Source organism: Nipponia nippon, unplaced genomic scaffold (assembly GCF_047370975.1).
Source record: "Nipponia nippon isolate SJK-2023a ecotype South Korea unplaced genomic scaffold, ASM4737097v1 scaffold_2, whole genome shotgun sequence".
Lineage (NCBI taxonomy): Eukaryota > Metazoa > Chordata > Aves > Pelecaniformes > Threskiornithidae > Nipponia > Nipponia nippon.
Window position 1 is genome coordinate 93,060,696 of NW_028262336.1, and position 144,179 is coordinate 93,204,874.

General features: G+C 37.8%; 1 pseudogene; it reads left to right on the forward strand.

Annotated features, from left to right (window-relative positions):
- The first annotated feature begins 23,456 nt into the window (after window positions 1–23,456).
- On the forward strand, window positions 23,457–116,856 carry LOC148055873 (uncharacterized; annotated as a pseudogene).
- The last annotated feature ends 27,323 nt before the right edge of the window (window positions 116,857–144,179 follow it).

Sequence of the window (144,179 nt, forward strand, 5' to 3'; positions counted from 1 at the left end):
GCCAAAGTCTCTTTGCTGAAATACCTTACGGTACTAATCAGCTCTTAATAAAACCAAACTCAAAATGCCTTCCCAGCTATATTATAATTTTCTTTCTTATGACTGAGAGCAATTCTGAATATTTTTTTATGAAGCTGTGTAGACTAGAAAAGAATCTATGTGACTAGAAAAGAAATAAAACAAAAGAACCAGTAGGACAAATTCCACTAGCCCTAAACCAGCAATATTGAACATATCAGCCCCTGAAGGTTACTGAAAATCTATACACCAGGCTGATTTATTCTCATAGAGATCTGTCTCTAGCTACCATGGTGATCAGCATTCAGTCTGTGGCTTTCATATCAGGAAATGATGGCTCTCTAACAGAAGCCAGAGAGAGCAGTAATACCAGTAATGAGCTCACATGTTCTGGACTGCACAGTGGTTTTCTCAGCCCTTTGTTTTCCTCTGCTTCAGACAATAGTTGTTATGATCCCAGAGACAAGGGAGGAAGGGATCTGGGGAAAGACAAGTGTGTAATTTGGAGCAAAATACAGAAAAATGAGCACAGAGTCTTTCTCCTTTCCTTTCTCGCCCCACAGAGCACTGTCCTATTTTTTCTCTCTGGTTGAGCTTCATTTTGTAACTGCCATATAGGACTCTGGACTATGCAATTGTTTTCAGTATGTCCTTCCCTAACACAGGGGAAAAAAGTATGATCTTTGAATTAAAATTTTGACAGAGTCTGGTTAATAAAAGTTCAGATTGGCAAATTCTTTTCTTCAGTGAAGTAAACCAATAGGCATGCATTAAAATTTGAAAACAAACAAGCAACATAGCTAGACAAGACAAATAGATGTTTATACAAATCATGGAACCAAAGGATATCTCAAATTTTTTAGGACAAAAAGCTAATATAGACTCTTGGTAGCATCTCTTGTTCAAGAAAAAATTCTCACAGAAGTGTGAGAGAGAAAGAAGACAAAGAGGACAAAAAAAAAGTTTAATAATTTCTTAGAACTAACTGAAGAAAAAAATTGAGTAAATGGAAATAGCTGAGCAGCTACGGCAAGGAATGAAATTAATAGACAAAACTGAGAAAATACGGAGATGATTTTGTTTATTGAAAACATTCCATTTCCACACTCCCAGAGTGTAATCTAAAACGTCCCTTTCCTGTATGTTATTTTTTTGGAAACTATTACTCTTACAATATACTGGGTAAGTTAGAAGAACTGAGATACTCCTGATTCCTGATGTGGCTACTGGCTGTGTTGAGGCACCCACTTCTTATAGTGAGGCTCCAAAAATCAGTCTCTTGACAAGTTCATGAGAGAAGTTTCCAAAAGCCCAAACTCTCAGCTGGTATCTCTGGTGTTCATTAAAGGTGCTTTGATGATCTGATGTGCACCACAAGCTAAGGCACATACTTGAAAGGGCAAAGCATAGCATTCACTCCCAGCTGGGTAAAAATAAAACAAACGCAAACAACACTTTACTAGTGTGGGTGGCTGAAAGGAAAGAGGGAAACACTAACTGATTTTAGATACATAACTCTATGAAATATTGGTAAGTCAGGGGGAAAAAAAATCCCATTCATTATGCACACCACTCGCTGCTCTACTTAACTCAGCTTTACTGCACATCATTGTCAGCGTAACTTTGAAAAGGAGCAGAAAGGCATAAAAAGGCAGGATACAGGTACTGAAATTCTACATGTAACTTCATCTGAAAGGCATCTGCCTAACTTTAGACCACACACTTCTCTGTGATAAGACTACAGAGGCCTTTTGTGGAAAAACACTTTTAGTACAGTAGAACCTAAAAGAGAGAGGTTAGTTTTCATAAAAGTTACTTCATATTCGACCTAGCTGAATCTGAAACAGTGATAGCAAAATCTGTCTCTTTTTTCAAAGTTTAGGCACAATCTACAATGCATGAGCAAAGTGCATTGCCATTTACCGCATGTTACTTTTCCTAGGTTCCTAGTCAAACTCTGATACAACTGCAGGATTCACTTAAATAAATTGAAGATTTATTCCAGTAAATAATGTCTTTACAAGTATACATAGAAAACATTTCTGGGTAGTTTACCATGTGTCTCTACATTTGAAACGTTATTGTATTTTGAATTTTATACTTATTGAAAAAAATGGAAAATAATGGAGTTTCTGAGCGTCATCACTCCTTAGTGGACAATGAGGTCAAATCCAATATCACAGATGCCAATGGTAAAACTTCCCTCTAAGTTTAAGCAGTAAATTTCATTCCATATTTTTCTTTCTCTTTTTTACCAGACATGTCAGATTCTTTAAGAAAGCACAGTGGACACAAGGTGGAGCCAAAGACCCTTGAAACAAACTATTTATTAATTACTCTTTTTTTTCTTCTTTTTTAACTGAGAGGTCTTTTGAAAGAGTCAAGTGAGAATAAGCTCCAAATCCAGCATTTGAAGCAAGTTGTTAAAATAACTAGAAGTGGAACCTAGCTATTACTGTTTATAATTTAATCATAAGGCAGTTAATATATTTTAATAATGAAAAAATTAACTATATTTTTCAGTCCATATTTTGTTTTTAAAGCACATATTCAAACTTAATAAGATTATTTTTCTTTAAAACTTGTAGCCAAAGAAAAATGTAAATTCCCAAATTCCTAATGAGTTTTAGATGTTTTTCTGAAAAAAAAAAAAAAAAAAAAAAAAAAAAAGCTTGTCTTTTATTCTTATTTCACTAGGTTTTTGGCTGATTGAATATTTTACTGTTTGGATTTTTGTTTTATTTTATGTGAACTTTAATTATGATACGTGGAAGAAAAGGGAATTATAGTCTACATTACATATATTATTTGTTTTTGTTGACACTAAGACACTTTGGAAAGCCAAGAGTAAAGTGAGAGGGAAATTAAAGCTCTTCTCATTCTAATGTGAAATGATTAATCTTTAATGCTCGGAACTGGGTTGATAAGGATTGTCACTACCACATAGAGTAAGCATATTTTCTATCAGCTCCTCTATGGTTTTAATGGCATGGCTCACATCAAACTGTATTTCATGTCCCCTGAAACGAGAATATTTATTTTCTCTTCTTTTCTTGACAGTACACTTGAAGGATCAGATGACTGATAATATTTCACAGCTGTCATCATCATCTAGTTCCACCCACATACACACGCCTTCACAAAACAAATGAAAGAGACTTCGGAAATTAGGGTCACACTCCTACTCATGTTAACAGCTACAGAATTTAGTTCATAAAAAGGACTGAGACTTCAAAATTAGCCATGCTAGAACTGAAACTGATGAATTACATACCTGAATTGTCTGTATTTTCCTTTTAGTTTTATAACAAAAATGTTCAGATGTTTATTGAAAAAGAACTTTCCAAGAGCTGAGGTCTTTCCTGCGCTACAGCCTCAATTAACACTTTTGCTGTTGGAGGCTCACCATGATGCTGCTGAAAAGAGAGGTAGGAAGATCCTGAAGCACACAAAACCAGACTCACTTGATTAATGGCAAAAACATTCTGAGACTTGTTAGTAACTATGTTTAGCTGTTAACATACGAATGACCCATATTAAAAATGCTATCTTGAAAATTCTATGCATATTGAACTATACAGAAATATTGACACTCACATAGATTCAGAGTAAAACCAGTTGTGAATGAAATATTTACTGTTCTTTGCTCTGAGTAAAAAAAAAAAAAAAAAGAAAGAAAAAAAGGAAAAGAATGGAAAAAAAAAAAAAAAAAAAGAAAGGATCCCCAGGGCTGACAGTGTGATAGAACAGAATAGGGAATACTTTCTTCCCCATAACTGCTATCACATGCTTGCACAGTGATGAATGAAGGTGTCTATCTTATCTAGTAGCTGCTTAAGAAAAATCATGTATAAGCAACAAGTATCTTCAAAATAATTACAAAAAATGCAAGGAACAAGCATCTTCAAAACCATTACAAAAAATGCTTGCTGCATGCTACTGCTTCTCTGCTTTTCCATTAACAGTCCAATTCCTCTGTAATCAGCTTTCAGAATTAAAAAAAAAATAAATCTTTAGGAGTTGTAGGGTTTTTTTTAATCTTAAAGATCACTATATTCAAATCAGAGCCCTAGCTCAGTACAGTAATGTGAAACTAATAGTAAAAGTGATAGAGGAAACTGGAAACTTATTTTTCTCCCTTACTGTTTCTGGTTTGTTTGTTTTTAATTTTTATCTCCTGAAAATGGAACTCACTGACTGCTACAGCTTATGTTTAGATCTGGGCAGTAGTTCTAAGCATAAAAAAGAATATGCTGAAATATAACCAGCTTAAATATCCTGAACTGGAACATTGAATTTCAGGACTGCAAACTGCCAGTTGTTTTCAAAGCCATTCCTGTAAGGGGGCAGGGAGAAACATGAAAGCTCTGTACTTGGAGGAAGGAAAACATACATGAAATGCTGTGGCAGATTGTTGGAGTGAAAATAAATCTGACTTCTCGGCCACATTCAAAGTCAACCTGCCACAAAATTCTGAAAGAAATCATACAAGTCAAGAGCTGTATTAAGCACAGGAGCATAAAGCAGTTCAAGTATTACAGTCAAGTGAAATCATTACATTCAGTCTGTACTTCAGCTCTGTAAGTGAAGGAAAGGACAATATATTACTACAAATTAACTTAATCTGATGGTGCTCTACAAAGTAAAAAGAAAAGAAACAAAAATAATAAAGCATTTGTCAAATTAATTGACAAAACTACTGAACACAGAATAAGCTTCTGAAAATCAGCTTTTACAAGCTTTGTATCAAAGGAAAGGAAAGCTAGAAATATATAGATAAAATCCAAATTGTTTTTTTCCATATACTTAGGACAACTGGGAACTCCTAACCTGTCAGCCTCACCTCAGTGCCTGGGAAGATCATGGAACAGATCCTCCTAGAAGCTATGCTAAGGCACATGGAGGACAGGGAGGTGATTCAAGACAGCCAGCATAGCTTCACCAAGGGCAAGGCTTGCCTGACCAGCCTAGTGGCCTTCTATGATGGAGTGACTACATCAGTGGACAAGGGAAGAGCTATGGATGTCATCTATCTGGACCTCTGTAAAGCCTTTGACACGGTCCGCCACAAGATCTTTCTCTCTAAATTAGAAAGATATGAATTTGATGGGTGGACTGTTTGGTGGATAAGGAATTGACTGTATTGTGTTTAAACCCCAACTGGCAACTAAGCACCACACAGCTGCTCACTCACTCCCCCATGGTGGGGTAGGGAGAGAATCAGAAGAGTAAAAGTGAGGAAACCTGTGGGTTGGTATAAAGACAGTTTGACAGGTAAAGCAAAAGCTGCGCACACATGCAAAGTAAAACAAGGAATTCATTCAGTACTTCCCATCAGCAGGTAGATGTTCAGTAATCTCCAGGAAAGCAGGGCTCCGTCAAGCATAACAGTTACTTGGGAAGACAAACACCATCACTCTGAACGTCCCCCCCTTCCTTCTTCTTCCCCCAGTTTTATATGCTGAACGTGCGCCATATGGTATAGAATATCTCTTTGGTCAGCTGGGGTCAGCTGTCCTAGCTATGCTCCTTCACAGCTTCTTGTGCACCTGGCAGAGCATGGGAAGCTGAAAAGTCCTTGACTAGTATAAATACTACTTAGCAACAACTAAAACATCAGTGTGTTATCAATATTATTCTCATCCTAAATCCAAAACACAGCACTATACCAGCTACTAGGAAGAAAATTTACTCTATCCCAGCTGAAACCAGGACAGGATGGATGGTTCCATTCAGAGGGTAGTGGTCAATGTCCAGAGATCAGTGATAAGTGCTGTCCCTCAGGGGTCCGTATTGGGACCAGTACTGTTTAATATCTTCATCAATGACATAGACAGTGGAATTGAGCAAATTTGCAGATGACATCAGGCTGAGTGGTTTGGCTGAAAAACCTGAGGTATGGGATGCCATTCAGAGGGACCTGGATAAGCTTGAGAAGTGGCCTCATGTGAATGTCATGAGGTTCAACAAGGCCAAGTGCCAAAGTCCTGCAACTGGGTCGGAGCAACCCCCAGTATCAATACAGGCTGGGGGATGAAGGGATTGAGAGCAGCCCTGCAGAGAAGGACTTGGGGGTACTGGTGGATGAAAAGCTGGACATGAGCTGACAACGTGGGCTCACAGCCCAGAAAACCAACTGTATCCTGGGCTGCATCAAAAGAAGTGTGGCCAGCAGGTTGAGACTCCACCTGGAGTACTGTGTCCAGCTCTGGAGTCCTCACCACAGGAAAAACATGGATCTGGGCCACAAAAATTATCAGAGGGGTGGAACACCTCTCCTATCAAGAAAGGCTGAGAGAGTTGAGGTTGTTTATCCTGCAGAAGACAAAGCTCTAGGGACACCTTATTGTGGCCTTTTAATAGTTAAAGGGGGCTTATAAGAAAGATGGGCACAGACTTTTTAGTAGGGCCTGTTGGGATAGGACAAGGGGTAATAGTTTTAAACTAAAAGAGGGTAGATTCAGACTAGATATAAGGGAGACATTTTTTACAATGAGGGTGGTGAAACACTGTTGCCCAGAGAGGTGGTAGATGCCCCATCCCTGGAAACATTCAAGGTCAGGTTGGATGGGTCTCTGAGCAACCTGATCTAGTTGAAGATGTCCCTGCTCATTGCAGGGGGGTTGGACTAGATGACCTTTAAAGTTCCCTTCCAACTCAAAGCATTGATTCTATGATTCTATGAACTGTTTTCATATAAACGTAGGGTAAATCTCATGATGTCTTTATTTTTGATCATGTATGACCTTAAATGTGCTCCCAAATTTGAGATGTCTATCTAAAATAGCTTTGGCTACACTACATCATGGTGTGGTTGAAGTCCTCTTTGTTTTGGATGTTTGCCAAGCTGTTGTGCTCACCTCACCCATTGTTCACTCTCTTCTCATTTAGGCACCATCTATAGGCAGCAGTAGGAAAGTCCTAATTTTTTTAAGGAAGTTGTTCTCAGAAAACTGATGCTATGTAACTAAGTAGGTTTTTGGATTTACCTGTAGTTCCTAAATTCTGGAGAAAAAGTAGTTAGGGTTCATAGTGAAAGTAATTTATTTATACTAGAATGCACTGGAGAGCAAAAAAACTTACTTTAATCTTAAATCTTTTTTATTATTATTTTTGTAAGTAACTTATTAAAGATTTAAAAAAATATCTCTTTGGAAAAACATCAAAATGCACATAAAAAAATAAATGTAAGGGAAACCAAATATTTCAAGATGAAAATTAAATAAACAGTGATATATTTCAGCTAAAAATGAAAACATTCATCTGGGAAATGATAAAAAGATATTTTCTGTTTTGAAACAGTTTAATGAATTTATTAACTGTCTCAATTAATCCAAACTTATGTTATTTTCATAAATATTTTAATGAGATATTTCACAGATATTTTGTCACAAATTTTTCTCAGTTCTAGTTTGAATTGCTGAGGATTTTCTTATGTTTTGCTAGCTTCAATAATATTTAGAAGAAAGCTTTTCTTGAAAAGAAATATGGATTTCAGTTTGCTCCCTCAATGATTTTGCTTGAATAAGAACCAAGCAAAACTGGGTAAGAAAGCGAAATTCTCTTCATTGACTGCAATGTAAGACACGTCTGCTTATCAACCCTCAAGACACTATTAACAGAACCTTCTTAAAAACATTGCTTGCAAAGTAAGTACAAAGCTGTGAGGTTTTTAGGTCCATAAGCAAAATCAAAGCTGACTATGGATATAAAGTCTAATTCCACAGAGATCGGAAATGTTTGAAACACCTTATACAGTAAAGGAAGGATTTTGAGCTTAAGAAAGTTGTCTTGATGTCATACAGGTAACCTTGACAGTTATGGAGCTAGGAAACAGATAATGAAAATACTTCCTTTGAAGATAAATCAGTTCCAGTTTCTCAGAGTAGTGATTTAATATTCAGGTTTTGTAACTCTAATGGTTTCAAAGATGTTCCCTAAATGTCCTCATCAGTGTTTCCACTCCTTCTTGCCCCTGCAGGTATTCAGCTGTGCTATGCCTTGCTGAATTGTCCAATTCCTTTTTCTGACACTGAGCAAAAGATGAAAAAGAAAAAAAATAAAAAAAAATGGAACAAGCAAAAATTAGAAAAAGGTTGATATAAGGACAAATAAAAGAAATGGACTTCTGTCTGAGAAGCCCTAAAATTCCTCTTTTCTTTCAAAGCATTTCCTACTGCAAAAGACAAATTACAGTGAATAAACTTCAGCTCCTATTACACAAAATGTTCCCACTCTATGGAAGACCATGGAATACGAAGACTCTGAGACCTGTATGCACAAATGTATCTGTATTCATTGCTGCAAAAAAAGATGTAGAAACCTCACTAACTTGAATCTTGACCAAATAGCCTTAAGATTTAAACTTACAAAACACCTTCCTTTGAACAATACTCATGTCAGTAGAACCTTTGGCCTGGGATGACCCCAATATTTTAATTATTTATCTTTAATAAGCTGGGGAAAATATATCAGACAGTTTTTCTCAGTTGAAATCTGTTTAGCAGCAATGCCTGCCTGATCCCAATTTAGTTGAGTGAAAGAGGTTACTATTAATATTCTAAGTTTTTTATCTCCTTGTGTCTTACAGCAAGGAATTACAAAGGCTGTTAATGTGTTCTATGTGTTCTTTCCTTTTCATGCGTTTTAAAATTGCTATTTTTGTTTTCAGTTAAAATTCTGTTTTTATACTTAAAGATAATAAATAAAAGTAAGTTCTGGTGCTCATTCGCTGTCTCTGTCCAATCCCTCAATGTTAATTTCTTTGGTAAATAAACATTTTCAAAAAACTTTAAGAAAAACAAAAAAAACAAACAAAAACAAAACAAAACAAACAAAAACCCAAAACCAAACTTTTAAAAGCTTCTTATACTTAAGCTTTTTTATTTGTACAGAAGCTACACAATTCCAGAATAAATTACTACTATTACTGGACCACACACAATACTGGTACGAATTGATCTTTTAAAACATCCAGTTTTGGAAACAATGTATAGGATTTGTCTGCCCTTACTGTACATGTTTGAAAGTCAGAACTTTTCATCCTACCCTCCCTTTCAGTTAATGGACAGAAAACCCCTCTAGAGCATGATTTAACTCTTCCTAAGGAGGAAGGATTCAAGTTAAATAAATCCTTGTTTGGAAATGTCTGTACCTTGCCATTTGAGAATGGAGGGATCCTTAGGTGACCATCTCACTTCAGATATCTAAGTTTTATACATATGCATATAAAACTAGGGAATCCCATCTAGAATTGCACTGCCAATATTCAATACACATTCAGTATATTTGAGAAAATACTGAAAGACCTCCAGCTTTTGGTAAAAAAAAAATAAAACACATTCCAGAACGTATGTATAATACAGCGTTATTACATAAAAAGATTCTTCTTTCTCATGAAATGTTGTGTGAAGTACTTGTCTGGATTCTTCAGTAGCAGCAAACTGATCATATTTCTGATAATTGCTAAACATTTATTCATGTGATGCATTTTACTCCATGCATTACTGCTATCATTGATAACTATCTACTCTGTTTTCAATGCAGTCTGACAAAAAGAGCCTTTAAAACATTCAGTTGTAAAATGTTTTCACATAACACAGCTTTCACAACCTGTTTTCAAGGATCCTTCTAACAGCAGCTGCAGAGCAGGCGTGGAAGAAAAAATTACTGTGTAAACAGAAAATTCTATTAATCTCCTGTCAATGAACTACACAGAGAATTCAGTTGACAAAGAATTGACTAGATGTTTGTGAGATTTATAATTAAGCCCACCCCCCAGTCCCTGGCACATGCTGTCTTGTCAGGCTGCTCATAAGTTATGACAAATTAGAAACACCGTCTGCAAAAAGCTGTTCTCATGCAGTAGGATTGCTCATAAATAGTAAAAGAGCATATCCCCATCTCAGGTACACCATTCTGTGTCAATGTAACAATAACTTCCAACTCTATATTTTAAATTGAGTCACATGCATTATGTTTTACCTGTCAGAAGTAACAGATGAGTTTTCATTTAAAGTAATGACACTTAACAGAATATGTGGGGGAAATGTACTGACTGCTGCCTTTAGAAACTAAATTTCATTTTACGCATTTCTTATAGAAAAACTTTGGGAGTTAAGTGGACCAATCAATTGCTGAAAACTTTTTTTATTGCTTAAATATATTTATATCTTTTCTGTGGAAGAAAAACAAAATAATTATAAACCAATGATAAACAGCTTTACACGGAGAGACATCACAATTATTATGCATTTTGCCAACATGATAATGCTAGATGGGATTTTATTCAAAGGAGCTTAAGGAAGTTAGATATCTAATTGCCATTAAAATTTAGTAACAAATTCTCATTTGCTTGTTTGAAAGTTGCTACTCGTGTGTGTGTGTGTCTGTGTGTAAATACCTATAAAAATATAGATATAGATACATATGCATATGCGTACCTTTCAGTATCTATGTGTTTGCAATACAATGGGAAATGGGATGAATAACAGGGAATATGTTATCAGATATTTCATCAGCATCCTCAGCTGAATAGAATTCCTAAGACTTCTCTGCTTTGCTGAGGGACATATTTAGTGGAATATTCTAACACTGTTCTACAACTTCGAGGTTTTAACAATATTTCCCATTATGACTGATAAGAGGAAGGATAGTTCCCTCTTTTGTATTCACTATTACCCTGCCATATTCATCAATGGCTCTAATTTTTTCATTTTAACCTTTTCTACTCATATTCAATTTTTCCTCAAATGATTATTTAGTTTCTTGTTCTCTGACTTGTCCTTGTCCCAGTCTTAGGAAGGACTTCATGTGGTTTGGTTGACAGTCTAAATGAATCTTCATTGAGGACAACAGAAGAGAAATAAATTAAAACTGATTTCATATGTGTGTGAGAAAACCAAATGATTATTTGACTTATGGTTGGATGCCATTGGTGTTGGAGTTTTGGAAGCCTTCAAGGAACCGAAGGACTATATTAACAGTCAGCCTGCAATAATCACAGATCCTATAGCTTTTATCATCAGAACTCTCTTAGTCTTCTTTGAACATTGATGGAATGAATTTGCTCCACTGTTACTGTATAGTTCATCCTAGAATGTGAATGTAAATCTGTGTAAACATCCAGTGGAGCAATCTCCCAGGAAGAAACACTGCAGCTCGTCTAGGAACAAGAGGGTAGTACAATGAGAAATAGAGACAAAGAACTGCAGTTTTCCGTAAGGGACACATACTGTGACTGAATGATGAGTCAATGACTCAACATTGGTTATTTTCCTGTAAGTTTTCTTACATCTTAATACACCATTGTCTTTTATACTCAACTGTGAATGCTGCCAGAGTAGACAGTCCAATATGCATAGGTAGGAAAAACAGACTGTACTTCGTTTTTATTTAGGGTTGTTAAAATCAGTCAGGGCTGAATAAGTTGAAAGTGCCACTGGTGATCCCATCTAGCAGTACTGACAAATATTCCAAAATTTTTTGGTGGACTGTATAAAGTCCTAATAATCAAGATGTGAAGGAAATTTCATAAGATATAATGCACTAGATCTTGTAGCCCTTATACTAAGATAGTTTCCCACTGGAATGCTTGCAGACATGGCCAGTGTGAACAAGAACTGTGTGAGAATGCATAAAAAGAAATTCTGCATCCCTGAGATGCCTTCATATGCCAAGGATTACATCAATATTTACACTCCTTTCTGAGTTGCAATTTACACTCCTGACTTCCTCAGTTCATTCTTTTCACAAAATGCCATAGAGTAAAGGGATGAAAGTATAAAAGTCCTACTTAGAGAAGTCATACAACCTGGGGACAGAAGGCTCTTCAAATCCACACTCCGCACTCTGCAGCCAAGTAGGCAACAGTCAGCATCAAACACTGTCAGTACTGGCAGTATTGCATTCTCCCTTACTCAAGTATCAATATGAAATAACGTCATTGGCTTCAGTATGCGGCCTCCAGATTTACACTGGTGTCACTGGGAGGAGAAAGGAGCCAAAATTTAGTTGTTGAAAGAGGGCATTTTTCTAGTTTTAAGGCTTTTTTATTAAATTGTCTCTTGATAGGTCTGTTCTATCCTAGAATCTGATTCCAGTGAACCTTGTATTATGCACCCATTTCTAACAAACACATCATTTTAACCATTTTTAACAGCAAAAAAGTTTTTTCTTATGTTTAGATGGAATTTCCCAGATTTAAGTTGTGTTCATTGCCTCATGTCCTTTTGCTGAGAACTAGTGAGAAGAGTCTATCTCTTTTTTATTTCCTTCCATCAGGTTTTTATACATATTGATAAGATCACCCTGAGCCTGCTCTTCTCCAGGCTGAACAGTCCAAGCTCTCTCTGCCTCTCCCCATATGACAAATGCTCCAGTTCTTTAATAATCTTTTTTTGCCTTTCACTGGACTCACTCCAGTAACTCCTTATAATTTTTATAATGGGGAGCCCAGAACAGGACAGAGCACTGCAGATGTGGCATTACCAGTGCTGAGTAGAGAGGAAGGATCATGTTGCTTGACCTTCTGGCAATACTCTTCCCAGTGCATTCCCAGGATGCCGTTGACCTTCTTTGCTGTAACGGTGCATTGCTGTCTCGTGATCAGCTTGTTGTCCACCAAGCCACCAAATTCCTTCTTGGAAAAGCTATTTGCCACCTTGTCATCCCCTGGCCTATACTGGGACATAGGGTTATTCTTTCCCAGGTGCAGAATTTAGTATCTTGGTCTCCTCCAAGCAGTCATCAGTCCTCAAAGAGAGTCCCTTTCGCCTCACTAAAAGGATCAAGGAGAAGGCTACCTAGCCCCTTATGTCCTCAACCACCTAGTCCAGAGCCACATAGTCATGCGCAACACTATCCAGGTCTCCCCACGTAGTACCATTAGTGCCCACACAAAAGAGCAGCAGGGGATAATAGTCTGAGTGCCAGACAAACCTTGGCAGCATCTCTACAACTTCCTGAAAGTGAACTATGGGCAGCAGTAAACCTCCCTAGATGACAGATCAGATCAGCAGATGGGGACCTCTGTTGTTCTCCTCGGGGAGTCTCCCACTATTCTCACTCACTGTTTTATCTTGGTTCTGCTGTGTGGCTCAGGGCCAGCTAGCTTTGAAGCTTCATTAGTCAACACTCCCTGCTCCTCATCAGCTCTGAGGGCAGTCAATCTATTGTGTAATTGCAAATTTTAGGCTGTAACAGGAACCTTCTTGGTGTCTGAAGTCACCAGCTTCCAGCCTTTGCCAGCAAAGGAATTTCCACTTTCCAACCTGATAGGTGCAGACTCTTATGCAACAGTTGGTGATTTGGGTTATTGAAGCATCAGGGTCTCAGAGAAGAACTGGTCTATCTCTTTCTCATCTTCTCTGATGATACACAGTCCACTGACCTCCACCTGCAGCTCTTTTACTCGGCAGCACAACTCCTCAACAGCTGCAGACCTCCTGCAGGCTAAGAAATGAATCTTCCCCGGCCTCAGAGAGATCCCACAGCTATCCCACAGCTTCCTGCAGCCTGAGCCTTGCAGGGCTGCATCCTCCTTCTGAAGCTCCAATTGGGTCAAGGCCTCCAACATTTCAGGAACAGTTGCTCCAGTGGCTGTTGGGGATCTGTCGTGGTTTAACCCCAGCTAGCAACTAAGCACCACGCAGCCGCTCGCTCACTCCCCCACTGGTGGGATGGGGGAGAGAATCAGAAGAACAAAAGGGGAAAACTCGTGGGTTGAGATAAGAACAGTTTAATAACTAAAATAAAATAAAAATAGAACAGTAGTAATAATAATAATAACAATAATAATAAAACCAAGTAATAATGGTACAATAGTAATACAAAGCCAGCGATACACTCTACAATTGCTCACCACCCGTCGACCGATACCCAGCACGTCCCCCAAGCAGCAATTGTTGCCCCTCCCCCTGCCAATTCCCCCCGCTCATATACTGAGCATGATGTCATGTGGTATGGAATAGCCCCTTGGCCAGTCTGGGTCAGCTGTCCGGGCTGTGCTCCCTCCCAGCTTCTTGTGCACCCAGCAGAGCACAGGAAGCTGAAAGGTCCTTGACCAGTGTGAGCGCCACTTAGCAACTACTTAGCACTACTTAGCAAGAACCAAAGCATCAGGGTATCATCGACATTGTTTTCATCCTAAACCCAAAACACAGCCCCATACTGGCTACCAAGAAGAAAATTAACTCCATCCCAGCTGAAACCAGGACAGGATTGTATCTTACAGCGTGTCACCACCATAGCTGAGGATGTGTACACTTCTCTGAGAAGGGTTGCTGGCTCCATCTTTGTACCCCTTTGCATGAACTGCTGCACAAATTGCTTCATCTGTTGGCTGCCTCTGTTAACTGCACTCAGCTTATTCATGCTTGCAGAAGTGACATCAACAAGCTGTATGGCACTTTGGCTAAAAATTCTAAAATTTGAAATTCTGAAGTTTAGATATTTTCCATGGAGTGTTTGGAAATAAACTTATCTCTTGACTGTGTTTAATAGTACAAAATATTGTTGATTTTCCTACAGTGAGCCTCATGTCTTTCTCAGTCTTTTCTTCAAAGAGGTGATAATACCAGTTGATAGGTGATCTAACCGCAGGTGAAAGTGAATGAATCTTCAAATGTTAAATTAAAAAAAATGCTTTGTATACTGTTGTAGTGTTTTAAAAATGTTTTCAGTACCTGGAGATCAACTTAAACTGAATTGCATCACTTATCTATCCAGGAGGTAATGGGAGCCCTGTCTCTTCCAGGATTATTTGTTTTCCAGAGTGAATGGTGGAACATTCTTCCTACCAGCCTTTTTCCACAGGAAGCTACAAGTATTTTCATAGACTATAACTCATGTTTGCTGAGCTACATTTAACGATAGGCAGGCAGCTGACAAACAATGTGGTATTTTTTTTCTGTCAATCTTTTCGCAGCCTGTGAAGCATATAGTTTTATCTGTGAACAGTATAATTTAATGTAAAGAAAAGAGAAGAAAAGACTGCGTTTGGACTTTCTGTGAATGTGATGTGACTTAAATTAGATCAAATAATAATGTTTACAAAGGCAGTAGGTATCCTAAAACCATCCCTGATGTTCTCCCATCTGCTACATTAAAGCAGGCTTTCATCTTCCCCAAAGCTTATTATTAAAGGAAGTAGAAATATTACATATCATGATAAAGAAATGAAAAGATGTGTGACTAATCCATCTATTTTTAACATCTTCCTTCTGAACCTCAAATGCCCAGAACAAAGTTACATGTTGCTGCAGACGATCTTTTTGAGATCTTTGCCTTGTATATTCCCAAGAGCATCTGCATTGAAAGGCAGAAATAGCACTGGTTTTAATGCTATGGGAAGTACAGTCAAAGGCCTGAGGAACCTTTCACCAGACATAACCTTACAAAAAAAAAGATAAAATATCTGATATATTCTACACAGAGCTCTTTAGGGAGATTTTGTGAGTCTGTGGTTACAGAATTTAGTTACAGAGTTTGCTTTTAAATTCACCTCTTGTCACAGAGCTGTGCACCAGGATGCTCACATTAAAATGATAGTTTGAGGTACATGGAGATAAATCTGAAATCCTGATGCAAACAAGAAAGATAGTAGACAGAGTTAGTACATATCTGTTAATCTGAAAAAAAAAATCATCAAAGAAACATGAGCATTGTAATGTAGGCTACTGTATTACTGAATATGAAAACTCAATCTGAGAACTGAAGCTATGGAAAGATCACAAAATTGAATGAATTTGAGATTAAACAAATTAATTAATCAAGGGTACAGTGCTGACTTTTTCTCATCTAATTCAATAAAATCTTGTAATTCCAAAATGTATCTGAAGATACTGCACAATTCAAGTAATTTTTGGAAGTAGGCAGCACAACTTAAGAAAGTCACTCTGTCGGGTAAGTCCAGCACACTGCAGCTTCAAAAGGCAGCATCCCAAGTACCAAGCGATAGGATGAGAGGAAACAGCCTCAAGTTGAGCCAGGGGACATTTAGATTGGATATTGGGTAAAATTTCTTCACTGAAAGGGTTGTCAAGCATTGCAACAGACTGTCCAGGGAAGCAGTTGAGTCCCCATCCCTAGAGGTATTTAAAAAACTTGTAGATGTGGCACTTAGGGACATGGTTTAGTGGTAGAATTGGCAGTGTTAGGTTTGTAGTTGGACTTGATGATCTTAAAGGTCTTTTCCAACTTAAATGATTCTGTGATTCTGTGGCTCTATGAGCAGTGTACTTTTCCATCCAAAAGGCAGGGTATGCCTGGATGAAATGTGTCACACTTGCCCAGCTGCACCATTAACTCTCAGTCACTCCTAGATGTGTTCACCCTGTTAGCCATCCTGTGATGCTGTCACCAACCTGGCTCAGCATGAGCCAGGAGAGCTGTCAAATCTTGGTTGTTTCAACGTGGTACCATGTAAACGCAGATAAGACATTTGTGGACACCAGCTGGTACAGTCACATGGCCCTTCATTTTTCTACATGGATTTTTCAGCTCAGTGAAGATTAGCTCAAGGATCTCTGTGCTCCATAGACATGTCAGTGTCAATGACTTTCCTCCATTTTATCCTCACTGTATTTCACTGGAGAAAGAAAAAGCATCTGCTCTGTGTTTTATGCGAGTTCTCATGCTTACTTTTACTCCATATATGTAACACTGGATTCATGTGGTCACATTGCACATCATTGTAACCTACTTTTTCAATCATTGCACATCATTGTAATCTACTAAGATTTCAGTCCTTCAGAAAAACTCTTAAAGATATGTATTGGATTCCTGTGGCAAGATTTTGATAGTGGGGGAGGCTGCAGGGGTGGTTTCTGTGAGAAGAGGCCAGGGGATGCCCCTGCATTGGACAGAGACAGTTCCAGCAGGCTCTAAGATGGACCCACTGATGGCTGAAGCTGAGTCAATCAGCAACGTTGGTGGCACCTCTGTGAAAATATGTTTAAGAAAAAGTAAAGAACTCTGTGCAGCAGCTGTGAGAGGGAGGAATCAGAGAGAAAGAACCCTGTGGACACCATGGTCAGAGAAGAAGGAGGGGGAGAAGGTGCTGCAGCCACTTGAGCAGGGATTCTCCTGCAGCCCATGGAGAGAACATAATGGTGATGCAGATTGTCCCCCTGCAGTGTGTGGAGGGCCACAGTGAAGCATATATCCACCTTGCAGCTCATGGAAGACCCCACAGTGGAGCAGGTAGACATGTCCTGAAGGAAGCTGCACCCCATGGACAGCCCATGCTGGAGCAGGCTTCTGGCAGGAACTGTGGCCCCTGGAGAGCAGCCCACGCTGGAGCAGGTTTGCTGGCAGAGCCTGTGGCTTGTAGGGGACCCATGCTGGAGCAACCTGTTCCTGAAGGATTGCACCCAATGGAAAGGACCCATGCCAGAACAGTTTGTGAAGAAATGCAGCCCATGGGAGGGAGACTCCACACTGGAGCAGAATAGTGTGAGGAAGAAGGACTGGCAGAGATGAAGTATTATGACTTCAACCCCCATTCCCCACCACTCTGCATTGCCCGGGAGAGGGGAGAAGGCACAGGAGTTGGGAATGAAAAAGTGAAGCTAAGCTTGGGAAAAAACGGGGCAGGAGGTGTTTTTAGTTTTGTCTTTGTTTCTGTCTTACTCTATTTTTTTAAATGGCAATAAATTAAAATAATCTTCCCCAAGACAAGTCTGTTTTGCCTGTGACAGTAACTGGTAAGTGATCTCCCTGTCCTTATCCTCATCCACTAATTTTTTAATCTTATTTTCTCCCCCTGTCATTCTGAGGAGGAGTGAGAGAGCAGCATATGGGTGTCTGGCAGCCAGCCAGCCAAGTTTAGCCCACCACAGGATAACATAAGTGTGACTCACATTATGGTTAATTAAACACTCATAATACTGAAATATCACTAATTAAGCTATAGTCCTCAAAATCATTACTAGAGACTCTGCATAGTGGAGGAGCTTGAAGTTATGATGATTATCTCTAATTCACACAGGTAAGTCCATAAATCTTCAGAGAAAATAAATCATGTGTAACAAGTTGCCATGTGTGTAACATTACTTAAACGTTTTGCTAATTGATCATTTTTAGGAAAACAAGTGGGGAAAAAATACCAAGAGCAATTATACTGTTCTTAGCTCACAATACTATTAACGAGTTAACATTTTTTTTTTACTCAGCTGAGTAATTAAACTTCCCATTGCATAGATTTGTTTAAACTTATTGCTTTTATTTATATTAATACTGTTAGTCCCTAGTATATATAATTGCAATCATAAACCACACTTGCCAAAGAGATGATATAAGATTTGTTGTCTCTGCTGTGGAACAAGCAGACTCAGGCTGGTATGAGCAATCACTGCGGTCTGATTAGTGTGTGGTGTTACAGCCCCGCTATTGCTTGCTGTGAGATAATATTTTACTATGAGGATGAATGCTATTCACAAAGTACAATGATAATATGCAGAGGACCATGTCTACTGATATTCATTTAGCAACATGCCTTTGCTGATGCTTATATCCTTTCCAGTTTATCCATTACAGGAAGGAATATACAAGAAGGACATTATAAAAATCTTGGAGGCTTTTCCAAGACTGTCAGAAAACACTGTTCATAAACAATAAATATGAGCTGAAAAATGCCTTATTTGCAGAACAACCATACAGTTTTATTCAGTGTAGCACAGTGCAGTACTATATTGACAATTCAGCAGTGCTTTTATGCTTAATTCTAATTGGTTGCTGCGGCTCAAAACCCTTATTAAGGTTTCAACCTTTATTAATCCAGAATTATGGGAAAATGCAGTCACCTGAGCTACACTGTCACTTCTTGCAGTTGCAGGCATTTCTGACTTTGTTCTCAGAGTATGGTAGATATTGTCTCTACATTACTGTCTTGTTCACTTCCGATGTCCATGTCAATTTCCAATGGAAATAAATAGCTATGTCATCCATAGGTCAGCAGGTAGATAATTAGAAAAATTAAGAAGGTTGTATTTCATCCAATTCTAAACACTGCAATTTGGAGTCATCAGTTCTGGTTATACTATATTTTCCTGCAATTCAGTAAATGCTTCAAAATTTTCACTTTGTTTCTGTTAGCATAGCTGCTTGTGCTTCTGACTCAAATTTCACTTTAGTATTTAATTGCTCATATTCCTCAAGTCTCAAAAAGCTAGTCAGGGAAAGAAGATGAGAATTAGAGAAAAGAAAGAAAAGGCAGAATACATAACAATTCTGAACTAAACCAAAATCGATTAATGTTTTTACAATGTAAGTTCATAATAGCAATAGAAGTTTTTCCTTTGGTCCATGAGAACTGTAAATAAAGTTTTCTAGTCTTGTTACCTCAGGAATGACCAAGTATGCCCACACTTGATTGTTAAGTACAGATTTTTTTAGAAATCTTCCATATATGGCAGCAAGAATACTGAGTCAGGTTCTTAGATGACACATAAATCAACTGTTTAAGCTACCTAATGGGTAGTTATTGAGAAGAGTCAGACACTGCTCAGAGGTGCACAGCGAAAGGACAAGAGGCAAACAGGCATGACTTGCAGCCAAAGAAATCTCAACTGAATATAAAGCAGAAGTTTTGACAATAAAGGTGGTCAAATATCGAAACAGGTTGCCCAGTGAATCTAAGAACCTCTGTCTTTGGAGATATTTAAAATTTGACTGGACAAGGCTCTGAGAAACCTAGTGTAATTTTAAAGTTAATCCTGCTTTCAGTTGGGAGTTGAACCAGAATAGCTCCAGAGGTTGTTTCCAATTTGAATTATTCTAGGACTCTCACATCATTCTATTGGTTTAACTATTTCACCTGAAGAGATGGCTTAACTTACATAGTGACATAAATCCTGCAGCACAAAAAAAAGAAGGCTCATCATTTAAGAGGCATTTTTACCAGTAATTACTTTAAGTTATACCACAGGAATTACAAGCAATTATTTTTTCTATTAAATAAAGGATTTGACAGACAATTAACTTAAACTTCAGTGTCAGGCGCACACAGGCACACAGGGAAAAAGCATTAAACTACTATATTCCCTATATTGGGGGGGGGGGGGGCGACTCTGAAGACCACCAGGTTTCATCCACTTAGGTTTAAACAAGTGTTGTGCAGACAAGATCCCTCTTCTGCAGGCATGTGCTCTGCTTTGGGCCTTGATTTTCCCAGAGAATTTAAGGCCTTAAAGGGAACTTCTTCAGTCTGTGCAATTCAAGTGTCTAATGCACCTTGGTTGTCCTCTCCCCATGAATAAATACTGATTTCATAATGCCATGTATTTGATTTCAGTTAGTTTGGTTCTTTGGCAACTCTATGACAAGGAAACATCTTGTAATGATAGCTTTGGGTTCTTTCCACAACAATTACTTCAGTATAGTAATTAATAAGGCATCTAAAGAACTTGTTGCAATTTTGTTAAACAGAATGTTGACTGAAATAAATATTTAAAGTTGACTTCTTAATTCTGGAGAACTTCTAATTTTTTTTTTTTTTTTAAGACACATATTATGAGCTTGAACTGACTTGGTGGACTTTGTGACTTGTTTCAGAAACCAGTAATCTAACAATATGTGAAATAAAGTCTTCCAGATATATATCTAACAAATAGCACTGCAGTTCTTCAGAAGGTTGTGTCCTGGTTTCAGCTGGGACAGAGTAGATTTTCTTCCTAGTAGCTGGTACAGTGTTGTGTTTTGGATTTAGGATGAGAATAATGTTGATAACACACTGATATTTTAGTTGTTGCTAAGTAGTGTTTATACTAGTCAAGGACTTTTCAGCTTCCCATGCTCCACCACGTGCACAAGAAGCTGGGAGAGGGCACAGCCAGGACAGCTGACCCAAACTGGCCAAAGGGCTATTCCATACCATATGATGTCATGTTCAGAATATAAACTGGGGGGACTTGGCCGGGGGGGCAGCAATCGCTGCTCAAGGACGCGCTGGGCGTTGGTCAGCAGGTGGTGAGCAATTGCATTGTGCATAACTTGTTTTGTACATTCTTTTATCATTATTATTACTTTTTTTTTCTTCCTTTGCTGTCCTATTAAACTGTCTTTATCTCAATCCATGGGTTTTACTTTTTTTTTCCAATTCTCTCCCCCATCCCACTGGGTGGTGGGGGGAGGGTGAGAGAGCAGTTGTGTGGTGCTCAGTTGCCGACTGAGGTTAAACCACAACAGTCCTTTTTGGCACCCAACGTGGGGCTCAAAGGGTTGAGATAACAACAAACATAACCAGAGTGTGTTAAAACAAATTTGTTATAAGCATTCATTATATTTGTTTAGTAATTGTTGGTCACAGTGTTGATTTACTTGCTCTCAGAGTTTGTTATGTAACACCTTACTTGCCATATATACTGTTTATCAGTATTTATGTGCTGTTTACCACCTCTGGGAGATGGATTAAAGTTGTCACTTTGCTATACTGTGTAGCACTGGCTTATGGTATGGTAAAATTATTGTTCATGAGATCAATCTGGTATTTGTACTCAGCATTGCCATCAATTTGTACTTAGGGAGCCAAACAGCTGGGATCCTTTCTAGGAAAGGGGGCATTGACAAAGCGATTGGGAAAGGGGCACAAGCCCTCAGCCTCTGCAGCTGATTACTATCAGGTATGAAGGAAAGATATCCCTTCAAGGAATATGTTATATATCACCCAGGCAAATGGACCACCATGGAGAGAGGTATCCAGTACCTGAGGGAATTAGCTGTGCTGGAGGTGACTTATGGTGACCTGAACAACGAGCAGTTATCGAAAGATCCAGATGAAGTCCAGTGCACACGACCCACGTGGCGGAAGTTGGTACAGAGTGCACCATCACCATATGCCAACTCGTTGGCAGTACTGACCTGGAAAGATGAAGAGGCATCACCAATGGATCAAATGGCTAGCCTCCTCCAGGAATATGAAGAAAGTCTCTCTTCCTCCCTTGTCTCAGCTGTGGAGAAACTGTCCTGGGAGGTCCAGCAACTCAAAGACAATAGGTCCTACTCTCCACCTGTATAGACCAGTATCTCAACTATTAGGAGTCAGCATTCCTCTGCTCAACAGAGAGGATATAGAGGGTACACGCCACAGGGCACCCTATGGTTTTACCTGCGTGACCATGGAGAGGACATGAGGAAGTGCGATGGAAAACCTACCTTGACCCTAGAGTCACGGGTATGTGAATTGCAAGGAAAAACATTCACACAAGGGGGTTCTTCCGGGAAAATTGCTGCTCCAGTTTCCAGTGAGCAGTTCCCTAGACAGGGTAGAAGGGCAGATCTTGCTTCTGATTTTAATGAAGGAACTCCTGACTTGTACTTACAAGAAATGAGTAATGGATACTATGAGCAGAACTAGAGGGGCCCTGCCTCCAGCCACATAGAGGAAAGGGACAACCAGGTTTATTGGACTGTGTGGATTCGATGGCCTGGCACATCAGACCCACAGGAGTATAGGGCTCTAGTGGATACTGGTGCACAGTGTACCCTAATGCCATCAAGCTATAAAGGGGCAGAACCCATCTTTATTTCAGGAGTAGAGAGGGGCATCCCAACAGCTAACTGTATTGGAGGCTGAAGTGAGTGTAACTGGGAATGAGTGGCAAAAGCAGCCTGTTGTGACTGGCCCAGAGGCTCTGGGCTCTGGGCATAGGCTACCTCAGGAGAGGGTATTTCAAGGACCCAAAAGGGTATTGGTGGGCTTTTGGTATTCCTGGCTTGGAGATGGAGGAAATTAAACAGCTGTCTACCTTGCCCGCTCTCTCGGAGGATCCTTCCTGTTGTGAGGTTGCTGAGGGTTGAAGGACAACAGGTGACAATTGCCACAACAGTGCACTGGCAGCAATATCACACCAACAGAGACTCCCTGATTCTCACCCATAAGCTGATTCATCAACCGGACAGCCAAGGAGTGATCAGCAAGACTTGCTCACCCTTTAACAGTCCCATATGGCCAGTGTGGAAGTCTAATGGAGAGCGGAGACTAACAGTAGACTATCGTCACATGAACAAAGTCACGTTGCTGCTAAGTGCTGACATGCCCGACATGCTAGAACTTCAATACGAACAGGAGTCAAAGGCAGCCAAGTGGTACGCCACAATTGGTATTGCTAATGCTTTTTTCTCAGTCCCTTTGGCAGCAGAGTGCAGGCCACAGTTTGCTTTCACTTGGAGGGGCATTCAGTACACTTGGAATCAACTGCCCCAGGGGTGGAAACACAGCCCCACCATTTGCCATGGACTGATCCAGACTGCACTGGAACAGGGTGAAGCTCCAGAACGCCTGCAATACATTGATGACATCAGCATGTGGGGCAACACAGCAGAAGATGTTTTTTGACAAAGTAAACAGTCAAAATCCTCCTGAAAGCTGGTTTTGCCATAAAACAAAGTAAGGGACCTGCACAGGAGATCCAGTTTATAGGAATAAAATGGCAAGACGGATGTCGTCAGATCAAGAAGAGGGTGAGCAAGCAGCTGTGTGGTGCTTAGTTGTTGACAGGGTTAAACCAGGACAGATTGTAAACTTAAAGGGATCAGCTTCATAAGAGACTCTGTTCCAGTCCCTAGTGTTCCATCTATAACTCTTGCAATAACTGACAAGTTTCATTGTAAAGGCAGCTGAGTGAAATTTCTGTGGGTATTTGGTTTTAAATACTATTGGAAAGGCAACCTGAGGGCACTTCTAATTCATTGCCTAAATGAATTGATAACAATTTTATAAGCATTTGCTCCTGTTTATGTAAGGCTACAGAGTTACTCAACGTTGTAGCACAGCCAGTGGATTTTGGTGAGATTACCTAATGACTCTGAGTGTTTTAACAAAACTCCCATGTTAACTTGCCAAGATTTACTTTCCCACTAAGCCAGAAGATAATATACAGTGATAACCTAACTGCACTGGCAAACTAGAAGGAAATATATTTCAACAACGATAGAAAAGGAGATGAAGAACATCCAAAGAGAACAGAAAAAAACCCAGGCTGAGTATTCAAGACGCTCGTTGTTGTCTTTATTTGTACTGGATCAATGCCAAAAAAACTCAGGCTTACAGAAACAAAAAACAAGAAGTGGCTTCAGCCAGGAATATCAGAAATTGATGGTGTCAGACTGCTTTCTGTAGTACAGCTCTGACCATTTTTTTCCCCTCCTTTTGTCGCTGACCTTCAGCTCTCTTCCATGGCCTTTTTCATAATCTTCACTTCAGCCACTTTACTGATGTTACCATGCTTATCTCCTTACTTCTCCTTTATTTCCTTCTCAAAAGCACCACCATCACACAGTAATTCCCCCCTAGAAGAATTAACATTGACTTTTTCATTTTGTTATAGGGAACAGAAATTGAGCAACCACTTCCACACGCATTCAGTATGGATCAAGAAGGAAAATGATGGTGCTACCACAACTCTAACAAACTATCAATATACTTGCTCTGTTGTGTATTATATCCATTTCTCTGACATACTGCTTGTCTTGTCTATTCAATTTATGTTTTTATAGTGGTATCATCTTTATTTCCACAGTACCTTACATCAAAAAAAGGAAGGAGGAGGTGAAGAATGATAGTAATAATTCACAACTATACATTGAATTGAAATATAATTATAATGATGATGAAGAAGGAGACGATAAAGCTAATGTTCTAAGATGGCTGAAGGTAAGTATAAATTGACATGACAAAGTTGCTAGTATTGTGTAATGCAAAGGCTCTTAAAGAACTGACTTCAGGCAGAAGAACAATATTGGTATTGTAGTCAATACAAAAAACCTGAAAAGTGCAAGTATATAAAAATAGAATCAATTTTTTCAAACATTACTTTTCATGAAGTCTGTGTTTAAAATGCAAACATGGCTGATATAAAAAAAGAAGTGAGACAATACTTCAAGGGAAGATTATTCTTTCCTCCTGCATAGGAATACTTTACTCAGAAATGCTGGAAAAGAGCAATAAAATTCATCAGCTAAAGCAGGAGTTTAAGAAAATATGGGTCAAGAAAAATATAAGCATAATGCTGTTGTTTTTTTAAATTGTCCATAGGGTTTTCATGATGTAGATGTCACAAAAAAAAAAGGTTTCCTTTAAAAACTGGCTCTGTCTTAAGAACAAAGGTATTTTGCACACTGATATTGATGCTTATCTCTAAAATACCAAGAATGGCAACAACATCATAAAATCATTGTTGACTCACTCTAAGTTAGATTTTTCTTAGTAATCATTTCTACTTTTGACTTTGATCCAGGGCTTGGATAAAGGAAATAAATAAATAATTTTAAAAAACCAAACCCACTGCAACCAACTGATAAGTGTATTTAAATTCTGACTGGTGGTTTCATCAATGTATTTAGGGAAAGACAGGAGAGATCTTCTTTACAGTCAGTGCTCTAAGTGGAGTGGGATGTGTCACTACATTTCACTTACCTATGCTTTCCAAAATTATCATAACAACACTTCTTAAGTCAAATGGCTGGAATGCTTGCAAGAACTCAGGAAGATTCACCACCTCACAGAATAATTGAAGTTGGGAGGGACCTCTGGACATTGTCTAGTCCAACCCTCCTGCTCAAAGCAAAACTGGCTACAGCAGGTTGCTCAAAGCCATGTACAGTTGGGCTTTGAATATCACCAAAGACAGGAACTTTGCAACCTCTCTGGGCAACCTGTTCCAGTATTTAACCACCCTCACAGTAAAAATCTGTTTTCTGATGTTCAGATAGAATTTCCTGTGTTTCAACTTGCACCCCTTGCCTCTTTTGCTGTCACTGGGCACTACAGAGAAGACACAAGGTAGCAGCATGGCTTGGGAGGTGCTGACTTTTACAGAACCACACACTTTCAGTCAGGAGCTATGTTCCCTTAGCATTCACCCAATTTTAAACTCCTTAGGAGACAACAGTTCTTGATACTCATTTCCACTAGCAAGAGATGGGGTTTGCTTGTTCACAGTTGCAGTTGAGTTTTCTTACACAGAGAAGCTCTCTTGCAGAGACCAAGCTGGCACCTTGCTTCTGCAAGACCGATACTGCCAGCGTATAACGAATTCAGAACCCTAACCTCCAATTTCATAAATGCACAAAGTCTTTCTCTTCTTGTAACATCAAAGTAGGGTTACCTTGAGAACCTATTTGGGAGAAACAGAAATAGTTCATTAACCTGAATTAGCTTGACTAGAGCAAGTTTGGAAAGCAGTGCAGAGCAATGAAGATGCAATGGAATGGATGTCAGCATAGGTTTCACAGTTAATAAATACCTACAGTCCAAGACACAGCTTTATGGCCTGCTTGGAAGTTGGTGTTGCCCCATCTCCACTCTATTGCTACCCTAGCTAGTTACATTATTTCAGATATGCCCATCATGCTTCCTAAAAGCAGTATAGACATTGCCTGTGATGCACTTATTAAATGATGTGATTCTAAAATAGTGATTTGAGCAGTGTTTCCATTTATTACCTCTTTCCAAGTTAGAAAACCAGTAAAGCACTTACCTTGGCAAAACAAAAATTCAGTTGAGATTCCAAACACATAGGAAATCAGAAATGTGGTATGTGCTGTTTGTGATGAGTTAATGAATCAAAACATATGAATATTCACATTTACAGGCAGGGGGGAAATAATCTACTGAGGCAGAAGAAGGTGCTGCTTCAGCATAACTGTATTTCCACCTAGAATGGCACATGAATTACCTTTTTTTTTTTTTTTTTAGCAGTGATAGCTAGGAAATATTAACAAAATTCAAAAATTTAGCATTGCAGGGTGAAATCATGGTCACAGTGAAATGAGTTACAACATTTCCACTGATTTCTGTAACACCTTTACAACTAATCAGTAGTTTTCCTTGCTGCCTAAGTATTAGAACCTACGTCGTCTACACTTGGAGTCCATTAAAAGTACCAGGAAAATAAAGTAGCTAGAGCAAATTAATGACCTCTTATCTAAAATATCCTTGGCATTTGGCCTTGTTGTTTCTGACCACAGGACCCTCTTTAAGGAATGAGGACTGCCTGAGGAGAGACGGATGCCATCTGACAAAGCTAGGGAAAGACATCTTTGCAAAGTGGTTTGCTAATTCAGTGAGGAGGGCTTTAAATGAGGCTGGTGGGGAATACTGGCAATACCTGAAGAGAAGCGGAGGCCTGAGGGGAAATGAAGAGCCACCCAGAGGAATGAATCAATGATGATGGAGGGGATCTCATTACTCCTATGGAAGCTGCATGACTAGGGACTCATCTCAAGTGTCTGCACACAGCATGGGAAACTGGAGAAATTAAAAACTGTCTATGAACAGTTCTACAGCTGTGGTCTCATTAGGATCACAGAAATGTAATGGGGTATGACTCATGAACAGAGTGCTGTGATAGATGGATACAGGCTCCTTAGCAAGGATGGGACAGGAAGGCAAGCAGGAGGGGTTGAACTTTGTGCAATGGAGCAGTTAACATGCATGGAACTTTACCTTGGAGCAAAAAGCAAACTGATCAAGGACAGACCAACATGGGTGATGTCACGGTGAGCACCTGCTACAGACCGCCTGATCAATAAGCCTTCTAAAGCTTCATGAAACCTTCTTTAGAAAAGTGTAAGTGAGATGAATAGTAGAATGACAGATCCAGACTTCAAAATGTCAGATTTTAGCTTCTTCAGGAATCTGATTGGTGGGAGCACACGGAAGACTGCCCTGCATACCCCAGGAGAGCTAGCACAGTCCTTTCCAATGTGCAGACAGTCTAGTAATCATGTGAGGGCCAGCACAGATGAACAGGGAACATGTGACTGAGCTCAAGTGCAGAAGATGAAGCATACAGAAGGTAGAAGTGGAGAGCGGCTACCTGGGAGAAATATAGAGGCATTGCTCAAGCATACAGGTTTGAAAACAAAGCCAGAAGTTGCAACTTGAGTTGCAAGAGGCAACAAGCACGATTTCTGTAAGTACGCAGGCAGCAAAAGGAAGACAGAGAAAAATGTAATTTCATTTTTCACTGAGCAAGGGATCTAGTGATAAATGATGCAGAAAAGACTTAGAGCCACTTTTGTCTCAGTTTTACTGACAAGGTCTGCTCTCAGGCTTACCAGGCCCCTGAGCCTGGCAGCAGTCTGTGGGAGTGAAACCGTTACCCACAGTAGAGGGAGACTGAGTTAGAAGTGACTGAAACAAGTTGGACATACACAAGTCAGTGCAGTGTGATGACATGGGGAGCATCTGAGTGTACTGAGGGAGCTATTCAATATCATTACAAGACTGTTCTCTGTATTCAAAAGGCCATGGCTATTGAGAAATGTTCCTGATGACTGAAAAAAGGCAAAAACCACACTCATCTTAAAAAAAAAAAAAATGGCAAGGAGGAGGATCCAGGTAACTGTAGGCCAGTTAGCCTAATCCTGGTCCCCAGAAAGATTATAGGACAAATGTATAGACAAAAGTAACTCAGCAAATGAAGGGTCACAGTGTCATGTATCACATGAAACGAGCTTGAGGACTGTATTCAGGATCTTATCTAAAGCTTGTTAAGCTCAGTAAATCTAAGAGTTTGGAAAACTAATCTCAGGATCTGAAAAGAAGACCTGGAGTCACATCTATCCTGTTTAGAAGAATGAAACTCAGACAAAACTCAGCTCCTGCCCTTGCATCAGATCTGAGTTTCCCTGCCTGGGAACCAGATGGTTTGTTCAGCATCATACCACAGTACAAATCAACACATGAACAATGAAGAGGTTTGAACTCAAGTTTGGATTCAAATCCAAGCTGACATCACAGCACAGGCATAATCATAACTTAAGACACTTCCTTGCTCTTCACTGAGAGAGACTCCAGCTCTCTTTGCTATTTATGCTATTAGGCTATTTTGCTATTATGCCGTTATCTGGACCTGTGCCACAGATGTGCATACCTATCATTGGTTGAATCCCACAATGACAGAGTTAATGCTTGCCTAGATAAATTCCACATCAAATTTCCTTCCTCTGACATTTCTTTGTACTCCATGAAGAGTCATAATGAAATGCTAATCCTCAGCATTATTCCCAGTGCAGACAGATTTTGAACTGTATCATGACAATCATGTGATGGACGCGGATTTCCCCATGTACAAGACATTCCTCTTTTACATGGCTTTCAGTCTACTTGACAGCTTATTTCTTTCATGCTCAGAAGGTTTTGCATTGCTCCTTGGCTACCTGAACTCCTGGGCTGATTTTAGCCCAGTAGGTCAGTGAAGTATGGGTTAATTAAATCCTCTGAAAAATTAAATAGAATGCAAACCCCTGTGTTTTTCTTCTAGCAGTAACAGAAAAAGAAAGGTTATGCACAGTAACTAAAAATGTACAAATCTGTTATTTGAAAAAAGTTACAAAAGAAAGTGTTACTTAGGTATGTAAATAAAATGTCAAATATTTGCTATAACTTCATAGAGAGAAATACTGAGTTGATTTAGCCATCCAAATCTTATTTTACAATTATCTGTCTGTATTTTGTATTAATTTTGCTTAAGTTAAGGTTACCATCTGCTACACTTTCTTGAATGGAATGGGGATTATCTTGTATTCCCAGGGGAAAAAAAAAAAAATGTTGCTTTGCGTGCAGTTTCCTTAGAGCACCGGGATAATTTGTTTTCTTGTGATCACATGTAAAGGTTTTCTGAGAAAATGTTTGGACTTCTCTTCAGGTTTGAGCACAGTACTACAGATCCCTCAGATCCCTCTTGAGATCTAAATGTTTATGTAGAGCTGTGCTCAAACAAGCTTGTTCACAATTTCTGAAATACAATGGGGACAGGCCTTTTAAAAAACAAGAATCATCTGTCAAAATCCTTAGAAGTTCATCTCTGTATCCTGAAGGGAGTAATGCTATGCCTCATCTCAACTTCAGAACCAATAACACCACCATTACAATGACTTTCTTTTTTTCATCTATTATGTTACAACATTATGACAGTGATGGCATACAGGTAATGGGTTGGTGTAATACAAGAAACAGAAGAACAAAGTTTCAGTGACTTCTGAGTCCAGTGTTGGCTTTTTCAAGAAATAATGGAGCCAGGAACCTATCTTAGTTAGATATTTCATAATGCCAGTCTACTGCAGAAATACTAAATCAGCTTTCTGGCATTATTTGTGGTATAGAGGGCTGGATTTGTTATTCAGTAGTTCAACCAGGCTTCAGGCCTGCCAACTCAAAGCTACATTTCACAGTCAAGCTCAGATTAGCCTGTATGAAGAGAAGAAAACATTAATAAAATGTGACAAATAAATTAGTGTGACTTGGCTTTAAAATATTATTCTTTTTTCCTTTCTTCCCTCAAGGAAGAGAAAATTATTCTCTCCAAGACTTAGGCAACAAAAGTATATTGCCTGTGTAATACAATGATAGCTAACAAGAGCTTTTCAATTCAGGAACAATGTCTTTTCAAATATGTATTACAAAAAAATCAGTCCACGACATTGGCTTTGCACAGAGAACTTCTACATGCTTGGTCAGAAGAGCCTTGCCTTCCTCCAAGGGTGAGACCCTGGGAGCACTGTATCTGACCGCTACCACTACTTACTATCCCTTTTTCCATCACCTTTTATAGTCTATCTAGCTTTTATGTAAAGGTAGAAAGGTTAAACTTTGATTCCTCATGTCCCGGATCAAGCATTTGAAGAAAGATGAACAACAATCATGTATTGAAATGTACTCCTAATTCAACATGCAAAGCTCCAGACACAGGATGGTACAGGGAGAAGGGCGTCCCTCCATGCTGGCACGTTCTTCTCCAGCATAGTTAAGGAAGAATAACATCTCACTTGTCCTTCCTCCTGCATAGATCCTGTGGAGACAGCAGTGCAGCACAAAAGTCATTGCCAGGAGAGTGAGGAGTTAAGGCCACTGATTCTTTTAAAACATGGATGCTTTCATGTATTTTGGACAGAGAGGGACAGAAGAGTTCTGTTAAATATAGAGCTGTTTCTTTGAGCTGCCATATGGTCCATCATGCCAATCAGTTTCTCTGTCAAACTACACACTGCATCTTCACCCCTGTGTCAAGGTTTCAATACAGGAGATTTAGCACTTACTAGGTCTCCAGTTGTTTTCTGGAAGGGATATTGCCCCCAGGGAATCTTCTTTTAGCCTACTGCAAGGCTTGCTCCAGGCTCTGCTAAGGAGCATAAAGGTGTGGGAGTGAGAATTTAACCCTTAACATATAATCGCAAGTTTAAGATACAGTTTCACCTCAGGCATATAATAACAAGCATTTTGATCAGACAGACTTGCTTCAGCTCATATCAGAAACCTTGAACACAGTTCATTAATCACAAGCTTTTTTTTTACATTTTATTCTGGTTGCCTAGTGGAAGCACAGTTTTTTTGTTAGACCTGAAATCTATTCAGATGGGAAAGCTTATGTATTCTGACAAGGAGTTCTGCAATTAGCCTAACATAACACACATAGTTTAGCACTGAAAATAAACTAGAACTTCTGCCTGTTGGATTTCTGTTCATGGTAAAGAACTGGAATGTGGGCAAAGAGGAAATATCTATTTTCTTTCATCAATTAACATATTTTGTTACTTGATATGGACGTATATAACTCATTATTTCACACTTGTCAGCTAAAGAAATTTGTACACTAGTATCATTATGCATGGCTCATATACCTCAGATCAGCTCACTTTTTACATAAACTCTTGTTTAGATTTGTATGTGGTCATGTTTCAATAACTACGCTGTCTATGGCAATGTCACATGGGAAGTAACAAAATAATCCTGCATAGTAAAACGCCAAAATTTCACTTATGCTGTCATGTATTCCTGGGGAAATAAGCTGGATTTAATGGATGTTTCTTTGAAAATAAAATCTATTTTTAATCTATTTAATCTATTTTTAAAATTTAGGGCTGGCAGAATCAGAAAATATTTCATATTAAATCATACTGATAGTGAACCGAAGATACAAAATTCCACAAACTAGAAGTTATTTGGACTGTAATAAAATCCCAAACTAAAATGTAAAACATCAGTTCAGCATGTGAGTAGCAGAAGCTTCCTACTTCAGTGTGGGAGTTTACAAGATACCCATGGGTCTTCTATGCATGCCCAGAACCAGTCCAATCAAAGCAGCTCATCATCTACTTCCAGAAACTAAAAAAGTGATAGGCACATTCTCCAATGGATCTGATGCAAGAGATGTAGCCATACACACTGTTTGTAACTACTGGAGATAAAGGCACTTGAAAGAATTGCATGAAAAAAAAAGTGTTCATTCATGAAGTGAGGAACCAGCTCCAGATCCCACACTTCAACATTTTCTATGTCATCAGCTACATCTACTGTAAGGCTACCAACTAATTTAATTATGGAGTACTTTCCACTGCTTACATTGGTCCCCTGTACAGAAGAAAGTACAAGGTTCAAGGGTTCAGGAGAAAAGCATAAAAGCATGCACCTCAATTACATGTTCAAATTTGCACTCTTTTTCTGTAGAAGGACTTTGAGAGAACAAGTCCCAATTTAATAAAAACACTACAAAGTGCCTGCTTTTTTTTTTTGCAGTACAGATTTAAATGTCTGACTTTACAACCCCAATTTTGAAAATATTAACCATAAACCTTCACTTAAACCCTTACTACAGCAACTAAAAACTAACCGTGGCTTTGCATTATAATATATTTCAGCGTTTCCTGGGACCAGAATACAATATTATAGACTTTGATAGCATGACAGGTAATGTGACATAAGAACTAAATCAAGAAGTGAACATGTTTTTCATAGTCAAGATATTAATTCAGAGTTCTGAGCTTCTTTTTAATCAATTCCATTGATTTAGGACTATGACAGGAGCATTCCTGACTCAGTTTAAAGCAGTAGCAACATTTCATTATCAGCTGCAGCAAGGAAATCCAGAAAACCTAGAAAATAATTTATGAAAATATTTTCTATTTTATGATTTTATTTTACATCAATATTTTTATGACAGTTATAAAAATAGCCCAATAATTCTGTAACCCTCTTTAATTTAAGTGTGGCTATCTTGGTAAGATCTTAAGCATCATGATTCAAAGGACTATGCATTTTTGACTAAACTGACAATAAAACTTACTGTTATTTTATAGTAATGAAACTGATATGAGACTTTATTATGCTACTTGATGCTTCTGTAATGAGAAGATATCTATTTTCCTGCTGCTGACCTTGAACCAGGTAAAATGAGAGCTGACTATCAAAACCCTTCCTCAAATCATTGTAAACATCAGTGCTTAGTGGAACAAAGATTGCTTCAGATAGATAAACTTTTGTCAGCATCAGCTTCAGAGTTCCTAGTAGTATATAAGAAAAGAAGCAAAATTCTCTCTTTTTTTTTTTTTCTTGTGAGACAAGGCAAGGATATAATTAATATTCTAGTTGCTCTACCTGTGCTGAAAATTTAGAGAAATGGTGTTATCATCTATCTGAAAGTGACACAAATGCCTAACTTTAAATGACTCAATAACAGTTGTTAATTTGACAAAGTGGAACATCTGTGTTGGCTGCACTTTTAAACAACCTCACATCTTTCATAAGAACTATTGGGTTTAAAACACTGTATTTTAAAAGAAAACTAGGATTTAATAGAACCATAGAATCATAGGATCATAGAATGTTCTGAGCTGGAAGGGACCCACAAGGATCATTGAGTCCAACTCCTGTCCCTGCATAGGACAACCCCAAAATTCACACCATATGTCTGAGGGTGTTGTCCAAATGCTTCTTAAATATTGTCAGGCTTGGTGCTGTGACTACCTCCTGGGGAAGCTTGTTCCAGTGCTCCACCACTCTCTGGGTGAAGAACCTTTTCCTAATGTCCAACCTAAACCTCCCCTGGCATATCTTCCTGCTAGTCCCTTGGGTCCTATCATTGGTCATCAGGGAGAAGAGATCAGCACCTGCCCCTAATACAATTTTCCAAAAGTAGGAATCAAATTACAAATTGTCAGATAGCTTGTCTTGTCTCTAATAGAAATATCTATATAGCATAGACTTTGGCACTTAACAATATGGTCACATGCAGGGATGTAGTTTATACCAACTACTGCAAAATCTATTTTGTAAATTTTAACTACAACAGTGTACAAAGCAAAAGAATATATTTACTGGCTCTGAGGGCTATCTGAATTTCAGTTATCAAATTTCTTAAATTAAAATACCTAGTAACATATAAGAATCAGGCTTGACATGCTGGATGAAAAAACACCTTTAAATAAGATCTACTGGATTATAAGCAGATGTGTTAAATATAATTCCCATAAGTTAAGTTAATATCATCTAAGAAAAATCACAATTCGGGTATTTGTATGAGTCTTTGGAACTTGAATATACAAAATGGAATATATCAAGTTATTGTCCTGTTTAACCACATTTATGTCACGCAACTGGCTTGATCTAATTTCTGACAAACTTTAATCTGAAATCTTATTGCTCTGCAAGGCAAATCATCAGGCAGGTACCTCTGAATCATGATGCAGGCACTACAGCAAAACCCCCATACTTCTAATGTGCCCAAGAGAGAGAATACAGAATTTAAAGTACTCAGAAAAATAGTTTAAACCCAGTGAAGTAGTAAAAGTAAACAAAGGTAGTGTAACAGAAAAAAAGATTTGATTGCAAAACTCATTTAATATTGCTTACCTTTAAAGCATATATATACACCCATGTATCTAGTACACCAGCTACCTTAGATTTTTATCACCACATTTGATAGTGTTTGAGTGATTTCAATAAGAAATGGTTTAACAGTAGCAAAGGCTATACAGAACATAGCCTTTGCCTCTTCTTTGTGGAAAGAATTAAAATCAACAACAAGCCACTGTTAAAATTATGCTCTAACTCATGATAGTCACCACATTTTCAACAGCTTTATCTTTTTATAAAGTAGCCAGTATCCACAAGACTGAAAAATTTTGTGAATAGGAATTGATTTGCTTTCAAGAAGAAATTGCTAAATGTACCTGAGCCAGTCATCCTCAGCCAGGAGGAGTACTGTGGCTTCCACCCACCCTTGCTAGGGATGCTACCTTCTAAACCAGCCTGACTATTTTACCATGTGATATAATTTTCCCTGATCTCCTCTGACATAGTGATGCCCTTGAAGCTCTAAAACATCATCGTTATTTGAAGAGGTGTTATTTTCCTCCTTCCTTCTCAAGTCATAGTGTCTGGAGTAATGCAAAGACTGTATAACAGCCCAGAATGATAGTATTTTTATATCATAAAACTTATGGCACGTATTAAATAATCTAGGATTCAGTATGAAGTAATGTGCAGGTCCTTTTTTTTAATGGGTGCTGGCCTAAAACAACAGGGCTAGAGGATAAAGAATGCCAGAGCTGGGCAGTTTCAGCCCCTCTGCCTATTGAGAAAGGTTCCAAGACAGGATTACTCAAAGACCTGCAGAAGACAACTAGCTTTTTTTACTCCAAAAAAAGTCTTTGTGATCTCTTATTTCTGTTTTAAAGCAATCCATACACACTTTTATGTTTGACACAGAGATATGCAGACATATATATTTTTCAGATGGATGCAGATGAATTCACAGGAACATTGTACAGAATTTAAATATTTATATTTTGCCACAAATACTGATAAGATTTGTCTATGTTTAAGCCATCTTTCCTACTATATCCTTTAGGAACAGCTGCAATTATCAAATGTATCAACACAGGAAAGCTCTTAAACATATAGTTGAGTGTTTAAAATATTTACAGCAAAGAATAAATACATTTTCATGGCCTAATTCTCCATTTCTATTACCAGAAAGCATCGCTGTGACTCCATTGTATTATCCAGACACAAAGCTGGTGGAAAAGAATCAAGCTATAAACTCATGACACAAAACCACAACATTACAAAACACTTTCCTTAAAAGCATTCTCCACATTTACATCCATTAAAATATAACAAAACAAAAAGTGGTTTGGTCAAGCTGACCTTTTTTCCTCCATGAAACATTTATTACCTCATTCTGCTTGCAGAATATGAACATACTTAGCAATTCTTTGTACGTACCAGCCTCTGTAAGTAAAATAATAATTTCTGCCGTTTGAAAGGAAATTTATATTGAATTAAAATATTTTGGATATTCAGCATAATATCAAAAAGTGATTAAAAAAATTAATAGCTTTGACACCAACTTTCATAAAGCAGAATTACAACATGAACCATCTTGAATCCGATTCAGGAAAAATACACCTAAGTAGTTTACATAATAACCCTGAAATGACCATAGTTTGCAGTGTGTTAATAGAAGAGAAACACATCCTGAAATCACATTGGGATGGGATCCAGATGTGCACTTTTGGAGTCCCCACTCCAAAGCAACTTGAGTCTACATCCAAGGAAGGTCAGAATTTTATGGGTTACTGATGATACCCCACTTTACCCAGTAAATAGAGATGTAGGGTTTATGCTTCCTTCAACATAAGAGTTTCTGTTCTTCTGTTTCATAACAAAATGTCCCATCAGAGGTTTAAGCAGAGAGAAGGAAGGAAGGATTTTCTTTACCACCCTTATAATCACTCCATTGTGCAGCCAAGAACAGAGGATTCACAAGAAGAGAAAGCAAAACAGGGTGTATAGGCCTCTTTAATCCACAGTGAAGTATTGCTCTGATTGAGGGGAAACCTCTGTCTATACAGCAGAAATATGTTTTTCAAACACTGAAATGCTATAGGGAAAAAAGGCATTGAAAGAAGAACTACAACTCACTGCTTGCAAGTGAAGACTGAAATCACTAGGCTACAAAAATCCTCCTTCATTGCTGCACTGACCAATATTTTGTCCCTGGACATGAGACTTGCATTCTTGCCTCCATAACAGTAAAGTTAGGACACAAAGCACTATTGCTTAGTTTTTAAAGATTTTTACAAAATTTCAGAGAACTCTAGCAGGTGAGTTTTTATCAGCTGAGAGTCGTGAAGGACATTGAACCCAGGTTGTCCTCATCCTGACTACTTCTCTAATTTTTACTTTTTTTCCAAGCAGATGGGCATCATTAACACCTCCACCGCATCCATTTTCTAGGACAACTTTTCATCCTCATCACTACAGATGATTTTGCTACTTAAACTGCAAGGCATCATAGATTTAAGTCTCAAATTATTACTATTCAGGGCTGTAAAGGAACCCTGCAGCTTTGGAAATTAGGTAGATTTTCAAACATATCTATTGGTTTACTATGTCTTCTTCACTGATTTGGACAGAGTTACGAACAGAATGCTGACTTTTTAAAATATTTTTCTTCAGGATCGAGCTATCTTCTTTCATGGCTTATCTTAAGTTTATTGACTTCCTTCTCAAAACCAAGGACTAAAACTTCAGCAGTGAAATGCTGACCCCTATATCTTGTGTCTCATGAGTTTCCTTCCTGATGTCCAACCACATACTCATATCAATGGAACTGATTATCTTAACTTCACCTTTCTTCTCCATTTTCAAGTTCATCTTTTCTCTTCTCTCTTGTGGTTTATATGTAAATATTTTTTCCATTCTTTATCTTGTCTTTCTATAAAACATTGCCTTACCATTAATCCTTCAAGCATAACAGATCTTTTTTTTTCTGGCACCCCAGCAAAGGAGATGAACACCTGCTATTCTCATTTTACAGATGGAAAAATGAAAGAACCTGCCTGACACCACAAAGTAAGCTAGTAGCACTGTATGGATTGCCTCCTAGCCATGTGATATAGCTCCCAGTGCCTCAGTGATATTAGCTTGATTTGAATGGTCACTGCCAAGCAACACTCCTGAGAGTGGGAAATTGTGATCTGTCAACTATGACCACCAGACAAACCCAAAGGATATCAGAGAACTAGTAAAAGACCAGGCACATTGTTACAAATCGAGACCATCATGAAACAAATGCTTGTGCATTCCAAATCACACAGCTGTACAGGCTGGGACATCCAAAGTTTGAAATATGTGTGGACTTGGAAGTTTCCATCTGGCTTTAATAAAATTCATGAGTGCAGCTGACCCAGAGTTTTGCAGTCCCAGGCAATGATTTGTCCCAGCTTTATAATTTTGGTTGTACAGTTTTAGGCTTACTCAGGGGTTACAATGAAAAGATCCCAGTCGGGAATCTATGATGTAGCCAATTGTAAAGACATTTTGTAATACTCATATATTAAATGGTCTAAAAGAGTCAGGTTTTGATTGATCTACCTTAGAACTTGAATGGCAGGTTATCTTAATTTTCTAAGGTGGAGATGTCGTATGTACACTGATAACATTGAAAAAAAATAAAGTGCAGAAATTTGACAAATTGTATTTTTAAGATCTTTTGGACACTGTTTCATCTTCGTGCTTCATCTTCAAGCACTGCAGATGTTGAGATGCAGTCAAGGCTGTGGATTTTTTTGTTTTGTTTTTTTTAGTGTAAACTATAATCATTCAGCAGTTACTTCAAAGTAATCTCCAAAATTTGCTCAAGCAAGGAAAACAATATAACAGCATATTTGGAGTCCCAAAGAATTACAGTCTTGGGGTTTTGGGGTTGTTGTTTCTTTTTTTTTTTCCCTGTTTGGTTGGTTGTTGATTTTTCTGGGGGGAGCGGGGTGAGTACTATTTTCAGGACATCACTGGTAAAGATGGATTTTAGCAAAGATTTTCTCTGGAAGAAACTCAAGGACTGAAAATTGTGTTGCAGTGGAATTACTGGGTTTTTTTAATTGGCTTCAAATGTGCCAGGATTTTACCCCAGGAATTCAAAATCTATTTAAAACACATTGAGATTAATTCTATTTAACTATAGCAAAAGCCCATACAGCTTCCTGGATAGTCAATGGAAACAGAGAGAGAGATTATAGACTTCTCTTTTTTTACCCCAATTCATTTTTATAAGGAACTTAGGCTGACTACGTTCTTAAGTACTTCAGCTAAGGGCCTGAAGATACCTTTTCATGAAAGTAACTCAATTTACCCATGGCAACAGAAAGGAGAAAGGAGACTTGCAGATTGTCTGAAGGGAGGAAAGTATTTCAGTTCTTTGTTTGAAGCTTATCTTGGAATCCTTGGAGTATTTCTATTACTTCAAAAAATATCAACTTAAAAAAATAAAAGTTTTAGAAGTGTTTGTTTTGTAGTTAATATTTTGTTCACATGCCAGCCGATGGCTGGGCATGTAAACATGGAACTGTTGATGAATGTTGGAATCCCAGCTGACAAAAGTGTGCTTTAAAGAGAGATTGGAATGAAAAGTTGCTTACTTGGCCAAAGGAGAGAGGAGACTATGCCAGCTGTGGTGGGATGCTTGGGTAAAGAGATTGAGTGGCAACTTGGAGAAGGCATTATGGATTGAAAAATACATTTGCTGGGATATATTTGGCAGAATATCTAACATTTACCCCTTTGTGTAACAGTAGGCAATGCATTTCATTTCACGAATCTTTAAGTCTCAAATAGACTATGGATCAAAGTGTGTGACAGCTTGTCCATTCTTGCTTTGTAAGGATAAATAATTACTATTTTCAGTCTTTTGTCCAAGAGTGTGTGTGTGGGGGTATTTCTTTGTTTTTCACAAATATATTTCTGAAATATATTTCAGCTCATTAGACAAAACTGTCTATGGAAACCTGTATACCACAGGTTATGACAGATAACAGTGTAGCATCTGTAGACCCTTACCTGTGGAGATCTTCAGTGAAAAAGGAAGAAGGAGCAAATCCAAGAGATTATTTGCCCCCATCCTTCTCTAGAGGAGACTTTTTTCTCTATCTACAGCCAGACATATTGACTTATTTCTATGTTCTTTTACTTTGTATGATAAAGAGCAAGCATAGACTCACATGGATAAGTGGGAATCACTTGAATTTAGATAACTGAAAAATTAGACATATAAATCTTATTTTAATAGTTGAAAGAGGAACAAGCATATCAAAATGGAAATTCATCTGACCTTCCTTGGGCACATATTTTAGGATAAAATGCCTTGCCTTCTAGGAATTTTCTTTTCATTGACTAAAGAAGAATCGAGACTCAAGATCTTAAATATTAAGGACAAATTTTAACTGATTATGCTATGAAAAATAAATGTTCCCCAATAACTTCTGTACTAACTGACACTGATTTTCTGCTCCCTAACACATAGCTGATAGAATCTTCAGGTCTCTGTTTGTATCATTTGCCTATGGAGCCGTTATCTTTAAAGCTATCATTTTAGTAGAATTGAAGAAGATATGAGAATCAGAGGAATCTGTAAGTTGCACACAGATTGAACTGCCAAACTGATCACAAGTAGTGACCTCAGGATGACAGGGTAGTCACTTCAGAAGAAAATCTGGTCATCTGTGTTGTTACTAGACTACATATCTGGAAATGCAACATAGTAAACCAGCTTGTGAAAATATAACGTTAGTTAAAATATACTTCCTTATAAAAAAAACAGGTTATGATCTTTTTTGAAGAAGTGAAAAATTTCCTATGACAGATATTGCTGTCTGTGGTAAAAGCAGTCAGAGAGATCACAATACATACAGTACCACTGATTTCATAACCAGGAAGGTGAACCTTCCTGAAGAAGTAATTATAATAATATAGTGGTATATGTTTTTCAGCTTCAGACAAGTTTCAGCAGTCCTTCACTTGTATTCTCATAAAACACCATGAATAATCAAAACTACAAACACATCTTAAATTGATTAATGAGGAGAAACAAAAACTGAAGGTCTTAGGAGATATGCTGAAGATTATTGCATTCTGATAATACAGCTAGGATTTCAATGTAACTAGAATAGGAGTGACAGAAAGAAGTGTTCTCTTTGGAAAACAGTACAGTCAGGACAAGATGCAGCTGAGTAGCTTTTGAAGATGAGCTATCTCAGGGCATTCTAAAATTAAAAGTAGTAAAGAGATTACTTTTAAGTCTCAGTGGCATTTTCTGATTTTACTGGATTAAGACTGTATTTTCTAATTTCTTTTTAACTTTATTTCTAATGTTATAATCAATAAGTGAGCTTTGTATTCTGTTGTACAGCTGAATATATATTTTTTTTCTTTTTAAACTCATCTGTTTTTTAAAGTGAACTCAGGGGTAACTAATAACTCTGATGTCTTTTTTGCATCCATTGAGGATGTCAAAGTAAATAAAATTTCATGTAAAAAATGTATTCTGGGTACCTGAAAATTAAGAAAACTAGCTGAGTTATATTTCCTACCAAACATTATTTTGCTTCAGAGGGTTGATAATATTTGCTTTAGATATAAAAGAGAAGTTTCTCCCAGTGAACATATTCTGACAAACATCTGGCCATGAAGAGACAGCCTGTGATGTCCAGAAATATCCACAGTCTTACAGAAGCATTAGATTTACTAGGAAGGTAAAAAACAAGTTGAACTGAAAGCTGGCTAAAAGATTAAAGAGTTGAGAAAGACAGAATTCCGGGTTATACATCAGAAAAGGAGGAAGGGTATTAGAAACAGAGGGCTGAAGCCAGGGTAAAAAAAAAAAAAAAGTGTACTTAAAAGAACAATAAAGCATAAATTTTATGAAGTTAAAAGATATGAAACAAACAGTAAGACAAAAAATGTAAGCTATCCAAATAACTAGGGGAAGAAACTGTAGAATTTGATTATTTAAAAATACTATATGAAACACATTTATTGCAAGTGGCTTTGCAAATATAGCTTCCCAGTTCCTCAGTCCTTGGGAACCCATCAGTCCCTGGGACATGTTTTGTTTTTCACTCTTATCAACATTTCCTAAAAACTAAAGAAACAGATTGAAACAGGAAATGGTTATTTCATGTCACTCATATTTAGGTTTAGAAAAAAGTTCCCATTCTTCATGAAATAAAAAATGATATCTTTTGATAACTAGATTCCAGTACTAGACAGCATTAAGACATAAAGAATTGTAGATCAAGCCTTTTAAAAAGAAAAAAAAGCAGGCAGAAAAGAAACTTTTGTACAGGTATTCCAGGCAGTAGTTCTAAACACAGGACTGATAGCTCTACTGTAAATGGTAAGCCTCTCTAGTTTTGACCAGAAATTATATCACTCTCAGAATCATAAAATCATAGAATAATTTAGGTTGTAAAAAAACTTTGGAAGCTACTTAACCCACTCCCTGCTCAAAACACATTTAATTAGACCAAGATCCTCAGGCCTGTGGTAGTTGAGTCTTGAATATCTTTAAGGACAGACATCCTACAACCTCTCTGAGCAACCTGTTCCAGTATTTCAGCATCCTCATGATAATTTTTTTTCTTAATATCTGATCAGTATTTCCTATGTTCCAACTTCTTTTTTTTCTCATCCTACCACTGCAGGATTACAAGAAGAGGAGTCCCAGAAGTTGGCTCCATCCCAGCTTATGTTTAATCACTGTAATACAGCAACATATAAGGGTGAAAGAACTATTTTGTTGGGGGTTTTTTTGTTTGTCTGTTTGTTTGTTTGTTTGCTAAGACATAAGCTTGTAACATAACCAAGAAAAGGTTTAATGTTGACAAATCAATATTTTCTGGGGGAAAAAAAATATTTTATTGAAAAACTGATGACTGAATCTAATCAGCATTCAGTATATCCCATTTTGATTAGCACTTGAATAAGAAATTACCTGAATGGCCAAGTACAACTGATGGTTTGATGTTTTAAAAATCCCTAAAATCTTTGTGTTGCTGATTTCTTTTTAGTTGAGTTTTAGAACACAAATAGCTGCACAGGAATAATGAAACTGTAGCAACTCATTCAGATTCAGACTGCTAGCACAAGCATTTCAGTGACATAGGCTGAGTTTTCCGCATTGCTTTTTCACCAATATGCTGGCAATTCGTACTGTATACCTCTTTCAGTCAAAATGGATCTTGAGCAAGGATACATTTGTACTATTTTTTTGAAAAAAGTTTCTCCTTAACACTGTAAGACTACCAAGGAACGTGCCTGGACCCACTGCTTGTTCTTTCTTGATGTTAACTTGAATGAGTAGTGGGGTTTCTTTGATGGCGTAATGTATGTAACTAAACATGCTCGACAGGCATCCAGCTATGCTACAGGTCTTCTGCCTATAAGCAGTGTATTTATTTCCTTCTATTCAGATCTAATAAATATCTTTTATTTTAAAGATTTTTTTCATTTTTACTGCATTTGCAATTTCTCAGTGGCAATCAATTACTGACCTGGTCAATAACAGAGTTTCCACTTTACTGTGAAGGACTGATGTAATTCTTCCCATGTCCACTTATCTGTTATCCTTTGCATGCTGCCAGTGACCCTAGCTATCTCTTTTATCCCACCAGCTGTAATATTTATTCACAGAACATCTTTCCTTAGCAGGTTGGCTATAATCTTTTTTTTCTAACATCTTACTTCAGACACTTTCCAAGTCTGCCTGTCTAAGCCACAACGGTGATTTTATGATTTTTTTTCATCTGTATTATTTTTTTCCAGAACTATTCTATTCCTGCACTTTTAGTTTAGAATAATCTGCCAGAAATAAGTATAGCTTGTTACTTTAGATATGACATGACATGAATGAGGATAAGAAAATATTAACTTCAATAAGCTGAGTTCTTATTTTACAGAAATAAGGGGTGGAATATTGGGAAAGAAGAGCACTGATTTCAGCTGAAAAGCTACCTTCCCCCCCCACCCCCCCTGAAAAAGTGCTCAGAATTTCCTATACATTGTTATTGCTTGAAAATTGAAAGAAAGAGTTGTGAGGGATGATTATAGAAATATGCATTAGTATTTAAAGAAATACAATATTTTGAATTAGCAGAGTTTACCTGTAATGAGAAATATTTTCCTGTTGGCTGTGTCTCTTAAGTGCTGACTGTATTTGGGAGCTAGTAAAATATTGATTCCTTTTTCGACATCTCACAGACAACCAGTGGCTCATAACAGGTTCAGTAGCATTGGTAAAAAGAAACCAATATCAATTAATCAATTTCTAAGGCAATTTTACCATACTATCTGAATAGGTTGGCATGAATCTGAAAAAATATTTAGAGTCTATAAAATATAGACCTCTTTTGGTCTGCATATATTAAAAGTTATATGCAAAAAATATTAAAGGCAAAGAACAAGAAAGGGGAAAAATATTTTCCAACATCAGCTACAAAATTCATTTATTTGCAAATCTGAGTACTTCATGATGGAAGCAAACAGTCATTTTTTTTTTTTTTAATTAAAAAAAATGAACAACATATGAAAAGTGTTTTATAATATTTTCCTGAATACCAAGAGGTTTTTAGTAAATTAATGTGTGAAACAAAGTTAAAATTAGCTGACATCTTCAACCTTTCAGTGTTGTTTGGGGATTTTTACAGGTTTTAGATTTACCACAGTATTGCATTTCAGGTATTTTTAGACCAAAGAAGCACGGGTATTATTTTCAGGCAGAGATTAGCAGAAACTTTTAATTCAGACATGCAACTTCTAGAAAGCAATTTGCTTTATTGTCTGAAGGTATACCTGCATCCTGATTGCAGTAGTTCAAAATTAATTACATACACTCAGATATATCTTAGTGCAGCAGGAATATATATTTAATCCAAAATCAATTATTAAGGAGCAGCAAGGGCCAGCTGCTCCTTAAGAGCACCAGGAGCTGATGGTGATGCTCAAGGGGGCTGGCAGAACAGGTCCTCATCAGCCAGAGCCCACCCTACAGTACACAGTGAGGGAGCAAGATAGATCTGGAGATAGTGGCCAGGTCCAGCCAGAGGTCTGGTTATAAGGACATACCATGGGAATATGGCAGGGCCAAGATCAAGCCCAGAAGTCAGTTAATAGGTCAGAGTTAGGCTCTGGTCTAGGATAGGTCCCTCATGATGGCACCAGAGCAAAATAAGGCCAGGAAGTCAGTCCATGGATTGGGGTTCTACCGATGGGGCTCCATGGCCAGGCAGGGGAATGCCTGTGGTTGAGCAGAAGATCAACACTCTTCCAACATAGCTCAGGAAGGGGCTCATGGCCCCAGAAGGAATTCAAATGGAGTCTTTGGGGCCATAGGTGTGGCTGGAAACCTCAGGTAAGGCTCGTCAGGTCCATGAAGGCTTATTAATGCACTCGGAGCCCTGACATCAGCCTGAAAATGCTAATGCAACATGATGATGTTTGATACTTGTTTGACGCTACTCCAAATACGATAGACTCTGAAGGCAGAAGACCGCTGAACTAGCTCAGAAAGTCAAAAGCATCATTACTGCTCACCAGCCAAGCATAAAACCATTATGAATCCCCTTATTACACAGCAAAAAAGGTTAAACTACATTTGATCAGCTCTATGCTTATTAAATTTGATAAAACCTATAGAAATGGATTTTAGGCAAACAGGCAATTATAATCATACTCTATGATCTCCCTGGAAGAAAGCATCCAGGAAATTCATTTAATCTTTCTTCTCTCTGCCTGGTTGTAAGACTAATCTCCAAGGTTCTAGATAAACACAGTTTATTTTGTATAGAAAAACATAATGTTCTTTTAAAAGATCTTTGAAAATTCAGAGGACTGAGGTAATTGAACAGCTTTTAACTGATCAAGGGAGTTTTTAAAATTATTAAATGGGAGTTAAAAGTGTTGGCTTTTTTTAACCAGGTGTGTACTTTCTCCTTATCTATAATTCTCATCATTGTGACTAGAATCTCAACTTTTTGCTCATAAGCCTTCACAAAAATTTCACTGAATAAAGTAAAAGTTTCTGCAGTAGAAAATGTAGATAGAGGCAAGCTCATATGTTTGGCTATATTTAAACAAGATAAAATCAAGTGACTCCAGTAAAAAAAAAAAAAGACAAGCAGGGTTTTTTTAGTATTAAAAATTTTTAATTTGATGCAGTAAATATAAACACTTTTCTTTGCTATATGACATGAAACTAATGTAAATAACTAAGTTACATCAGTGCCTTGTAAAAATTTAAATGTTTCAATGCACTCAATACAAATTAGATCTTGACATGGGAGTACCCAAAAGCTGCCTGTTTGCAGCCTCCTACTGTGAACTGCTTCAACAAGCATTCAGTATGTTTTCTCTCAAAAGAGTACATAACAAAATGGCCTCTTACTTATTATTTCTGGGGGAAAACTACTTAGACTGGAGGGATTATGGATAGGGTTTTTTCAGAGAAAAGACATCTTTGTGATCTGGGCTACATTTACTGACAGTATCACAAATAGGACAGAGGGAGGAAAGTAACTGACTTAAGAAATATTTAATTTACTTGTACTGACATGGACTGTTAAAACTGTTTAAAGTAGTTTTGCATGAAGTCAAAATTGGAACATATTCAGAAGAAAAAGGAGAAAGGACAGTATGGCAAGAAATCTGAAGTATTTCCATTCAGGAAAATAAAGTGATATCTGGCAGGGTGTAAGTTAATAGTGACAGCTTGTCAAACTTACTAAAAAGGATGAGGATGCTGTTTGAACCCAAAGGATCTCTAAGAAGATGGCATTAATAAGATACATAATCTTGCTGAATTCAGCACACTGAGAAATACGGTAGCAGATCTCTTAGCTGTTATCCTCAGGATTTATTCTCTCTCCTAATACTGTGGTATGCAACAGCTTCTTAAACTTTTCTGTGTTAAAGTATCAAACATTTATATTTTTAAAATATTTAGGAAAGCTGTATAATTATCAGATGGCAACTGCCATGGTAAAACTAGAAACCTAAAGAGCTTTAAAATTTCCATCAGGAACTTCTGAAGAAAAAGCCAATGTCTGGACCTTAAAGAAAAGGGCATTGAGACATGGAGAAAGTAAAACTTCATTTCAGCCAAAGCTTAGCTTTACCAATTATCAACGGAGAAATGCAAACAGCTCCAAAAGGTGATTTTATCCTCACTATTTTAGTTATCTGAAGAAGAAGGGAATTAGCTTTGGAGGTACCTGTACCTTACCATTGACTAAGCAGCTACCAAGGGTAAGGTACCCAACATTAAATGAAATAAATCTGATACTCAGTGATTTTCCCTATTTACATAGGAAATCACTGGAGCAGCTGAAAAGGAGCAGTTACATTTCTTATGTGTTTTAGCAGAGAATACACCATGGACTATACCTTTTATATGCAATAATATCTGTGCATTGGAATCTTGATTGCTTCAAAGAATTAGGTCATTCTTGAAATGTCACAAACTTGAAATGATGTATATGAAATTACATTAGTATGTGATGATTCAATCTGTCTGCATTGAAGTCAATGGCAAAGTTTCCACTGACATCAGATTAACAAGAGTTACTGGATATTCCCATATGTTTTAAATAATTATAGATATACCTAGAAGGGATGTACGTGGCTGTAGCTGGATATATCAAGGACTGAAAGATAACAAAAGTCTTAGACTCAAACTAAATCTTTTTACAAGCTCCATAACATTTAGTTTGTTGTTGTTGTTATTATTCATTTTGCTTTCCTCTACACTTTTTAATCTGTCCAGGAGAACTAGTGCTAAAATAAGATAAGAAAAGCTATTTTCACTACTTCCAAAACCAGCTGGCACCAGGAGAAAAGTCTGTTCTCTTAAGTTTTCCAGACTCCAGTTTTGCAGACCTCAGGGATTTAGACAGCTCAGATAGCTCAACCAAATTCTTTGTGTGTATGTGAATTTAAATCAAGCTCTTCAACCTTTTAAAATTTTGCCTTTTACAAACTCTTATTTATATTTATATATCCTTTTATATGTACAAACAAGCAAGTATTGCTTTTCTTTTGTCTAAACATTTTGTTAACAAGTTTTGTTAAAAAAATCAATGTATATACCAATTAGAAGATCAGATAACATTAGTAATAGAGAAAAGAGAAAACTTAATGAAGAGCTTTTATTGTCCAATTTATAGACAGAGAAAAAGAAAATTACTTGTATACAAAAGTAAGCAGAAATTAATTAGTGAATTATGCTAAAAGAGCATGGACTGGTCTTTTTCAAAGCAAATGCAGTTTATAAACAAATCCTCATCACATCCATTATCGTCTTTGATTTTTCAGTAGAATATATAAAAACCACAGTTCATAAACCTTGGTTTGATTTTTTTAAAAAGCAGTTCAGAAATTGCTTGAACATTTGTAGAAGTTAATGTCAGGAATTTCATTACCATGCTGTCCTTTAAAATTTCTAAACTACTGACCACATGACAAAAAATTGGGTCATTTAGGCAGTTCTTTTTGAAGGTAGAAACACAATGATAAAATTTGTAAAAGGACAGTCAGAAAGCCAGTAATTACATTCTGACTTAATTCTCAATCCAAGTGTCTTCTTGTAGATAATGAGATATAATGGTCTGCAAAGCCCTGGATAAATCTCTTCTGGTCATGTCTGACTGGCAGCTTCTTTTAGTAGGAAAGCAATTAGAGAAATGTTCAGAAACCCAGACACTAGTAGTTGGCTAGGTTAAATTAGATTTTATAAAAATACAAGTTATTCTTGAAAACAAGAACAGAGAGATACCTCCTTTTTAGAGTCTGTGTGTCGAAGTCGGGAACTCTTGAATCAAATGACAACTGTGGATCATCTTTTATCTTGGAAAATAAACATAAGCTCATGCCATAAGATCAGTTCAGAAGATGAGTGACATAAGGATGCTATTTTGTGTTGTTCTGTTTTTTTTTTTCCTAAATCCTAGATCCGTATATTTTGATATAAAAATGCTATTAATTATAAGTTATAATTTTAATAACTTACAATTTCATTCTCACTTTTATTCCTCTTTAAGAGATAGTGATAAACATTCATATACAAAATACTTAAACATCAATAATTGGATGCAGTTGGATTTGGTTTTTTTCATTAAATGAGAAGTCCAAGCTAATTAAAGCAATGTTGAAGAAGCCTTTGCATTCTCAAAATAAGTGACAAGCCTGAAATCCTTCAGAAATAAGAGTATCCAGCCTTGCTAGCGCATGGTTGGATACTCTTTTTTCTAATGATGCAGGTATTTGTGGGGTCCTCTTATAAACTGGATGATTTTAGGTACTAATATGGAATCAAAAGATAGTTATTGGTTAGTAATATAGACAGCCATTTGGATGTTATTTGAATTAACTGAGGAATCCATTACGTTTCTGGTAGGTCTCAGGACACTAGGTAAATTCAGAAAGACAAAGAACACTTTTCCAAGGTTGATTAAGAAGAAACAATGACTATTCAATGACCAAAAAAATTTTATACTATTTTTCATTTAAAAAGACTACTATGAATTATCCGAAATGGTAAGGTTTTCTACATTTACATGAAAGAATATTTCAGCTTTACAAAGACTTCTTAAAGCCAAAAATGTACCCTGAAAGTTTACTGAAGTGGAACATCGAGTATGATTTATCAGACTAAAAGTAAAAATCTAGACATCTGAGTTCTCGTTTATGATTTTTCTTTACTCTTTTGTCCTTCCTTTGTAAGCGCCTTGGCTGTCTTCCTGACACTAATCACATGAAACTCACAGCTGCTAGGTAGCTGTACCCAGGTGTCCAAACACAGGAACTCAGCCTTGTGTCTCTCATGTACACACCATATATATAGTCACAACAACCTACGCCTCTTCTTGTCACACAATTCATCTACTCATTCTAGGTAGCTAGAATGCACATTTATACAGTCATAGCCATCTTCAACACACAAAGAATACACTTTGCTAGCTGTACACCCATCTGTATAAGCATTAAAAGGGATATTTGCTGTGCTCTTTCTGTCTGCTTGATCAACCCAGTACATGGCCTGACTGTAACTAGCACCATCCTGTGTCCAAGATCTTGGGAAAGTTCATGGATACTCTGGGAGTGAGTACAGAGCACCTTTTTCATTTCCCAATATATCTTCAAGGTAATTTCGTAGAAGGCGGTAATGGCAGATATGATGAAGAAATAAGATTGTATAGAAAAGCCTGGAGCTATGGAGGGCAAGTATGACCAAGCTGATTTTTGTCTTCCCTAAAACCACTGTTTCTTTGTAGTGAAGTGTAGGCATCTTAGTGAGTGGCCTACAATCTGACTGAAGACTAAATGTAATGCTTCCCTGTGTGTAAGTAAATGGACAAATAAGGAACTCAGTCCAGTTGTCCAGACACAGGATAATAATGTAACTTGAGATGCACTAGGATGCTTCTGCTGCATTTCAACACATCTCTCTTAGTTATCTACTATGTCTGCCAGCCTTGTGGGAATAATATATTGGACAATTAAGGGCATCTCAAATGGTATGAGATACCTATGTGTGGATGACTTACCCAAATTAAAAATGTCTGCCCTGGGGCAAGAATCTAATGTGGAAGAAATGACCATCCTCTGCATAGATATGCTTCTGGCCAGTCTGCAATGACTTAAGAAGTATTCACCAAAAATTGGTGAAAATCTTCATACAAGGCCTTTCAGGTATCCAAATTATGGTATCAAAGTTAGACCTACAGTTATCCAACTGCCACTTGTTCCCCAGTTCAGGCACCTAAGTTGTTCATACACTTTCACCTGAGTCAGGATACATTTTTCATATAGAGAACTAACCATTTTGGCCTTTACCAACCTTGAAAGAACATAAGGAGGTAGAACATCTTCAAATGTAGAGGAAGAAGACCCAGCAGTAGGCACAGTCAAGAGTGTCTCCATCCTCCCTGAACACGATAGGTAACAAAATAGTAAGCCGAATCCAAGAAAGGATTCCCGTCATGTATTGGAATCTGCCATCAGACTGCCCTTCTCCATTTCCTTGCAGCTTTGATTGCCTCATCCTTTGCCCTCCTACTACCTCTGGATTCTCAATACATCTGCAACATGAGGCAGCATTTCTCCCAGAACTGGCTATTACAGCCTGCACCACTTGCATGGTACATCAGCTCTCTTTGTTGCTTCACCATGCTGAATGTAACTGGTGGCATCTATTCTGTTATGTGAGAGCACAGAAACAAGTAGTGCAGCTCAAGATGCAGGCCAATGCACTCCATAGCATTTTTTCTGTCCAGAGAATTGGAAAAAATAGGATTAGCTAAACTGTCTCAGTGGCTGCACTAACATGGTTCCATTTATTCCACTGATTTCCTGCCAAAGGACTGCACCCTGCTAAATGACAAGGGAATGATGATAGAGCCCTTGCTAAAGTGGCAGGGAGATGGGGCATGTGGACGATGAGAAGATCATTATCCTGAAGGTAACTCGAAAAAGGGTAAGAATGACTGCTCTAAAAAATCTGCAAATAACTTTCCGTGTGGCACTGGCTCACACAGCACTGCACTGACACTGAGAGACCATTATTGAATTTAGCCTTTCATTTCTTGTTTTTCTGGACTATGAATTTTTAGTAATATTGGGAATAAAATTATTGATGCTCAACATTTAATACACCTGATTCTTTTCCACAGCAACAATTGTTCAAAGAACCTAAAAATATTCCCTTTTCTCAAATGAACTTTGTGAGGATAAATTTATTAATATAGATGAGATGCTCAGCATCTACAGAGTTGGGAACCATAAAAATATCTTGTAGGAGAAACACTGTTTGTTTTACTTCTCTGTAGTTGTAAAGATTATGGCTCTGATTCTGATCTCACTTATGTGCTTGTAAATCAGGCGTATCTTCACAGCCATGGAGTTACTGGTGTAAATGGAGATCAGAATTCGGTGTTACCAGATAAATACTCAGCTACTATAAGCTGTTGTGGATCAATTCCACACTTCAGACATAAATGAAACACAACACTTTATAGCAAATGAAAATGTGTCCTTATTCATCTTTTCTTTTTAAATCACAGATGCAAAAACTCCTGTTGATACCGCCCCCTTTCCCATCCTTAACGTCGGTTTTACTGTATGGCTTACAGCCTGTGTCATGTGGTGAGCAGAAGCTTGCACTGCACACTTTTCCTTTCCATATTAGCACCGTGGTTACATGCACAAGTAACAAACAGATTTCTTTTTCATCACAAATATAAGATAATCTGAGATGTATCACTAAGGTGACAAGTCTTGATCCAGTTATTTTAAGTCAGTGGGAGTACTGCATTGATTTCAGATTAATTTTGCATCATACCATAACACGATAAATCTAAGAGCTCAATCTGATTGCACACAGTTTGAATAGCCAATAAAGTGTAGAATAATATTTATCCTGAAGGGAGATAGTTTATCATGTACGTGGTGACAGCAAGGACTGACAGTAGCTTTGATGGAATCTTGGAATTGGCATCAACTTAATACGAAACAAAAATTATTGGTTTCTGTAATCTCCCCTTGGAATAGTACCTCTGTATTGATTACTTTCTTGTTGCTTAATAACAAACTCAGCACTTAGACATGAAAAGTATACTCAGTTGATTTTAGGTACGTATCTTGTAATTTTATCTTGAATTTTCCTATTCTACAACAACATGGGCAGTTACCTGTAAAAATTATAGTTTCCATTGACTGTGATTTTCACAGATATTACATTCTGTGGCACTATTTTTTTTTCTGGTTAGACGTTTTCTGTAAAGAGCACTTTGGTAATACTTTAGAAAACAAAAAATTAAATAAATCAGTGAACTAACAACAACCTGTCAATGGGAAATAATGATAGTATACTCAGAATGGTAGCAATATTGCTGCCCAATTACCATAGATGTCTCATGCTCCAGTCTCTATCTGTGATAAGTATATTAGTATTTTTGGTTCATGTTTTGTTGCTTTTGTTCTTTGACAGTATACCATGTACAACATATTTGAGTATGCTATGCAGTGCAAACAATAATAATGTCAAATTTATTAAGATGGAATGTCTTAAGCATGAGAAACTTCGAGTGTTCAGAATACTAAGGAAGCTAAAATTCATTATATTCACAATATTTTTCTAACTATTCTTTTCCTTTAAATGTTGCTTGTTCTACACCTTCTGAATTTCTGGGTATCAATATCTTAAGTGACAGCATTAAAAAAAATCATTGTCTTCTATATATGAAATTTGCTGTGTATTCCCATTTTAGACATTCTGTTACTGCTAACCCAGAACTGCATGTATCTCCTTTAAGTCCTGTATCATATCTGCCAGACTCATGTAGATATATCAGATGTCCTACAGAACCTTGTAACAGTATTAGATATATATATTCAGGCAATTGAATCAAGCTCCTAGTGACTAGTCAACTGCCTCACTCTTTAGGCTTCACTTAATGCATTGACTTGTTTTTTTTCATTTGGACAAACACAGTGATGTTTGAAGCATCATTGAGTATGAGAGACATCTGTATAGAACTACATAACTTGTAGACTGCTGTAGAAGTGGTTAGAAGCCAGGTGAACTATAACAGGGCATCTCAAATGAACTGGATGCATATATCAAGGCAAATTAATTGAGCCCCACTGACTGGAGAGAGAGCATAGGTGCCTATGTTGTATATAGACACCTGGATATGTAGGTATTTGAACTTGAACCTGAATCCCACATCAATCACAAAACAGAAATTATTAACTCAGGCAGTTGTGTTCCTCAAAGGCTGAATTTTGGGGAATTATTCTAAAACGAAACAAACAATAAAAACAAGGAACCAAAGTAAGGTAACTGCAAAAATGAAACTAAAGAAATGCTGAAATTGGTACCTACCCAGGATAAATTAGCCTCCATTCTTTCCATAGGGCGAATTTGACATCTTCTTTGTAATTATCAGTTTTGGACAGTCATGTCCAGTAACAGATAATTCATAGGAAAATAAACTGTTTTTGTAGGAATAGTCCATTACTCCTACAAGTCATTATGTCCACGGCAGCACCCATCTCCACCAATCAACACAGGCAACAGGCAGGTAAAAATAAAATTGCTGGTCTGTGGTCCCTGTTGAAATTATCTTTCACAGGGACATTTTCAGTGAATATCAAGCCAGAATAAAAAGGTAAAAAATGATGAAAAAGGAGATGAAATATATGACAGCATCATTAGACAGAGAGAATACCTGATGAAATGAAGAGACAAACAAACACCTCAAAAAAGACTTTAGAAAGAGGGAAAGTACAAAAACATGGGCTTAAAATTATATGCATCTGAAAGAGGGAATGTTTGTGGAAGGTTTGTATACAAGCTGTCAGTTCCTACAAAGATTGTTCAATCATACTTTTGAGAGGTAAATCATGACAACTTATTAACACTGCTATGCAAAGTCAACGCTCTGGTACTTGATAATCTTTAGTTGACTCATCTGTCCACAGAAAAACAAAAAGAAGAAGAAAACCATACTACAAAATCTTCTCAGTCAAGGTAGATGGCTCGTTTAGAAAGTGTCTCAGCTCAGAAATTTTAAACTTTATTACTAAATGTAGAGCTGAGAGGAGTATGTTGTTCAAACAAGAAAAGCAGTGATTGTTTAATGATGTTTTGAATTCATAAAGGGTAAAAAAGCCTTTTAAAGTCGTTTTTAAGAACAAGCTAGAATGAATGCATTTGGGAAAGACAGAGACTCATAAGTAATGCATGGCTGTTCCATGTCTGTTTCTCACTGTTGGTTCCATTCACAAAGAAGCGAGCCTTCAGGCATCCAAATGCTTTGCAGTAATTATCCCCAAATGTTTGGTATTTATGAAAAATGCAATTTACTGCAGGGGATACTTCACTAACTTCACTACAAAGGCATATCACAACAGTACATTCTAACATTGCTATAATTATCAGCCTATCACTGATTCTCATTTTTTCATAGCAAGTCTTTTTTTATAAAAACTTGCCCAAGGCTGAAGTTTAGCATCAGGACCAAACTGGGAAATTTTCCCCGCATCTAAGAAAGCTGATCTCATTTGAAAATTCAAGGATCAGATCAGAGCTGCCTTTTTGAATAAGAACACTAGATCCAGCCCACGCTGTCTTTTAACAACGCCACTTCAATATGCCAACTCTGAAAAAATGCCCAATAGTTAAGAGGCAAAGTGCTAGTGTAGCTGCTTTGGAAAACACCATAGAAAATGGGTTTCATCATTAATAATACAAGTCTAGACAGTAGGCAGCCTTCTGATGGAAAGAAGCCTGAATCCTACTCAAGAATTGCATAAGCTGCTGTTGTTGCTACAAAGAGACAGAGGGAAGCAGACAGACCCGTGGCTGCATGCAGAAAATGTGCCAGCTTTGGCAGGGGTCTGCATGCCTTTGGGTGGGTATTCTTCCTTGATCTCCACAGAGGAGCTCCATGGTGATAGCTAGGTATGACACAGCTCTGTAGGGAGACAGCAGTGTAACACTACATTTAAATGCCAGGTTCACAAATATTTTGTTTGAGAGGTTATTTTCACAAACAAATTTTTGTCTAAAGGCTCTCTTAAGGAAATTGCTAAGCTGGTCCTGCTTCTAAACCATAAGGTTTCTTTTACCCAACTGAGAATAAAGCAAGTTGATAAAATATGCTTCTTCAATGATATAATTAATATTGGGCTCTACTGACTTTGAAGATTTTTTTTTTTCTTTCTTTGGTAACACTGGGGAAATAAAATATTGATTGGGGAGGGGGGGCTATTAAGCATAGCAATTACTTCACACAGTAGTTTAGTTTAAGAGCTGAAAATAGTTTAGTCCCACAGGTCAGAAACTAAAACCTTAAGAATAGAGAGAAAATGCTCTTTAGTAGGAACATTCTGTTAATTCCTAGGAAGTTAGTGCTTGGAGGTGGAGCCCAAGTCTCCTGTTGGTCTTGTGTGGTTTGCCCCTTTGAAGTTCATGTCCTGGAACTTTAAAGCTCAAATATTCACACCTACCCGAGATAACTGGTAGGCCTTAGCTAAAGGAATTATCTTTGGAAGACAATTCTATCAGATCATTCAGATTGTATGTGATGGCCTAAAGTTAGCCAGAGGATCTGGGCCTAAATGTACTTCATAGTCAGTGGAGAACATGCTAAGAATACATACCCCGCAAGAAAATAATTTGCCATTGAGAGAGATAAATTTTTTATAACTGAAGTCTAAATATTCGTAAGGCACTGAAAGACCTAATTTGGGCCACAAAATCAAACAGTGTACGTAAAAATTACGATCTTGAAGAAAGAAGGTGAGTCCAAAAGTGACTCAAACTCCCGACTTTTTCTCTGTAATCACAGGACTGTATTCAAGAAAACTGATTTTTTCCTTCATCTGTCACTAGCTCAATAGGTGGTAGTGACTGATTGACTTAGGCTAAATACCAAGAAACCAGGTGAAGGTCACAACATATCATACTTGGATATGCACATCTCAGCACACCCATCAGTACAGAGGCAATAAAAATGCAGCAAATGAAGGTATTAAGAGGTATTAAGTGCTCCAAGTCAATTTAAATTGGGCATGATGTGTAGGGAATAAATCTGGCTAACAGTTAGATACCTAATTTTAGTGACAGTGAACGTTTTTGGGGGTTTTCAGTCCCTTTCTAAGGCAATAATACATATTTCACTCAGATATATTTCAAGGCTTAACATTTAAACAGTTAAAAAGCTCTTTTGTCCTTGAATGGGAAGTATTACAGAAGTGTGATTTTTTTAGAGACTCCCAAAACAGAGAGGTGTGAAAGGAATCTGAGTCAACTTTGCTTTTAACCTGCCTTCTAGAACGGGACTCCTTCCTCCTGGCTGCTGTTACAAATGCAAAAGACTGTTCTGCAGTGTCAGTAGAGTGAATTAAGGACAGACTGTGAACTTAGTCTTTCAGCGGTAATTCTGGTTGTTTGCTTTCTTTAGACTTCATTCAAGCCCCTTGGGGGCTATTTTCTAGGCAGCCATGTGAAGAATTATAGACAGTCAGTATACATTAGTTTTAATGGACATAGTCTCCTTTTACACACAGCTTTTAAACCTCTTGTTTGCAATCACCTGTTAGAAGCTCAAAAGAAAACATTTTTATGATTTTCCTCTTGTTAAACTGACAAAAAAAATTTGCCAAGCATGCACAACTTATACAACTGTATTGACGTAAATAAGTTCTATTATTTATATAGAGCAACACATGTAAAATCTGCCAAAGTATAGCTCTAAAATACTTTTTAATTTGTTATCATTATTTGACCAAAGTTTCCTCAGTTACTGTACTGCATCTGGAAAAGATGGGGTTAATTTTCTTCATAGCAGCTTATAGGGTGCTCTGTTTTGAATTTGTGACTAAACCGGTGTTGATAACGCACCAGCCTTTTGGCCATAGTTAAGCAGCATTCACATAGTGCTGCGATTTTCTTTTTCCCACCCTGCCCCTGCAGTGTGTAGGCTCAGGGTGCACAAGAAGCTGGGAGGAGACACAGCCAGGACAGCTGACCCCAACTGACCAAAAGAATATTACATACCATATCATGTCATGCTCAGCAATAAAAGCTGGGGGAAAGGAGGAGGAAGGGGGGATGTTCAGAGTTATGGCATTTGTCTTCCCAAGTAGCCATTACACATGCTGAGACCCTGCTTTCCAGGAGGTGGTTAAACATCTGCCTATGGATGGGAAGTATTGAATGAATTCCTTATTTTACTTCGCTTGTGCATACAGCTTTGCTTCAGTTTTAAACTCTTTTACCCGTGAGTTTTCTCACTCTTGCTCTTCTGACTCTTCCCCATCCTGTTAGAGAGGAGTGAAAGAGTGACTGGATCAGCTTAGTTGGTGGCTGGGGTCACTGCACCACAGTTACTCTGTAGAGTCTGCATCATTTTTATTAGCCACAGAAAGCTGATGTTGAAACACGCTGTTTCAGTGATGTATTGCTGTCTGAAAACAAATATACTGATCAGAACATACAGTCCTTTCATTGTACCTAACCCTTATCCAGACAGTTTCCTAACTCTGACCTGGCATTTATTTGAAAAATATATTGACATTGCATTACAGCAGGTCAGTAAGTTTTATAAATCAGTAGACATATAACCAAACAAGATAATAATTCATATGATCAGTATTACTTATATGTAATTTAGTAGTGCACAAATTTAGAGCTGTCTTCTTTAAACATTCATTTAATATTATGCCAAACAATTTCCATTGCTGTGGTATTAATAAGCGATAGCCAGTGGCTCACATGTTTTTTAGGTGTCTGAAGAGTCCCAAATCCTTCAGCTGTAAATCATGTATTTAAATGAGCATTGTTCTTAGACTGTCTCCAGCTAAAATAATAATCATGATATTTACAACAGTAGTAGATTTAGACATGGGCAAGAAAGGTTTTTCTACTCTTAAAAGAACTTGCTGTTACTAATTTGGAAGTTCGAAGGTGTCAAAATAGTACATTTCAACAACCTGATATTTTGTCTTTCAAAATAGATTAATTGAAATTGGCCTTTTCCCTTCCCTCTTTTTGTCCCTTCCCTCAAAAAAAAAATTTTTGTTAATTTTTATTTTCAGCAAAACAAAGGTGTGTCAAAAATGTCTGAAGCACTGTACGCAACATTCCTCTTACACCATTCTTCAAGTTCAGGGCTGAGTACTTTGCAACTCTCATGATGAATATAGTATGTGCACTTATTTACACATCTACCATATGGTCTCTTTAGCTGAGGTTCATTCATCCAAAGCTATCCTTTGGATGTAGGTATTAACTTTTTAACCACTGATAGTTTCTGTATTTCCCTCTGCATCCATTATTATCTGAACAGCAGAACGATCTAACATTTTAGACCAGTGTCACAAATGCCTAAGAAACTCATAAAATAAATGGATTTGCCTTGATGTTATGAACTTAATTATAGGCGGGATCATTGTCCTGAAACCACTGTTGCATGTCAATGCCATAGAAAGTGGTCTTCTTACTCCTAAATCAATGATGAAAATGGATGTCTCACAGGGTCAAATAACATCAGTTCCCTCCGGCTCCTGTGAACTCCAAACATGCAAAACATGTCCCTCCTATGTCAATTTGTAAATACTGAGGGGGAAGTGAACTTTTTTTGTTCTTTCTACATGAAATATTTGATAACATGTTTTAAAATAGTAAAGCACAGGACCCACGGTAGATGCCAAGGGTGATGCCAGCTAGCTCTAGACATCAGTCATAAATGTCCACGTCTGAGACAGACACTTGACGCTTCTTTTTATTCAGTGTAGAGGATTAGGCATACTGAAGAACAATGCAGATCAGCATGACACAGAAATAGATCACAACGTGAAAGCTGTTATTTTTCTCCTTTGACCGCACAGGCAGTTGGGCTGACTAGCTCACAGGCATACATTATTAACATCTACAGCTGGTCAGAGGCAACTCAAATTTAGTAACTTTTGCATCATCTGGGAAGTAGCTATCCATGCTGTAGCTAAATCATGCCATAGGTGCAAAAAGATCCCAGCTGATCTAGGCAGGCCAGCTCAAATGCTGCACAGATTGCTGCACCAAGTGTAGAGCCACATGAGTGTAATGACATCCATCTTTTGCCCAGAAACTTTATAACGGCTTCCATGCTATGCTGAGAGCCCTTGCCAGTGATCACGAGCTGTCCCAGCTGTCTTTGCACCATGCACTCTGGCATATCTAGAGGGCTCATTGGTTTAGATGCTGTACACCAGGAACACAGCTTCAGACCCAAAGTGGCTGCATGCATTTGGACAGCATAGCATGCATTTGGACAGCATAGCATCTTTCATGGAGCCAGATGGGCTGTGCATGGGGCTGATCCTGGGCAAGTTAGCTCAGTGTGGAAACCATAGCATTAACTCTGCCAAGCTTCAGTTAACAACAATAATGGAGAGTTGACTGTATTGTGATTACATTAGTAGAAGGAATAAACTCATGCTGAACTCAGTGCTGTTGGGACTTCACTGATTCTGGCACGTGTGCTGGTTCAGGTGTCTCTTCAATTCACTGCAGGCTATGCTTTAAACAGACTCAGTGGGATTATAGATGCTAGTAATTCACGAAACAGTGTGTGAAATGGCTCTCCAAAATCTAGGTGAAAAGCATATGAAATACAATATTTAATTCTCACTTGAATTTCATACTGCTACGAGTCATATTTCTTGTTTGCAGATTACATAAAATTATCTTTACAGGTAGAGTGAATGCTTAGTTTATCAAAACAGTATATATGCATCTGCTTATCATCAGTTTTTTACTAGCCTTTACACCTGATAGATTAAAGGGACATACTGGTTTAAGATGTTTCTGCTTTTTTCTCACTTTGCAGCTGATATGCTTCGATTGGTTAAGAGAAGGTGGATTTTTGCATCCATCTGTCTTTCACTGCATTTTAGTTTCTCTTAATCAAAAAAAAGAGATATTTCATTTATCACAAAAAATAGCAAATATTAACAGAAGTGGTAGAGGGCTAATGAATACAACTGTTTTGTTAAGTTATCCACTCAAGAAAAGTAGATGTAACTCTATTCATAATCTATAAAGAAAAACCCAAAGTTTCTGTGGATGCTTTTCTATTCTGAGAAATGGGTTGAGATTTTTTCTGATTTTTTGTTTGTTACATTTTATTTTCCTTTTAATTTTTTTGTAAACTGATGAACACTTGACAGGTTATATCAAAAAGATAGGCAAAATTCCTATTTATTCTTTAAGATCGTACCAAAGGTACTACCTTTAAGATATTACCAAATTAGAAATAAAAATAAACAAAACCAATGGGTCCTCCTAAAGAGGAAAAACATATAAATTAAAGGAATTATTTTCTGATTGCCTAAATAAGATCTTAGAAGAAGAAAATAAGCCAGCAAAGTTATTAAATGATTTTCCAGCCTAAACTCAACACTTGTTTATCTAACTTCTAACATAATAGTTGAATGCCTCTAAAGAATGTATTAAACTACACAGGAAAAAAAAATGTTCCCCTAAAAATGCAAAATTTTGTAAGGAGGGCAAGCAAACAGGAATGACTTTAGAAAAAATACTCACAAATGGGTATAAGTACACAAAACTTTCTAAAAAATTAGCATCTTTTAGAAACAATGGTACTTTGTGACTGAATTCTATGTGTTAGAACCAAAAGTTCTAATGAAAATGTAATTAGTAGTTTTATTTTACAACTTTTTTAGTAGTACACACAGCTACTCACATCTTATTAACTGCAGAGCAGAGTAAGCACAGAGTAAGGCATCATGACCCAGCATCCCCATCCCAGGCTGACAGATGCAGTTGCAGCTTTCCCATTCACAGGTTCAGGGCACTGTCTTTAACAACATCCACATATAACGCATAAACCACGACTCTCATAAAAGATAAGTACAGACTGCTAAGACCTGTTCCTCCTCTCTGACTGATCATGATTGAAGTTCACTGGTGAAAACATGCATGCCCTCACTCTCCAGATTCACAAGTACACCCATATTCTCAGGTCCCTTGAATATCCACCTAACATCCCTACCTGGATCTCAGGCCCCTTTACCCTCTAAATGGGTCTCCTCCTACTCACTGGCTTGTCCAGCTTGATGTTTACTAGCAAACAGGTGCATGCAATCACCCACCTGCTTCACAATCACCCCACACTCACAGATCCCTTCAGTATTAACACAGGTTTTTCAGGCTGGCTAATATCCATGACCAGACCCTGGGCTCCATACCCACCACTGTCTCAGATCTGGAGTCTTCCCAGATGCAGGTTTTCTCCTACTCGCCTGCTAGTCTGTCTTGAAGTTTGCTAGTGAATTCTGCATACACGCACATGCACACAGGATTAAATTACCTTGGGAAACAATAAACAGAGCTCTGTTATCACCTTCTCCTCAGACCTGTATATCTGTATGTTTAATTTATCACTTTCCTTGTCCTTTTTATTTCTTTTGTATTAAATAGTCCTTAACCAGATAGCTTAATGAATCAGATTCTGTCGTGTTCCACATACTCTTACTGAACTAACAATTCCATAATGCTCCTTCTGCAATGCTAAGTGCGTCTGTCCTCTATACATGGCCACAACTCAGCAGCAATACGGTTTCCTTGCTCATATTCCTCTGATTTAGAACATTCCCAAAGTCTGAGATGCAATTACAATATTTGTCAGACATGAACTAAAAATTAACGATGCTCTTTAAGTCCTAAATATCTGTTCTCCTTCTGAGGAAGTAAATTCTCAGGTCCATTTACTAAAAGATGTGTAAGGCTACACCTCAGAAGAAAAAGAACATAAAGATATGATTGAAAAGTTCCCATGTTGATTAAAGAACCAATGACTGTAAAAATAGCTTGAGCAAACAACAGGTTCCAGCCTCACCTTGACATGACAGACTTTTTGGTGTCCCTGGAGATCTTTTTTCACAATCCCACTGAGAAAAACCTATTCTGAATGACAGTCTGTAATGTGCATCTATATACACATGTAAGATGATTAAGTCCTCTCCTGATGGTATCATATCATGACCAGAAGTTGGAGTACTGTGCATGATCTCCAAAATACTTTCTTCAAAAATCTTGGTAATGACAATGAGAAAATCAGCCCATCTCTTTGCACCTCTTCCCACCTTTTGTTTGAAATGAGAATATAAATTCTTTCAAGCAGATCCTGTTTTCCACTACTTTTTTACAAAGTCTTTGCAAAATAGTACCTCAGTCTCAGCTAGGACTGTTGCATATGCTACAAATAATAGCACTTGTAGCATTAACTATTGTCTCTTTTCTCAGAAAACTCACCTAGAAATTCTGGCACTTTGTAATACAGTGCTACTTTGGTTTAGAAAGCTTGTAATAAAACTAACATCATTGTGCAGAATACAGCAGTATGTTAGTCAGCCCAACAGACTAGAGCTGAATATTATGTGTTGATGTGCACCTTGTACCCACAGATCCTTGCCTTATAGATCTTTTAAGAGTTGCGCTCAGAGCTGCACTCAGAGGACAGAATCCCTTGGCTACTGTGATGAAAAAGCCCTCCTCTTCTGTGATGGGACCTTTATTCCATTTTACAACACCGTTTTATCTGGTGTAGACAGGATGATCTACACAAGGCACTACTGGCATACACATCTAATCCTAAATTAAAGAATACATCAAACCTGTTGTAATCCTGAAATACTGTTTAGAAGCCTGAGAGGTGATTCAGAGATATGTGAAAGTATCAATAAGTTATGTCAGGTACTGGAATCATTCCACTTGTACTGTGAAGAACCTTGATGATGTAAGTTAACCTATATGTTGCTACAGATATGTTACAGATAATATCCACACTGTTTTAGTTAACACAGATATCTTACTCTATACTGCAAGGCAGACAGACCTGGAATTTTCAGCTTCAGTTCCAACTTCCTCTTTGGAAATGGAAAAGAGAACCAGTCACTTTCTAAAAAAAAAAAAAAAAAGGGAAAAGAGAAAAAAAAAAGAAATCACTCCTCATTTTAAGTCAAACCTGAATCAAAGATTTTGTTGATGTTTGAAAATTATTTACACAGCCTATTTTCCAACACCTTTTTCTCTCTTTTTCACGCATTTCTGCAGCTTTGTGCCCTGCAGAGACAAGAACTGGAAGTTCTGAAATATCAAAACAAAATCTGTTCATACAAGATTTCCAGCATAACGTTACACATCAGAGAGGGGGTTGACAGTTAATAGATGAACCTCAATATAGAATCTTTTGAAGTTTCTCCATCCTTATTGGTGGTGCTATAGTGATTCTGTTGTTTCTGGTGTTGTCTTCTCTTTCTAAATTCCATTTCCATTTATTTTTTTCCCTTGGGACATTTAATGTAAGCTACTGCTTGCTCTTCTGACTTATCCTCAGTCTTCTCGTTCTGAGAACTGAAAAGTATCATTATATTCAAACAGATTCAGTAACTGAAAGAAGTATCCTTTCAAACACTAATTATATAGGCTGTCAATGCTCTTTTTCAGATTCTTCTTCAGCATTAGAATTCTACACAGTTCTGCAGGATGTATATTAGCTGAAGTTTTATTCTTGAACTTTCTTTCTATTTTCACAATGCCTTGTCATCTAATAACTGAATAGAAATCTTAATAGAGATACAACTAGACAGGTCAATATTCACAAACCCTCTGTATCTCTTTATTTTTTTTAACTGCAGTGAAATAATCCAGTGGAAATTTAACACGTTGCACAAAATTCAAGTGAGAAGAGTTGTCCCACTTCATGTAAAAGTTAAAGAAATGCCTAAAGGTCTTTTTTTCTGGACCGAAAAAAAAAAATCATCAACTTTAGAGTAATTTACAATGAGGCAGCCCCAAAGCAGTATATCCTATAACTCAAGTTTAGAGCACTTGCTTATCATGTGGGTGCCCTGATCCAAATCTGCTTCATTCTAAGAGAACTTATCCTGAGGTTTTCTTCTCCCACATAAATGTCACAACCTCTATCACATAGAGTTATTTTTGCACTCTCTGTTCCTATAAATATTTAATTAGTTACACAAAGTGAAACTATTCCAGCAAGGATGATAAATTCACACTTACAGCATAGAACTGAAAGCTTTTGTGTATACTATAAAAGAAAGATTCTGAATCCATTTTTTCTGTATTTCTAGTGAAATCTGTGACACTTTAACTACTTAATTATTAAGGGGACAGCTATGCTTTGTCTAACAGCTAAGATGACTGCATTGATGATGGTTTCTTTGAAGTTTGCACGTTACTGCCCAGAAGTCATACCCTCAACATTTGATATTTTATCAGAAAGTCCCATTCATGTCTAATGTTTAGTGAGCATTACCTGCCCATCCTTTGCTCCTGACCTAGTTTCACACAGCTGCCAGGAATAGGATTTAGCAGGCTATACAAGTATGTGGGATCACTCTAAGTAGTGTGAGAACACACGGTGAATCTGTTTCTTTACTTTTGTCTGGTTCGGATTTACAGGACATGGTATAAATGCGGGAACTGGTGAAAAAAAGCCTAGGACACTACCATCTGACACTTAGTCACCTTGAAGAACATTCAGTCCTCTGTTTCAGTCCAGCTGCTTCTCTTATTTGCCAGGCTAACTCCTAGACATACAGACTTGTGTGTTATATTCTTTTCTTTATATAGCGTGTTCAAAATATTAATGCACAAGGAACAATCACACACTTCTAACCTGAATGACTTTCTTCTTGAAAAACAAAAAAGAATAACAGAGACTCTGCAAAAGAGTATTGTGGCTTCTCTTTTCATTCTGCAGACACATACTGTAACTTTAAAGGATGGTATTGAATAAGTAAATATATTGTAGCTACTTCTCTGTATCTTAGAATATGAATGTAGGTTAAACCTCTCTCAAACTTGCCATTTTAATATGAAATATTTGCTTATCTGGCTTACTTCTATGACATGAAATCCCCCTTTTTAGATCTTGTAAATAATTGCAGTGGACTTCACTGAATTAATACGCCTACCATGGGTTTGAGTATATCCAAGATGAGGGATTTTAAGCTAATCAACATCATATGCCTAGATAATTTGTTTATAGCACCATCTACCTTGCAGTGATCATGACAGATTGCTTAATACTTTAATATACGTAAGGAGATTAATGGAGTATTTTGATGTAGTAGATGAGTATTTACCAGACAGAGGACACATAATGAAAGGACAAACAGGATTCTTCCCTTAGTACAATTTTGTTTGTTTGTTTGTTTTCTCTAAGTGCAGTTGTGTGCATTTCCTGTAGGGTTTGGGGTTGTTTTAATTTATTTTTCAAGTAGCTGCTACACATAGTCATCACCACAGTGGCACCCTGAAATGTGTAATAGATATTTGAACCAAACACCTTTCCTGAAATAGGCTGGAAACTAATCAGACCATTTACTCTGTTAGACATGGAACTAGAGATGATAACTGCAGGTTTTGGGGAAGGATTTTTTATTTTTCCAATCTTTTCTCCTATACAAATTAAAACAAAATTCTGACTGTCCCAGTAGACTACAATGCATAGTTATAAAAGCTGAAAACAAGGATTGTGTTCTTTTCACAGCCTGCTGTCATGGTGTCAATAAATATTATAGTATCAAATTTTAAACTCAAGGCATTTATAGCACAGAGTAAGCAAGATAAAATATTTAGTCCTATTAGACTTTGAACTTCATCTTCTAGAGTGTTTTATGCCTTCTGTCATCAAAGCTATTTGATTTATTTTTACCTCTGTCCAGTTGCTTAAATATATTTCTGTGTTGCTTAAATATATTCTGTGTTGAAATATGTCTTCACTAAAAAGTAAATATGCCTGTTCCATTGACTACTCTACACCATGTAATAGTATTTGCATGGAAGTCTTTGAGGATTGCAGGGATAACGAAAAGTCTACCTTCAGAAGTACAGTTTTTTCCCAAATTAGGGAGTCTAGCATTCCACTGGTATATTCCTAACTCAGATGTACATTTATTCATTCACTTCTAGAAAGTAGGTACATTAAGGTAGCTATAAAACATCTGCCATTGTTCAATGTTGAATCTGTCAGATTCAAACCAGAACTTTTACTACAGCTATATTAGCACAAAAACCCATGGTCATGTCATATACACTGTTAGGCATCCACCCTAGGAAAGTAAATGCCATTTATACTCCACACTCTAGTGATAACACTGCTCAGAAACAGAACAACCTTGAGAAAAGGGTATTTGAACTTGGTATAGGAAAAAAAACCAACCAAATGAACAAAACAAAACCTGGCATGCATTCCTTGTATTTTTCTGAGTTTATACACAGTTTTATGACTAAAACGTCTTTTTAAAATTTTTTTTCCTTGTAACAACAGTCTATGCAGCATATGCCTACATTCTACAGTAGTTACTATTAACATTATTTATTAAAATTACCTGATTTAGATTTAAGTCCACACACACTGCACTGAAAATTTACTCCATGTAAATCCATCCAACTTTTTATAGCTCTGAAAAGACTTTCTAACTGTTACTAATGGGTTTTCAATAATATTTAAATCCTTTCCTGCACAACAAAAGCATAGGCTGTCTCCAAGGCTGCAAAAATCCAAATGGATTGGAAAATTGAAAAGGTGAAAACACATTGTATCTATCCCTCTCAACTGTCCTGTCCAGTTATATCTTCTTAGTTTTGAAATGAGGATAATCTGAAATATTGAGGCAAAGTATTGGAATCTGCCATCCGAGAAAAAAAGGAAAAAAAAAAATCATCTCCTGTCAAGTTTTTATGCTTTATAACTGAAGGTTTGAGCGTCACATTTTCCAGAACTGACATTTGTTCTATTTAAAGGAGAATGTCTATGGTGCTGAAGTAGATAAAGCAATATATGGCCTTTGTGGAGCTGAGGTATTTAATCAACTGCAAAAGTTGTTTGCTGCAAGTATGCTCCTGCACCACACAGATTATTGCTACCAAGAGGACAGTTTCAGACATCAGCATCTTAGAGCAGATGCAATTTTTCTTCCTTTTGTGAGAGTTTGGAAGAAATGTGATGTGTTCCTGTCACTCTCCTCTTGACACTTTGAAATGATGCTGACATCGTGAATGTGGCTCACTCTGGATAAATGAGAAGTCACACAGTCCATAAACAACAGTGAGAGTAAATTTCTGATACCAGGAGAAGAAAAGTCATCCTCCAGCTGTGCTATGCCCAGTGAACAGGACACCAGGATGGAAAAGGGGAAATATACATTGGTTCTTCAGTGTTTACCGCTTCTTTTAATTCTGAGTTACTGTGTGACCCAAAGCTTAGATAGAAACAGGATTTTTTCCTTCTACTCTCCTACCATTTGTCCTTTTTCTCTCTTTAAGCTCTAAGCACTTACATGTCTTAATGCCATCCAGAGGGACCTGGACAAGCTGGAGAAATGGGCCTGTGTGAACCTCATGAGGTTCAACAAGGCCAAGTGCCAAGGTCCTGCACCTGGGTTGGGGCAATTCCTGGTATCAGTACAGGCTGGGGGATGAAGGGATTGAGAGCAGCCCTGCCGAGAAGGACTTGGGGGTTCTGGTGGATGAAAATCTGGACATGAGCCAGCAATGTGCTCTCGCAGCCCAGAAAGCCAACCGTATGTTGGGCTGCATCAAAAGCAGTGTGGCCAGCAGGTCAAGGGAGGTGATTCTGCCCCTCTCCTCTGCTCTGTGAGACCCCACCTGGAGTACTGTGTCCAGCTCTGGAGTCCCCAGTCTAAGAAAGACATGGACCTGTTGGAGAGGGTCCAGAGGAGGGCTACAAAAATGATCAGAGGGATGGAACACCTCTGCTATGAGGAAAAGCTGAAAGAGCTGGGGTTGTTCAGCCTGGAGAAGAGAAGGCTGCGGGGAGACCTTATTGCAGCCTTTCAATACTTAAAGGAGGCTTATAAGAAAGATGGGGACAGACTTTTTAGCATGGCCAATAGCGATAGGACAAGGGGTAATGGTTTTAAACTAAAAGAGGGTAGATTCAGACTAGATATAAGGAAGACATTTTTTACTATGAGGGTGGTGAAACACTGGCACAGGTTGCCCAGAGAGGTGGTAGATGCCCCATCCTTGGAAACATTCATGGACAGGCTGGATGGGGCTCTGAGCAACCTGCTCTAGTTGTAGATGTCCCCGCCAGTTGCAGGGGGGAGGGACTAGATTACCTTTGAAGGTCCCTTCCATCCCAAAGCATTCTATGATTCTACGTGCAGTGCCTAAAAGCACACTACTGAATATCTCTGAGAATTACATTCTAAGTATGCTAATATTCTTACAAGTGAAACTCTAGTGGGGTCAAAGTAGAACCTCTTTATACAGAAGATCTTTTGAAGGTTAAAGCTGGTATCTCAAAGTGCTGTAGGAGGACAGAAGCCTGTTTTCTTACCTCGGTTAAAACATGATAGGATCCTCTTACTTTGTAGCAAAATAAGTCACGTGTACTGCTTTTGAAGCGCTTGTTTTCACTTCTAAATACCTTGCAGTAGGAGTTCCCAATCAGCATGTTTGCAACACATTTACTGTAGACCTTATTCCTAAAATAAACATTGATGGAAGCTGAAAAAAGACCCCTTGAATTGCATTACTTTGCACTATACACCATGTTCAACATTCTTGAGAGCCTTCACTCTGTTTTATCTATTTTTTCAGTGCATCTAGCCTTTAGTAGTTAACAGGAAAGGAAGTCCTAAGACAAAGAACCTACAGCGCAAACAACTTCCTTACATTTAAATTAAGCTCAAGCATCTCTGCTCCAGCATTATACTTTTGAATTGAAAATTGCTTTTATGACTCATTCTACTCAAGGCAAAGATCAAGCATTGTAGTAACGTCTCATCCTAGACTTTTAACTAGTAAGTCAAAAGCCCACTTGAGTAATACACAAACTGAATATGCGGAAAAAGGTCATCAGAGCAAAAGAAGTAATGAAGACAGTAGAACTGGCGGACTGAAGTACCTATTGAACTACCTAATTAAGTGGACAGGTAACTCACAAGTGATTTAGAAAGAGTTTGTATACTGACATGTCACACAAGGAAATTCTTATAGCTTCCAGTGGGAATCTATGTGAAACTATTAGAAACAGCTGTATTAAAACCTAGTTGCTTAAAGGTCTGGCTAGTACTGAATGTACTACTAAATATATTAATAGTGAGGAAAGACAATAAAGACAATATGTTTGATTTTATATTTTTCAAAGTTATATTTAATTTTCTTTCCTTGCAATCTAGGCCAGGGAATTTATTTAACCCCTAACTCAAGTTAGAGAAGCTTTCGACTTCTTTCAAGGACTTCTTACACATCATAAGCTTATGTCTGTGTCACTCAGTAAAAGAGCGAAGGACATAGGCTGACACCTGGGTCAGACGTCCAATGGGCAAACAAAGGTTTGAGCCTACACTGCTTACGGTTAACCCACTCTACATGACGTGTTTGTTTTGGACAGAGCTAGCCAGAATGTTCCACGACAGAGCCAGGATTAGAGATGACAATTTAGTAGTGAGTATGATCGAGTTCCATATTCAGGCTCACTCCTGACCCTCTTATTTAACAGTAGAGATGTAGCCCTGAGAGCTACCTGAGCATTTCAGTAATGTTAATTCTGTAATAATAACTATATTGTAGCATTCTACCCAGAGCTATCCAGGAAAATAGGGCAAATTTGGGGAAATATTTCACTCCAGACCTTCCTTAGAAAACAGGATCAAGGTTGTATCAGGTTTGGATCCCTCCATTCTACAGGGCCCTACAACACATCCCAGAAGCATTTACCCCTACAAATGCTACCCCATATTCTTATGCCACATCCCAGAACCAGAGGTTCTGATACTCTAAATTTTACTTTATCAATACACCCTTGTTGGCTGTGGGCTACGCTGCAGGTATGTTACTTCAGATACTTTGAACTGAAAACCACTATCCAGCGTGGACATAGCCTATCTATCCTCCAAGAAGCTAGTCCTAAGAAACGGACATGAGCCTTTTTGTACTTCATGGCCTTAAATCCAGGGAGTCACTCCCTGAGCAATGTAATGTATACTGAAAAGCACAAAATAGCTCTTTTAGCTAATGCCATAGCAGAGCCAAACACCTATTTTACATCCCAAGACATTCACTTCTCAGGAGCAGGTCAGATCTTTACATTGGGAATGTTGGATCTTTGTACCATTCAGGAAAGCACTGGGACAAGCATGCTTGGAAAGGCAAAACATCTTTTGGGGATTGATCAGAATAAATGCCTTCACAGCAGGTATCTTCTTCTGAGTTAGCCAACCTCAAAACACTTCATTGTCAACAGATAGAAATAAGCAGTTCAATTAATCTGAAGATTTAGGATGTGACGAACCGCTTTCTAGAAAAGCCTTTTCTTTTTCCACTGAGTATAAACAAGTCCCATCTAGACTAACTCAGCTTTTATCTGAGTAAATACTGACTTACGTAGTGAAAACAGAATAGACTCAGGGACTGTTTGAGTGTTCAACGGCAAAATGGATTTTTTCCCCCGCATTAAGATTTTTTGTCTTTGTGCTTAAATTATTTTGTTTATTTCATCATTTTCCTAAGGTTAAGAAATTTGCAACCACAAGAGTGTCTGCAGGGTGAGTCTAGCAAACTTTGTTCATTACAGTATGAGATCAATAAGTTTGCTTAATTGGCATTTTGGATATTTTGTCCTATTCTTTTCAGTATTGTTAAAGTAAGCATTTTATTATGACAAGATGTGTTTGTGATCTTTTGTTTTATATTTCAGGCCTAGTTTAAAATATTATATTTTACTATTCATAGTGAATAATCTCCCTCAGGGGACATTTCTGAATCTCAAGTATATTTTGAATAGGAGATCTTTTTTTTTTTTTCCTGTAGCCATTGTAATTATCAATACGTGGAGATAGCAGTTGTTATTATTATTATTATTAGTAGTAGTAGTAGTAGTATTAAAGTTAACCAACACATCTATTTTCAGTTATTTTTAATTTTGCTGACCTTTATTCTTTGTACTGAAATTTTCCATGCCAAGTGTTTGCCTCAGGTTGGATTTTTTTTTTTTGAACATTTGTACCAAAAGGGATCAGAGAAAGAGAAAACACTTTGTTTCAAAAATCTCTTCCAACTATTTCATTGAGAAGCTTTCAGCCAAGACACTGATATAAAGAAGACCATGAGATGAAACACACAGTTCAGAAGGAGAAGTTAGGACTGAATAGGCTGGAACATTAGTACTGGGTCTACATTTCTGGGAGCCCAGAGAATGAGAAAATCATTGCTTGATTTTGCTGACTTCCTGAAATATGCTTTTGGATGCATTTAATGTTTTAGGGTTTGTTTGCTTGCTTGCTTTGTTTTGGTTTGTTTGTTTGTTTGATTGTTTCCTTTTTAATGAGCTTTCTGAAATTGGATTAAGACTTGTAACTAGAGCAGTATGAAATTTTTTGAGAGAGTAGGATTGATTATTTTAAGTAGTTACAATTCTGATAAAATACTTTGCTTTGTCAGTAGAACACAAGTGAGCACTAATTTAACATTTTATGTGCCTAAATTAATAAATATCCTTGACTCAGAACAGCTGAAACTGGAATGTCAAAGATTGTTCTAGACAGAGTGACTTGCACATGGTTTATATGGCAGATTGATGTAGCTAAACACATTATAGTATGGACTGGACTGGACTGGACTGGACTAGAATAGAATAGAATAGAATAGAATAGAATAGAGCAGAATATTTTCACTTGGAAGGGACCCCCAATGATCATCTAGCCCAATTGCCTAATTATATGTTACTATCTAATGTTATCACAGTGTTAGTATGCTACAATTTATTGTTACTTAAAGCATCTCTGAAGCAGCACCGACAATATTTAAATTCAGTAAAGGTGAAAGCAACAGTGAATTATACTTTTAATTTACTAAGATACTGTTCCAGGATAATTTTCCATGGATCATGTACATATGTTTCAGAGGCAGTGGACTCTATTTAGATTAATTACTAGGCCACAGCAAGCTTAAGGAACACAAAAGGATCCTTATCTGATAAAAGAAAGTGGTTAATGTGGTTTCATAAAACCACGATACAAAGCACACTATCAAAGTTGGATAGTAGGGACTGGATTTCAGTAAATGAAGCTACAATATCTCCTCAGCTTAGCATTAAGATTCAAAGATATCTTCAGAAGATCTTCAGTTTGTGACAGTGCCTCAGTACAGGAAACTGATTACATAGCAATAGTTAGGTTTCTCATATGAGAAACGGCAACTAAACACAAAAATCAAATCTTATTCTTATCAGATTTAGTATTGAAGTTACAATCTTTCATATTTTTATTACAGTTCATTGTTACAGCTGAAAGCATTCTCTACCCATTCAGCATCAGAACTACATGTGCTTTGAAATTAATGAGCCAGAATGAAGCTCAGACCTTACAAGGTTAATTTAAGCTTGTCCTACCCCGTGTTTTCCTGGAGTTTTACATTATGCAAATTGCAGGTGATGATGTGAAGCTGACGGAAAATCCACAAGTCATGAAGCCAGGTCACAGCTGTGGAACAGAAATGAGAATAGCTGATGATCAGAGGAAATGACCCTACCTTGTCTTTCTCAGCAACTCATGCAACTTTTCTTCCTTCTAATGCAGGCTTTTGCATAGCTTCTGCTTTTATCCCTTCACTGAGATTATTTGAGACATAAGCTCATTTAGAGCTAAAAAGAAAAAAAATATATCTCAGGGTTAAGATTTCCCCAGAAAGAGGGGAAAAAATGGAAAAAAAAAAAAGAAGAAAGAAACAGAGAAAAGAGGAACCTTTATGGTGCTTTAAACTCTCAGTTGGATTCCTACTGACTGAAGTGCCTTAATGGACTTTATTCTCTTTATAGATGATTCATTACATAATCACATTGCATTTGAAAAAAGATATTTTAACAGTAATTATTCTGTCACTCTGCATTACCACTAACTTCACAGACAAAAGACCCATGGGGAAAACAAAAAAACCCACCACAAGTCTCAAGACTTAAAAGTTCAGGTAGAAGACCTTTCATTTCACTAGAACTGTTCCTACTTTTCACAGAATCATGGAATCATAGAATTATTAAGGTTGGAAAAGACCCTTAAGATCATCGAGTCCAACCGTTAACCTAGCACTGCCAAGTCCACCACTAAACCATGTCCTCAAGCACCATGTCTACCCGTCTTTTAAATACCTCCAGGGATGGAGACTCAACCACTTCCCTGGGCAGCCTGTTCCAGTGCCTGACTACCCTTTCGGTGAAGAAGTTTTTCCTAATATCCAACCTAAACTTCCCTTGGTGCAGCTTGAGGCCATTTCCTCTCGTCCTATCACTTGTTACTAGGGAGAAGAGACCAACCCCCACCTCGCTACAACCTCCTTTCAGGTAATTGTAGAGGGCAATAAGGTCTCCCCTCAGCCTCCTCTTCTCCAAACTAAACAATCCCAGCTCCCTCAGCTGCTCCTCATAAGACTTGTTCTCCAGACCCTTCACCAACTTCGCTGCCCTTCTCTGGACACACTCCAGCACCTCGATGTCCTTCTTGTAGTGAGGGGCCCAAACCTGAACACAGTACACGAGGTGCGGCCTCACCAGTGCCGAGTACAGGGGCACTATCACCTCCCTGGTCTTGCTGGCCACACTAGTCCTGGTACAGGCCAGGATGCCATTGGCCCTGTTGGTCACCTGGGCACACTGCTGGCTCATGCTCAGGCGGCTGTCAACCAACACCCCCAGGTCCTTTTCCGCCAGACAGCTCTCCAGCCACTCCTCCCCCAGCCTGTAGCGTTGCATGGGGTTGTTGGGACCCAAGTGCAGGACCCGGCACTTAGCCTTGCTGAACCTCATACCATTGGCCTTGGCCCATTGGTCCAGCCTGTCCAGGTGCTTCTGCAGGGCCTTCCTACCCTCCAGCAGATAGACACTTCCACCCAACTTGGTGTCATCTGCAAACTTACTGAGGGTGCACTCAGTCCCCTCATCCAGATCATCAGTGAAGATATTGAACAGGACCGGCCCCAACACTGAGCCCTGGGGAACACCACTCATGACCGGCCACCAACTGGATTTGACTCCATTCACCACCACTCTCTGGGCTCAGTCATGCGGCCAGTTTTTAACCCAGCGCAGAGTACACTTATCCAAGCCATAAGCAGCCAGCTTCTCCAGGAGAATGCTGTGGGAGACAGTGTCAAAGGCCTTACTAAAGTCCAAGTAGACAACATCCACAGCCTTCCCCTCATCCACTAAGCGGGTCACCTTGTCATAGAAGGAGACCAGGTTAGTGAAACAGGACCTCCCTTTCATAAACCCATGCTGGCTGGGCCTGATCCCCCGATTGTCCCGCACGTGCCACATGATGGCACTCAAGATGATCTGCTCCACGACTTTTCCCAGCACCGAGGTCAGGCTGACAGGCCTGTAGTTCCCTGGATCCTCTTTCTGACCCTTCCTGTAGAGGGGTGTCACGTTTGCTAACTTCCAGTCATCTGGGACCTCCCCGGTTGACCTGGACTGCTGATAAATGATGGAGAGTGGCTTGGCAAGCTCCTCTGCCAGCTTCCTCAGTATCCTTGGGTGGATCCCATCTGGCCCCATGGACTTGTGAGCATCCAGGTGGAGGAGCAGGTCAGTGACTGCCACCTCTTCGACAACTGGGGCTTCATTCTGCATCCTATCTCCATCTCACAGCTCAGAGGCCTGAAAACCCCAAGGATGACCAGTCTGACTATTAAAGACTGAGGCAAAGAAGGCATTAAGTACCTCAGCTTTCTCCTCATCCTTCATGGCAATGTTTCCCTCCTCATCCAACAAAGGAGGGAGATTCTCCCTGGCTCTCCTTTTGTCACTGATACATTTGTAAAAACATTTTTTGTTATCTTTAATGGTGGTGACCAGTTTAAGTTCTAGCTGGGCCTTCGCCTTTCTAATCTTCTCCCTGCATAACATCACAACATCCTTGTAGTCCTCCTGAGTCATCTGCCCCTTCTTCCAAAGGTCATAAACTCTCATTTTTTTTCCTGAGTTCCAGCCAAAGCTCTCTGTTCAGCCAGGCCAGGCTTCTCCCCCGCCTGCTCGACTTACAGCACATGGGGACAGCCTGCTCCTGTGCCTTTAAGATGTCCTTCTTGAATAACATCCAGCCTTCCTGGATTCCTTTGCCCTTCAGGACTGGCTCCCAAGGGATTCTGTTAACCAGACTCCTAAACAATCCAAAGTCTGCCCTTCTAAAGTTCAGGGTAGCAGTTTTGCTGACCCCCTTCCTTACTTCTCCAAGAATTGAAAACTCTGTCATGTCATGGTCGCTGAGCCCAAGACAGCCTCCGACCACCACATCGCCCATGAGGCCTTCTCTGTTCATAAACAGCAGGTCCAGTGGGGCACCTCCCCTGGTTGGCTCGCTTACCAGCTGCATCAGGATGTTATCTTCCACACACTCCAGGAACCTCCGAGACTGCTTTCTCTCTGCTGTGTTGCATTTCCAGCAGATACCTGGTAAGTTGAAGTCTCCCACGAGAACAAGGGCTAGAGATTGTGAGACTTCAGCCAGCCGCTTGTGGAATACTTCGTCTGTTTCCTCATCCTGGTTGGGTGGTCTATAACAGACTCCCACCAGGATATCTGCCTTATTAGCCTTCCCTCTGATCTTTACCCATAAGCATTCAACCTTATCATTACTGTCATTGAGTTCTAGACAGTCAAAACACTCTCTAACGTACAAGGCTACCCCACCACCTCTCCTTCCTTGCCTGTCCCTTCTAAAGAGCTTGTAGCCATCTATTGCAGCACTCCGGTTGTGTGAGTCATGCCACCATGTTTCCGTGATGGCAACCACATCATAGTTTTCCTGCCGCTCAATGGCTTCCAGCTCCTCCTGCTTATTGCCCATGCTGCGTGCATTGGTGTAAGGGCACTTCAGTTGGGCTATAGATCTCTTCTCCAACACAGGCGTGCCACCCCGAGGCTCATCCCTAGCAAGCCTGGTTTTATCCCCTTCCCCCTTTTCATCTAGTTTAAAGCTCTCTCAATGAGGCCTGCTAGCTCCTGAGCCAGAATCCTTTTCCCCCTTTGTGACAGGTGAAACCCATCTGACTCCAGCAGGCCTGGTGCCATGTAAACTGCCCCATGATTGAAAAACCCAAAATTCCACTGCTGGCACCAGCCTCTGAGCCACGTGTTAATGAGGTGGGTCTTCCTGCTCCTTTCTGTATGCCTCCCAGCTACTGACGGGATGGAGGAAAACACTACTTGTGCTCCTGATCCTTCAAGTAATCGCCCCAGTGATTTTTTTTACCAGTAAAGAACTGATCCTCTCTTCCCAGTGTACTTCTCATATATTTCACAACACTTTGAAGATATATTTACCCCACCATGTACATGTTTTATAGCTGCAACACAGTATTTTTAATGGGATTTTGAAAGACTGTTTCTCACATTTTAACCACTCTATGTAACACACTGGCATTATGTATATATGTAACATGCATAGATGTAGATATAAATTCAGTATATTTTGTGACAAGTTAAATATAAATTATTATAATAAATTCATATTATATTACGTTACATTATATTACGTTATAATAATAGTAAAGTATTATTATACAGTATTTGTTATTTTTTCTCATTTCTGGAAATTTAGTGCCTGAACATTCACAAACAACACTAAAAATAGTGGAGAAAAGCTGACCTTGTTTAAGTTAATAAACTGTTCAGAGCATAATAATACTGGTTTGGCTACATTTGTCATCATTAACATTACTTGTAAATCCTATGCATTTCTGTGAAAAGTGCTATAGAGACTAGGATGGTGTTGATGAACCTTTTTCACACTTTGTGCCAATATTTCTCTTCCCCCATCTGCTCTTTATTCAACCTTATCTCCTTTTGCTTCTTACAGCCTCTAAGCTATATCCTTATCTTTTAGCTGATGCTTTGAACTCTTCCTATAGCGAGCCACTGCTTGCTGGACAGTGTTAGTAGCGAAAGCTCCATAGCAGCCAAGAGAACAGATATCTCAAGCCCTGCTTGCACACCATTTGCAACAGCACGGGTTCACCATCCCTGTCATATGATCAGTTCTAGAAAATTTCTGCCACTGCAGGCCTAAAATCCCTAAGGCCCTTCCTTCTGTTTTACAGACACATAATCCCTTTCCTTCATCAGCATGGAACAAATGGTTACCCCTGCTGTGTTACTTCAATTCCCCAGGCCAGCACAGGGAATGAGAGATGGTTTCAAAGTCTTTGCAGTGTGCTGCTGCCGGATGTAGAGATAAGTAGGATCGGTCAAGTACTGTGCTTCTCTCTGTGAAAGATTAAATCTTCTTGTGTATGTCTCCCTTCCTATAAGCATATTTAAACAACAGTTTTATAAGCAAGGCTCATGCATTTAAACCATTTATAGGTAGGAATGAGACAGGTGAAAATGTGGTGTGCAAGCCATATGCTCTATGTTGCTTATAGCTCTTATACCCTGCAAGTGCCTCTTACTCTTGGGACTGCCTATTTCAAACTTAGAGTTTGTACCTTCATTACCTGTTTTGATGTTTTCTTTTTGTAGTCTCTTATTCAGTTCACTGCATGCCAGAGCTGTCTAACACATCCCACAACGGGTCTCCGTAGCACAAAAGGCCAGCTCTCTGTTTCACATAAATAAAATAATTTCCTAGTACAAGCCAGGGTGCGCTCATCAGACTCGCTCTAAAAGCTAAATCCCTTTCTTCTTCCCTGGCTTCTTCACTCAGACTGGAAAGTCTCATCATCAGAATGATGCAAGAGACCAGAATCCTATTATTTGTTATTAATTATTGAAGCATGGGCTAGAAGCAATATTGTCTCTCTCTCTTTCTCCTACTGGAGTTTCTTGGCTGAGCTGCGTTACTTGCAGTAGGCCTACAACAGTTTCTCTAGCTGCTCTGCCACAGAAGAGAGAAGAGAGAGACCCACAGATCTGTAGAGAGGGGAGAGCAGATCTGCCACATGGCCTCCTTGCGCAGCCACTGTGGATTTGCCATGAGCTGATCTGTGTGTCGTATTGTGCAGGGGACTCACCTGTAAGAATCAGTCAGTGCATGTTGCATAGCTATGTCCCAGAAGGCTCTGTGTCATGTAGTCAGTCCTTAGGCACTGTTTGGAGCTAATTTTATTTTCTATTCTATGAACCCACAAAATACTTTTTCCTGATGAGGTTAGAGTAGCTCTCAAAAATGATCTCCCAAATGCCCGGCAGCTCTGTGACTTTTGTCCATGAGCAAATGTATTGTTGTGTGATTTTTCTGTTTTAAAAACTGTTTTGTTTTGTTGTTGTTATTCCCAGAAGGATTATACAGACATCCCCTTTTACTGGTCATCTCATTTCATAATGAAACACAGGGTTTCCATGGCCCTAAAGATTTCCTATAGTTGAGGCATGGCTGTTATTCAGTACACCAATTTGTGTTTTGACATTGTGCTTGATACTCCTTGTGCACACAAAAGATTTTCTTACACAGCCCTCTGTGCAAAAGATTTAAGTGTTTTTGTCGCTGCTGTTCTGGTTTTCATGCAGGGAACTGTTTTCCATTTCAAAGACGTCACACCAAGATCGAATTGATATAGTTACGCCAAAAGACATTGTATTTCCTGTGAGCAATTATGGAAGCAATAAAATTTAAGACAAAGAGCTGTGAGAGTGTGGGAAAACTCACATGGCAGTGAGGTTGGCTTTTAAAGCAGAAAATAAAGTGCTAAGTATTCCACTAGTATGTGACAGTGGAGTTTATTTAAAGTCAAAACAGAAGAAAAGTCTTTATATAAAAGTACTGCATTTGGATTAGACAAATTACAGTCTATGGAGAGGCAATGAACAGATTCAGGCATGAAATAAGAGTGATTATATCACTGGCAGCATCACCCTCATGAAAAGAGTTAGCCTTAATTCAACATAGAAGTCTACCTAATTATAAGGAAACTCTTCTATGATAAAGAACACGTTTCCCATGTGCAAGTGCTAACATAAAAAGTATCGTACAGAAAATGGCATATCAGGAGAATATGCTGCGGAGTGACTTAGACCAGTGTATGAAAGTCCTGGAATGCCCCTCCTGTTGCATAAATCAATTACTAAATGAATACTTGTCCAACTTCTGGCATCACAGATATCTTCTGTCATTTAAGGAGAAATAAAGGCCAAATATTATTTTATGGCAATTTTTCAGAGGTATAAATTAAAAACTAATATCAGCCTTATTATGCTTATTGACTTAATCTGATCTTAGATCTGGTTTTGTACTGTTCTGCACTTTACACAATTATTTCTCCTTGGTAGTATCATACCCCACTTCTCACAGGTATAGATGATGTGCTTTTATATGCCTTCAAGGACAGATTTCACTATTTTTCACTTGTCTAAAATCCCCTAGAAATGCTACATCCTCACACATTCATTTGGACTAAAAACATAGTCTCAGTCTACTCCCTCTTTCTAGGTCCCAGAGACATTCATAACTTTTTAAATTGAATCTAACTACAGGCTGACTCTGAATCAGGGTTTGCTTGCCTGCCTTCGATGTATGCTAATCTATTTCTGGATGTACTGTGAGAAGCAGTGGATAAAACACTGCAGTATGCAGAATTCTTTATCACAAAATACAGTATTAAATTGATAATAAACTTACTTGCTTTCGTACTTAACATCATTCGTCCCTTCCTCAAACTCTCTCTTTCATTGAGATCAGCATGGAGAAAATGGAATAAAATTGGAACTCATAATCAGAGAATATTTTAATGTTTCTTTTTTTTCCATCACTGTGGCTTAAGAATCACATTTCACTGAAATCTATTTAATGACATTGTTATGTGATTTGTTATGGTAGTAAAAAAAAAAATCCTCTTCTTTGTAATACCCATGTCTAAATTTGTCATAATAAATAACCATTGCAGTCTGTTAACTTTTATTCTTCACATTTTTACAGTAATTGAACTGCACTGATCAATAATTCGCTGTATTCAGTCAGCTTTATGAGGTTGTGCTCTTCTCCACCAGCAGGTTCCACTAACCAGAAAAATGATCACTTTATTTCATATTCCTTCTTCCATATATACTATTATCACAGTCTCATATCTGGGAATAATAAATACATACATGCATACATGCATACACACACACAAAAAAGGAAAAGATTAAGTTGGATGAACTTACTGATTTGGCAAAATGACTTGGCTTCATAACTAAATACTTGACAACCTGATTTAGATCATAGAGCCAAACATTATGTATGTCTGCAATAGTAAGTATTAAGAGTAAAATCTTAGTATTTTCCCTGCTTTCTAAGGCCTAAGTGTGCTGGCACTGGCCACATTAGGTTTTGGTCAAAATCATCTGATATCAATATCACTTATGTGCAAAACCAGTTGGAAGTAAGTTCATCATCAGCTGACTACAGCGCCATGTCTGCACTCCCATAGGAAATGGAGAGGAAAAGTATCAAAGAACACATTGTACGTTTTCCAACCCTTATTTAAGAACATGCCAGGTTCAAACACTGTGGGGCATACTGTCTCCAGAGAACAAAGGCATAATAACCATCTTTCCGATTAACTCTCCCTTCTCCACATTGATTTTGCAAAAGACTCAGAATTCTAAATTTAATTCTGTTTTTAAACACAGGCTTTCTGAGTTAGTAACAATTTTCTCCTGACTTACGTGGGTGTAAATTATTATACTAGGGGGTATAATATACAGGAGAATGGGGTTGCTAACTTCATTAAGTACAGATATGCATGGCTTCAAGCGAATGAACATTTTTGTCCTTTTTTCCCACTTCCATCAACTAAAGCAGAATTGGCTTTAATCCAATATACCCTTATGTACAGCAATAGCTTCAATGTAAGTGATGGAAATAAGCATCTACAAAAGACAACAAATTCACATCCCAGGAGAAAAGCAGTAGTTAACTTTTCTTTATGCTGATGAACTCTGGTAAATAGGCTGAAAAAGTCCTCAGAACTCATAAGCTGATTGGAGCTTGCCCCACAAATTCATTTCTCATTAAAAGTTTGATTGTGTTCACTAGGGCTTGCATAAAAACATCATCTAAAAAAATTTGGAAACAGTGCACCAGAAACTGATGGAAAATTAAAACTTAGTGTTACCATGAGAGTTTTAAGAGCTGCTGAAATGAAAGGAAATGTTAGCTCTAGAGCTCCATGTCCTCATCTCTTCTTCAACTGGTTTATACAGGGTGGCAGTGTCTGTGAGGTGTATCTTTGAGAAGGGCTACAAGGCCACACAAGGGCGTGAGATGTATGAAGGGTTGGGAGGGAGAATTAATTGAACAAAGAACTGAATGCTATATACAGTGGTCTGAGAAAACATCTTTTGAAGGAAGCTGGGTAGGGAAAAAAGCTACATTCTATATTGTTCCCCAGAAATGTAGACAATCTTTCCTCTTTTTAACATTCTGTCATTTTAGCAGTGGCATAGAGAGTCACAAAAGGAAAGAATCAAATAAAGAAAAATCCTGTGTTGTGATTGATCAGTGAGTACCACATGAAAAGGAAGGTTTGTTTCCTTATAGGAAAAGAAAAGCAGGAGCACCCCTTGCTCTTCTACAGAGAACTTACTCATATTGAGGATCTGGACATTCAGGCAAGCACAGCAAGACAAGTACTGGAACAAAAAACCCCCAAACTTCTGGCCTCCTGACAGGAAAACCTCTTTCTAAATCCAGAGAAGAACTAAGACTAAGATCAGCACATACTGAAGGGGAAAAATTACATTCTGCTGGACAAAGCTCTAGTTTCAGCTTTTTTATTACCTGGCAGCAGTATAGTAGAAGAGGCTTCTCATAAACCACAAACTTTGTGAAGATTTGTGTGTTTATCTGGAAATTGGCAGAGGCAATTCCTATAGTCTTAGATCCATACCATCGTAACCTGAAACTAAAGCCTGTAAGAATGAATGTTATAGTTTTTATCTCTCAGCAGCTTATCCTACAGTTTTGGGGCAGCTGCTATAGCCCACAAATGACCTACCACGTACATGCTACAGCCTGACAGTTTCTAAGCTATCTGGAGGCATCTGATTGATTATACACAAGGCAGAGAATATGTACAGTTCTGGAGGGTCAGCTGGAGACTGGGAGAGATAACCTAGAGCCTTTCAAAATATACTTCATGTTTATGGGTAAGCGCTGAATCACACCTCTTATTTTCACTAGATACCCTATTACATTAAACACCTAGCTGACGTGTGAATGTCTATATTGTAGTTACCTGAAGTTAGATGTCTGAATCTAGACTTGAATCCAACCCCATATTACGACATTTGTGACAAATCACAGGAGCTGGCAACCCAAACCCCGGTGTTGCTCTAAATGTGTATTTCAGCAATGTCTTCTGCTTATGCATGAACTTCAGCAGACATAACACTACTATACACAGCCATACTGGGTAGTCCTGATTACAAAGTCCTAATTACTGGTGCAGCTCCAGGTGAAGAAAATATGTGTGTGGAGTAAGGCATACCAAACTATCAGAGGGAGAAAGACATTTGGATGCTTCATTTGAAGTGAGACTTGTCAACACTAGACCATTCATTTCTTGAAATGTGTTAAAAGGACAAGCAAGACCTTTTATGGCGATTCAATTCAGGTGCTTTAAGTTATTAGTAATATATCCTGAAAATTGCCCCATATTATAAGTTCTATGCAGACTGTAAGTTGTCTAAATGTTGACTCAAGTGATTTGCACAAGATTTCTATCCTTTTTCAGGTAGCTTAGTACTCTATCAATAGAAAAGAATAAATAATCAACAACATGAGAGTTAGAAATACAGAAGTAATATTATTGTAACTTATTTTGATATCAGGGAAAGTAGGTATTTATTTTACAAATGAAGAGATTTATAAAAATAATGATAGGAAAAGCTAAGGAGTAGCCCCATAGTTCCACTAATCAAACAAAACTCCGACAGTATATGTCTATACTATTCAGGGGCAAATAATCCCAAAGACCACTCTGAAACTAGACTTGGTTTCCATTAGTGATCATGGTACCTAAATTGAAATGTCTGCATGTGAGCAAAGGGGGGAATTGAGGTGCCTAAACACAGACATCATCTGCAATTTCAAATGCCTGCTTTAAGGTATCTGGTATTACCTCAGTCTTTGCTCCAGAAAATCGCAGGAGCATAGACAGCATTTCAACTGATAAGTAATATTCATCAGGTGTAGTATTTATGCCTAAATATAGGTATCTAGTACTATTTGAGATCTCCTTGGGTATCTAAGACATCCACTTCAGCTGGCAGATACAACACAGGTTCAACAGTGTTCCCATGGTTTTCTGAATCAGCCTCTGGAAACTGAGCAAGATACACTACGGTATCTCAAATGTCCATGTATAAGCAAAGAATCCCATCCGTCATAGATGTCACCTTAATCACTCTAAGCTCCAGTGAGGGTATTAACTAACTCTTCATTAACTGTAATGAGAGCTTTCACTTTTAGCTACCATAAACAACAACTTTCTGGAAACAAACTGCGATGTCCTTGGCTAACTTCAGCAACCTAAGAACGGTCACCTACTGTCATTTTAGGTACTGTGGTGGTGTTCTAGCCTAGCTGCAGATCCCAAAAGATACAGATCTTCCATACATCCTTTGTTATATCTCCTAGCCCAATGAAGGGCAACAAAATGGCACTAGGCACCTGTTTAGATAACTGAATGAAACATTTAATCTCAAAATGAATTTCATTCTTTGTTCTGTGGCTAAAAGCCATACCCAGACATCATGGCCAGATGTCTCTTGCAGGTAGTTTGCAAGCTTTCTGGTGAGGACCCAAACAAATGTGAGGCAGGCAGGTATTCATGGCTGCTCTGAGACCAGTCTTTTACAGAAGTGTAGACTAACTGACTGACTTCATAACACTTTGTCTCAACAGCTTAAGGTCTATTCCGTTACTTGCAGAAGAATTATCAGGCCTAATGTATGTCACAGGGAGTATGATATCATGAGAGTCTTGTACAGAGCAGTCAATTTTAAAGTTCAACTTTAAAACTTTACTATCAGAATTTATAGAACATTCTAACTTTAAAGGGTTTACTTGTTTTTTCTTGGTTGTGGTCTTTCTTTTTTTCTTTGCTGTGTTAAGTTTAAAATTGGGCAAGAAGTGGAAGCTCTTGTGATCTGACTAAAGGGCTCAATTTTCATCTGTGCAGAAGAAAGCTGTCATTAATAGAGAGCTTTCATTGTTTATTCTTTTCCATGATATTGATTTCTATTATCCTCTCTACTGTGAATCCAACTCAGTGACTGAGTCATAACTACAGCATATGTAATGAAAAAGAACAAGTCATAAACCACTAGGCTGGGCAAAACGCCACCAATCTCCTGAATGCCCTATCCCAACTTTTTTTCAATCTTCACAGGTTATTTTGGTTCATGAAGCTAACCTTCGTTAAAGGAGCATAAAAACCATCTCAAATTGGCCTCTGCTGTAATTTCTGTTCTTACCAGGGACAGTACTTTCCAAAGAAAAAGAGCTAAAATAAAACTTACAGGAACAAAAGACTATGCAGGCTTGAGTTCTGCTTGAGTCATTTTAAGACAGTGGAGAGCCCACAGCAAATTCAGACACTTGGAAAGCTACAAAACCTTCTCAGGCCTTTTAAAGATTCAATCCTAAGAAAAAAATTTAAAACAGCAGAAGTGGAGCTTTTTTTTTTTGTATTTTGCCATTTTTTTTCCATTTCGCCGTAAAAAGAAGATTGTTTCTGTATAAAAACAATCTTTTTTTTTTAAAAAAAAAGGCTTTTATTAAAGTTAAGCCAAGACTATTCCGAAAATAGTACACTTTATTTATGCTTTTTAATTACAGATAACACTCTCAATAAAAACTTCAGAGATTCATGGCTAAATGTACTTCCATTTTCATTTTGACAAATTTCCAAAAACTACACCTTTCTAAAATTATCTATTCCTCATCAGTCTTACAAGGAATTTTAACTGAAAAATGATTCATTTGGCAACTGGATCCAATCAGATGCCACCTGATTGTAACCCAGAACTAGCAACTCTGATCTAATGCTATTCTATCACATGAAAATTATTGACATGAGATAGTGACAGTATTCTCTTTCTAGAGAAATAAAACCTGCAGACTATGGTTGCTCTGCATTCAGTTTAATAGCCAGGATAGTGTCCTTGGACTCCAAAAAGAAGGAAACACTATTCATCATTGTTTACAGATATTAAAGTAAGATGTTTACTTTTATGCTTCTTCTAAAAGATTGATATTTTGAACAGTTAACACACATGTTGTTGTGCTGCCATTGCAGTATTGTCTGCACTATAACAAAATATTTTTGAATTTGTAACATAGAAATAATCTAAAAGGGATTAAAGTTATCAAATTTTATTCAAAGTTTAGATATAGCATGACAATTGCAAAGGCTTTTTAAAAAAATTCGAAATATAATCATGTCAATCATTAAAGTAGGAGAAAATTTAAAAATAAGATTCCATTTTAGAAGGTTAGCAACTAATTAAGTGACACTGTGGCAACATCCAATGCACTTTTTGAAAAGTGTCTACAAGTTTCCGGAAGACTTTGTAAGTAAAAAACAGATTTTCAAATTCCAGCTGAGCTCATCTGTTCATTAGCACATGCTGTGCTGTTTTTACCTTCATGACCAAATACTTTTCATCATGAAGAAAAGCATAACAAATTTGCATGAACCACTGATATAAAATGGGAAGTTCCAGCTCATTCAGGCTTGTGGTTCTGGTGTATTTGAAATGCACAACAATATTCAAAACTAGTCTTTTAATGAAATAATTGAACTGATTTAACTTTATTTCTATTAATTTGTTTTCAAGAAAATAATCAAAATAGGAATAGGAAGATTAATGGTTAGTTACTTCATTTATTTGTATACTCTTATATAACATTTATTTACAGTATTGTACATTTATATATTCTTGTTTCATTTACTAAAACATGGTGGCTTTTAAATACACACAGGAGAACATTTCAGCCCCAAACACTGAAACAAAAAAGAGCAAGCATGCCAAAGCACTATTCACTGAACACTGGAGGCTTCATAAGGAAGTAAATAAATAGCTAAATAGTACAGAAATAAGGAAGTAAATAAATAGAGTAGATAAATTGAAATAAGACTGTAGAAAAGAGTAATAAGTACCCCTTCATATGCATAGCTTTTTATAGGTAGTACTTGGGGATGTGCAGGGCATTATCAGATATAAAGGGGTATATTGTATGAACAGGGACAGCTGATACAGACGGAACGATTGTGTCTAAGAGCAAGAGCAATGTAAGTTAAACATTTCCTCATTTCTGCACTGCAAGTTTAGTAATGGTCACTAGTGGCTATGGTAGAACACCATCATAACTGCTGACAAAATCAATCTCCTGGGTAAATCAATTGATTTCAATGCAGTTTCCTTAGGCAAAATTTTGTCAATTATGAGTTTAGGGTTTTTTTGCTTTTTTAGTAATAAAATGACATGTTAAAAAAAAGACTGTATTTGAACTTTAGCTAAAGAAATAATTTTGGGGATCAGACAATGTAAAGCTTATATTCAGTAAAATTTTATGTTCACTAGATTGTGTAGTTATATGTGAATCTATAAGTCTGTGTTATCACAAATCAGTGTTTTTCAAAGCAGATTCCTAAAAATTTTGAATGCTAGTTCTTCTATCCTTGTTGTTGTTGTTATAAGAATCAGTCCCAACAATTTCAGTAGGTAATAATAAACTATTCAATATTAACAAAACTAGTTGAATTGCTTGTTTATTTATGTGCTACATTCCCACTGACTGTATAAAATGACAGTGCATGTTCTGTATTTGCTGCTTTGAAGTGTATTTATGCATTTTAAATCTTACTTTTATTGGCCTTTTTGCCAGCTTTACACATTAGTAAAGTTGCCATTTGACCTGCAAGTCTTCTTTAATCTTCTTCTCAATTACAGCAACTTTGGAATTTTATTGAAGTAATTCAGAAATGTTGAGGCTACTGTAACACAACTCAATATTCAGTGTGGACAGTTTGCCTTTATTGCTTGAAGAACTCAGTTATCTTTTTATTCCCTAAAGAAGACACATAGGAGGATGGAAAAACTATCAAATATAATTAAGGAAAATGCTTTTGCACCATGCAGTGCACAAAATACAGATTTTCCTATTAAAGAACCTACCAAGAAGTTAAACACAAAATTTGATCAGAAAAAGAAAATACCCAGGGGTATTCCTCTGTCTGTCTTCCTCTCTGTCTCTGTCTCTCTTTCCATCTCTTGGACAACTTGTGCAGAGCTGACAAGTACATTAAAATGTGGTGTTGTTTTTAAGTTCAGTCTGCCTGATTACTTTGCCTGAAGCTTTAGAGGGCTTAAAAGGGCATAGACCTTTTGCTAAGTCTATTCCCAGTAATGAATTTCACCTTTTCACCTGGGAAACAAATATGAGAATTAAAACCTTAAGTTAGTAAATACAATTTGATAGATGCATCCCTAAGACTCAGAATACAAGCACTGGATGTAAGACGGCACTGAGATTGTTTATATCACCAGTGAACTTTGGACACAGCTTATTAATACATCTGGAACCTTAATTCTGACAATTCTATTTGATATTTGTGTTAAAAGACACCTCTTAATTATTTGCAAATGTTTAAGCAGTGTCATGCAAATCCTCCAGATGGTAGTAGCAATTGTGTGATAAAAATCATGCCTATCTTAACACAGGATAAATCTGTAGCTGCAGTACTGCTAGCTCCAGTTTCCTTTGAAAACTCTTTCTAAAGTTGCATTTACTTTTGAAAAAAAGTACACTTGTAGTCTTTCAAAATCACTATGCCTTTGACTATCTTCTTTGAAGTCACTATAGAAAAGGAAAAAAAAGGTTGTATTTTTTCTCATGGTCTTTTATGAAGTATGATGTTTTGGGTTTTTTTCCTGCCTGCCGCCTTCTAAACCTAACAGATCCTACATCAGCCAGTCCGCTGCAGCAGAGTTACAATAAATGAAAAACTTGAATGCTTTGACTGAAACCATCTACCCTGTTCTGTGCAAAACAAGGGAATCCTTGTGAATAATGAGATCTTATTGCTGTTATTTCATTTGTGTCACACACTAAGGAGATGTGCTACTAAGAGGTTTGAGGGTAGGTATTCTGGGTGTCTTTTTTCTGAGGCTCTGCTGTTGACTGGAGATTTTCCTTACTTGACAGTGGCCCAATTCTTTTTGCATTAAAGTTAATCAAAGACTTCCATTTCAAAGAATGAGTGGTGGAGTGAACTGTCTGCTAGCCAAATTACATCTTCAACAAGGAGTTAGGTTCTGTTATATAAATAATTTTGTTAATTTCTCTCAAGTTTTCATTGCCTGATTAAGGTCAGTCACCCTGCCAAACAACACAGCTATAGTCTGCAAACTACAGTCTACTATAGTCTGCAGCTATAGACTGCAAATACTGATAACAGTAGCAATCTCCCTTCTGTGACTGTATCATTTACCCCAGTCATTACCCAGGCTGTGGAAAAGGCCTGCTATGTTTTAATCACAATTCAAACAGAAAAAAAATGTTAGTGTAACTTGTACTTGCACTGCAATGTGCCCAAGACCTCCACAGCAGAAACCTTGAGAAGTATTTAAGTATTTTGTCTTCATTTGGTATGCCTGAGATGGGCAGCATGGGAGACAGCTCAAGATTTATGATTATAGTACTCAAGGAAGGTAGTCAAAGTTCAGGTCCCTGCTTGGCTTTGTCTAGGGAAGATCCTGGAATCTCCAGCATGCCTGGGGAAGGACCTGAATAGACTGTAGCTGGTCTCTGTGGCAGCTCTCCTAAGTGTCTCTTTAGAGCAAAACTCAGTATAGGCATCTCACTCCTGGTTGGCATGGGTAGTTCCCCACCCCTCAAGCTTATCAGGAAATCAGGAATCTACTTCTATGCGCAGTAATGCAGGGAGGGTGTCTAGGAGTCTGAATCTGGGAAAACGGGTATATACAGCAAAAGGTTTATTTGCAGAAATGCCATGCATCTGCGTGGAGATCAGACTAGTTTCTCATAATGGTCCGGTTTGATTTCAGAAACCATTAAAAAAGTGTTCTGTAGAAAGATTTGCAGTTCTTTCATTTTCTATGACAATTCTCAGTGTAAACATAAATTCAAAGATATGAAAAGAGAAGGGATATGAAATACAGTATTTGGCAAACCATTTGGCCATGTACACTGAAGAAAGAAACTTCTAAGTATTTTTTTCCTCAAAACTAATGTTGAGATAATTTATAATCTAAAAGTTATTTATCTAGAGTTTTCTTATTATAGGAAATGAGCTGAAAATAGTCTAACAGATGTCACATTCTGCACACCACTGTGAAAGGAGAAAGCAGGATGAATCTTCTTCCTGGATTTTTCTTAGCATTTTTTTTCTGTAGCAGAAGTGGCTTGTAATTTACTTTCTTCACAATAACAGATCTCTGATATAGATCATACTTAAGAGTTTCCTGTGGGTTCTAATTCTTTGTTTCAAGTCAATGAAACATCAATAAGTGCTTCAGTGAATGTGTTCTTTCTATTGTTATCAAGCAAGGAATTTAACAGTCCCGTTTCCTGGGAACATTTTCTCTCTTTATCATTTCATGTTGCCTTGGAGGTAAAAAGAAAAAAAAAAAAGATTTTTTATATTATTGGGTAAAATTGAAAAATGAAAAGTGCTAACAGTTATGTAAATAGACTAAGACACTATGATGATCTTGTTTTGTTTCCTTTAGCTCCCAGGTTGCCTTTACCAACAACAATGCGATCTTATTCCTTAAAACCATTCTGCAAAGGAAACTATGTACTCAGATAAAGTCCAGCTATCCACTGTGCTTAATAGCTTCTGGATTAGTAAAGGAAATAAGCTACCAATCCAGTTTGAAAACAAGAACACAAACATAAAATGCAGCTTATCATGTATGTTAGGAGAGTTAAGCAGAAACTGGATGATAATAATGCTGTTTCAGAGATTTGTTAATTTTGTGTAATGTATTAAAGAGCAAATGTCCTCTTTGGAAAATAAACCTTTGAAATTATAGTTTACCATTCTGGCCACATTTTGCTTCTTATCTATACTTGAAATAGACAAGTAATTTTGATAATTCCAGCTATACAGTATCAGACTATGAGGGAAAATCAAGGACTATTTCAACATTGCTATGTACTGGCTCATTCTATTGCATGTATTGACAGTATGGTAGGGATAGGATAAACTGAACTGTCCCAGATTAGGACACTCTAAATGTTTGTGATGTGCATCCAGAGCTAGCTATTGTCAATCTATTTCATTTTTGGTGCTTAAAATGTCCTACTGTCAGTTTCACTCCTCCTCCTCCTCATGCTGAGTATCACCTGACATCATAAATAGTTATTTCTTCAGTGAAGCATCTGCGAATCTTGCACTTGAGTCTTTTATGGTGTTGCTCTCTTAGAAGCATGAGTAATTTGCAGCATCAGTTTACAGAATAGAGATGCAGCTCAGAGAGCAAGCAAGATACGTTGAACCTCCCTTCAGGTTTATGTATCTCAGGAGAACTACCTGTGCCCTAGGGAAGAGTGACAGAGAGTACCTGTGGCCAAAAATAAAAATCAAACCAAAACAACAGAGATCTGTAAGTGCTACCGGATTCCTAACCCTTTCCAGAAATCAGAGAACCCCTGCGTAGACAGAGAGAGCCATATCTGTGGGCTTTGATTTTGGGAAGAAAACAAGGGGTGAAAAAAACGTGTGACAATACTGTCAGATTTCCCAGCTTGGAAGGTTACAGTTTAGAGTAACCTTATAGACATTAGACTTAGTAGATATACCAAGTAGTACAGCTTGTTCTGTTTCTGTCGGTAACTTACTACGTAGTTCTACAATGCTGGAGCCAGTAGTCCAATTTAATGTTAAAAAAATACACATTTTGGACAGAGCATCCTAAGCTGAGCTATTGATAGCTGTATCACTAGCTATTCCATTTTTTTTTAAGAAAGTCTTCATAACTTTCAAGTTAGTCATCTCCTAAGCATAAGAATTTATCTGAAAATACCTCTTTTCATTTTAAGTAAAAATGCTACAGTTTTTCTGGACGCACATTTGCAGACACATCTGAAAATGAAAACCAAATATATCCCAAAGTGGCATTCAACAGAAAGAAAATAGAATAAATCCCTGATTGTCTAAATGTGAAATATTACAAATTTTAAACCAATATGATGACTGACCCTTGTTTATTTATTTAGTATATGTAGGAATGTGAAGTACTTTAAACCTAGTTTGAAACATATGAAGTATCAAAACATAAGCTTATTTTCAATAGCACTGAGTCTTTTTTTACTCCTTTCAATACCACTGTAACTCGGAAATTTCTTGACCAATCGAGGCAAGTTTTTGTAAATCCCATAAATTTGCCAAATATCTTTACCAGCTTAAATTGAGTTTTCAGAAAACACATGATGTTGATCTAATATGCTGTTTAGTTAGCTAGTTCTGACACTGGCTATCAGACTAGATCAGCACTGAGATTTCACTCCTCTACATAATATAGAAGGCCAAAACAAATTTTTCATCAATTATCAGTTTTATATCAAATTCTATGATATCAATTTATCATATGAATATACCTAACACTTCAAGTGGGTATTTCAGAAAATCTTACTTTAATTAAATATAATTAAAAATGGAGAATTTATATTTAAAACCCAAATGAAATCAAACCAAAAACCCCTTGGACCTAGATTTTTCTTTCAAATTGAAGTACTGCTGCTTAACAGAGAGCTACATTGTTCTTGTCTCTGAAGTCTGAAATTTCAAAATCAAGCCATACTTGTTTATGGATGAGATCTCTTACTTTTCATTACCATATTGAAGTTCTTCTTTCTAAGATATAGAAGAACTGAAAGTCTTCAAAATCTGTTTAAAATTATTTTTTTGTTTTAATGACTTTCTACCTCAAATGTTGAATTTACAGAAACTTGTGAGTAGAAACTATGGATGAAAGTAGTTTATAATGGAAGTAATTCTGATACCTTAAATGCAGCTTATTTTTACAACGACAAATGTATAAAATGTGTTAATGGGTTAGAACCCACTCTAGCACAAAATAAAATAATAAACATTCCCCAAGAATAAAATTAATTGAAAAGTTGAAACATGAAAAATCAAATATGACTTTGGCATAATAATGGTTTCATCTTTAAAGCTGTCCAGACAAGTTCAGAGGATCACTGAGAAAGTCAACAGAATTTTTGCATATATGGCTATAATAATAGAACATAATAGAACATAATTCTAAAGGAATGTAATATTCTATCGCAGAGTAAGTCTCTCTTAAATTTTTATAACTTCTGTTCATTATATTAATATAAAGACGTTGAACTCAAAGAAGTCCAGGTGAGAGTGATGCAGAATACAGTAAGGTGAGCTATAAAATTAGCTATGCTTAAAGGGGAAAAAAAAAAGGAAACCCACATATTCCATCTCAAGAAGGCAAAGGTTTCAAATGTAATGTGAGATATATGCAATTTTAAATGACATCAGCCTCAGCCAATAACATTCATGTGGTACAGATAAGAGGTCAGATAGAAACTCAACAACTTAAAATGCATAAGGCCAAAGAAAGAGAAAGGTAGAGGGAAATTGTACCTTCCAGATAATTTTGCAGTGTGGAATTGCCAGAATTGAAGAGCTGCCAATGAAACAAAATGACTGTAATATGTCATGGAAAAAGAGAGAAAAGAAGAATGTAAAATGCTCAAATTTGTCTTTAAAATTGATTTGTCCTTTTTTTCCACTGATCTTTTGGCTCTGAAAGCCAGTGTATACATTTGGCACGTAGGAAATTAGCTCCAGGTGGCTTAATAAATGGAAAAAAAACAATGTTTTGAACCAAATTTTATATCTTACCTTATCTATGTTAACTCAGGGTATATTCCTTTATATTGCTAAAGGTATGCCATAGCACGTTCACATAGCAGCATAAAGTGGAGATATCCACTGTAGTTCTGAACAATTTAATGCAAGCTATGGAGTAGACTGTGTGCAAGAAATTGAGAAAATTAGCCTCTACTGTTCACCTAGACTTCAAAGTCAAGCTAGCTGACACAAGAATTGTTTGGATGCCTTTGAAATATATGACAGTTTGCAATGAAAAACTATGCTTATGTTCTTCAGGGATGAGAACCACAAAATGTATGAGGTGCACAAGATGCAGGGAGTATCAGGACCCAACTGGCTGTATTCTGTACTTACAGAGAAGGAAGCATCCTACTCCAAAATGCTTACCTTTCACATTGGGAAGGCAAAGGACTCAGGGAAATAAACAATGTCTATTTGAATGGGTTCCCCTAAGAATGTATACAAAGCAAAAGATGAGGGAGCAGAAGAAAAACAATATGTCATGGAGAACAATATGTATTTCACCTCAGAACAGCAAATCTATTTCTATGCTTGCTTACATAGCAATCGCAGAAGACACCTTTTTGAACTGAAAAAACAAACCAACTTTATTCTTGGCATCATTCTATTATGTCAGTTCATAGAACGACACACAGAATACAGTGGATCCAACATGGTTTTTTGTGATCTGTGGTGGTGAAGAAATTAACAAGTAGGGCCAACTGCCTGCAGCTGTGAATGTCAGAGGAGATTGTACTCATTTAATGAGTTTCATATGAACATCTGAGTTCAGTATTTGGGCTTAAAGGAATAGATGTTGCCACAGCTGCACTGCTAGAGAATGTGTTTAGTTTTAGATTAATAAATATGAAAGGCAAAAAACGGGAAAGAATATATCAAATTGAGAATAAATTATTAAAAAGCAAAGCTAGGCACCAATTAGCTCTTCTTTCTACAATGAGGCAAAAATTACTTGAAAATTTTAGAGATCAATTGAAAAATATAGGACAGTTGTGGTTTTTTTTCTTTGCCAGATGTAAGGAGCTATGCTCAATAGGAGCTATTTCTGACTTTGAGTAGCTGCTGAGTGTAATATGTCATAGTTTCCATTACTCTGAGTAGAGAGTAAGAAAATGATCCAGTGTCAGTGGAAAAAGAAAAAGCTATCCTCTTAATGAGCCTCTTTGCTTTCATGTTTCTATTTCTCCTTTTCTTTTCCTTAAGTTGTAAAAGAGGTATTAAACCCTGACTGCTCTGACTTTCTCTGATGTTTGGGTTAAAAAAAAGCCAAACAAACAAAAACAAAACAAACAACTTTTACTGGGAAAAGGGAACCAAATCCTCAATTCTCTGCTATTTCTCAAAAATAAAGACAATATTAGGAATTGTTTTCATTATCCATAATTTTTAAGTCCATAAAGTATCCATAAGCTTATTCTAAAGACTTCTGGAACTCAAGAGGTAGGGCATGAGGCTCAGATCACAGAGTCTTAATCTTTGTGATGTTACCTTTAAATCCTGTAATCCCTTCCTACAAAACTGCCACAGGTTACACTGGGAATTCTAATTCGATAAAATACTGGGATCCAGCCAGATCCCAGCCAGAATATGTTTTACTCTCTAAAACAAAATCACAGTATAAACACTGTTGCAAGGTCAGATATGCTACGGAGCTTGTCCCTTCTGCTCTGTTTTGTGTTGCACATGCATGATCAAACATACAGTATGCTGCTCGTTCATGAGGATGTCTCTACCCAACCTCAGAAAGTTAACAAATATACCCCGTCTGCATCATCACTAAGATAAAACTTTCCATGACATGTGTGACTGTGTCATTTATTGTTACCTACTCTTTGGCAATGATGAGAGGGCCCACTAAATAGACTCCTCTTTATGAAGACTGTTCCCTCAACTGCTTGAGAAATTCTCTGGCTAGCACAGCTATTTCAAGAATAAAGTGTGCACTTTCATAGTGCTCTGTGGCTTTTCAAAAAGCACTGCCTACATATTAAAGTAAGCCTCTTACAGCTTTCAAAACTATAAAGATTTTATTCTTCCCTTGGCATGACATGGAAGCTGCTCCATGCTATTTGGCTGATGCTGTGTTTCTGACAAAGATACTACCAGACATAAATCTAATTTTTGAAAAATGCAGACAACTGAGGGTTTTCTGAAAAACAATAGCTATAAGTATTACTTTGCTTCTTGTGTCAGAAGTGGGTTTGTTTGTTTCTTTGATTGTTTTTTGTGGTTTCGGTTTGTGGGTTTTTAAAGGGTATAATTACCTTCTGGGAAATAATCATATTTTGTGTTAGTTTGTAACAAGAAATAAAAATATTTTTTAATCCTGATATTTTTAAAAAGTTTATCTAAATAAGGCCTACCACCTAAAAATCTCCTTCAGCAAACAGACTTCTCTACCAAACAAGGAGCCTGGTCACCACGACATAAATAGATTCATTATTCACTCTAAATTCATTGCAGTAAACACCAAAGACACAATATCTAAGTATCTCATTTGTGGTTATTTATGGCTCTGTGCAGCTTTTTTTTTTTTTTTTCCCTTCAAAGCAATCCTCCCTCCCTTGTTCCAAATCCTTTTGAACTCAGAAGCATTTCTGTTTTGTTGGCACTGCAATTTTATCGTAATACCCTTTAAAAATGCATGGAAAATTATCCACTGTTCCAAGGCTATTGAATCATCAACCTTATATTGATATCCAGTTTTCCTCATCCTATTGGCTTTCAAGGTTTTAACAGATAAATTTTAAATTTTTTTAATTCAAAAATTTGAAAATATGCATTATAAAACCAATTAGAGTTACTAATTATCATCAGTGTATTTACTTACTGAACCCCAAAATAAATGCAAGCATTTGTAAATAAGGAAAATTATTAAAGTCACAATAAATTTTACTGCATAAGTGATAAATGTGCTATTCTTACTGGACAAAAAGGAAGGCATATTTCATCTTCATGATGGTTACTCATTTAAATGCTTTATTTATATGTATATTGTCCAGTCAGTTCTTAGACACTTGGACTAATCTCAGTTGCATGTCACGGGTATATGGGTATGTGTACAGAGAGCAACAGAGAGAAGAGACGAGACAGAAAACAATACTGAACAGTTGCAAAGATAAGCACAGATTTAAGGCGGTTTGTGTTGCTGGTAACGTTCAACACTTCTACAAACTAGAACTTAGATTACCAAATAAAAAAATGAGGAGCACATTGCTAACAAACACTTGTGAGCAATTTCTTTGAAGTGATTATCAAGCATTACGTAAGAACTGCGTGGCCAAGAGTAAGAAAGAGTCCAATTCAGCAAGGCAGCAATCAAATGCAGTAAGGATAAGACCATATTATTTTCCTGCTATTTTCTGTCTTGTTCACTACACAATACATAAATTCTGTGTTGTTCCCTGTGCAACACACAGATGAAGCAGAGATCCTGCAGAACTGCTTAAAACAGAACACTGAGTCACCATCAAAAGACATTTATCATTTGAACATTTTTAGATGTCCTATAAGTGTGAAACAAACGACCATGTAAATAAGGTCTGTCTCACCAGTGACTGATTCCTCAACTGGCAATATCTACATTGCTAGCATTGCTAATAATAGTAGTGGTTCAGTCCCAACAAGCTAGAATATAGCTTTGCAGAAAGGGACCTATGAGAGAGCAAGTTGAAAGTGAGTTGGCAAAGAAGGCCAAACATGTACTAAGCTGTCTTCAATTACCTATCATGATGGTATAAAAACCCAAAGCAAGACCCTATTGGAAGTGCACAGTGAAAGGCCAAGAGACAACAGATGTGAGTAGCAACAATTCAAAATATGTATTAAGAATATTGTTAACAGTGAGGGGTGTCAAATATCACAGCAGGTTGCCTAAGGGGGCTGTGGAATCTCCACCACTGAAGATATTCAGATCTTGACCTAACAGGGCTTGAAACTGGCCCCCTTTGACCACAGAGTTGCACCAGACTATCTCCAAAGTACTTTTCTGATACGAATCACTCTAAGATTTTCTAACTGCATTTTTAACATTTGACGTTCTAACCTAAAGTATTTTTAACTGTGTGTAGGTGGCATCAAGGGGTGTTTAGCTACAGTTAGTACTGTCAACAGAACGTTCTATAGATTAAGCTTTTTTCTTTCTCCTGGGTACCATATGTAGGCCTATGGCAGCAGATACTGCGCTGAAGAAGAATACGGGATATCTGTTTCAGACATTAAAGATAAACCTTCGAAATGCACAACTGCATGAGGTCACTAGTCCTCAAGGAAGAATGTACCTTTTGGCTAAAATAGATGTAAAGAAAGGAAAAGAGCAGTTCTGAGGGATAAGCCAGGTAACAGAAGGAAAAAAAACCCCAAAAACAAACATTCCCCAGGAAGAATCAAAATCATCTTCATGGTTGTGAACTCTCCAAAAGAATTAATTATCTCCTTTCAACACAGAGTGAAGTTCCAACATCTATTTGCACGATAAGGACATCATTGGCATTTTTTATAGACTCATTTCTAATCAACAGCCCAAGATTTTTACACTAGTTTAAAGTGCTAATTCCCACATTCAGCACCAGAGAATGCTGGTTTGAGCACTGATTCCAAACCTGAATTTACAATAGAAAATGAACATTGATTGAGACTTCTCTGTAGAGAAATTCACCTGGTTTTAAAGTTAAAAGGGTTTTCTGCTGGCCACTGATGTTAATTTAACTGATGTTCAAACTAGAAACACTCACAATGAATGTCAATATTGTTACACACACTTGAAGGTCTCATCTAAGCCTGTTTCCAGGTTTTAGAAAAAGGAAATTATCCTTCCTTATTTTCCTGCAAACTCCTAAATTATCCATGTCATTGTCTGATGCTCAATTTAAAGCAACATAAATCAAGACTGCAATTGAAAAAAGGTGTGCTATGCCCACCTTGTATAACTGAACTAAACTGAAATTCTCTCTCTTTTTCTTCTACACTCCCCGGCCCCCCGCCCCCAAAAGATTTTAACCCACTTTATTTCCTCCTGGCAGTTCACTGGCTAGCTGTACGGATAAGTGCACCAGCTCAAATGAGAGGACAGTAATACACACAGAAGCAGAGGAAGTGTAGGATTGTTTGGGTTTTTTTTCTTGAGTCAGTGGTGGCTCATGCTGACATATACTGAGCAACAAAGTACAGGGCCAGAGAAGATGGAAAAAAAGGTACTAAGGTTTAGCAAAGGATGTCAGGTAAAAGTAACGTGTAAGAAACCTAAGGTATGATGTTTCTTTTCAGCAAAGTGACTCATTGTCTGTTCACCAGAGAAGGCACAATTCTGGTGGAAATAAGAGCAGGTTTCTCCACTAGCAGATCTTCAATGACACCTTCCTGAGAGAAGCCTGATGACTTTGAGGAGGGACAAGCATGAAAAGGAGTATACAGAAGAAGTAGTGACAAAGGAGGAATATGAGATTTGGAGATCAGACCTGATATAAAACCTAAACATGTAGAGAGAAGGAGACTCTCCTGCAAAGTTAGCAAGATTGTGTGCAGTTTGCTGCAGCCCAGGAAGCTGACCGAAAACCGGAGGAAGCCACTTGCTAGACTGGGAACTAGATAGGAAGAAATGATCTGAACATAGTGGCCAGAATTTGGGAGAGGTGGTTTGTTTGGCGCTCCCCCCTCTCTTCCTCTGGTCGTTTGTTTTGTTTAAGAAGATCCAGTATATCATTTTGTATCCTGGTATAACATAACTTTACAGCTTTTGCAGTTTTTGACATGCCCATTTCTGTAAAGAGGAAAAGCTTCACCACAAGGATCGAACTAGTTCAATGTCCTCTGACAATTTATTGAGAGAAAGAGGGAGGAAAAAAAGGGGAATAAAAGATGCACATAGGGGTTTTTCCTCTTTCACAGTGTGTTCACAAGATGTGGGAGAACTAAAGGCATTTTATGCCTAGAAACTGTTCATAGTATTCATTATTCTGAGAGTAATCTCTTTACTATGGGTCACTTATGCATATAGCTAATTTATCTCCAGAAGGAGACTATATTAAATTGATTTTTTTTAATCAATACATAACTATCCAAATTTTTGCTATGCCTTAAAAAATTTAATCTTCAAACATCAATATACACAGACACGTGTGTGTAAGTATATTTAGTCTGGCAAGAATGACTTTTTGCATCTTGTCCTCTTTTATGATCAAAAATAAAGAAATAATAATAATTATTATTGTTCAGGGATTTGTTATTGATTATGAATTAAAATAAACATTCAGATTTCTGATAGAATGTTTTAAGAGACTTTTCTTTAGAAAAAGGTATATTTGAATTAAAAAGAAAAAGTGCTAAGAAAATGGAGCACTCACAGAACAAAAAATGGTAGAAGAACAAACAAGACTTTCTGTCAAATATTGATTTTTTGTTATAGCTTTGATGGAAGATTTTCAACCAGCCCTGCTGACAACTCACTGATGATGACTGCTGTCCATGTATATTTTCAGAGGAAAGAAGGTAAGAAGAAAGAGGTTATTGTCTGCAATTAGATGAGTTTACAGGGAGGCACAAAGCATTTATGTAGTTTTTTCTGAGTGTTGTGGTTTAACCCCAGCCAGCAACTAAGCACCACGCAGCCGCTCGCTCACTCCCCCACTAGTGGGATGGGGGAGAGAATCGGAAGGGCAAAAGGGGAAAACTCGTGGGTTGAGATAAGAACAGTTTAATAATTAAAGATAAGAATAGTTTAATAACTAAAGTAAAAATAGAGCAGTGGTAATAGTAATAATAACAATAATAAAAAAAACCAAGTAATAATGGTACAATAGTAATACAAAGCCAGCGATACACTCTACAATTGCTCACCACCCGCCGACAGATGCCCAGCACGTCCCCCAAGCAGCGATCGTTGCCCCCCCGCCCCGGGCCAACTCCCCCCGCTCATATACTGAGCATGATGTCATGTGGTATGGAATAGCCCCTTGGCCAGTCTGGGTCAGCTGTCCTGGCTGTGCTCCCTCCCAGCAACACCCCCCCCGCCCCCCGCCCCCCCCCCCCCCCCGTGCACCCAGCAGAGCAGGGGAAGCTGAAAAGTCCTTGACCAGTGTGAGCACCACTTAGCAACTACTTAGCACTACTTAGCAAGAAACAAAGCATCAGGGTATCATCGACATTGTTCTCATCCTAAACCCAAAACGCAGCCCCATACTGGCTACCAAGAAGAAAATTAACTCCATCCCAGCTGAAACCAGGACACTGAGACACATGGTAAATAGCAGTTATGTATTTCTTCTATTTGTGCTTTAGATTTATCAGTCTTCGCTATACTCAAAAAACAATATTCCTCACAAATTTTTAGACTCATTCAATTCACATTAACGGTAACAAAGTCAGCTTTGAAAGATAGTCTTGGCACATTTTCCTATGAAAGAAAATAATGTTTATTGAGAACAGGTTGCAATGTAGGATAAGAGGTAATGGGCTTAAATTGCCGCAAGAAGATTCAGTCTTGGTATTAGGAAAATCTTTCTAATAATAAAAATAGTGAAGTTCTGAAATAGATTGCTTCTAGAAGTTTTTAAAAAATTATCCTTGGCTTTTAAGACTATATTACACAAATATTTGTCATGAGTGAAGATCCCATCTATAGTAGATTTGCTTTAAGGACAACAATTAGAGCTAGGGAGCAAGCCAACTGTTAAGCAGTATGAGAGATCAGGATATAGGTCCAGTCTGTGGTTTAGTTAACATAAATTTTGTGTCTCAGCCTTGAAAGTCTGCTGATAAAGCACTCATAGAAAAAACATCACATATGTACTATGGGATACTGCTTTAAATGTTGCTTTGTCAGTTACTGCATGATATAAGAAGTAATAAGGGGTTGGGTTTGTGTGTGTGTGTGTGTTGCTAGAACATAGTGATTAAATTTCCACAGTTTAAGATTAATCACATTTGATAAAATTATAAATTAAGATTTGCAATTCGATGACTAAAAGTATCAGCAAATGCATTCAGCAATGCAAAAGGGTTTATAAATTAAGAAACACAAAATCATTAGATTTGCCTGTATTGCAGTAAAAAGGATTCCAGAAAGGACATGATGATTTGCTCTCACCCAAGGACAGAAGGATCTAGACAGAAAGGACAAGGACAAAAATATTTAAACTGGTGACTGATAGGGTGATCATCTGGGTAATTATGCCCAAATTGCTTGCATGTTCTGTTAAAGAAACCTTTGCTCTGGCAGACAACCAAAACTCTTTCTTAGGTCCATGGAGGGGTTCAATTCTTGAGCTCACTGCCTGGCCTTCTTTCCGTAAGTAGCATAAGAGTAACCTTGCGGTATGTTCCATGCTTATTGTTTGTGACTGCAATGTCTTTTGAACAGAAGAAAAGGCTTTGGTTACTCAGGCAGGAACAGAGAAGAATGACAGCCTCATGGAAATAATCTCCCTGTTCTCCCAGAAGGATGTCAACAGTCTTATATTGCACCACATTTATGTGTCACCTCTAAACCAGCAATTCATTTACTTTTCTCTCAAAAATGAATGTACTGTAGAAGGAAATGTATAAAGAGAATTTGAGGGGAAAGTAAATCAATCTTATCTTCGTCCAATAAGCAGTATTATACACTAACGGGGGACAGACAGGATTTGTCCAACATTGCTGCTTGCTAAAGAGGAAGGTATTGATTTGTGTTTGCCTTTTTATATTAACAGTAAAGAGTCTACAGCACTTTCACACATCATAGGATAAAGCTTAAGGGTGTCAAAAAGCAATATACAAACCTCAAAAGGTTTGTAGCTTTGATTTGTGGAAGCTATGAGCATTTTGAATGCTTATTTAAAATTTTTTCTGCGTCATCCATCTTCCTTCAAACCAAGAGAACTTTTCTTCTGCCATTGACCTAATAATCTCTTCTCAACAGATCAGTTTTCACTGTCTAACCAGTCCCACTCACCCTTGCTGCTGTGTGATACCAGACTATACTGAGAAGGATCTTACACGTAACCTTTTTCTTTAGACAACCAATTTTATGTTTGATGTCCTTGAGCGTGCAGGTATTGGCCTCAGTTTGTCAAGCGAAACATAAAAATACCAAGAATTTTGACAACAAAGGGGTTAGTACAGCAGTGTGTTTTGATATAAATTTATAGGATATCATGTGATAGCGGGATTATTTACTATGTGAGATACATATCAACTGACTAAACACAAGCCTAAAAATCTCACTTATCATTACAAGTCAGATAAATATGACAATATTAGCCTTCTGAAATGTGTTCGGCCAGGGTCACCTATTGTCTTGCTGAATGAAAAATCCTTGCATTATTCCTAGTAAACTCTCACATGCCCATAACATGAGTAAATTTCTTATGTATATCTCAAGATTTATATTTAGCTGAAAAGTGTTCAGTTGCCACTGCATGCTGAATTACATGCTATGGTCATTAACCAGATCTACAAAATTCACGCATATCCTTTAAATTGTATGAGGTGAAAGAAGATGTCTCCAAAGAAACTGCAGTTCAAAGATTAATAGGTGAAGGTAACATTTTGACTAATGAGTAAATATGAGAATGTATTCTTTAGTAAGCAATTTGTTAACAGAAAGAAAGAAAACATTTCTTAATTAACAGCTTAGCTATGGGACATTCATGCCTTTGCTAAGAAACTAACATGTTCTAGAGAAAAAAGGAATTTTACAATCTTTGTTCTTATTCACTTTTCAAAACTTCTGTTTGCAAAATCACTATATATTCTAGCAGAACTGAGCTTCAAAGCATCTCTAATACTAGGAACAAATGGAACAAAGAAATACAGAGAGTATTGGGTCATATCCTCAGCCACAGAATCAACTAGAAGGAGTTGTGTATGTATCTGAGAAACATTAACAGTGGTATAAATTAATGTTTTATTCTCTGGCTTAATTCATGAAAAAAATGGTCAGTTTTATTTTCTTCATTTCCCTAGCAGCTGATGGACATTGGTGGCCATTTTAGATATCAGAGCATCCTGTCTAGACTTCAGCTGGCCATACTGCCTCAGTTTCCTAGAAATGCAGAAGGTTGACAAGCACGTCATGGGATTTAAGGGAAACCCACTTCTCCAGCAGCTGAATGCCAGATGCCATGCTGTAAGGCACCTAAAATGACATTAAAAACCTATGTTTAAGAACCGAATCCTACCCTAGGTGACTAATTTAGGGTGAACTGAATGGTCTTCTAAGTTTGGGGCAAAATTCAATTGCCCCATGGCCTCCTAATGTCATTTTAGATATTGTGAAGGGTTCAGCTTGGTCTCTTGTGGCCACTCCAAAAAGTTAATGGTTTTCTCTTAAGTCTTGTTTTGCATTTGGTAGCCTATGCAGATGCCTGTCTCAGAATATCGCCCTACCCTATTTTATATGACTGTAGTCACCTAGATCAAGATAACTGAATTCTAATCTTGCTCTTCTGAGCTGGCAGCTAAATCAGACAGATTCTTCCGGGTGTCCCCAGTGGCAGTAGATTCCTACATTTGGTCAACTGAATTAAACTTCTGTCTATCTTCTTTTCATTCTTTCTTTTTACTATCAGGAAACTGCAGCATTGCCGTCATGGGTTTCACAAACTAACACCATAGTTTTAACTACATCTCTGACATAATAACTGAAAGTCAAGGCTCAGTCTGTTTGTAGATAGAAAACTAACATATGGGGGAGGGCAAGGGTTGTGTACAACCATGTGAACAGAAACATAAAAGCAGCAAACTGAACTTGTTTATCATGTATCCCATTAGCATATGATTTACTCTAGCAAATATTTACCCCATTGTCCATAAGGGGATGTTGTTATTGATATCAATAGAAAGCCAGCGCAAGCGAGTGGCACATAGATAGCATTTCAGGAAAGTTTTCCAGGCTCACATTGGAATCACAATACAAAAATTCAAAGTCAAGAAGACTTCAGATATATATGAATAAAATTTGAAATTTTCAGGTAATGAAACTACCATAGTTCAATTCACACAATCTCTGATCTTTGCATCTGAAGCTTGGGCCTTACTGATGCATAAATGGTGTAAGTCTTAGTGGAACAATGCACAGGAGTCAGAATTTTAGACGTTTTCTCCTAAATGGGAAAGCAGCTGAAAACAAATTATCCCTCATTATAATTTTAGCCTCTCACCCTGAGAACACCTAGGCATATGCATACATTGGTCTTTTATGTTGTCTCATAGAAGACATAGAGATTAGGCTAAAAATGTATTTCTTTACTTGTTTATATGATTTCAAGCTAGATATTCACCCTGTATAGCATTTATTAAACACAACCTTTTGCAAACTGTGAGGTATATAGTGCACTCCACTGTATTCTCCACGCTGAGAGGCTGTGGAGTGCTTCAGATTAAGAATGCTTGTCTTTGATTTGTCTGCATTTCTGAATAGGTGACTGGCAAGGGACATTTCAATCTTGCAATTTTGATAAAGTGAACTAGTCTTATGTTTGACTGATACCTCACTTAAAAGCACTGGGGTAAGTCACAGTTCTTTCAGCCTGTGCTGGTATTGCTACAGCTGCTGCTGCTGGAACTTCTTTAGTATTCCATTAATCTTATAAAAGACAGGCTTGCTTTATAGTAACACCTACACACACACAAAAAAAAGAATTAAAAAAAAATAGAAAACCCTGACTGATTAATTGTGATGATGTAATTGGATTATAACAGGGGAAATCCATTTTATCTCATTAATGTTCATTTAAAATTTATGAGTTTGATGCCCTTTTGATACGTCTGTTGTAAACAACCCATCTTATAAGGTTGTGATGTTAGATTTCTAAGCACCTTATAAAACAGGGAACTATCATTCTCCCCATTTTACAGATTTGTAGACTGCGGCGAAGATTGGTGCAGTGACTTGCCTAGTACAGGGTCAGCTCTCTCAATATTACTGCTATAATCCATTTTGAAGCATTGGTAAATTTCTGTGTTGGAGTTGCCTGCAGCTGCTATACGTGAAAATTGTTCACTAATAGAGTTTTTACCAGCTTGAGACAGCCAAAGTGCTCCCTCTGCCAGTGTTCTGGAAGCAATTTAGTAGGGTAACTCTTCATGACTGTGACAGCCACAGGTAAATCCCATGTGGGAGTTATGTTTTCCTTACTTCCTGCAGCAGTACAAATACAAGTAATCAAAGGAAGGTTAGGAAGCATTAGCAATGGTTCAGAAAGTGTCTTGCAGTGCCCCTCATTATTGGATGTGTCACTAGCAGGCCATATACCCATTAAATTCCCATTGTAAAACTCAACTCTAAACATGTCAGATGAAATCTGCTGTACTAAATCTAAAATACACAGTGTTCTAGCATGGTTGTTTGGTACTTTGTCTGAATGCTAACTTGATATTTTAATGCTATCCCATGACATTATAGTGCCAGAACTGAATTCGAAGTGTTGGATCCCCTAAACCAATCATACCTATTTATAGAGGTCAACTAAATCATATGACGGCTAATATGTAGTATGTTCTCTTCTACTATGTTTAGGAATATATAGAGTGACTGTAATGCTTTTTAGTAATTTTAACCTAAGAGAACTAGTAACATTTACTATTATAAGCAAAGATAAAACTTCGAATACAGATGCCTTCAAAGCAATGGAAACATTTGCAACCCAATCCAAAACTCCAGACATGAATCCCATGTTACAGCACTAGTTGCGGTTTGGCTCTAGTTTCTTTTAAATTTGAATAAAAATTCTGAGGCTAACTGTCGTCCTGGACTTTTGGCTAAAAATGGGGAGAGTTTTCCTGAAGACATTTGTGACTCAACCAGTAATTCATTTTGACATTTCAGTGAAGCAGAACTCAATTCCTCATTCTTTTTTAACCCCTGGACTACATAGTTGGACCCCAAAACACTGTGTTGATCTAATCTGGGTCTGAATAGGGATTCCTTCAGGGTACTTGAATAACTGTGAAATATTTCATTCATTAAGCATAAACTGTGTTATCTTAAATAGTACACTAGGTGAATGCCAGACATAATACCATCGAGAAAATATATTATTTCTGATATAGAAAGATCTGTATTGGTCTGTTGAACTTAGAAGGTCAACTTGTCTGCAGTTTCCACCACTTCTGTGAACTTTCTCATTGAGAAATATAAAAGAGAGTGCTAATTTCACTAATCAGAACACCAATGTCTGTCTGAGTTCATCTAAAATGTAGATGAAGATACCTGTGGGTCTAGTTATAACTTTAAATGACTTACTGAAGAAGTTGTTCCCAGTCACACTACTTTAAGGCATGACAAAATTTGTCCAAGAGAAATGGAAAACTAGCTATTGATCGAAAACAGCTGTTGATCACTGATCTCTTCTCCCTGGTATGCAGTGATAGAATGTATGGGAATGGTTCAAAGCTGCACCAGAGGAGGTTTAGACTTGACATCAGGAAGCTTTTCTTTACAAAGAGGATGGTCAAACACTGGAACAGGCTTCCTGGAGAGGTGGTCATTCCACCAAGCCTGTCAGTGTTTAGGAGGCATTTGGACAATGCCCTTAATAACATGCGTTAACTTTTGGTCAGCCCTGAATTAGTCAGGCAGCTGAACTAGATGATCATTGTAGGTCCCTTCCAACTGAAATATGCTATTCTATTCTATTCTATTCTATTCTATTCTATTCTATTCTATTCTATTCTATTCTATTCGAACATTTTTTCCCTTTGTTTATTAGTTGAATCCTACCAGTTTCCAGTTGCAGTATAAGTCCTTTTAAATAAGCATATACCATAAATTTTCAAAGCAATAATAATAACAACAAACTATATCACAGGTGTCAGATTTCAAAGTGGAAAAACAAATGGGGACAAGAAAACAGAAGATATAATTTTTTACCCAAATAGATAATTTTATACACAAATGGATATTTGCTGTAGAGATAATGACATTGTACAAGTTAGTGCTGCAGAATTCCAACAGGTGACACTGACACTGATGTGCACAATTTATTCCTTTTTCTAGTTTATTATTTCCTCTTGCATATTACCAACTGTAATAAAAGCACTGATTTTTTTTTTTTTTTAATCTGTAAAAGCTCTTCATCTACTTTAACTCAATGGCATTTACAGCTGCAAGTGCTGAGTTAAATACAACTAGATTTGAACTTTCTTCCAGAAACCAGACTTAACAAACATGCTATACCAAGAGCTAGAATCAAAGTTTGGGTTCTTATTTTATGAGTTCTCAAATTATCTGACTTGTTAAAATAATAAGAAAAATAAAATAGGGCCACATTCTGTTCTCATTTATACTGGTTTAAACACGGAGTAACTTCAGAATATCAGAAATAAAGTTTGCCAGAGTAAGACATACATTCTTGAACTCCAGACTCTATTACTGCAACTCATTATATCTGGGAATGAATCCAAGCAGACGCTAAAAACGAAGTTTCAAAATGCATCTACCCATCTTCTCAGTAACAGACGTCTCTGAACACATCACCCCTTGCGCTGCTGTGTGCACTGCCTTCCTACTAAATACAGGAATCAATTTATAGTTTATCTCAATATTCAGAGCCTCCCATAGAAAAGGACCAACTTTTCTTTTCAGAAATCGTGACCTTCCTTGACAGCTGTTATAATTGAAAGAAACTATAACATTTTCTGTAAAGAAGGAAAGACTTGCAATCACAGGAGACAGAAATTTTGCAAGAGCTGCACGGAGATCAGGGAACTCTCTTTTACAAGTGAGCTCAGATTTCACAGCTTTCAGATTTAAATGAAAAATCCATTTCTTCCACTTAGTTTTCTCTAAATAGTCCTCTCACATAGTGTTTTTTGGTGACCTAGCTTAGTTTTCTTATTGTTGAATTGGGAGGTTAGAGGACAAACAAGTACCCAGACAGACCCTTGGAACAGTCTTTCATCTCTTTTTTTCATCCCATCCATACTCTTGGAGATTTTCTCAGCATAAGAATATAGAAGCTTTGTGTTGTTTTTCTTCTCTCCTCTTTTCAGTGTAAAATTTCATAGAGATGTCCATGCCAGCCCTTTTATTTATCTACGTCTGTGCTAGTCCCAGATCCTTAAACTACATGAGCCCTAGTAGGCTCAGGATGGCTGGAGACAGATCTGCCCTGGTCTGGAGTCAGTATGAGCCATACTCATGTCAGTTTGTGCAGAACTACATAACAAGTACTTCTGGATCCAAGCTGTTTGGTTTATCTGTTACTGTTCTGAGTCAAGTAGTTTGAGTGCCTGATAATTCATTGATCACTACCCCAGATGCAATGTTGGAGACTAGTTATTGGTTGTCATGTGCAACTGGTCATAGACTCATAAAACTGTTGCCCAGAATTCAATGTTCCTTGATGACTGAAAATCAACAGCCAGATCTTTAGCCAGTAAATCTGGTTAGGCACCACTGCCAGATCAGAAAAGTTATCCCAGGTTTATTCTTTCTATAGGAAAAAATAAGCACACATTTCTTTCTGCAAGGGCTGGAAAAATGTGAACTTGGGCTCTGAAAGCTGATTTTTTTTTCCTTTTCATGCATATTTACAGCATCTTTATTATCAATGATCAAATTATATTGCTAGTTGTAGTCACTTAATGCCATTTTCTTTACCTTGATAAGCAATTTAATTTGTGCACAAGAACACAGTATCGCACTGCCTGTTTTTCTTTCAGTCTCAGCCCACTGGAGTCAAATCGGCTGACAGATAAAGATTTTATTTATTTCACCAAAGAAGTTAGAACCCTTAGTATCAGCAAAGGAAGTTCTTTTCAGAGAATAATTTTGTAGTTGTTTCTCACACGGGAAATGTAATTTTCTGTATGATTATACCATTGCCACTGTCCAACATATCCTGTGTAGGTTAAAACCTTTTTACTATACTCAATCATTTATTAAAATGAATACTTTTAGTGCATTTGAGTTTAGGACTTGATAATCAGGATGTTGCGTCTTATGTATAGTTTTAAGGGCTGCAGTTGTGCACCATACGAAGATAAACCCATATAATGTTTCTTACTTTTCTTGGCTTTTTAGAATATTGTTACCTGCAACAACATGGTTTGCACCAAAAAAAATGACTTCTTGGATCCTGTGCCTTTTGGATGAAACTCCACTGCAACAGGTACATACGATACTTTTATCAAAACTTTTATATCCGTACAAAAGTAACACCACTGCCAAAACTCTCCATCTCAGTCTCGCATAAAGAATTCACTTAAATGTTGTCCTTCCTGGACAGTAGAGTATACGTTCACTTTTGGTTAATTTCTCTCATAGTCCCATCTCATAGGCCAACAAGGCAGATATCATGGTGGGAGTCTGTTATAGACCACCCAACCAGAATGAAGACTCAGACAAAATATTCTATGGGCAGCTGGGAGAAGTCTCACAATGGCTACCTCTTGTTCTCATGGGGGATTTCAACTTACCAGATGTCTGCTGGAAATACAATACAGCAGAGAGGAAACAGTCTAGGAGGTCCCTGGTGTGTGTGGAAGATAAGATAACTTCCTGGTGCAGGTGGTGAGGAAGCAAACTAGGGAATGCGCCTAGCTGGACCTCTTGTTTGTGAACAGAGAAGGACTTCTGGGTGAAGTGATGGTTGGAGGCTGTCTTGGGCATAGTGATCATGAAATGATAGAATTTTCAATTCTTGGAGAAGTAAGGAGGGGGTTAGCAGAACTGCTACCTTGCATTTCCAGAGGGCAGACTTTGGCCTGTTTAGGAGCCTTGCTGACAGAGGATTCCTGCCCTTGGGAGGCAGTCCTGAAGGGCAAAGGAGCTCAGGAAGGCTGGACATTCTTCAAGAAGGAAATCTTAAAAGTTGCAGGAGCAGGCCGTCCCCATGTGCTGAAAGACGAGCTGGCAGAGGACAAGATCAGCCTGGCTGAACAGAGAGCTTTGGCTGGAACTCAGGAAAAAAAAATAGAGTTTATGACCTTTGGAATAAAGGGCAAGCAACGAAAGAGGACTAAAAAGATGTCATGAGGTTACGCAGGGAGAAGATTAGAAGGGCCAAAGCCCAACTAAAACTTAATCTGGCCACTGCCGTAAAAGACAATAACATATGTTTCTATAAATCCATTAGTAACAAAAGGAGGGCTAAGGAGAATCTCCATCCTTTACTGGATGCAGGGCGGGGAACATAGTGACAAAGGATGAGGAAAAGGCTGAGGTACTTAATGCCTCCTTTGCCTCACTCTTTAACAGTCAGACCAGTTGTTCTTGGGGTATCCAGCCCCTTGAGCTGGAAGACAGGGACAGGGAGCAGAATGAAGCCCCCATAATCCAACAGGTAATGGTCAGCGACCTGCTACACTACTTAGACACACACAAGTCTATGGGGACAGTTGGGATCCACCCAAGGGTAGTGAGGGAGCTGGTGGAAGTGCTCATCAAGCCACTTTCCATCATTTATCAGCAGTCCTGGTCAACCACGGAGGTCCCAGTTGACTAGACGTTAGCAAATGTGATGCCCACCTACAAGAAGGGCCAGAAGGAGGATCCGGGGAACTACAGGCCTGTCAGTCTGACCTTGGTGCCAGGGAAGGCTACGGAGCAGATCATCCTGAGTGTGATCACACGGCATGTACAGGCCAACGAGGGGATCAGGCCAAGTCAGCATGGGTTTATGAAAGGGAGGTCCTGCTTCACTAACCAGACCTCCTTCTATGACAAGGTGACCTGCTTAGTGGATGAGGGAAAGGCTGTGGATGTTGTCTACCTGCACTTTAGTAAAGCCTTTGACATGGTTTCCCACAGCATTCTCCTGGAGAAACTCACTGCTCATGGCTTGGATGGGTGTACTTTTCACTGTGTAAAAAATTGGCTGGATGGCTAGGCCCAGAGAGTGGTGGTGAATGGAGTTAAATCCAGTTGGCGGCCAGTCACACGTGGTGTTCCCCAGGGCTGAATACTGGGGCCAGTTCTGTTTAATATCTTTATCAATGATCTGGATGAGGGGATTGAGTGCACCCTCAGTAAGTTTCCTTACTTGCAAGTTGTGCAGGAGTGTTGATCTGCTGGAGGGTAGGAAGGCTCTACAAAGGGATCTGGACAGGATGCATCGATGGACTGAGGCCAACTGTATGAGGTTCAACAAGGCTAAGTGCCGGGTCCTGCACTTGGGTCACCACAACCCCATGCAACACTACAGGCCTGGGAAAGAGTGGCTGGAGAGCTGCCTGGCAGAAAAGGACCTGGGGGTGTTGGCTGACAGCTGCCTGAACATGAGCCAGCAGTGTGCTCAGGTAGCCAAGAAGGTCAATAGCGTCCTGGCTTGTATCAGTACTAGTGTGGTCAGCAGGACTAGGGAAATCATCGTCCCCCTGTACTCGGCACTGGTGAGGCCGCACCTCAAATACTGTGTTCGCATTTGGGCCCCTCACTACAAGAAGGACATTAAGGTGCTGGAGCGTTTCCAAAGAAGGGCAACGAAATTGGTGAAGGGTCTAGAGCACAAGTCTTATGAGGAGCGGCTGAGGGAGCTGGGATTGTTTAGCCTGGAGAAGAGGAGGCTGAGGGGAGACCTTCTCGCTCTCTCCAACTACCTGAAAGGAGGTTGTATTGAGGTGGGGGTCAGTCTCTTCTCCCAAGTAGCAAGCAATAGGACTAGAGGAAACGTCCTCAGGTTGTGCCAGAGGAGGTTCAGGTTGGATATTAGGAAAAATTTCTTCACTCAAAGGGTAGTCTGGCACTGGAACAGGCTGCCAGGGAAGTGGGTAAGTCCCCATCTCTGGAGGTATTGAAAAAGCATGTAGCTGTGGTGCTTAGGGACATGGTTTATTGGTGGACTTGGCACTGCTAGGTTAACAGTTGGACTTGATGGTCTTAAAGGTCTTTTCCAACCTAAACGATGCTATGATTCTATGATTCTATTATTTCATATTCTTTTCTTTTCTTTAAAAAAGATATCAATTGTTGAAATGTCAGCTCAGTAGTGGGCTTTTTATATAGTGATGCATTTTTCTTTCTTGATCTTTATTTTTGACCAAAATACTCCACCCTGCATTTCCATCAGAATAATTGTTGCTCTTGCTGCTATGAATCTGGGGTTTTGAGGTCAGGGAAGCTTGAGTTCCTTCCTATTTTTCACTCTTTTGGCTTTTTCTGCTGCATTATAACGCACCACCATACTTTATTTCTCACATTCATTCTCTCTCTGGAGTTAATACACAAAATCTATTTATCTCTAATAATAGGAGCTAAAAATTGATTATTTTCAATCATAAACAGTATTTACTGCAAGCAGAAAATTATAAGTCAACTCTGCACAGTTGAAATTTGGCCTGACAGAACCAGTAAATAAAGCTATTTTTTGTCCTCTGATTGGACCATTTTGTTTGCTTTGTAGAGATCAGAAAATAAAAAATAAAGAAATAATCTTATAAAAATATTCCTGGCTTGGCTGACACCACTGCATTTGATTAATATTGGCTTTGTCTACCTAAGTTATCTTCAACAGTCACAAAGTCATTTATTTCACAGATAGGTCAAGATTCAGGTTAATTGCTGTTCTTGGATAATTCATAGTTTAGCTTGAAGTACTTGATAAAACGGATGCTACCTAAAAACTCTTCATCATCACAAAAAGCCTCTTTGTAAGGCACAGTTTTTTTATAGAATTCAGGGATCTTTTCACATGTTGGTGTCCGCCCATCCACAGCATGAGATCCACTGAAGCACCTGGGAACAAGTGTCTGCCAACAAGTGTATAGTGCTCCTTATTTATCATAACTGATGAAAATACAATATAAAAACCAGTTTGAGCTCACATAATTAGGAAAGGAGTGTCAAGGTTTAACCCCAGCCAGCAACTAAGGAACACACAGCTGCTCGCTCACTCCCTCCCACCAGTGGGATGGGGGAGAGAAAGGGAAGGGTGAAAGGGAGAAAACTTGTGGGTTGAGATAAGAACAGTTTAATAATTAAAGTAAAATAAAATAGAATAGTAGTGATAGTAATAATGATAATAATAATAACAAAAACAAATAATAATAATACAATAATAATAGACAAAGCAAGTGATACACTACAATTGCTCACCACCCACCAACTGATCCCCAGCACATCCCCGAGCAGTGATCACTGCCCCCCTGGCCAACTCCCCCAGTTTATGTACTGAGCATGATGTCATATGGTATGGAATAGCCCTTTGGCCAGTCTGGGTCAGCTGTCCTGGCTGTGCCCCCTCCCAGCTTCTTGTGCACCTGGCAGAGCATGGGAAGCTGAAAAGTCTTTCACTACTGTAAGCACTACTTAGCAAATACTTAGCAACAACTTAGCACTATTTAGCACTACTTAGCAACAACTAAAACATCAGTGTATTATCAACATTATTCTCACCCTAAATCCAAAACACAGCGCTATACCAGCTACTAGGAAGAAAATTAACTCTATCCCAGCTGCAACCAGGACAAGGAGATAGAAAGGAACAAAACCAGAATAATACATGTTCTTTTAAGGGTAGTAAATTTACAAAGGTTGTGTGGATTTGGCATAGGCCCCACAGATGATAGGAAAAATTTCCAAGTTGTCACTGCAAATCCTCTTTTCTTCAGATCTGAACCTTATTCTCATCCAGTGGAGGGAAATTATTTTCTTTTTTTTTTTTTTTTTGTTTCCCTCTTACAGACTCTTCTGCAGAGCTCCAGGAAAGCTACGGGGAGCCATAGGAGGTTTGCCAAACCTCTCTCCTAAATCCTGTCTTACTTCAAGAAACAGCAGTACGGCTTGCCAAGGAGCTGCCAAGAACAGGGCAACCAAGGGCACCAGGGGCAGCCCCAGCCCCGGGTGTCCAGCACTTCCACAGGGATGGGGACAGGTGCAGGCTGGGCTGGGACGTGGTGTGAGAGGTATGTGGAGAGGTGTGACTGGTGTCCTAGGAACAGGATTAGGGGTACTAAACAGCATGGATGCTGAAGTCTTAACAAACAAAATCAGCGCAGCAACAAGTAATTTATACAAATTGGACCGACCATTACAATCCTCTCTGTCGGAACTGGGAACTAATCAATGACTTTTATCTGATGTATTACCCCAATGGGAAAGAATCAGTGAGAAAGACCATCAATTAATTGAAAATGCACTAAGTGCAACCCAAATTAATGTCTCTCTCGCTCTTCGCTGTGTTCAAGCTCAATTGTGGGTACAATCTACTGTGGCAGCAATTATAAGAGAAAGTGAAGAAGGCACCTTACCCGCTGAAATTCAAAAAGTAATTTGGGATAATGCAACTAAATTTGAAAGGGAATTCCAATCATGGTGGCAATTAGTTAATTTCACCTACAATCCCACTACCAGTAAAACCACAGATTTTCTTTCGACAATACGCAATGCTTCGGTATACACCATATACCCAATCATTGCACTGGGATTAAATCACAATGGAACTGTATTCTATCCATTAGAACACAGAGTATGGGCCCAACACAATGGGAACAAATGGCAAACTGTCGATGTTGATGCACGTGTTGTGTGGGAACAACAGGGATTTATTTGTGAAAACAATACCATTAAGGCCCAAAACATTTGCCTTGACACTGAACAAAATGTACGTCATTTTGAAATATGTCCTGATGAAACCCCTGAAACTATACTTATATATGTTGGAAATGGATATATTTGCATGAGAACCCTCTATGATTCTGTATCTATGGACACCACCACTGTAAACATATATAATCACTCAAATACCTGTATTTGTAATTTTACCAAAACCATAGGTTGTGACTTAACTATTCAGCTCCGGTCACAACACATCTATTGCTGCAATCCAAATATACATCATATCAAGATTTATTGCCTGCCACCATCAGAATGAATCTGACATTGGTAAAAGAACTGTTGCAACATGAGGACCTGAGTCATTTGCTGAAACAAGTTTGGGACAATGGACAAAAAACCCTGATCACTGTCCATCATGACACAAAAAACATACATCGTTCTCAGAAAGAGTGAAGAAAGATGGAGAACATCACTGGTGGGATATTTTATTCAGATGGTCCCCAACAGCTACCGGGATACTGAACAAGATGTTACATCCTACTGTGATTTTGTTAACTCTTGTTATAATATGTTTGTTATTGAACATTTTCCTATACGCTAGGGTGTGGGGAATAGCCAGACAAATAGCATTATTATAAAAACCTCTTCGCACATATAAAATTGTTTAATCACATTTGATAGAATCTTAATAATCAAGGAAACCAACCAAAAATTTCCCTCAAAATTAAAATTGGCAACATTACTCTGTTTATAGGCACAGAGGCAAGAGGTGACCACACAGCCACTCTGTGGGAAAGAGATCATAGAATCATAGAATCATTAAGGTTGGAAAAGACCTCTAAGATCATTGAGTCCAACCGTTAACCTAACTGCCAGGTCCACCTCTAAACCATGTCCCTAAGCACCACATCCACACATTCTTTGAACACTTCCAGGGACTGTGATTGCACTGCTTCCCTGGGCAGTCTGTTCCAATGCCTAACGACTTGTTCTGTGAAGAAATTTTTCCTAATATCTAATCTAAATCTTCCCCGGCACAACTTGAGCCCATTTCACCTCATCCTGTTGCTTCTTACCTGGGAGAAGAGACCAACCCCCACCTCGCTACAACCTCCTTTCAGGTAGTTGTACAGAGCAATAAGGTCTCCCCTCAGCCTCCTCTTCTCCAGGCTAAACAACCCCAGCTCCCTCAGCCGCTCCTCATAAGACTTGTGCTCTAGACCCTTCACCAGCTTCGTTGCCCTTCTTTGGACACACCCGAGCACTTCAATGTCCTTCTTGTAGTGAGGGGCCCAAAAGTGAACACAGTACTCAAGGTGCAGCCTCACCAGTGACAAGTATAGGGGCACTGACACCTCCCTAGTCCTGCTGGCCACACTAGTCCAGATACAAGCCAGGATGCTATTGGCCTTCTTGGCCACCTAAGCACACTGCTGGCTCATGTTCAGGAGGCTGTCAACCAGCACCCCCACGTCCTTTTCCGCCGGGTAGCTCTCCAGCCACTCCTCCCCAAGGCTGTAGCGTTGCATGGGGTTGTTGTCACCCAAGGGCAGGACCCAGCACTTAGCCTTGTTGAACCTCATACAGTTGGCCTTGGCCCATTGATGCATCCTGCCCAGATCCCTTTGTAGAGCCTTCCTACCCTCCAGCAGATCAACACTTCCACCCAACTTGGTGTCATCTGCAAACCTACTGAGGGTGTACTCAATGGATGGATTGACTTTAGTCACAGGGTGGATTGTGGTAGTGCATCCCCCCTATCTCCTCTGGACCACTTTACGATCACAGGGACTCCTGTCAAGGCTTGGTCTCTGAGCAATGAGTCTGGTGGTTAAGCACCCCTTGGTCATACCAGGCCCTCTTGCATGGCTGAACCGGGGAACAAGAATGCCTCGATCTCACTTGGCATAACCAGTCACCCCCTGACAGCACGGGAACATATCATTGTGGATTGTAACTCAGGCGGCTCGGTATGGGAGGATTGTACCTGCCTTGCTGAGACTGATGAGAACTCAGCAGTTACCAACTGGAGCTGTGGCCAGAATGGAAATTTACTGATGCCTGAAGTCAATCATCTCACAACCCTATAAACAGCAGTACCAAGGGAGACCCTTTTTGCTCTTCTGGACCTCAGCGGGCTGTGCCAGTATCGCCCTCTGCGTGGGACGCCTCTCAGAGCTGCAAACTCCTAAGTTTGCATACGGAGGCCTGGCAACAGGATCTGGGCTGATCTCCGGTGCCTTTCGCTCCTTGAGGTTCGAGTTTCGCCCATTGAGACAATAATTTGAAGTGAGTATTTCACTGAACTCGAGGGGAATTTTTACCAGGTATCTTTATCTGCGCATATTGTATTTTTATTAAACCCTAGGGAATTTTAATAGGTACCTTTATTAGGCCTATTGTGTGTGTGCATGAATTGATTCAAATATTGTAGTAAACTTTATTTAATCACTTTGTAGATGCTAGAGTAACCAATGATTAGTTACTGCTAAATTCTTGTGATTCTCTCCTTACTGTGAACAAACCTTAAGTTGCTGCTAAATACATATAATCTTTAGACATATACTGTTGACCAAGTCTGAGACTAGGATTGGATCCAGCCGCACCTAGGCTCTTCACTGAGAAGGAGTTTAGAAAGCAAGGGGGCCCATTCTGAACCTCGTGACTCATTGAGAGGCCTCCTTTACCCCCTCTTGTATTTCCTTCTATCTCAGTCTTCCCTTCTCTCTCTTTCTCTCTCTCTCTCCCCATGTATTCCATTCATTTAATAAGTAATAGACTGAACCTTGCCATCAAACTTTGTTAAATCACCCTTCATAAATTTCTATTAAAATCACTATTTGCAAATATCTTTGGTGGTGATTATTTAAGTGATATAATCATTCATTCACGACAGGCCCATGGCCAGGCAGGGCAGGGCTGCGGGGAGCTGGAGATCAGCCTTGCTGTGGTGTCACTGGCCCAGGGGCTAACAGCCCTGGGGAGCTGAAATGGGGTCCTGGGCCATGGGCAGGGTGGGGGCAGCCCTGGAGGAGGCTGGGAAGCCATGAATGAAGGCTTTTCTCAGCCCAGTCTAACAGGCTGGCTTATTGAAGTTCTGTCAAATCTTCTCTTCCTTCCTGTATATATGAAGAGAGCAAGGAGAAAAAACATGTGGAACAGAGCTCTTCTCTCTGAAGTAGGAGAAAAAGAAGTGTAGGAGGTATGGTCATTACACGCAAAGGAGTCTGAGAACACAATTCATTTGCCTAGCCACATAGTAGAAGACTTTGTGTATCAAAGCCCACAGAGATATGACAGATAGATGTGGCACAGGTTGTTTGTAAAGACCTTGCATTCTTTGGACAGACAGTGAGACTCTATAAAGAATAACTTGAGGCATCTCAAATAACACAAACCATCCAACCGAACAGAGCTTAAAGATTTACCTGTTCCCTCATGCAAGTTATGGAAATGGAATAAAGTGCAAGGAACCATTTCTATAGCCCACTACCTCTTATATAGTGGGAGGAGAGATGGTGCTTCTTTACTACTCCAAGTTACAGTCTATACCTAAATATGCCTGTGTTGTTGCATGTCAAGGAGCTTAATTTTATGTTCCTGTTTCCAATCTGCTTCACTTATATATGGTGGGATTTTGTTATTTTGAATAATCTAATTGAAGCATATGGAAATAAAATACAGTCAGTGGCTGATGTTTGGCAATCAAAATGGTGTGGTGCAAATAAGTAACCTTTTCATCTGTTAAATACAACTGAAAAAAAATTACTAGAATCAAACTGACATTTAGGAGACATGTTTGAAGACATGCAGGTAAGGTCATGACTTGAGTTCAAGAGACATAAAGGTTGCTGGTAACAGTTTATTTATGGGACTGGTACCCTGCAGCATATACTAACATTAGAAAATCACACCCCTGTGATTGTTCAAAACTGCCTTTAATAATTTTTAATGCTTTAATTATCTAAGTCTCTGAACAATATTTAACCCAGACATTCTAATTTTATAGGGTGCCCATGTAGGAGAATTGAGAGTTTATGTTTAAATTCTCTATCACTGAGCAGCATGGCAGTAAATAGCTTACAGAGTATTGCCCTAAGATGTTTACATTACAGTGGCACAAAATGAAAACCTGTTACTGTGTTTTATAAGTGCTTAAAACATGTTGTTTTCTCTGATATTTGCAGCCATGCTCCAAGATACCCGTTGGTCATATAACCAGAACTGTAGAGGACTGAGATTTGATTCTCTTGCACTTTATCTTGCTCTAAATCAAAAGCTGGATTCACACCAGACATAAAAGGCAGCATGTGAAAGAAGTAATTTAAGTGACTCTTTGGTTTTCTATGCATTATAAACATTTTCACTAGGAAAAACAAACAAACAAACAAAAGTTCTATCTCTGTTGACAGATGTTATCAAAAGAAGCAGGATTTGTTGTTTTTTTTTTCCCCCATTTACCAAGGTGGCAACATACTATGGCATCATGCGGAAAGTCATGCACGTGTTTTGTGTAATCTGTTTCTTACCTAGCACAACATTCCATTGTACAAGGCATGAAGGAAAACAGAATTGAACAATCATACTCAAATGAACTTCCCTCTACCTATCTGCATTACACTCCCTCTTGGAGCCACAGATACACCTGTAAGTTTCAGATGGAGCTCATCCTTGTAGCCAAACTGCAGCTTCAAAGAAAAAATCTTCCCTAAACTGGAAAGGTGCCAACAGACAACCAGGTTACCTAAACTCCTTTGGAGAGTCAGAGTTTTGGCCCTAAATGTGGTGTTGCACAGGAACAGGGGAAAGCTAATATGAGGCATACATCAGTGTTCTGTCATGCTCATTCCTCTGATCTGTGAAAAATTAATGAAGATGGAATAGTATCATCTTTTGTGTTGTACTTTGTAGCTGTTCAAAGTGCTACTATTATTCTTATTTTTATATTGTTCAAGGTATGTATAAATGCCAGCATTTAGTAAAACCTCATCAAACATAAAAAAATCAGCCAGGAGTTATCTTTTTTTTTTTTTCCTTTCCCTCCTTTTTTCCTTTTTTTTCTTTTTTAAATAACCTAAGTACCTGGCTTTTGGGTGGTTTTTGCACTTTTTTCTGGGGGATATTTTGCTTTTTTGTTCTGATATTTGGTTTTGTTTTGGGGTGTGATTATTTTCTTAATTTAGTTGTTTGTTTGTTTTTTGGTTTGAAAACTAAACTATCAATTCATTTGATTTAAGATTATGAACTTTGGGTAGGATTCAGCTGCAGAATTACCTATCTAAATTTAAGTGTCTACCTGTAAGCATCTACTAGTGAACCAGATGCATTAGAACCTGTTATAGCTACTGGGTTTCCAGTGGCTCTTGTAGCCAATACAGGTTTAGAAGTCTAAAAAATAAATCTGATCATCTTAATATGGGCATCTAAGTCAAGATTCAGTTGCCTAAACATAATTACCCAGCATACATAATCCACAAAAGGTTAACAGATATCATCAGAGTATGCAGAGTCTACAGGAGACCTATACTTTTCTGGAGTACCAGCAGGAGGTGTGGTGGGATACTCTATAGCATCCCAGATAGCCTCTTTTGCTTATGTTTAGGCAATTGAATCCCACCCTTCACAGCTGTTAGTTGTATAGGCTACCTTTTCAGAAAAAAAATCAGCATCTTCAAGGGAGGAAACCCATCAGAAAATACAAAAAGCATGAGAGGTGGAATGAATCATTCTTTGTATTTTCTTATTTCCTTTCATCAAAAACAGTATGAAACAAGATGGATAGAGATAGATTGGTTAAACTGCACTTTTGTCAATTTACAGAAGATATGGACAGAATAATTTCAAAGGCAAACTACAGTGATTAATTTTAAACATTTATTTTTCATTTTTTAACTTCACAGAGGTGAGGCGTTTCATAGGCCACAAAAATCATCAGAGGGATGGAACACCTCTGCTATGAGGAAAGGCTAAAAGAGCTGGGGTTGTTCAGCCTTGAGAAGAGAAGGCTGCGGGTGACCTTATTGCAGCCTTTCAATACTTAAAGGGGGCTTATAAGATGGGAATAGACTTTTTAGCATGGCCAATAGCGATAGGACAAGGGGTAATGGTTTTAAACCAAAAGAGGGTAGATTCAGACTAGATATAAGGAAAAAATTTTTTACTATGAGGGTAGTGAAACACTGGAACGGGTTGCCCAGAGAGGTGGTAGATGCCCCATCCTTGGAAACATTCAAGGCCAGGCTGGATGGGGCTCTGAGCAACCTGCTCTAGTTGTAGATGTCCCTGCCAATTGCAGGGGGGTTGGACTAAATGACCTTTAAAGGTCCTTTCCATCCCAAAGCATTCTATGATTCTATGATATCTGTGGTAAGACATAAAATGGAATTTATGTGAATTGCCCAATTTGTTCTTCTGTTAAATGCTGCTGCTAATTGTTTTCATGCAACTCCTAAAAAAAAACATTAAAAAAGAATAGTGTAAGTAAAAAATATCATTTGCGTTTCAGTCTCGAGGGACAGAGATCATTCTCTCTTCTATGTTTCATAGAATGTTAATCATATGCTATTCATCCTAAATAAAACATTAACATAACTAATAAAACATTAACGTAACTTTAAAAGGGAACATTTTCTTCACAAGGACTCTGAGCCTAGATGCGTGAAGATAAGTCCTAGCACCAGGGAGGCAATGGGATATGCAATTTTGGGGAAGGCTGGCAGCAAAAGTGCCCCCTTCTAACTGCTTTGACTTTTAAATTGGTTTAAACTAATCATCAAACTGTAATCTCACTGACCTCAGTGTCTATCTAAAGACATTCCAGGAACTTCAATAGAGTTGATTTGTTTAAAAAGTGTCTAAAGCAAATATGGCATCTCAGTAATACCTGTTTACTGCCTCCTTCAATGCAAACAATTAGTAAAAGCAGGGTTGCATCTCAGTCTCCTCTCAATCAGATTAGCTGTTGTTGCAATTAAAGCCTCAAGGCAAAATCCTGAATTCATGTTTAAAAGCATCACAAAACATTAGGAATTTTGCTGACTTCATGAAATGGTGAAAAGACCAGAAAGTTTCATGAATTTTTCAGTTCAAGCTAATAGTTAGTCCATCTCTATGGTTGTATATAAATTGCAAGATCAAACTGCAGTCTTCTAAATGGCAATGGAGGGTGACAAACTGAAGCATTTTGTGAGTTTCCTTTTATCAGTGAGGAAGTTTTCTTCTGTGCATGTGTGCATGTGTGTGTGGTTCAAGTGTTCACTCAGATCTTGTGTCAGAAGGCAAGTTGGGCGAACAGAAGCAACCATGGCTCAATCGCTTCCTCGCTTCATTTTCTAATTTTTCGCACAATGGAAAGGCAATGGTGAAAAGAGCCTGGCAACAGAGCCATGGGGGCAGATCAGTGTTCGGTCTCTGGAAAAGACCGCTACCAGATGTCCATATGATATTATGTTTCTTCCCCCATATATGCTTCCAGCCAGTTGCAACTAAGGCTTTCTTGAACCAGAAGTGATAATGTTGCCCCAATACTGTTTTTTTCATGATTTTTTTTCTAATCATCTGTCGCGATGCTAACAGATCATTGTACAATGGGGAGTAAGTGTATGGGGTGTCCATAGCAAGGTACTGGCAGTGGGGGGGCTGCAAAGGTGGCCTCTGTGAGGAGAGGCTGGGGTTGCCCCGTGCTGGACACAGCCAGTTCCAGCCGGCTCCATTGGACCCACCACAGGACACAGCTGAGACCCTCACCCGAGATGGTGGCACCTTGGGGAAAATGTATTTTAGAAAGGGCAAAACAGTGGACAGGTGGAGGAGAAGGGAATCAAGCAGCTGGGTGGGCATTTGGCTGTTAGCCAAGGCTAATCTGCCACATAGGCACTGGCCCATGCTCTGCTCTGCTGTGCTATGCTGCATGTATTGCTTGACTTCCAGGCCTGTGTTTGCTGCACATATTCTTTCGATGCAAGGGAAACTTAAGCAACTAATTGTAACAGAGGACTCTGAGGCAGCTCCCTATGGGTACTGGCAATTACACCACCTACATGCCCTTGCCTTTACCTTAAAGTGAAGCAGCAAGTTCACATGTGAACATCCTTTTGTTCAACAGTAGAATCGATGGACAGAATTGTTTTCTACTAAGAAAATCCTGTAAGAGCTCTAAAAACCACAATGTCAGCAAACCTCTCCATGGACAGGACCTGCACAGCATGATTTGCATTGCTAGGAGGTCCATCTGATACTCTACAACCTGGGGTTCCCAGCATCTGAAGAGACGTAAGATTATCTATACTATCCTCTTTTTATTTCTCCTGTTAGCTCTAATATATGGTATTTTAAACAATACCTTACAAAATCTGAGTGCCTTTCTCAATGGGATTATAATAAGCACTAGTCCCAGTGCATTAAATTGTCTTTTGAGATGATGGAAACTTGTGGCATCCACAAAGTCTACAGCAGAGTTCTGTGATTTTACTGTAGAGTAATGGTTTAATGATATAGCTGGCAGAATCACCTCCCCTAACCCCTAGCTGAGCAACTGCCTCTCTTTCAGTGACAACAAGCAGAGGCAGGTTGAGAATTGCCTTGAACTGCACCAAAAACAACTGGAGAACAAAACCAATTTGAGCCAATGTGACTTCCTACATTTCCAAAGCCAGGCTGAGCAGAGTCGCTATAGTTCAGAGTGTAGCCACTGTATAATCCCATCTCTCTGAGTACATGAGGGCAGAATAAAGCCCTCACTTTTGTTTGCCAGATTTTGCCTGCCTCTGTAACAATAAACATTAGATGCCCTTAAGTGAATTCAGTACTGAGCTTCTGGATTCTTCATCCAAATGAATTAAAGTCCCAAACAGTCAAAGCAGTTTGAATATTTTTCATAATAACAAGACGCTATTGACCAGTTGTGGTTTTTTTTTTTCCTTTGGCCTAAGTTTTATTAAAAAGTAAAACAAGAATCCCACATTTTGTTTAATTTTCTATGAATTCTTGCTCCCAAAAACTCTTCACCTAATCATAGCCAATATCCTCACAAACGTAGCACAACTCACTGAACCACAATTTGTTTTTTTGACTTCATGTCAGAAATAAACAAAAAAAGACAGAATACCAGCTAGTGTGAATTACTAGTGTAGTAAGTGGTAAGATGTGTATTAAGTAAGCATCATTTGACTGTTAAAACATACTCCAAAATTTGGAGATAAGTTTGAGAAATGTGGATATACTGGGTCTGACTGGGACAGAGTAAACATTTCATAGCAGCCCATATGGTTCTGCGTTTTGAATTTGTGGCTAAAACTGTTGATAATGCACCAATGTATCAGCTGCTCTTGAACAATGCTTGCACAGCATCAAGACTTTCTCTTTTCCCACTCTGTCCCCTCAGCAAATAGGCTGAGGGTGAGCAAGAATTTGGGAGCGGACACAACCAGTACAGCTGACCCAAACTGGCAACAGGGCTATTCTATACCATACAATGCCATGCTCAGGAATTAAAATCGAGGGGAGATGAAGAAAGGTGTGTGTGGGGACAGTGTTTGTCTTCCGAGACGGCTGTTGTTCAGAGACTGGCTGGGGATTGGTCTGTTTGGGGGAGGTGGTGAGTGATGGGGTGCTTAGCTGCTTGCCTAGGTCAACCCACCACAGTGGATTGAATTCTAGAATTTGGGAAGTTTTATTTTGGATGTAGTAAGTATGAAACTTTTATTACAGAATTAGCAGATTATGATTTGTTACTAAAAGACTGATGGGGATCTGAATTTAAGAGATTTTGAACAATCAGGAATGTGCTAAATTATAACCACATGGATTTATTCTGGAAAAGTAATTTGACTATTTCCATATTCTGGAAAGGTAATTTGACATTAACTTGCATTTTCTCAGATACTATTGACTATTAACAACCATCTCATTAACAAGACCTTATTTTCTGCTAGGGTCCATGAATGCTGCACAGTAAAATACTTTTGTCCCTCATACTTGTGAAAAGCATGTTCTTTTGTTTTGTTTTAATTTCACTTGGATATCCCCAAAATAATCATGGGAAAACAGCTCTGGAAAATGGACAAATAATTCTAAGCTCAAGAAGCCTGACAAAGAGGAAGAGAAATTCAGAACAATTGTAACTGATGAAAACAGTCAAAGGCCCAATATGCAAAGAGGTTAAAGAAATGCAATCCTAGCAAATGTTCACCACTCAGTAAAAGCAGAGGTTATGTATATAGAACAGTACAATTTATTTCAAATTAATCAAATTGAGCAAGTACATCTTAAAGAAAATCAATAGTATATGTAATATATTCAATAATATAACAGAGGTGCATGCACAAATTGTGATAAATAAGATTTCAAAGCAATCAAACCTACTGCCCATGTAATGCCCTGATAGGCTTTGATGATTGCTGTTACAAAGTAAATAGTAAAAGAAGTTGAAACTGTTTAACATTCCAGTCCAGACAAGAAATATTTCTATTTCCAAACTACACATAGTTGCATTTTCCTTGTCCCTGTGTTTACCTGAACTATGCTACTCAAACATACAACAGTAAAAAAATAATACAAAGGAAAGGTAGGTATTGAGCTTTTAGGGATAGATCACTAACCAAAAAAGATAGGGAGGCAGAAGAATACCAAACACATGAGGAAGCTATAGGTAAAGGAACTGAGGAAAGGTAAGAGATGGTGACCCAGAGAAGGCCAGAGTTTATGAAGGAGGAAGAAAATTTTAAAAGGAAGAAAAGATTTGGAGGTGGCTTTGAAGGGTAACAGAGGCAAATGAAACAGTGTGAAAATTCATCACCTTATGAAAATTTTTTTGTTTATTAATAATAGTATATTTAGGCAGAACTTCCAACTGATTTACCTAAATGTCTATAAAAATGTTGCTTTCTTTTTTCTTTTTTTTTTTAACCATATTGGAGTAATTGGTCTTAGGCAATCAGTTATAACAGGAATGGACATACTGAGAAATAAAGGATAAGCAGACAGTTTGACTACCTCACGGGCATGGTAGCTGAAAAGTTAACTACAGCTTATCAACTAAACAGAGGATGTAGAAGGTAGGACAGATGTCAGTTAGGCTAGGATACAAAGTAATCTGCAACAGTGAGCCTGACAAGGAGAACTATATTGTATATGAGGGAAAAAAAAAAAAGTATCTTCTGAAATAAGACCTTGAAATCACTTTCTGTGATTGCTCCTGTGAAAAAATATTTATTGTTCCTGCCCACATACACCTTTGAAATCTACCTTTTAGTGAGTGGGATTTTAAAAGAATTGCCCAAGGTTTTTGGCTATGTAGGCATAGAGTGCCTCACATTAAAGCTCCTATGGGAAGGGGAGGAGCACAATGGAGCAATCACATGCGTGTGTTTTTTCTTTAGTAAATTTAGTAAACAAGAAGTCCCAATAAAGAGGGAGAAGGAAAGTAATATCATCAGAACAAGTGCAGTAGAGAAATGCTGGCAGTTGAACGCCCGAAGATCTGAATAGGTAAAACCTAGAGCCTCTAAATATGGGGCTTATTTATTCCAAATTTATAGCACTTATTGATATCTACCTAAACAGTAAGATCCATGTAAATGCAACAGCATTGATATTAACATAACTAAATTTCTCTTTCTAATAAATTTTTTACTCTGTACTGTAATGGGAAATTTTGATTCATGGTCTTCCCTGTCTCCCCATCTGACTCTTCTCAGGCTCCAGCTGCCCCTTCCTGTTCTCCCCAGAAAGCGTGTCTTTATTTATCCTGGATGGGGTAGCAATAGCTTGTGAATCTTGGTTTATTTACATCTAAACTCTGAGAGAGATAGCCAGGATGGGTATCCCTTGGTCCTATCTGAAGCTCTGGTTTTCAGTCCCCTAAAGTTTTAAGTCATATGCAGGTTCCCAATTAAGGTGTATAAAAATTCATTAGAGCCACCCCAGTTGATGCAGATGACAGTTATGCAGCTAATTAATCACCAGTTTGAAGTTTTCACCTCTGAAGAAAGGTAAACTAAGAATCCATTTGTGTTCCCAGCATAGAAAAAGGGTCGCATCAGATGTGTGCTGTCAAAGATAGAGCTGTGGTTGACACATATTTGACCACAATGAACAAGAAAACTCTAAGTGGAGAAAAAAAAAAAGTTCTGATATTTATATCTATATCTGTATCTACATTTCCATGGATCTAACTATTCTCAGTAAAAAAAAGTATAAAAATTATAAAGAAAAATGGTCAGTGAACTGAGCTTCAGGGCAGTCTGAAGCAGCTGCATGCTTTTATTATAACAAGGTTGCTCAGTATGGCTTTACTAACACAGGTGGTACTGTACATTATTCTTCCTAGAAAAGAGTTATTATACTGCATTATACCCATCATTCAGAATTACAGCATTCTTATTTTCAAAGGAGGCAGTGGAGACGAGGTTTGTAACTTGAACTGGGAGGATGTATGCTGTTACCTGGAAGATGATTAACAGTAATTTGATGTAGCACGCAACATTTGCAAAAGTGAGAACAATAAAATCAGTGAGGCAAACAAATGAGCCATATGTTCAGTTATCTATCAGCCATGAGATGTACTAGGAAAAGGGTGCTGATCATCTGTCAGAGCATTTTCTGAATATATATGTTACCAATTTAAGGCTAGGATTTATATATGACGATCACTCATGGTTAGCTTACACAATCATTTTGAGAAATTAACTTTTTTGCATTATTTCTTGTTGCTTGTATTGAGGAATGTGAGCATTTCTCGCCAATCAATAAGCACTACTAGCAAAGGAAATCTGACTTGAAGAAAATAATATTTTACTTTCACATTCAAGAGTTTATTTTATTCCAAGAGAAATGCATTCATGTTTTATCATAGTTACAAACAGATGTCACCAATTAGAAAGCAATTAACAAAAAATGTAAATTAAATTGATGAAATTATTTCCTGTTTGATTTTTCAATGCTGACCCTTGAAACAAGTAGCAACTAAAGAAATCTCTTTGACAGTTTTTTGAATGCTTCATGTTATTCATAGCAGAATTGCAAATATAATTATAAAAATATTTCTACATTTGCCAAATCTGAACAGTTTGAATTTGCCATAACTGTTCTACTTAGGTAGAGAAAAGTGACAGCTTTTCCTTTTTCTTTTTCCTATGTCATTCTGTGTTTTGCTTTTCTCTGCAAAAAAATATTTGAGGCTCTTTTTCTTCTTTTTATTACTGTACAAATATAAACACTTTTGTATGAATAAGAAAACTTCAAATAAACTCTGAAATCTTTCCTGAACACAGTCAACAGCTTCCCTCCTCATAATGATTTCACATAATGATGTATCAGAAATTTGTTCACATTACCTGCAAATATGTTATTCCTTGTGACGTATGAAAAAATTTTGGCAGAATTTATGACTTTGAAGCTGGAAACACTAACAAATGAAAACCCTCAAATTTCAAGCATCCTTTGTTTCAATGAGTTCTTATGGAGTTCACAAATTTCAGCAGAAGAAAGTTTTGCTTTCATTTTATAAGATGTATAACTACACTGCTTATATCTTGATTGCCTTTTACATGCTTGTTGACTTTGTCACATAGACAAAAATTATGTATAAAGCCTGTAACCTTTTTTCTCTGCAAATACTGCTGTAAACCCCTTTTCCCTTGGGCTCAGCAGCCTGTGCTCCAAGGGTCCAAGGCCCAGCTCTGATGTGGCCCAGCAGCATAACCTTACCTTTGACTTCTGAGAAAATTGCTAATTTATGAGAGCGAGCTGTGAGAAAGAGGGCAGAAAGATAAGAAAGATAAAATTACAGCCAGGGGTAGCTCTATTGAGACAAGATCATTAGTAGCTCAAGCATTCAAGGAGAAAAGCACCAGCACGGAAAAAATATAAAATACTAAACAAAGAACCGGGAAAGCTAGTTGAGTAGTTAGGAATCATTGGGGCTTTGGATCAAGCCATCAGTGTCACTAGTGATAACAGAGCTGTTGGGACCTGGCGACTCAGCAGCACTGAGGACCTGTTCAAGGACTGATAGAGACTGTCCCTGCGCCTCCTGACTGACGCCTCTGTGGCCAACAGAGACTCTTTGGGTGCCTTAAGAGTACTGGTGAGCAAACTAATGCTTAGCCTAATAGATCATTAAATTGTAGCTATGTTTTGTGTGTACTAAACTGATAAATAATTGCTTTTTACTTTTCAAGTTGTGCATATATCACTTGCAGAGTCTCTTTGCACTGTACAAAAGATGCCTTAAGAAACTGATACTAAAGAGGAGAGATAGCGGAGTTCAGTGGAAAACAATCCCACATCATGTCTTCATCTGTTAGCACTGCATAAGGAAATCAGCAAATGAAAATAAGGGTAAGTATGGGTAGTAGCCAAAGTATCAGAAGTTTAGACTGTTATGGTAGAATTTTGTCCTTTCTAATACCTGCTTTCTACATACAGTTTTGAGTTTTTGGGTTTTATTTTCTTTTCCAGAGGAATGATAAAAATAGGAGACCTAAAAAAAATTAATATGACCTACCTTTTCAAGGAAAGGCTGATGTATGGTAAGCAAAGGACAATTTAAAACTCCTGAGTGTTTTCTCCCCATCTGTGACATTCCCTGGCGTTTCTAAAAGCTACTGGTTTAGCAGAAATGCTGGCAGCTAAAAGCTGCATGAACATTAGCTTTCTTTCTACAACTGTGTGAATTGTAAAGAAAATGGAAATAGGACTGCTTCTTGAGACTCTAGACCAAATTTCAGCTCAGTCAGGTTCTTTACCTTTTAATGTTTACTTTCCATGAATGTTTTAGTAGCTGAGACTAACTAGATCAAACAGGCAGAAAAGCAAAATTTCATACAAAAGATTATCAACACCTTTTGATAGGATTACAATATTTGTAACTCACATCCAATTCATTGGTTACTGTGCTGAAAACACATGAAGTGGATCACGAAGTGAGGTTTTCTGCTCTACCTCTGAGATTGTAATACAATACCCCTGTGCTCAGGGAGGAGGAACCCTGCAGATATAACCCTGCTTTAACCTGAGTAGGCTACACAGTAATACAGCAAACAGTAATGCAGGAGCAAAAAGCACCAGCCAGTACCAGGAGGGAACATTTCTTCCTCCCTACACACTTACGTTGGTAAAACCTTGCATGGAATATGAGGGTGCATTCTGGGGGCTTTCAGTTACCTCTCCTGTTCCAATTCTTACCTCTTGTCTATCACTTAGAATAGAGAAAGTCAGAACTCACATAGAATTATAAGAGCTATAAGAGCTATGGGCAGGGTTCTTTGCAGGCCACCAAACCCCCATTACGGGAGAGGGTGCACGTGGGGCCCTTGTGCTTGCTACCTGTATTTACAGCTCATTTCTTGTAAGAGAAATACAGGGCTTGCTTCTGAGTTTCTTTTCCCATGGAATGGGAAATTCCCATGACCATGGAATACACACACGAAATAAAAGAGAAAGGGAAGTGATCAGAAACTTCCCTCTACTTAATACTTTTGCGCCCATTCATGTGTAAGTTATGGAGTTAATTTTGTTAATTTTGTTTGTCAATAAAATTCAAATCTACAACCACAATATGACCTTTGTGATCCAATGCCATGATCTTTCAGAATTAAGTATGGTATTACCTAAAATGTAGTTTCTGGCACCTAAAATGATATTCAGAAGCTTGTGCTCTAATTTCCATAGCATTCCTGGAGAAAGTACTGACCAAGGAGTTGCCTTCTATTACAGTCAGAATGCGGCCACACTATCTAGTGGGTCACCCCAACACACCAAAGACAGTCTGTGCTTGTTGGAAGGCACTTACCAACACTAATCTCTCACTAGATAAGCCAGATGGCACGACATCCCAGAGGTGCACTGAAAGTAGGTTTTGGGGTATTTTTTGTGATGAAATCCACACATCTTGGATATGAGTTATAATGGATTTTCCCCCCAGTCCTTGTGAAATCCTGATCGACTTCATACCGCCCCCCGACAAATCAGGAAAAAGGTTGTGGACAGGTGTCCATCAGGAATGCAGAGAGCGCTATTGCGCCCAAGCAGGACTATGCCTATGTATGCAGAAAGCACATGATCAAATAGCCCTGAGACTTGCATGGCATGGACAAAAGCCAGTCTGTAGTGACACAGTGAAGGCAAACAGAAGCCTGATATGCCACCAAAAACTGTAGAAATATAAAGTTAATATTCAGCTACCTAGCTAAGGAAAGCATTTAGTATGCACTGAACCCTCAAATGCTTTTCCTAAGGCACACGGAGAAATACCTTCTCACGCACAGAATCCATCACCTTGACATTTCTCCTGAAAATACGCATTGATGAGTTCTTTTTCTAGTAACTGATTAGGTCTCACACTTCTCTTTTATAAATCAAGGTATGATGGTAGTGCTGTTCACTTTTCCCTTTTCATCCCATGAAGAAAGAGAAGCTCAGATTCAGTTACTCCACTTCCTAAGAGTATTTACCTGTCACAGGGCACTGTGAGTTGGTGCTTACTGCTGAGCACCAACATAGATTATGAAGGATGGAAAACTGTCCATCCAGATCTACAGATCTTGCAGACCAGAGGCACACTGCCTTCTAAGGAATAAGGTAACTTGCCTGTGTCAGGAGGCTAAAATCTCAACTAGACCAAGGCCAGATTCAGCTGAGTTTATGTACTGGTGACTGACACAGATATAATATTGGCAAGAGGCAGCATGGGGATTCACTTCGTGGAGGCAAAATACTGGAAATCCTCTGATAAACTGCTAATCCACTGAACAGCAACAATTTTTCTCTGTCTAGTTTTCTAGGCTCTAAATAAAGTTTGAAACCATTCTTTCAACTTTTCTCCCTGCAAATATTTTTTGTGGCATTTTCCTAGAAGATACAGCTTATGATTAGGAAGCAGAAGAAATTAAACTTGCACCTTATTTCCCAAATGCATGATTCTTGGTACCCAGCCATTTTGGTACACCTGGCAGCACCATCAAAGCCTTTAGTTTAATTTTTAACTTAAAACAGGAGTGATAACAACTAAATTTGATGGCCTCAGGCTCTTACATACGGATATTACCTATCCATAAAGCCTTGCCAAGGCTTTAGAAATTTATCCCCTGTGCTCACACAGATAAAAGTGCATAAAGAATCTTGTCTTTGTCATTGCACTTGACAGATCCTATGTAAGTTTTTGTGTATATATATTATATATGTAGATATATCTGTATTATATATATGCATATATCTGTCCTTTAATTATATATGTCCTGTATATATATGTATATATATATATCTGTCCTTTAATTTCATCCCACAGGTTTCTCTGCTTTAGATCAAATAATTCCTTGCAAGTTGATATACAGTGCATAGAGAACAGGTGTATTTATGAGAAGCCAAAAATGGATTAATACATTCTTCCACGTAGAGTAGGCCCTTGGTTATTAGTTCACGCATTAGCATGGTGAAACCATGAAACATATTCTTTGCTTGACATTATTAAATTTGTGACCTAACAAAGGAAAAGAACAGATATACTTTTTGTTAACTGAATTATTTTTGTGAACAGCAAGGTTTGATTTTTTTTTCTTTTTTTCTTACCTAAGTCATTGGCACCCTGGTACATATGTAATTTGAAAATTGGATGTTCATTGAATGCCAGTTCCTGCCACCTTAGTCATGCAAACAGCGCCACTAGCTTCATTTCAGATTATTACTGAGATTAAAAGGAGCATCATTCAGCTTTCCAAGTAATTTAAAACTATTCTGTGTTCATTTATATCAGTTCAATAGAGGAAATCAAGTTAATCAAGGAATAATGCCAGGTGACATTTTTTGTCACGAAATCCCTGGAATGGATAATACTTTCTAAGCCTTACTAAAAGAAATAACAAGATGTATTGGGCAGTGTCATCTTATAACAAGCTCTCTTCTGATTTCACAAGTCATAGCCTTTTAGTCAGTGCACTTTAGACCTGCAGTAAGTAACAGCCAACATGGATTAGTCAAGAGCAAATCATGTCAAACCAATTTAATTCTTCCTAGGATAATGTAACAGGCCTTACAGACAAAAAGGAAGCAATATATTAGAGTTGTATATTTGGCTTTAGTAAAGTTTTTGACATTGTTTTTCATGTCAGCATCACATGCAAAATAAAGAAAATTGTTTAAATGCATGTATGATTCTATGATTGCAAAACTAATTGGAAATATACAGTTAGAGAATATTAATGGTTCACTGTCAAAATGGAAGGATTTATCAAATGAAATTCTTTATGGTCCTGTCCCAAGACAGCTGCTATTCAGTATTTTATTTAATGACCCTAAACCATGAATATGACCAGTAGTTTTGCAGTTGATATCAAGCTAGGATAAACTGCACGTACATTAGAAGACAGAAATAGAATTCAAAAGGATTTTTAAATGTCAAAGGAATGAAAAATGGGGTGAAATTTTACATGATTGTATAGGTTACATGAAATACACTAAGTTTAGGCAAAAATAACTGTATAGGTATGGGGAGCAAACAACTCTAGCTAGAAGCTCTGCACAACTAGAGGTAGGGATACAGTCGATCATAAATAGTCTTGAGTCACCACTGTCATTGGAAAAAATAATGACAAGATAATAAAACTCTGAAATAGTCCATCTGGGGAGGTTTGGAGGCACTACTGTGCAAGTGTTTAAGAATCAACTAGACAACATCCACCAATGATGTAGATACTGTTACTTCTTTGGAGCAGAAAGATGGGCTAGGCAGCTATTTTAGGTCCTTTCCATTTTAATGTACTCTAGTGTGTCTATGTGAGAGAGAGACAGAGACCATGCTGCTGTGAATCTCTGTTCTGCTCTATTTGTGTAATATGGTTGACTTCATGAGAACAACTCTGTTTGACATCAGTTCAGTCCAGAATCTTGCCCCAAAGCAGGAAAAAATGTTGACTGAAAAAAGTGCATCTATTTCTAAAAGTAACACTAATTTCATAGAGAGGCAAATACCAAACAGCAAAAAGAAAAAAAAACGGCAGAGATTATATGATTGTACTTCAAGTTTTGAGAACATGAAGATCTGATTCTTTTTTTCATAACAAATTTTAAAGCTCTTAAAGCACACCTTTTTACCATTGCTTCTTTTTCATTTGGAATGGTTCACAAATATTTCCCATAAAAGTGAAAAATATGTATTTTTAGTCATTGCAATTTTTTAATTTTTTAAGTAATATTAGAATGTTCTTTCCTCTAAAAAGTCATAGACCAAATCAGGTTTTAGTATCCTAATAACATTCCATTGCAACCTTATTTCCCAGCCTACTGATCCAGTTCTACAAATGTGGTAAACACAGCTCCTCCAATTCATAAATAGCACTAAGCAAAACAGTGTGAAGTAAAATCAATGATATTTTAGAAATGATCTTTTAGAAACAGAACCTCTATTTTGAAAATTACTACTGTATTCAATTAGTGAAGGGTTCAAATTTACTAGTCATATCTGGCATTCATTTTTTGTAATATTTTATAGTATAGGTTGTATGTTGTTATTTTTAACATTTTAGCAATTTTTAAGTTCGAACTTAGCTTCTAAGTTGAGTTGACACACTCTCTCAAAATAAAGCAAATGTACATAATAAGAGCATAACAAATGGGATTTGGTACAAGACTGAGGTACCTAGATGTAAGCTGTCTACATATATAATGAACTAGCTCAATAATCTCCCTTTATAGCACTGAAAACCTAGTCAATATAGTCAGTGGAGTCCATACAGCCATTCCATTGAGGAAGATACAGACACGTAGGGTTTGATTCAGTTGTCTAAGCGTAGATATCTAATGCTGACTGAGATGCACCCAACATTGAAAAGAGCTGGCAGGTACTACATAGAAATGAAGGGAAAATTCTTTCCTTCTTGGAATGGAACCTGAGATCCAATGGATACCCATGTGTCATCTCACATGACACTAGACACCTGTGTTAAGACAGATGTATCAAACCCTTTGTAGCCAGTCATCTAAACTGTTCTGAGCATCTGGCACTGACTTGTTTAAGTTGCCTTTGCATACGGTATTTGAGATGTACTAGCTCACATGAACTGCTTGGAAGGGCATGAGTTTCCTTGCTTTCTGTATCTATGATATCTGTGATACTGGAGGGTATCTCAAATGGCACTAGCCATTTACATTTAGGAAAATAAATGAAACCTTTTAATGGGGGCTTGTTAGCTCATATAATGACACTTGCATAGAGTCAGCTACATTTCAGTATCTTGATCTCAAAGTGAATGTCACCAGAGGTGCTATTTTCAAAATGAAACATGCTGCCTAGGCTTTGAGGAAACTACAGCCATATGAGGAAAGTCATATGGAGGCAATGCTACCTGGAAATATAGTTAAATATATAGTTAGATCTCCTTTTGATGAAACTGAAAATGAAACAAGAAGATAATTTTATCACAGAGACAAAATCTCATTTCAACTTACCCCTCTTTTGTTTGCAACTATTTCATGCCAAAAAAAGGGTACGTGCAAAGTTGAATGAAAGATGGCCAGTGAATAAACCTGAGCGCTGAAACCCGACCATCACACTAAAGAACTGGCATTATGCTTCTTGACTGTTTTGGAGCACTCCAAGTGTCTTTCTTAAAGACAAAATCTTAGCACAATGCACCAGATAGTGCACTCTAGGGACTCCTTCCACAAGACAGGAAGAATGATCTCAGTAGACCTGTATTTTTCCATCCTGTATTTTCCATCCAGTCTTGTAAAACTGTATGACCAACTTTTGCACCCTCAGGGTCCCTAACTACTATTTCCTGCCACCTGGTCACACAACACATCTTTACATTTCCAAGCTATAAACAAAAGCCATGCTTCTGAGTTTCAGCACAGCACTCACACTATTTCAGGCATGTTTGATCTAAAAAAATATACATCGAAAATAATTATGTCTTGGAGCCATGGGGCACAGCATGGTGCCAGCAGAAACTCAGAACCAAAGTCTATGTGCTGTGATCACACCAGTCTGCTATAGAAGAAGAAATCCCTGAACATTGTAGAAATGAGACTTCCTGCACAGTTTGGCTTTGAGGCCAGAGATCATTTCCACAAACTCATGATTTCATGTGAAGTGTTTTTCAGAAACCCTCCATACTTGCCACTTAAGCTTGGAAATATCTCCATTTTCTAGACTGTTACATTTCTGCTAGTGAGGTTGCCTCAATTTGTGCCACTTTATAAACACCTACACAATTTCCAACGTAATATACCAACTGGCAGAGTATGTAAGACCATTCAGCAATATGTTCTAGTCTAAGTGTTGCTCTAAGTACCTTATCTGTGATGTGTGATTTGGACTTTTTTTTTTCAAAACACAGGCTTGTCTTTTGAAAAACTAAAAAACCAAAAAAGTATGACCTGGAATATTACCTGAAAACAATGTACCCAGACCCAGCTTTCTGCTTGTTGTGATGTGGGAAGAATTTCTCTTAATGCTTTTCTTACTTAAGAGAATTCCTCAGCTGCTGGGCTGTTTTAACCATGGTGCTTCAAGTTACTTGTGGTGATGACATGCTCTCAATTTCACCGTTATAAGATTTTATATTTGATTAAATATTTACTGCAGCAAAGAGAAAATGACTTGATAACTTGCCTGTTAGCATGCTTCTATAGGAGACTGAGGTTTTATTCTAATGAATACTGTAAGCAAACTTAGATACAATGAGAAAGAGTAAGACACTCTCACTTCAGAACTGCTTTTCATACAGCGTCTCCAGCCTTCTTCTCCTAAGTAGGGATATCTCTACTTGGAGACCTTATTGTGGCTGTTCAATACTTAATGAAGGCTTGTAAGAAAGATGGAGAGAGACATTTTACCAGAGCTTGCAGTGATAGGACATGAGGTAATGGTTTTGAACTGAAAGAGGGTAGATTTAGATTAGATATAAGGAAGAAATTCTTTACTGTGAAGGTAGTGAGACACTAGAATAGATTGCCTAAAGAAGTTGTGGATGTCCTGTCCCTGGAAGTGTTCAAAGTCAGGTTGGATGGGCCTGGGGTTGGACTAGATGATTTTTAAAGGTCCCTTCCAACTCAAGCCATTCTGTGATTCTATGATTCTATTCAAATCAATACTACAAGTCAGGCAAGTGAAGATTATCTACTAGTGTGGAGGTGGAGAGAAAACAAACTAGGAGATGTTAGCAAGGAATGAAGGGACTGGTGGTCTAACTTTAGTTTCTTACTGCATGAGCGGTTGTAAGTTTGAATCCTGGGAAAGAAGCGTGTCCACTTTCAGCTTAAACTCTAGAGCCCTAATGCAACCGACGTGTGTTTCCACATTCCCCTTAACATCTTGCTTTGATTAGTTTAAATGTCCTGCCCAGTCTGCTATTTGAGTGCCATTCCACATGCTTGACTGGACTCATGCATCCATAAGTCCAGTTAAATACCTGTAGGTCACATATCGAATGCAGGCAGCTATGTACAATAGAGGTAATGATTTAAACAAATCAAAGCCTTGTTCCCCTTAGCTGACTTCATTGTGAACTCATGTTGCTATCTTCTGAAAAAATGGCTGAAATGAGGCACCTGTGAAAAACAGAAAAAAAATGTTGGGAAAAGTTGTCTGAAGGTAAATAGAATTTTCTTTCTTTGGATACTGAGCATTCAGGATTCACTAAACAATTACACTGCCTCTTGATTAAGCAAGAGAGGAAAGCAGGAGTCTCTGGGCACACTGCAAGATGCACTCGTTGTTCCACTGGCTTCTCTTGGCAGCAGAAGGTTGATTTGAGAGCACAGCACACAAAATGCTGACCATGAATATTCATTTGACGTTATAAATCAACTTGCCTGACTATACTTACATCTGAGTTCATGTCTCACAAGCATTTCAAAAAATAAGTCTACTTAAAAGAAGTTCATTGGAATTATGAATTGTGCTTGACTGTTTCAGGAATGGTCTCAGAAGCTGAGTTTCAGACCTGTAATTTTAAATGTTTAAAGCAGAACACTGATCAAAATCTCTACCATATAGCTGATATATTGAAAGAAAATTTATTAAATGCTAAAGATTTGTCAATAAAATGGGGTCAAGAAAGTGATTGGTCAAAAGAAGTATTTTACAATAAATAAGGTCAAGATATTTTAAAATTTGCTGCTAGGCAATTTAGAGGTAAAATTACTGGCTATTTGCCCATTATTTATTTATTTTCTTAGTGACAAAAAACCCACAAACAACAAACTACAATTTTAGGGAAATAATTTGTTATGAGGTGGCAGGGCTGAGATCTGCCTGTTTGCTTTTAAGGATTTTTTGATTTGGGATTTGGAGGTTTTTGTTTGTTTGTTTGTTTTTTCCCCAGTGGAAAAAACACTGTATGAGTTGCTTAAAAAATAAAGAAAGAAATATTAGCAAGTATTAAGATTTTACATAATTTGATATGTACTCATTAAAATAGTTTTACCACCAATAGGATTAATTCAATGTGAAGCTATAGCGTATGTTGAATTTGACATCAATTTTTCAAATGAATGGTGGAGATCTACGAAACAAAATGTGAGTTTTCTGCATGTTCCTTGTTTTTTCCTAGATTTTTGGAAATATTTTAGGGAAATGTTTTTACTCTTATTAAATGCAAAATCTTCTATTAAAGCTATGTATCTTTTAAAATAATCATATGAAATAAAATTCTTCAGAAAACCTAGTATCTAAATAGATTCCTTTACTGTTTTATAACTTTATAAGATTCACGGCAATTAATAAGCAGCTTCTTCTAAATATTTAGCTTGCATACCAAGACTGAGCTTATTTAGTCTTTCAACATGTTGAAAGCATAAAACAGAAAGGGTGACACAATAGCTATAAATCTATGGTCCACAGTATTTTAATAAATTTCCTGTAACAGTATTTGCATTGTAATTAAAAATTATTCAAGCAAAAAGAAAAAAAAAAGAAGAAAAAAAAAAGAAACAAACCTTCTCAAAGACAGGAAATTAGCTGAAACTGGTTTTCACTACATTGATAAATCGAGCATGAAGAGCTATTGTTTTAATTACTGTATGGAAAAACAGAAATTAGCCCAGAAGACATGACTGAGTAGACACTTGCAGAGATAATGTGATTTATGTCTCCTTCAGGCTCTAGTATTCAGTTAAGTGAAAGAGGCTAAGGTTTCTACCTGTTAATAAAGACTGCAAAAAATGTATTAAATTAATTATTTACATTGTTTGCAGGGTAGTGATCATACCTGGGCTTTCCCAGGGAAAGAGAGAAATAGATTCTCAAAAATAAGAGTTACCATGGAGACATAAAATCAAAGAAAAATAATTGTTACTCAGGAGGAAGAACCCAAATCTGTGCTGTTCACTGAAATAAAACTCATGTAAGAGTTCAATAGGATCTCTATATGATCAATTTTAAAGTATCAGTGAGAAAGCAGATGTCTAATGATTTTAATACTCTTCAGTTTTCCTATGAAGAAGAAATTTACTGGACATAACAGTACAAAACACATAATTATTATAATAATTATCCCAGTAATAATTAATTATAATTATTATAATAATTATCCCAGTTTCTTTACTAAGGGTAGTTTCTTTGCCAAAATTCAGGAGGTGTGGACGTCTGCTGTTCTACCAGAAAAAAAAAAAAGCAGGTAGAGAACTGATTTCATCAGCTTGGAGTTCAGTTTTCTTGGACACAAATTCTGTACTAAGTTCCTGCAGTATTCCCTTTCCAGACCATATTAACCAATTATAAACTGTAAAAGGTACTGGCTCATTATTCTTTTCAGAAAACGGTCAGCTTATGTGTAACCTAATCAGCCAATTAACAAAGCTCAGAGAACGTCTGAGATTCATTTCAACATTTCTCAGCTTTTTGGAAATAGTCTACGTTTGATGCATATGTCTGTGTATGATCCTCCAGAAAGTAATCATCTTACCCTCTCTATCAGGTCATGTTTAAACCCAAACTCAAGTACAATCATGCATGTAATGTTTTAAGCTATGAAAAACAATCTAATTACCTCTAAAGTGAGATGGGAGATACAGTGTTAATTACTGCTGTCAGTAATTAATTAACTTGCAGGCATGGTTTCAGTAAACTAACAGTAAACTAACAGTAACTGGAGATGTTTCTGTTCTGGAAACTGAACTACTGTTTTATCAGAGAAGTTAATCTTTTTGTATATATGCTTTTTTCTGTCATTTTTCAACTTCTTTGAGAATCAATGACCTAAACTTTATCAGTCCCATCACTGCTATATTAGTCGCAGAACCTATCAGCTACTATCTGTTCCTTTGCAGATTTATTACAGCATTTATTACACGTGTATGTAAATGTACCTCTAAATACATAAAACAATAAAATAAAAATAAAATAAAATAATAAAATAATATTTATTGTTCTGACAACTTTTCATCCATGTCCATAACTGTCACCAACAGATTGCCAACAGACCTACAGAATTCCAACAAGCTTAATCTTTACCTTCCTAGCGTTGAACATCTGTATGAAACAGATGTGAGATTGAATTGCCCATGCTATCCAGGTAAAAAACAGTTTTTCACTACTTTTACATTAAACATAAATTGAATCCTCTCTAAGTTTTTTTTCAGTATGTATCTCAGAAAAGCATTTAGAAGAAAACTGTGGAACAAGGTAGAAGCAAGATAAATTTGACTGATGCTAAAAGCAGCATGGATAGTAGAACTTGCTTAATTTATAACATTTTCCACTGCTGAAATTCCTCTGATGCCTATTAAGCTGCCCGAATCCAACTCCTCTGTGTTTGCAATCCCTTTTTTTTCCTTTTTTTTTTAATTTTGCTCTTCTCATCCTGAGGTAGAAATCATCATTAACTGTCACCTTCGGGCATTCTTTGATCAAACCTCTTATTGTGGTGACAAAGTTCAGACGACAGAATGGGAACTGAATTGAATTTTGCAAGTGACACCTATTTGTTTCAGACCAGAAGCAGCCACAGGGTTATCCTTAGTTAACCCAGTCACATCAGAACAGCACCTGTGAAATTTTTCAATACCACGTATGAAACAAAACGCAGGGACACAAAAGGTCATAGAGCACAGATTCCTATTGTTTCAACAAATTATCGCCCTGTTTGATTGTTCAGTTTTCTGTGATGTACAATTCATAGCATGTCAACTTCCTGGCTTTCACGATACCCTTTTTGCTTGCCTTTAGGTTAAATTAATAGTATAGCACGGATATCAACACTTAAGTGAATTAAAAGCTTTTTCATGTCTTCCGTTCAGCATTTTGCTTTCATCCTACAGAATTTCCATAATGTTTTCCAGAAGACACATCACTGAGATTATAAATGCCAATTTGTCAAATTGTTTATCCTATTGATTGCTAGTCCTATAAAAAAGAACAAAGTACGGATACAGATATAGTCTTTCCCATTCCTCTTCTACTTTTGAAAATATTCTGGAGTCCCTAAGATCAAAAGCTTCTTTTTGAAAATATAGTCTTAGCTGTCCATTCAGCTATTATTACCATTTGTATAAGCATGGGATATGCTTTTTGTCAAAGAATGACAATCCCTTTTATTATCATGCTAAAGCAGACTCTACTCTGAAATAGTTTCCTGTGAGTCAGCTTGCACTGGCTCACTTCCTAATCTGTGGCATAAAGATTTCATTACAATTAACTGATCTTGTGAATAAATTAAAAGCTTCTTCTGTAGTACACCCTAATTCTACCACCTATGGATTGCATTTGTTGCCTAAATGATCTCAAAAATAATTATGAAGAACCAAAGCTGATATTCAGTCTCACAAAGTCAGCAATCAAATTGTTGCAGCTACAGTATTTGACCCTGCTGTAGCTGCCATACCAGACTCTGTTTTCAAGTTCAAATGAAGTTAACGCTACTGCAAAAGCCTCTCTGTGCTAAGCTACCTTTTATTCTAACAGAAGTAGGCTCAAGCAATACACAAAGCTTTGTTTCATGATAGTATCCATCATGGAAAAAAAAACCAACCCCAAAAAAACCACACAGAAACAAAATCCTTGCATGAAAATCAGGGGTTTTATTCAAACTCATTAAGGAAGTGGGTTCCTATCTAAAATATGAATATCTGAATTTTAATTTGACAACTGCTTACATGTGAATTGGCTCTTTTTGATCATTTGTTCTGTTCCCTGTGTGTATTTAGAGAGCTATCTGCTTGTATTTGTAACTAAAAACAGAGCTAAAGAAGGAAAAGTAGAAGGCAAATTACCTTTTTTGTTTTCTTTCCTATGCACAATGACTAAAGTGTACAACATCATTGCTCCAAACATTGCATGGTTGCAGAGCTGTTACTGAAGATACTGTTTAAAGAAACACATGTCAACTGAGTGTGAGGGATTAATTTGATGTGAAAATATATATTCCTGACCGTTATTTCATGTAAACATGGAAGGACAGTTCAGTGATTAGAGCTCTAAGTAACTGAGGATAAGAGGCTTATATTTCTTCTTTATACCAATCAGAGTTTTTTGTGATCTTCAGCTCCTCAGAGACTAGTATGTATGAAGGTTGTTTTTAAGACCCTCCTCAGTTATTTATTTGAATTTTTATGTGATTAAGTACCTTTAAGACTCTGACTGTTACACTTTTAGGGTGTATATAGGCTTTCCAGCAAGGCAGCTAGCTCTGTAGCTGGAAAGATTAAATCTATATGAGCATGACATTCATTAGAATAGGTGCGGACAGTAACATGGTATCACAGCTGGGTTACCAGCTGGTATTTTCACATAATGCTGAGTGACTCTAATCATACATGTTTGCTTGGACAGAGCTATGACACTTTGATTAAATAGTACGTAGAAATACTCCAAATATCTCTGTTTCCCATGTGTGAAATGGTAATAGTAAATATTCTTGAATTCAAAAAGTTGTTTCAAAGGTAAGTAAGATAAATAGCTTTGAGGATAAATTGTATTTCATGTAAAAGGAACCATATAAATATTTAAGTATATGACCATATAGGAAATGAAGCCAGTAAAAGGCAAACACAACTGTTTTGTGTATCAGTAGCCACATAAGCATGATTCTGTTCGTGCCTGAACTTTGTCCAACTCAGAGACTGACTGACCCTCAGCAAATCTGCATAATGTAATAGCATCCCTTGTTGTTTTGTGTGTGTGAAGAAACACACAATATACGCACAATAAAGGATTTATATCAGTAAATGGTCTTTACACCAGTCTAAGATTTTGCGGTCTAATCAAGGAATTAGTAGTATTCTAATAACTATGGTATTCTAATAATTATAACTATTAGTATTCTAATAACTTCTAACTTTTATCATCCAAATTATGTATTACAGATAATTCTCATCAATAGCACAGGTAAAATTATTGTACACAGAGTTCCTGGTATCTACCACTTTTCTCTGATGTTACATTCAACCTTCCAGTTCTCCAGTGGTTTCTGAGGTTGATGGTTTCCATTTTCCCTAAAAAACAAGAGGTGTTTGGGCAAATCATCAGTCTAAATAATTTTCCAGGAGAAATATAACGTTGTTGGGGGGGAAGTGTCTTCCTCCTTACTCTTGGGCTTGTTTGGGATATTTTCATATGTTTTCTAACACCATCTTCTTAATTGGTCTTCGATTCCACTTTGTATCAAATCTACTTTATGTGATACATTTTCCATATGTTGGGTACTTATTCTTTATTTTCTTTGTTATCTATAAAACCAGCTATACCCAGCTGTCAAGGTTACACTCCAGAGGTGGCCACTAATTGACCACTACTGTAGTGTTTATAGCCCTGGGCCTCTAGTATCATCCTGTGCCTCTGCTTTCAAGCCCTCTGCCATCCTCCCGTGCCTGTACTCTTCTGCACTGCATTTATATTACAGGTTCACAGATAGTTCACACTGCACACAATAGCATAGTAAGTCCAGACAAAAACATGCTAAGTCCTAGTGCTGAGGTTTTGTGGAGTTAAAACAGACCTGTGGCCTTTTACTAGCAATGATAAGATGTAAACCTCCAGAGATACAGGGCTGAAATAAACAGTGTAACATAAAGAACACTTAACCTCACCATGAATTTAGATCACGGTACTCTAAAAGACATTAACTCAAAACATTGACACATTAGGTATGAACATCACCCTAAAACTATATATAACTCATATTGCCATGCTTACAATTATTTCAATTCTAAATTTGCCACTGAGATCAGGGGCAAAACTGTACTGAAATCAAGGGGATCTATGCCACCATACACCCCACTCAGAGTAAAATACCTCTTTGTTATTCAGGATTAGCACCAGTCCACTGCACTCTTGAAGTACCACTCCAGAGCCTGAAAGCACTACTACAGCCTGAGTCTCAGAATGCAAGAATGCTCATCTCTATGTCTCCTGCTCCCTTTCTGTAGATGGATGATTTTCTGACCATAAAAATGGCTATACTTTTTAGAAAATTTATTTGGGATTGGTTTTTGTTCTATTTATGGTTTTACAGCTGTCTCTACCTTGCCTCTTTCAAATGCTCTTACAGAATTCATTTGGATGTTCAGAGTAATATGTGAATTTTTAATGCGATTTCAGCACATAGCATTAGCTTCTGTGGCCTTCTATATATATGTGATCTTATGTAAACCCCACAAAACATTATTGT